The sequence below is a fragment of the Nipponia nippon genome, unplaced genomic scaffold (genome assembly GCF_047370975.1).
Source record: "Nipponia nippon isolate SJK-2023a ecotype South Korea unplaced genomic scaffold, ASM4737097v1 scaffold_7, whole genome shotgun sequence".
NCBI lineage: Eukaryota > Metazoa > Chordata > Aves > Pelecaniformes > Threskiornithidae > Nipponia > Nipponia nippon.
Window position 1 is genome coordinate 33469405 of NW_028262391.1, and position 120350 is coordinate 33589754.

The following is a 120350-nucleotide window of genomic DNA, read 5'->3' on the forward strand; positions in this document are numbered from 1 at the left end:
TGCTGGCACAGGTGGATGTTGAACAACAACTTTGATCCAGGACAAAATGCACTCATTAATGCTGTACTATGGGTAGAGTGCAGATCTGAAGACGTTATAGAGGGAGGAGCCATCTGTGCATCTCCAAGCTTAAAAGGAAGATCTTAATAAGGACTGCTGAACCTGACTAGCTGCCTTGTAGGAAATCATAAGGTAAGCCATGCTTATTTCTCTGTTATTACTATTAAATTAAGTCCAGCACAAGTAAAGATTTACCAAGTTATCCAAAATAATGAATCATGTGGTTTTCACGTTGCTGTCTTCATGAAAAATACCTGTGGTGTTAGTCTTACAACGTGTGCAGATGTTAACCACGACAACTTGACAGACTCACTCTGACAACTAGAGGCACGTCTGCATGCTGTCTTTTAATTATGCTATAAATAATTTCCCAAACAGTAATCTAATCACAGGTAATACTTTTCTGTACAAGCGCATAAATACGTAAGTATCAGACATGTTAGCAGACAGGGGCGTGACTGGCTTTCTCCCACCAGCTCTGGCTTATTTCCACACCCTATAGAGCTCCTTGTAAAGAGTGCATGAGCATTTCATATTTCAGGATTGCATCCTGAAAATATCCCAAATCAACATATGGTCTTTTGATTTCTATATAGCCGACCTTTCCTTGGAAATACATTATTGTAAGGCTTAAACTTTTATGATGAAGATAACACGTAAGACAGTTGTTAATAGTCTACCAATAGATACTACCAGCTTGCTTTCCTCCATGCTGTGCATAGTTACCAGGAGTACTGAGCCCAGACTACTGCTGGATGGGAGGAAGGTTGTACCCAGACAGGCTCTGTTCAAGGGAAAGCAACTTCTTGGGCATTTATGACGGATCGTAGTTTCCTTTGAAGCTGTGAGCGTGTGCCCCCCTGAAGTGGGATGACATCGGGGCTTCTCTGATGGAAAGGGGAAAAAAATTGCAAAAGAATTAACAAACGATATCAGAGGTGAATTCAGGCTCTTTGTCCCATGAATTTCATAGCTTTTTCACCCTGATGTAGAAGAATTTACTTCCTTTTGGATGTCCAAGAAAAGGATGTTCTTTTAAGGTAATCTGCTGCTGGAAAAAACAAAATGCTTCAAAGTATTGACTATTTTTTGAAAAACTAGGCAATCCAGTGTTCTTGTCCGATGCTTAAAATACTTATGAAGTTACAGACTGACTGAAACTTGGAAAGCCGAACAGAAAGATTGCTCTGTGTGTTTGCTTTCTTGCAATAAACTTCGAAAGGCTTTTATTCTGAAGCCCTTTTGTCTGAAGACCACTTTCTCTCTTCACATGACACCCGCAGCAATATGAAAAGTCTTGGCTGCTCTTTGCAGTTGACGGTATACCTGGCAAGAGCACCGAGGTCTACAGAAACCAGCCCAGTCCACTGACAAGTTTTCCTTTGGTTTGAAGAAGCTCCCAAATGTGACGCAAACAGCAGCTCTATGTGGTTTTACCCTCGCAAGCGAAGACCAAAGGATCTGTCCAGATGCAAACCTTCTGAAGATCCCTGAGGTCCCCTGAGTGTGTCAATGAAGCAGATATTTGAACTGAAGAGTTGCTATGAATAATGAAAAATCAAGGCTCAGAGGGATCAACTCAAAGTTCTCCTTGTCGTTTCTTTAAAGGCCCTTTGGAAGTCTGCCACTTCCCAGTTATCTACTTACCTGTCCTTTGCTCGACCAGCCATGCCAGCCTCAGCCTCCAGTTTGTTTTCTTGTAGTCCACCCTATCTGCAATGTACAGGACCCCACTTCAATAGCTGTTATTTGTTCTTTTCTTCTCTTCTTATGAGGCCTACAGGAAGCCAACCAGGCAGCAGTGATTTGATTTGAGCCTACGCTACGGTGACTTGATTTCCTTTACTCTAGTTACTGTGTAGTTTGGTCATTTCTCAATGAGTCCGAGTCAAGGTAACAAGTTGACAACGATCCCTGTGCTCCTTGGTGTCATCTCTTATGCTCTACCTTCTTTCATTTCTCACATTTCTAACAATGCTGAAAAATCTCCAAGGACTGCATTTTGCAATGTGCTTTTTTACACATTGGCCCACTAAGCACTACTATAATTCTAATAAATAATAATAAATTAAAGATACTGTTATGATTCTTTGGACTCATTAATGGAGAAGGACCTACGTGGTATGTGTGTGCAAATGTGGAATTTTGGCAAATTCCTGCAATAATTCATCATCTTCTCTTAACATTGTAAATAAGATGTGCTAAAATACTCTACTTCTAAAGTCGATTCATTTGGTTGCAACAGTTCCAGGTTCCCTTTCTCAGCTGGTTTGCTATGTGCTTCTGCTGCAGGCTGCCTGCATTATCTGAGGGGTGATGCCTGTGTTGTTATTTCAGCTTTCTTTTTCCATTGGAAAGGCTTCTTCACTTGCTTCTTCTGAGTACAGGAAAGACGTGGGCTGTGGAGCAGGTTCCACATTAGCCAGATCTCAGCAACTTTCAGACTGTGAACTACCATGAGATCTTTGTAAAAACAAGGGTCAAATGTCTGTAGGTGTGGGGCAGCGGAAGGCTTGATGATGCCAAAGGTCTTGAATCCTTCATGCAAAATGGGTTTGAGGTTGATTCTCTGTAAGCACATGCCCAAAAAGACATCGTCGATGGGGAAGAGTTCCACCTCTCTGCAAGCCCTAGAGAGCTTCCTCATGGTGCAGCTGGACAGCAAAAACCCTCCTCCTCCTGCGTAGGCTGGATAGATGCTTAGCCCATACATGGTCTCTGGGATATAGTATTTGCTCTTTTGGACACGGATGGGACGGGCATTGTAGATGATGTCCCCAACAAAGAGGTCCTCAGTGGGGTCATGTCTCTCAAGGAAGTCAACAATGTTCTCAACGTTGACAAAAACATCGGCATCACCTTTAAAAATAAATTTCACGTTGTGACAGAATTCAGCAGCCCAGTTCAGGAAGTGGATCTCCTTCAGGGTCAGATTGAAGAAAGTGTCCATGAAGTCCCAGAGTAAAATGTCCCGGTATGTCTGACTCTCCTGGTGGATCAGGGTCTCCCATGTTGCCAGCACTGTCCTATTCTTTGGTGTTCCCAGGAGGAACACTCGCTGGATCTGCTGCCCATTCACCAAACCCTCCCTGCCCCAAGTTTTCCGGACAATCTCACGTCTGTCAAACTCTTCAACTACAGATTTGATAGCAATGAGCAGAAAGGGACCTCCAGGTGTTTTCCTGCATTTCTTGGGCTGGTTAATGAGGATGTTGAAGTTCCTCTTATCCTTGTTTAGGAGATAGCGCTTGAAGTTGAAGGCAGAATCGGTCAACAGGGCTGGAGTTGTAGTTTGGACCCTGTTGTTGGCCACTTCTGTTCGTCTAATGATAGGAGTTACATGGGGTCTGGGTACTGTTGCTTCTGCTGGTATCTGTCTCCAAGGTGCTCTGGGGTCAGAAAATATTTTTGGTGTTACTGAAGGCTTCTTCTGTGTCAGCTCCTTGTTTCCTACTGGGACTAAATGTTCCAGTTGGGAGTAGAGTAAAGAGCAAAGTGCTACCAGCAGGAAGAGGGTACAGACGGCATCCCCTTTGAGACGAACTCTCATTGTCTCCGCAGTGTTTCTGGGACTGTTAAAAGCTGTGTTTGAGCTGCCTGGCACCAATGTCCATCTGTAAATAAACGTACGGTGTGTCAGCAATGAGGGTTCAGCAGCCTTGAAGCACGCAGGCAACGCTAACTGAAACACCATTTTAAAAAAATAGCAGCAAAGTGCATTTTACTCATACAAACGCTGAGACACATGAAGGAACTTGCCAAAAGGCACGTGGGTTGCAAACCCAGCACTGATCCTAGTGCTCTGGCTCTGTGACTTGGTTAGTTAAGTCACCAAGCCATCATCCATCATCCTGAAAAGCACTCCCTAAGCACAACATGAAATCAGCCCTTCCTCCCCCATCCCTCTCTGCTGAACAGGTTTTGCCATTTCAGAGATTTCACTGCTTTGGGAAAAACAAAGTGGAAACTTAGAACAATGCCATTCTTCTGTGAATTGTTAGATTCCCCCACCCCCACCCCGCCCTGCAACTTGGTAACTGTTTCTTGCTGCTGTTACCCTTTTTGAGTCGAAACGGGGAGGCAGAGACCTGGCTGTTGAAGGGCAGACTTCTCGGCGGCAGCACGTCACTGGTGTTTCCCTGCGCACAGAGCCAGCTCTCGTGAACCAACTATGATTTGTGCCTTCAAAACGAATACATTGGGTATGGTCTGGAATGCACATAGGGCCTTTTTGCTGCCAGTAATCTTTATAAAATATTAAACCATTATAAATAACTTCCATTAATAAGGTTAGAAGAGGCACAGATGTTTTGCCTCTGCCAGATCACCCTAACTGGTAAGCAAGAGGTGGGCAAATAAATCCCAATACACAGAAGCAAGACAGAGCCTGGTGTTAAGAATGTTTTATTCACATGTGACAGATGAAGCTGCCTTTTGAAATACAAGATTTGATTCCTCACTTACGCTTTTCCTGGAGATCTTCTGAATTATTCGATCAGTTCTTTAACTGCAAACAAACAAAAAAAAAAGAGTAGTAAGAAGGCAGAAAGCAGCATGTAACCATAGTTCAGGTAAAGAGCTGGCCCAGCATCTGTAGCTGCAGCAAAGGCAGGTCCTCTCATCACCACCGTACGTGCAGCCCCGCTGTTCCCCGCAACAGCTAACAACCGAGTTGAAGAGTCACTCCGGGCTCCCGGAGGAGGCAGGCGACAATCGTGATCCCTATAGTCGTTAGCAGGGAGCACGTCCTAAAAGTTTAGCTCTACCCAAAAATTTTCCCACAAGTGCGCATAGGTATTCTTATATAACCCACCGATAATCTTTTATGCTTATGCGATTTACAGCTCTATCTTGCCTCTGCTGTATTAGTAGAAGCTATCTTTGAAGGTATTACGGTTGTCTGTCTTGAATTAGCCGAGATCATCTTACCCAAAAACTTCTTGATCGAAAGCTGCCTGGCTGAACGTCAGTCTGCCTTCGCTTAAGGAACGCTCCTTACTGAGGACTGAAAAGGGTGGAGGAGCCAAGGCTTGCGGCTTCCTGCACAATTTATTCCTGCAGTTCACTGTTCTCAGCACTGTCAGCCTACGGAGCACGCAGATGGATGCTCTGCCTCCAGTCAAGCCCTGCAGCCACTTCACTGGCTCAACATCTAATGGGCAGCTACGTGCTTGGTAAGAATATTGTTATTCAACGTGATTATGACTTAAAACAGGATCCTCTCTAGTTCAGTGGCATCCGTTTTCAGCAAATCCTTTTTCACTGTCATGGATTGTATCACCTGCTAATTGTTCATTAACCGTCAGTTTTGTATCAGCCATAACGTTATCTTTTTGAAGCTCAAAATTGGACTGGTGAGTCGGTAGTTACGAAGTATTAAAATGGTGGCATAGCATTACTTCCAGACCCTGTGGGATCTAGGCAATATTTCAAGACCAATGAAAAGCAAAATTAATAAAACAGTTGATTTTTTTGGCCAGCCCCTTTAAAATTCTTAGATGCACATTACTTGGACTTCATAATTTTAAAATATTTTGCTTTTTCATTACTGGTTAACTGCATCTCCAAATTACTGTTGAAATGGAGAGTATTTAATCATCCTGTGGTATCAGCTATCTTTTTTCCAAGTGCAGCTCCAAAATATTTACTGACCTCGTCTGCTTTGTCTCCAATATTACTGAAAACTTTGTTTTAGCAAATGGCTTATCTGTGCCTTGGTGAGGCTCTTTGCGCTCCCAGTGGCTTCAAAATCACTTCCTCCCTCTCCTGAGGACCATGCTTTTTTCCACAAGCGGCCTTTCTCGCCGTTTTCTGGCCTCTAACGGAGATTGCTGGGGTTTTCTCCGTTTGTTGGCTTTTTTACTGTACCTTTCACTTCTCTCCTAGGCTAGACAGATGTTTTAACCGGCATAGCTTTGATATTGATAGCAGGATTGTAGAATTTTCTCTGATCTCTCATAAATTGTTGTTAAAATGCTTATAATAATCAGAAGCTGTTTTCTATTTATGCTTTTTCTGCCACGTGACTTGGCTCGTAACTATTTTCAGCCTTGTGAACCAGTCTCTCTAATGCATATAGGACGTTAGTTTGCGTTTTATGTCTGTCATGTGCAAATTACCCTTGGCAAGTCCTGATTGCGGTGCTCTGCAGCAACCTGCTGTGTTTCAGTTTTGTGCTAAATCATCCTTTATCTGTCAAGACGTGGTTCCCAGCAGGCTTTCCCTCACGTTGCCTTCAATAATTTTGAAAGCAGGCTCCTGGGGTATGAAAGGATGGTCCCACTACACCCAGGACATGCTACTGAACTGGATCCGCTAAGGAGAGAGAGTCTGTCTCTCTTCCACCCATCACAAGCAAGAATTTTTGCTCGGTGCTATTGAGATACCTAAAATAGGGACCCTGCCTCAAAAAGCTCATAAGAACTAAAATTGAGGCATTTTTGCTCCTTCTGTTGCGTCGGGATAAGGTTTAATTGAGGTGCCACGCAGATCTGTGCACGTGGTCTCCAGAGCAAGCAGGAGATGCGGAGTCCCTGGTGGGACGGATCCTGATAGCATTGAGATGTTTGTGTATCTCCACTCAAGCTCTTCATAAAGTCTCATCTCTTTCCCCACTGTAATAGCAATTTATTTTTTCCTTTTCTATGCAAAAGTTTGATCTTACTTCAGCTGCCAGGCTCCAGATGGTAATTGAGGAGCTGGATGAAAGTCCTGGCTCTTTCCTGTGTTTAATTTTATCGGCGAGGGTTTGGAATAAAATGTGTGTGTCATGAAACTCGTAATTTCCATGACTTACAGATTTATCCTGCCAGCAAGTCGGAATCTGGCAATAAGCGCCCTTGGAAAAGCCAAGAAAAACCCTGAATTGTTACAAGCCTGGGCTGATAGCCTGGATTTTCTTCTATGTTTTCATTTATTGAAAGAAAAGATTCTGAGATAGCTATTTCCATGCTGAAATAAAACAGTTCAGTGCTGAATATAGACGTTTCATTTTCAAAAGAAGTTGCCAGCCCTTGAAGTGATTCCTTGATTGAATTATATGGATTTTCCAGTCTTTGTTAGATATTTCCTTCTTTTCTTCTTTTGAAGGAAATATATCCTCGATTACTAGACAGGTGTGAGCTCTATCCATGGATGTTAGTGTGGGAAAAGCTGTCCTGTTCTTGAATTCAGAGGGACTGGTGATTCTGGCAGACACTCTGGTATGTCCTAAAGCCAAAAAGATTATTCATCCACCTCGACACTGTGGGCGGGGGGGGGGGGGGGGGGGTGGAATTACAGGGCTATCAAAGCAAGCAGAAAATATTTGATGCCAAACAAAAGAGATGCGGGCACAGCATCTTGCTGCGTGTCCGCATCCAAAGCGGACGTGCCTCTGCTTTGTACACCGCTGTGGGGGAACCTGGGAAACGGAGCTGGGGCTATAAAACTGCTGCATCACTCGGTGCCTTGGGGAATGTGGGCTTAGCTGCCAGGGCTGCTTCCCATGTCCTCCAAGCTTGGAAAAATGGGCAGTTGTCCCTCTTTGTGTTGGCTGCTCGGGGATGGCTTCAGTAGGGATCTTGAGTCCAGCTCGAGCAGGTCTGAATAGGGTGGTGCAATTTGCCCCAGCAGTGGGACAAGGGGGGTCCCAGGGAAGAGCGGGAGCATCACGTGCTGGGCCGCGAGCACCAGCAATGTGAGACGGCTGAGCTGGGCTGTAGGAAGAGGCTGAGAGGTCCCATATCCATGAGGTGGAAACACGGGAAGCCCATACGTAGGGAATGTGCTGGAAGGACCAAGAGGGCCACAGCCTACGCGGCCTGAGAGGCAACAAAATGCTCGAAAGATGGAAGTGGCTGGCACGGCACCCTGCTGAGCATCCAGGCAGGGAATCTGACCTGCGCTGTTGCACGCTCGGGCAGAGGGCCCAGTCCTCTGCCTGGTTTTCATTTGTTTGAGAGGAGGATGCTGAAATATGGCCAAGGAGTGCTGCAATAAAAGCAGTTAAATGATGATTTAAGAAAAAAATATAGTTGCTAGTCCTTCATTCCCAGTTGAATGATGTGAAGCCTTGAGCTCATCCTGGAAATTTCTTTCTTTTGCAGCAGCCGTCACGTCTCCGTCATTTGGCACGTCTGCTCGCATGGGCCCAGGTGGGAAAAAGCCTCTGGATCCTGTCCCCGAATTCAGTCAAGAAGCCTTGGTGATTCTGGCATGTTGCTTTGTGCCTTGAAGAGTGGTTATTCAACCCACCCAGCCTTGGGAAAAGCAGCTGCGACAGTGAGGCAAGCTGAAAATATGGCACACTGAGCAAGAGGCTACAAAACACAGCGACGAGCTCTGCTGCACACTCATCCCAGCCTGGCTCATGGCAGCATCCGTCCCCACCAACCACAGCTGTGGGTTGTCCCCGGATCAGCTTGCTGCCCCACTGCATGCAAAGCGTTTCGGCTCCCTCTCAGGTCCCCTCCTTGCTCCTGAAGCCGGAGCTGCCACTGGTAGGTTTGGCTTGTGCAATAGAGGGGCTGCATACGTTGTGGGGCTGTGGTTGCTGATGCAGATGTCTTATCCGTTTCTCTGTAAAACGAGCTAAAGAAAGTGTTGGGGATCCAGCACCGATGGGTTCAATGAGTTTTTTGCAATTCTCAGGGGAACTTGGAAAATTCTGGGTGGTGGGGGTGCTTTGAGGCAATGCTTGAGGTTTTGGATATTTGTTTTCACTTCATGCTGGTTGAACGCATTTCACGAGAACAAAGTCGGGTTGTAACACACAGTGCTGGAAGCTGAGGCCCAGGCTCTGGCCTGCAGCGGGGAGGTCTGCATACGTGTCCCTCTCCTGCCTGATTTCCAGCAGTTTTTCCATCCTGATTCACTCAGCAAGAGCAAATCAAGCTCCCAGGCCCCTCCTCAGCTTCTGCTGCTGTTCCTCTGCCTCCTCCTCCTGACGCTGTTCAAGAACCAACCAGCAACAATAACAACATCCCCTACGCTCATCCTGCAGCTGGGACTGTGTAAAATAGACGTGCAGATTAGCTTTATCCCACCAGACCAGGATGCTGACAGCAAGAAGTCCGCACCTCCTGAAGCTCTGGTGACTGCATCTTCCTACCCACTTTCTCTTGGTCCCATCCTTCGAGCCCCCAAGGGTCAGGAGAGTGTTTGACTTCTGAGTCCGCACCGGTTTAGTTTAAATGCATTGCTGAACACGCAGACACGAGTAGCACTCTGTTTTATGTGGGGATTACTTGTTTTGCTCTCTTCGAGCTGCATTGGGCTGCCGTTCTTCTCTTACGCCTCAAGAGAAACCTGAAGTGAAGCGCTAAGGCAAAGGTTTTCAAATCTCAGCTGAGTTACCTCAGGACGGGTCTCATGAAGGCAAAACCTCATCTTCATTTTGCATCGCGTGGGTGCCTGGGCTCTTCGGGGTACCCACAGGGAAATGTGTCAGCTTCCAGCGCTGGGTTTGTTTTGCCCCATGTGAAAAAACACGCGTGAAACATCTCAGGTTTAATGGTTTGAGCTGGTTTTGGAGTGTTTAAAGGGGAAAAATAGCTCTGTGTGTTGGAGCAGTGGAAGAAGCCCTCTTTTGTTTCTATGTTTGGGTGTCATGTAACAAGTTTTATTCCTGCATGGTTTCTTTTTTGGTTTTGTTTGTTTGTTTTTTGGTCCTTCCATTCCCCCCCACCCCAGGCAAAGTCAATAACTTCATTGAAGTCGATGCTTGAAGTGGCTTTGGTGCTGGACAACTCCTCTCTGCATTACAGGGTGTTTATGAAGAGGTCTCATGTGGAGCTATGGGATTACAAAGTGACGCTGAACAATTTGATCTTCTGGATTAGAAGACAGGGTAGGCTGAAATACAAGAGACGCCCTTCGGCACGTTGGTTAGTGCAAAGCCCTAGAAAAATGAAGTGACCAAAACAACGGCTAAGTTGCCTTACCAGAAAAAAGAGCCCATCTCATTCAGCCACTTAGAAGTTTTGAAGTCTATAAACAAATTGAGAATAGGCTGTAGGATTTAATTAGCTGAATGTCTTGATAGCTTTCCCAGGAGTCGGGATCATGAGCCAGAGCCAAATGAACACAGTGCAGGGAGCAGAGGCTCGCGGTGCTCAGCCGCACATCACGGCGCTGCTCGGACGCTGCTGGCCGGTGCTGCTGCCGCAGCAGTGCTCCGGCCCCATGCACAGTGTCACCAGCGCAGTGTCTCCACTGACGTTACTTGCGTTCCAGCACCTGGAGGCAAAAGCTCTGTTGGTTGAAACACTGCGCAAGCAGGGAACAAAAATACAGGCCCCACTCCAAAGACCATTTCCAACTTTCCTGTCGGAGCTGCTTTTCAGGCCAGCTCAAACGAATGGATGAGATCCATGCTGTTACAGGACAGGGTGCCTTATTTATCTCTCTGTTTGCCCCAGTCCTGAAATATGTGGTTTCATCAGCTTCCCAGCTGGCTGGTCCCATTTTATTACAGTCTCTCCTGTTGGCGCTGCCAGCCTTGCCTTCACAATGCCAGTCACGGGTTAGACAACTGTTTGCAAATGGCTGCTGTGGTTGCCTCCTTTTAGCTTTCACCCAGTTGGTGAAGCTTTTATGAAGAATACAAACTTAAATGCAGAGAAACTGCAGAGCTGCTGTGCGAAGGCTGGAGATGGATGCTAAGATGTCCGCTCTCACATACAGGGGTCCCAGAAAGGAACTTGCACCACTGGTGGCGGGGAATCGTGCGGTACTGTGGCAGAAAGCAGCGGCAGTCGTGCAGGGATGACCCTGGGCAGTGCTGGCTGCCTGCACGACCATCCCCATCGCCTCCGGGAAACGCTGGCTGCCTGCACCGCTCCTCCCGTCGCCCTGCTGACCCGGTGGTAAGTCACTCACGTACACGTGGCAGTTTGGGGACTGCAGCTCTGCTGCATTTAAGCAGTGCAGGATGTTTTCCTGGCCCTTTTGGGGCAGGACATGCCATCGGGGCAGTGCCCATGCAGGACTGCATGCTGCCACGCACACCATGGCAGGCCGCGGCAAGCAGGGAAAGCCCCAGCTCCTCCTAAGCGCAGCACCACGTCTCTGACGAGAGCATTCAGCTGCCTGCGAGGCAGAAGGTAATGCACAATTATCTTCCGCAGGCTTAGCAGCCTCCAGAGGTACTTTCTGAAATCCAGATGCAGTCTTGCGTGTAGGTGGTCTGATTTTCAGAATTATGGAGAGCTCAGCAGCTCAACTCACACCCTGAGTGCTTTGGGGAGACAGGCCCCTCCCGGAGCCGCCAAGCGCAGGGCGAGGAACTTGCCCTTTTTCTTGCAAACATTCATTTCCCCTGGCCCCAGGAGGAGAATAAAGCCTTGCAGGCTCGTGAAGGGGTAAGAAACAGCCCCACTGAAACAACCGCCCTCCTTTCCTAGCCCTCCCCAGGCTGCAGTGCTTGCTGCCTCTTCAGCTCCCAGACCCTCTTCTGATCCGATAAATCATTTGCCTGATGTGCCCCAAACCCCAGCAATTACAGTGCATTAGCACGGATGTATTGTTACACCCAGACATGAGCGGGAGAGGGAGTGCGTGCTGACTTGCCCCACTAATTTCAAGATGATATCCAACGCACAAGTTTATCAGAATCTGCCCAAAAGCTGTTAAAAAATGTGATCAGTAACTGCCCATTTCACCGGGATTGAATTTTTTTCTTTCTCTCTCTGCGATGCTAGAGAGCTTGAAAATTCCCATGTTTTCCTCAAAGCATACAATAGTGTAAGACAGGGGGAAGATTCATGTCCTTTTACTGACGAGGAATGGCTTGCAAATGTAACGTGCCACCACTGGAACGTGTTTGCGATTGGGAGGAAACCCTGCCTCGGAGCACTGGAGGCATTGTCTAAAGAAGCCCCAAACTTTCTTCTGTAAAAACAACCTCAAACACCCAAAGAAAGTTCTTTGGAAAGTAAAGTGTAAAGCAGGCATAGCAGGGCTGGAGACTGCGTGTTCAGAGCCTGTAGCCGACGCTGCTGCATGTTAACCATCACAGTTCGGGTTGCTGCATGTAACAACATTGCAAGAGCAACAAGGCAAAAAGAAAAGCTGCAGGCTGGAGGAAAAGGACAGCAGTAAGGACAGGCTCCAGTTCACGCTGCTTGCTGCATAACTCTCCCCAACCCACCCTGATAAAACATACATAAGAGATACTTACATCCCATTTGATAGCGCTGATCCTGTGTCCCTTCGGTAATGTCTCAGCAGTGGGCTGCCAAGTAGGCACATCTGGATATAGTTAACGTTAGACATTCCTCAGCCTTTAAGAGAAACCGAGGAAATCCTCGCTGAGCAAAGCAGGGCTCGGTCTCCTGCACTCTGGGCCGTTTTCATGCTGAACACCAGCAAAGCTTCCCCGCGCTCGTGTGCCTACCAAGGAGGGGTGCGTGTGCCAGCGGGGTCCGAGATGAGACGCCGGGCTCCCTCCTTGCACACACTTGCTTACTGTAGCGTGGTGGAAGGAGCAACCACACCAGGGGAAGGAGCTGGGTCCGCTTCCAAGTGCCTGACACGTGATCGGCGGGCTGGGAGTGCAGATGGCCTCCAGTGCCGCAGAGCCCCGCGTCCGGCAGCTCCCCGGGTCTTTCTGTGCACGGCCATCCGCGCCCCGTGGGACTGGGCAGGGGCGGAGGTGTCGAGGGATGGAATGCAGAGCCAGGTTGGGGGCTTCCATCAATTCTGCTGTTAAAAATAACAACCACAAAAAAGGCTATTTTTTTTTTTTACTGTAACTTTTTTCAATAGGAAACGTGTTAATTTTTCTTTCTTTTTTTTTTTTCCACCACAATTTGGCTTTTTTTTTTTTTTTTAATCCCCTTGTGATTATTTACTTTACCTCTGCAAAGGCTCAAAATTAGAAATTGAGGTTGGGTTCAGCTCAGAAGGAAAATCCACTTGGGGGCTGGTTTCTTTTTTTCTAGTAGGGAAATGATGGGAGGAGGCGGGGAGCTGAGCGGTGGAGAGGCTAAAGACAGATGCGAGGATCCCTCCCAAAACACTGAACAAAAAACTCCCACCCATTTTTTTTTTCCATTTAATTTGAATTACTTCAAAACAAAACATTTTTATTTGGAGCCAAATTTAAATTGCCATCACGACCCATCTGCCAGCTGACTGCAACCATTGCGTTTCCGATCTCTGTGGCTCTGTTTGTCTCTGCAATGGAAACGACGACCCTTATTGCTCTAACAGAGGCCAAGGGTCTGGAGAGTGCCCAGACCACAGCCCCTTTAGCATGCAAAGTTTATAATTTACAGTGAGCTTGTCATACAACCAGGTTTTGATCTACTCTGTTACAGTTTCACAGACACCCAACTGTTTTTTAAACATAATGTAAAAATGCTTTTTTATAAGTGTCTGTGCCTTTTTGATGTATTTTGAATTTCAGCTCAAATGTTTTGCTTTATTGAACACAACGTTACTGTAAAAAGCTGTCAAATGGACGGGTTCGTGGTGAGCAGCCCTCAGGCCCTGCATTCGGGTGCGTCAGGCTGGGAAAGCTGTTTTCTCATGATTTGCAGCTGTCTGAAACGCAGAAGTTCCACACTGAATAGCCCAGCTGATCAAAAACCTCAGCCATAAATGTTACTCAATTTCACACTTTCCCTATGCCAAGCCAAGGTACCTTTATCCTCCTCCTCCGCAGCAGCCCCAGGCTATTTTTCATCCCTCCTCTGTAAGGAGGCAGATGGCGGTTGCAGAGGTAAACAGCAGACCGGTGTGTCTGCCTTTGCTCAGAGGGGCCGGCTGTGGAATGAGGGGGACTGCTCCCCGAAACCATCGGGGACTCATAGCCGGTATTTCCACCACGTTCCCCCACCCAGATTTTGGGACCTACTACCCTTTTCGCTTGCTCCCATGGGGTGAGAGTGAAAACAGAGGCTTCCACTGCTGCACGGTGCCTTTGTGGTTGCTGTGGCTTGGAGACTCATGCAGGGAGCTTGGGAGGTGAAGGAGTTTTCTCCATGGGTGCTTCTACCTGGTAGTTGTCTCACCTGTACCTTGTTCCCTGGGCACTGATGCATGGCTGATTCATTCTTCTCACTGCCAGCAAAGGTGCCCTTGGTCTGTCCCATGGCATGTCACTCTGGCTTACAAGATTGGGTCAGTGATCTCGTTGACCCTCATCAGTAGGTCAACCCTGTTGGACCCCAGGTTGGTGTGTTGGCACATGGCTTTAAGTGAACCATGTGCCAAATGTTCTTCTACCTCCTGGAGGGCAGAGCCCTGCTCCCTGTCACTGTATTCCTGCAGGGATCAAACCACGCGGTTAGGAATATAGCTTAGTCGTTAATAAAGAAGGGCTGCTCTTGTGATTTTTCAACTACTGTCTGAGATTTAAGTGATTGAGGGTAAAATACTTCTCTGCTCGAGTTCATGGCAAAAGGAATTTCCCTGGGTTCAGCTGTCAGGTCAGCCAGTGGCTTCCTGTGCAAAGCTGCCGGAGAAGATTTAATGTCCAAGCTCCTTGGCTCCCCACCTACGGGGCAGGCAGTCTTGTGAGAAAGCTCACAAATAGCAAGGCACTTTGGATTACAGCAATGCTGTGGCCTCGGAGGAGTCCCAGATATATAACAGCACTGAAAGAAACACAGGGAGCTATTCCAGGTGCCAGGTTTGGGACAAACCTCCTCTTCTGGCCGTTTTTGCTAAAAAAGGCTCATCAAACCAGTAACTGGAAACTGAACAAATGTGGTGGCTGAGCTTGGTTTCGACTTGAAATCAGAGCCATTACCTTGCAGGTGGGGCACCAGCCTTGGTGTGTCAGTAGAAACGTATGACTTTGGGCAGGACCCTGTTCTGCACCCAGACACTTTGGCTGGATGCTCCTCAGAGCTGGTGATAGCCAACGTGGCCAGAACTTCAATGAACCCCTTTCTTACTACTGCATTAAGTGTTTAATGAAAGTATTTGAGGCACTTTTCATCAAAAGTATATATTTATTTATAAAAAAGAATGGAGAAAAAAATAGACCAAAGTGCTTTTTTCTATAAAAGACAATTCCTTGGAGGTTGAATGTCCTAGACCTGAGTGTACACGGCATTGCAGTCCACAGCTGTAGATGGCTGATCCAGATCTCATGCTGAGTATCACGGAAATTTGGAATTAGAAGATCAGCAAGGGATTTTTCCACTGATGACTAAGGGACTTAACCACACATCTTCTATGGCTTTCAGTTAGAGATGTATGGCCAAATCCCTTTAGTGGCTTTAAAATTCAATCCAGAGGAGAAAAAAAAAATAATTTTTGACTCGAGGCCTTAAATTGCATCACCGTTTGAGCCCATCTCTGTACAAAAGACAAATGGCCAAACCCTTGTCCAGTGTAAAGCAGTGTATCTCACCAATTTCATGTACACACTCCAATATGTGGGTTCAACTGAAGAAACCCTCTTGACTCCCATTCTAGTATCTCCTCGGTTTAAGGTGTACAATACCAGAGGTTCACGGCTATACCAGAATTTTCAGTTAAACTAAATCAGCACTTTAAGTGAATTTGAGGCTCCTCATTGCTGTACGTGCTCATTTTTGGTTTCAGAGTCCGGCTGCCGGGGTTTGACTCGGCGGTGGCTCTAAGGCACCTTTTGAAACCACAGAGGGGAGGCGACACGGTGACCCAGGCAGCACGACGGCTTCTCAATGCTGAATGAAATGAATGGCAAAATTAACGGGTAAGGAAAAACCCCACCTCACGCTGGGAAAAGACCTTTGTCTGGAGCAGTGTCCGCAGCAAGCATCTATGCCTTCTCTGAACAAGTAGTTTCCCTCAGCTCTAAGCCTACACACATTTTTTGCCTTCTGTTTTCCATATCTTGATAGTGGTGCAAAGTATATTCTATTTTCTGCCTCAGCTTCCCCCAGATTTTGAAACGGATACAGTTCTGAGACTTCCCAGCTATGAAACTCCAGCAAACTGTTTTACTTGGAGGCTCTCATTTTTTTATAAAGCTCTGTAACCTGCAGTGCTGTGACATTAGCACCCCATTTTGCATTAAAAATAATCCAGACACCCATCTCTTCAATGGTAGGGCTGAAGCTGAAAACGGAAAGCTGGAAAGCGTTCCTGTGAGCTGTCGACATTCGTTTTTAATTTGACTTGCTATGAAAATCTGGAAGAAATTTTATGATTTCTTTAAGATCTGGCCCGTGATTTTTAAGTGCTTCCGATCAATAATGCTGAACCCTTTCCGTATTTTTGAGTCACGTACTGTTTTCACCTGACAAACTGGTCCACAGTAAGCAGTTGTGGCATGTGAGAACTGAAGCTGCTGGAAGAGAGCACTTTCCCTATCTGCTGTGATGGTGCATTGTCGTCTTCAGCAGATTAATTAATCTATTGTGTATTTTTAACAAGCATCTAAGAGGGTTAATGTCTGCCTTTCACTGGCTCTGCCCTCCAGGACAGTTTGATATTTTTCCTTCGTGACAATTTTATATCAGGGTATACTCTTGGGTTTACTTCTACCAGATGCCTCATGTCAAAGTGGATCTGGTGAGCATTTTAACTTTCACTCTCCTCTTTGTTATTATCCATTTGAACGCTGTAGCTCAGCTGTGCCAAAACAAATCATTCAAATTCTCATTTGGATGGATCTTTTATTCTTTCTGGCAGACTGAAAGGAGCCTCCTTCAAATCTGAAACACTGCTAAAACTACAAAAACAATCTGTACCACAAAAAAGCCCTCTTGGATTCCTTCCTGTAAGCACATTTTGGCCTGGTTTCTGCTGTTTCTTTTATACTTTGTCTATTTCATTTTTTTTATATGCAACTGATTAGCATCTTTATTTGCTTTTAATATCGTTTGCTGCATGTTTGATTCTGAAACATCACCACGCCCCCGAAAATATTTTTTTTTTTTCTCCCCCCGGACATCTCTCAATCCATAGAGAAAAGAGCTGTTACGGGATAAGGCCAAATTCACAAGCAGCAGCGCTGCCCATGGCTTATCTCATGCACTAGACATTAGGTAATCAGTGTAAATAGTAGTAAGGGAGTGCCGCTTGCATGTCTGGCAGGCACAGACATGTGCAGCATGTGTGCAACTAGTAGGTTGCACAAGTAGGTGCAGCATGTGTGCAACTAACTTTGCACAGGCAAAGAAGAAAGCACGAGTGCGCTCCTCTTTCAACAGCGTGACAGCCAGGGAGTCACCGGGGGTGCTTATTATAGCCCTTGGTCTAGCATACAGCACTGAGTTTCTATTGTATCAGCAAGTATCTCCAACATCTAGCTCTTTCTTCAGTTCCACTCATTGCATTACTATCCGAGGTAAAGACACGCTGCTAATCTCTTCAACAAATCTCTGCTAATGTTTTTTCCTTTGCGAGTGCTTCTTCCTTCCCCGCACGACGCGAGTTTCCTTGTCTTTGCACACTGGTGTAAAACCGCTGTAAAATCTTCTGGGTAAAACAGAAGTAAATTTAGAGTCGAGCCCCAGCCAAATGCCAAAGCAATGCAAATGACATCGTGTACTCACAACCCAATTGATCTATTTCATTCTAAGGCTTCTGTGAAAATTGTCTCTATCTATGTTTGTGCCAGATAATACTAAAAAAACCCTACTCTTTTAGCAGGAAGGAGTCCGCTTGAGACCAGAATCGAGTTTTCATTGCATCTCATGATGACGACGGTGATGACGACCGACCGTGGAAAAGAAGGTATGAAACAGCCACTGCTACGGTTCCAAACCATGCCATGTGCTCAAGACAATTCCACCATGGAATATCACTGGAAAACCCTTTTCCTTCGAGTCTCTGCAATGAAGGCACCTGTGAATGCTGTTAAAGATGATGATATTCCAGAAAGGTTGCCAGGAGCTCCAGCACTTAATGGCACTTTTGAGAGGGAATCTGTGAGTAAGAGGAAGCACATATGCCAACTGCTGGCAGAGGAATAAAATGCACAAGGTTTGCATTAAGAAAAAAAGCATTCATGCGTAGTCCTCTGTAATACAGTAATAGCAGCAAAGAAGTTTTTTGGACTTGAAGTAGATGCTAAATAATAAGCCTTTCTTATTTTGAGCATTAACAGATGCTGTAAAAGCTAGCAGTTCTCACCACTCAGTGGCTGCCTTATAACAGTATATGAAAGTTGTGCACAGGAATAGCTAGTCTGAGAGCTTAGAAATATTCATTACAAACGAGACAGCAGGCTTTGCAGATGACCTTGTTTTCTAAAAAAAATAATTTTTGCAAAATCAAGAGCAAACCCTCTTGCTGTTAAAGTAATTTTCAAGTCTCTGATTTTTTTTTTTTTTTTTTAATACCTTTTGCCAGGTGGGTTGCTGCCAAACAGAGTTCCCCAGTTGGGATCTGGCAGAAAAGCTAAATGCTTTGAGGTATGGTTCCACAGCAGCCTAAACTAAGATCAGCATCGCTGTGCTGGTCCCAAAAGCAAAACTGTCAGAGAGAGAATTGCTTCATTTTGGGAAAAGCGCTGGTAGTACTGTAAGGGAGAGGGTAGGACATGGAGCAGGAATGGGGAGATGAGACTGCAACAGCACTGATGTAGAATGGCTTAATAAAAGCTCATGGAGCCACAGTCTTTGTAGAGAGGGTGCCTGCATGAAGTCCTGCTTCCTTTGAAGCTAAGTGCAAGCCAGAAACAGATTCACTCACACCCTGAAAACATTCTCCCCATCTTCGACCCCTCTGTTTCCTTTCCACACTGTGTACGTAACCTTGGGGATTTAAAATCTGCAGAAAAAAGCCAGGTTCCTCAGGCTTACACTGAGGAACACGATGCTCAGCACATCTGAGGCATATGAACCCCAACTGGGTAGAAGCTGGCCATCTAAATCCTCCTGATCTGGGTCTTCAGTTAGCCGACGCTCACAGCATGCATTTTAGCAGAAGCTAAGGGAGCAGCACTGACCCCAGGAGTGCAGATCTGAGCCCACACCTAAATCCCAGGTTGCGTCCCTCCTTACCGAATTACAGCTTTGACTCCAGGAAGGATTAAGACGTGACTTGTGGTTTAAAAGGCCATCAGGGCTTGCCTGTCTGAAAGCTGGTCCTACCATGACTGCCAGTGGCCCGATACTTGTGTGCACACACAGGCTTTACGTGTGCTGGCAGAGCCACCCTCTGCATCTGAAGTAATTTGCCACTCTCTGCATCTGAAGTAATTTCCAAGGCCCACTGGCTATTCCCATGGATGGGAAGGGCAAAGAGGGATAGAATTAATGAAAAAGGATAAGTAAAAACATATCAGGAAAGCGACATATAGGGAATATGTCAAAGGTAATCAAGCTGCTGTTGTGCTTCACGGGACCCATGTCATGCAAGATACTTGTTGCTTTGTTATGGGCAAAGGTGTAAACTCTGCTCTGTTGCAATCTGCATCAACCATACCAGGAGAGAGTCGGCTTCTCCTACCGGAACAGAAAGCATGAGTCAGCCCTGGGGTTTGGGTGCTTTGTCCTTTAAGCCATTTTTAACCCTCAAAATCAGGGTAGGTAAATCCAGGCATAGCAGCTGATGCCCAATTGTCACACAGTGACAACACCGCCAGGGGAACGCTCTGTGCAAATCCCGACTCTTGTGGGACACAATGGCGTGAGCTATCCTCTCCAGTGAACTCAGCAGGCCGAGGGCAGGTGCTTGAGAGCGAAGGCACTAGCAGCCAGCCGGTCAGAGGCGATTGCTCAGCTCTGTGGGCTGGGGTCAGGATGCTATTTGATGCTGTGACACACCTCAGAGCTGCAGTTCCAATCTGCGCTCCACAGGTAACTTGCTGACTAGGAGACTATTTTCCTTCCAGCATTGTGTTTTGCTTTTCACAGACGCAGGCTCCCTCAGGTTGGTGGGAAAGAGCTAAGCACAATGTAGTCAATATATTATTGTCCACCACGGTCCAGAAAAAGTTGGGAATCGTTCTCTGAATTTGTTTGTTCATATTGCTTGTTCAGTGCCTGAAATTTGTTCTACAGCAGCAATCTTGTGCCCTGCAGAAGACTGTCCCAGGTAAAAAGGAAACCTTCAGGTGGTGAGAGGTGGGAAGAAGCTATACTAGGGTAGAGCAGGACAGATGCACTTGCCACAGATGTTCCTCGTTTGAAGAACAAAGAAGGAAAATAATATAAAATTGACTTTTCCTTAATTTCCCCTCTGTCTTTGCTTGATGTCATGCCTGAGGGCATAAATGTCTTCAATATAAAAAATATATTGCAGCTCTCCAGGTGATGGCCCTGGGCCACAGCCTGAGAAACAGTGGTGGTGTCCGATTCCCAGAGAAATCCTCTGAGATGCCTTCCTTGCTTTTTTCCTCTCCCCCACCCTCCCCTAGGGCTGTCTAACTGTCTGGCTGCTTCCCTGTGACATTGCAGTCCTGAAGGAAGTCAGGCTGAAAGTCTCTCTCACCAGTTCACAGGAAGGTAACATTGACTTCTGGAAACAGAATGAAATAAAGAACATCAGAGGTCCGTGCTGGCTTCTGCGAGCGCAGAACTTCTCCCCCGGGCTGTCCCATCTACATGGAAACCTGTGGTGATTTTCAGGACTTTACATTCCCAGACACTGGCAGCAGTCTCATACACTAGCTAAAGCAAGAAAGCCCTTAGCAATGTCACTACCCTCCGGGCTCTAGGAGCAGTCCTCGTTGGAATGGAGGCCCAAGAGCTCCTCAGCCAAGCTGATGAGACCATTTTCTTCCAGGGCTGCGATCAGCCGTGCTATTGTGGCCTTCTTCCCCTCCGACTGGATAAATCTGAGAAGCAGCTGATAAGCTTGTTCGTATAGTCCCTCTCGGTCATACTCAAGGGCCAGGTTATCAATGACAGGATCCCGCAGGGCCCGGCAGTTCTTCTGCAAAGAGCGACCCACTTGCTTCCATTTCTTGGACACGAGCTTGGCAAATTTCTGGTGGTCGTCTGGTGTGAGCGTTCTGTTGGCTGAAAGGGACAGAGGGCAGGTAAAACATAGGGGCTTCATGGCTGACGTGATGCAGCTTGGGCCAGTCCAAGGTTTGCTCAATATTCTCGGGAGCAGGGAATCTGTTCAGTGTCCACAGCACGTTATTAAACTGCTGTGGACCTGCTCTGCTTGTCCCCCAGTGTTTTAACACTGGGGCAGCACTGTGAGTTTGGAGCAGAAGTGCAAGAGCAGTGAAGCCAAAGGGACTGCCCTGCCATGGGCAGGGGGTCATGCACACGGGTCTGTGGGTTCTGATGGCATTCCTCCACCACTGGGAAGGGAAAATCAGCTGGAGCAAGCCTCACCGCCTAGGGTCTGCCTGGTCTCTGTGTATGAGCTGGACAAGTCTGCTCTCCATGTAGTCTGCCATCCCCCAGGGCAGCGCTGGTGTCTTGGGTGGCAAACTATAGCTCATAGTGACACATTTCTGCCATCTGCCCTAGCACGTCTGAGCTCCCTGCCTGGCTCAGACTGCTCCCTTACTGAAATCCTCCCACAACATCAGAGTATCTGGGCTTGCCCCCACACTGCAAGCTTGGCAATGCCTATTTTCCTTTTTTTTTTTTTTTTCCCCTCCCCTAGGATGGGACTGTCCTGTGATTTGCCAGAGCTCATTTTTTTTTTTTTTCTGATGGACATCCTCTTTATTTGTTTCAGCCTTTCAAAAGCAACTCAGCAAGGCCTTTCTGACCAAGTCCCCTGTTCCCTACCTAAGCATCCTCAAAATACTGAAATGCAGACAGGAGCTCTCCCTTGGCTGTTTAGCGCTGGAGACTGTATACGCAGCTTAAGCATGTTCAGAAATTATATAGCTGATCTCAAGCTAAAATTGCTATGTGTCACCATCTGAAAGCTCTCTGTAGGGGACAGACCCCAAAGAAAGCTGGTGTACTGCAGGGAGCCTGGACACATCAGTCCTGGCTGAAAGCAGGGCTGATGGTGTCCGTAGTAACCTGCCCAGTCTGATCCAACCTATGCTATTAACTCACCTCAACCAAATGACATGGAGGAAGAGAACTACTCTGTATTCTTCCTTTCAGTATTAAGGACTTTTAAAATGTGAGGAACCTGGAAGGGACACAGACTCTGAAGCATCTGGTTCTGTGCCACCCCAGAAAGAAAACAGGCTGAGCCCTGATCTGAAGGAGTATGGCAATATCTTAGGACTACTGTAATTCCTTCCTTCCGGGATGCTAGGAAATCCTTGATTTATCTGAGGTAGACCCCAGTATATTGTCACATCGGTCCCCCCTTTTGGGCTTTGTAGTGAGGAAGACCAAGGGCTCTCTTGTTCACTCGTAGCTACTCACCGAACTGTTGTCCCTGAAAGACGAAGGTGACTTGTGGGGAGAGGGAGCTGCCTTGAGAAGGGTAAGGTAGAGATGGGGAGTTCAGAGACGCATAGTCTGTTACAGCCATATTGTTGTTGATGCTCTGGTGAACAATCAGGCTCTTGAGGCATTCCTCCAGCTCTGTGATTTCCTCATCCCGCAGGCGGTCAGGCTGTAATGCAAACAGCATCAGTGATTCGTGCCAGGTTCACCATCTCGCAAAGCTGTAGATGCTTAGCTGCAAGGTGCAGCTTAAGATGATGGTGTCAAGAGAAGAGCAATGAGATAGCTACAGCCTGAGTTGTAAACTGACCAAATGAGATAGCCTAGTAGAGTTCTGGCTGTAAATCTGTGAATTTGAATCTGGAATGTGATACGAAATAGGCAATCTCCCCCTCCTGGGTTTCTCACATGCAGCAGTGTGCGCTTACCAGTTGCACAAAACTGCTACTAGTCCATGTTTATTGTCAGCAGCCCTCTGCAAGAATTAGAATGCACCATAGGCAGTGTGGCTTCTCTGACTTACTCCACGTGAGGGTTAGACCCACAAAATAGGGTGACCTGATTCAACAGCTCATGCCCACCAAAGCAGGCAGCTCCTGCTATCCCCCTTCTCTCTCTCTGCCCCTCCATTACCTAAGTTTTGCTGTTCCTGGATCCTCTCCAAGCCAGCTGTTCTCACTAACCAAGAGAAAACTAGTCTGACCTCCAAAAAGGAGGTAATGAGAAAAGGAGTAACGAAGGCAAAGCATGTGGGAAGAGTCAAACCTGGCGAGCACTCAGACTCAGTCTAGCGTTCAGCTCATGTACAGCAGGTTGGTACCCAGCACTGCCCTCAGCCAGTGATGGCTGTGCCTTAGTGTTATCTTTCTGACTGTTGCACTGTTAGGCAGAGGTCAGACTGAGTCAGTTTTGGGGAACTGAGAATAAGCCCATCTCTTTTGTCCAGTCAGCTAGTTCAGCAGAGGGAGGGAGCAGCAAGCAGAAGTTGGCAGGGTATGGGATATCACATGTTGTTTGGTCTGGGGCTGAAAGGTTTGCATTTCCTTCTCTGTGCTTGCAGAAAAGCAACCTGGCAAAACATGCTCTTGTGCCTAATCTTCCTGAGTAGATGGTAACTACCTATTTCTCAGGACCATCTAGAGGAAACCAGAGCTGTAAGGTATTGCTAGTTCCAGGTGGGGAAAAAAGAGGAGAGGAGAAAGGCAATTATGTCAAGTGCCTTGGTTTTGTGGTGAGATGACAAGATCTCACTGTTCTTGCTAGCAGGATTAAAGTGCCAGTGCCAAAGTGCGTGATGAGCTAGACGCTAGATATCGCCCCTGAGAGAGAGACTCTGCCTTCAGATGGGCAGCCTGTTCCTGCTGGCAGCAGATGCTATGTGTCCCCACCCTCTCACAAGTTGTTGGTATAATGTGCAGAGTGTCTGCACTCACGCTCACTTCTAGGTGCAGTTACCATCGCTACTCTCAGAGGCGGTGGTGTGCAAGGCGGGGGAGGAAGGTGCTGAGGGGTGATCATTCCACACAGGTCTGCTGTCCTCTCTGCCTGCCTCACAGGTGTATCGAGGCACACTTGCCTGTGCTCTCAACTGCACCTTCTATAATTCCTCGTCTTAGTGGTGATAACAGCCATGCTAACGGTTATACATAGAAACCAGTGATTTAGCAGAATCTCTGTAGGCTGTTTTAGGTAACTCTATTTCCCTCCAGAAAAGCGCACGGCTTTTTTTCTGGGGAAGGGCAGAGCTATTTCTCCATATTACAGTTGAGAACTGAAGGATGGAGAAGTCAACGACCCAGCAAGCTGCAGCAAAGCAAGATTTGCGCCCACCTTCCTGAGTCCTGTGCTACCGCTCCTCATTGTTGCCTGGCCTCCCTCCCTCTCCCATTCACCTTTTCTCTGTAGATGCACTCCAGGCAGCGATCCTCATCCTTCAGCATATTGTCGAGGTGCTCATTGCCAGCCTTCAGCTCCATTTCAAGAGGCACCGTGGCCACAGCCAAGGAGAGCTGGAGGTGATTCTGGAGGGACTCCTGGAGCACTCCTTCCCGGTAACTCTGCAGAAACCGGCGGCAGTTCTCCTGCTTGCAGAACTTGAGCTGGACTATCAGGTGCGGGTGGCTGCAGTGCACTTTGAGCATGTCCACACCATTCACACTGCCGGTGCAGTCTGGCAGGGAGAAGTGAGCAGAGTCACTATCCAGACATGAGACAGACAACCCAGACCCACTCCCATCCACCACCAAGCCTGCAATGCAGTAGCTTTTGAATTCTCTTCTCTCTGTGATAAAGTCCTCTGGGCTGGAAAACCTGTATGTAAAACCAAGAGGAAAGGATTAAGTTTTTGCTGCCCTGCCACCATCAATCCCCATGAAGTATGGTGTCCAACTGAAGCCATATGGTACTACACCCCAAGGAATTACCCCACGACTGTTTATTAGGGCAGGTTTTAAGTTTGAGGTTCTGTTTCCAGGACAGAAATGTTTATGCTAAACTGGTAGCACAGGAAAGTTTTAGAGATGAAAGCGCATAGTTCAGCTCAGTGCTCAGTCAGTCTTCAGTCCTTGTGATTGGAGTTTTATGCAGTGATGAAGGTCCTGGAAAGAGACCCAGTGTTTCCTCTCCACCCTGTGCCTAGAGGTAACTTTTGGCTGGCTCTGAGCCTTTAACACATCTCACAAATGGCAAATGATAGATCCAGCCACAGGAATTAGGCTGCTTGAGATCAGGCCTTCACTTGTTAAGCTCTTTTGCACAGAGAATTAATTCACGGTAAAACCTAAACAAGGAGAAGCCAGGGATGTACCCTGTGACATTAGTGCGGGGGGAACACAAGCGACATGCACAACAGAAATTGTCCAGGCCTTCATTCTTCCTTCTCCCAGCAAAATTTAATTTTGATTAGCTGTACACAGTGACCTTGACTCCACAAGGGTTTTATATGCTGATGATGACGGTTCAGAGCATGTGTTTTTCTCTGTTTTGCAGCAGAGGCCTGCGGGAGGCTGGCTATACTGCTGCCAGACCCGAATTAACCTCTTGGCCTGTTGTTGCACAGGGCTGTACGGACGTATCAGCTCAGACTGGCACTACATCAGGTATTTCTAAACCATGGGTCATGGCATTATTTAGACATGCTTGGAGGACAATCCCAAGGCAAAGCAGACTTGTGTGCTCCACATTAGGCAGGACAAGTGACGTGGCATTTAAAAGTATGTGATCTAACAGTGGCTTTACAGGGTTTACTGAGTCCTGGTTGCATCAGAAAGTCTAGTTTGGACCAGATGTGTAACTGGGACATGGGGCTAGGCAGCTAGGAAAGGCACTTTAATTCAGTGTGGCTGACCAGAAATGTCTTTTTATCGCTTCCGTCATGCTTTGTTTTTTGTGAGTGCTGGTTAAACAAAAGCTTCCATAACAGGGTAAGAGGGCTGGGGAGGGAAAAGCTGCACAGACATGGAAACCTTTATGAATGGTATACAAGACAGCTGTAAAGCTACCTCAAAAGAGAGGACTTTGCACGCGTTTCTTCATGAAACTTCAGACAGCTTCAGATTTCATCTCCTTTTTAGGTCTGAATAAGCATGGTAGGATTTAGTGGTTTTGTGGGCTTTCCTTTAAATGTGTGAGCAGATTCCCATTCCAGTGACACAAAGCAGCCATAAATCAAGCCTAACTGGACAACTGTGTCGGGCTTCCTGCTGCTTCACATCTTTGGATCAAGCTGCAAGATGAGCAGGCCTGTATTGGATGAACTAGCCGACTTTGCTAGACTGATGATTGCCAGAATAAATTACAGTATAGTTACACAAGCCCAGTTAAACAATATAGGCTCAGCTGTATGACAGGTAAAGAACACCATGAGAGTCATTCTAGGTAAATATGATAAGCGCTTCAAATTACTGTTGTTCTGCCATCAGCTTGGTACAAGGATTAACAGAGAAACATAGTTTTATGGCCATTTGCATCTCAAATCCTTTTCTGGTGTAAACAGGATCACGTACAGCTGAAGCCAATGTAATTGTGCCTGTTTATATCAGAAAACAACTTATACTGTCTGTCACTCATTTTAAAAATCAGCTTCTCAAAGCAGAAAACATGTTTCTGTGGTGGTATAAAGACAGAAATTAAATCTTCTTTCACAGCAATTGCAATCTTTCCCCCTCTTACATAAATAGGCTTAAACAAACATTCATAAAGTAGGATAACTCACAGGATAGTTCAAGTTGGAAGGAAGCCCAGGCAGTCTCTAGCCCAACCTCCCATGCAAAGCAGGGTCAGCTCTGAGGTCAGACCAAGTTGCTCAGAGCTTTATCCAGTCCTGAAAACCCCCAAGGATGGAGAATACACAGTAGCTCTGGGCAACTGCTTGACTGTCCTCATGGGAAAAATGTTTGTCCTTATATCTGGTGTCTACCTTTCAAGTTTCAATTTATGCCTGTTGTCTCTCATTCCCCACGCACCACTGTGAAGAGTGTGGCTCCATCTCCACCTCCCCGTAGGTATTGGCAGCCTGTTGGTAGGTCCCCCTCAAAGCCTCCTCTTCTCCAGGCTGAACAGGTCCAACTCCCTCAGCCTCTCCTCACAGGACAAGTGCTCCAGCCCCCAACCATCTGCTGAACTTGCTCCACTTTACTGTCTTTCCTAAATACAGTGAGCCCCAGCATTCCCCTTACCCATGTGTGTGAGATTAAAGAAAGGCATGGCGTTGCACGAAGAGATGAGACAGCATGCCAAGACATCAGAGAGGATGGGTACCTGCGAATGCCAGCTTCAGCGCCCTGAACACACTAGGTTTCTTCTGGGAGCTTTCGTAGAGAGAGGGCAGAACAATAGTCTTGCATGTGGACTGGAGGAAGAGATAAGCGCTGCCGATCCAAGGAGCGGAGCTGCCTGCCATCTTCAGCACCCTACAAAATCACACAGGTGAGCTGAGAGACCATAGGGAAAACGGCCTGAGGCCGTGAGAGTGCTTACAGCAACCACTAAGCACAAGCATGATGCGATTATGGGGATTTACCTTTATTTCCTAGAGAAGGTTGTGATGTTGTTAAAGCAAGTATAATCTTTAAGGAGTTTACAGTTATTCTGTAAAGCACAGCACAGCGGGACATAGTATCCCAAAGACTTGGCAGTTCACAAAGCTCTGCATTCATTTTCCACTGGAGCCCATTCATTTTATAGTCCAGAGACTGAAGCAAAGAGTTTCAGTCCTTGTGCCTCTGACTGCCCAGCCAAGATGTGTAACTGGGGTGCTCCAGGGAGCACCCAGCATTCCTGGTTCTGGCACGTTCGCACAGACTGAAGCCCTACAGCAGGCAGAGGTGTTTTGCCCAAGGTCCTGGTCCCCTGGTTGTCCTCACTAAAGGATATGTTACAGAGCCCAGGGCTCATGTAGCAGGACACTCAGGGCTATCCCTTTGCTTTACATACTAGTTCATTTATTGTTCCTCTCCCACCGTTCACCTCTTGCAGCAATGCACCTAGAAGACAGCACATCCATCTCCCCATTCTCATCAGACCTGTTCCTCACTGGCCAGCTAATGCAATACTTGCACCTAACACAGCAGCACCCAACTCTGCTCCCAAGGCAAGGACGAACCAAAACACCTCCCAGGCTATGGATACTCGGAGTGGAAAAGCTGTGCCAGATTGGGCAATGCCAGATTGAGCTGTGACAGCTGGAGAGCATGTATCTGACAGCGCAGGAGACAGGCATGGCCACCTCTCCTTTCTGGTGTGTACGCAAACCCCTGAACATGTCCGCGAGCTGGTCACCGCAAGCCCCCCGAAGCTGCTCCCACAGAGAGCGGCGCTCGGAGCCAGCCCTTCCATCACATCATAGTGACAAGTAATTTGGGGCTTTTGGCTCAGCTCCAGCCCCACGTCCTACCCCCTCTCTCTGACCACTTGCTTGCACCTCTGTCACACCATCAGCTGCTTCCCCACCGGCATCCCTTCCTTCCTGCTTTCTGCCCTGTTGCTCAACCCCAACAGCCTTCCCTTGGCTGCCAAACACTGGCCTGGGAGTAAAACTGCTGACCACAAGAGTGTCCCTCTCTTCAGATGTCCTTTAGATTGTGGGTGGGAAGGTCTTTTGTTGCCAGGGGCTGCCAGACTGAGAAGGATGACCTCCCATGGACAGGCTGTCCTCCGGGCGGTAGCTGGGGCTGGGAACCATCTCCATCCCTTGCAGCACGTCAAACCAGGGCACTGGGATGTATGGCCCACCCTGTTTCCTTACTATAACCTTAAACTGTGCCTAGCACAGGAGTCTTCTGCTTCTTCAGAAAATACAGGAAATAACCAGTGAATCATAAAATTCACACTGAACTTCAGGAGTTCAAGGAATGCCTGCAGGATGCAGGAGTAAGTCTTTCCAGGCCATGGGCTCCCACATCACACAGGCCTTTAGAAAAGCATCTCGTAAAGAAGAAAGAGGAGGATGCAAGGCTGCTGCAGTCCAGGTCTGGTCTGAGCCTTCAAACACCGGGAAGTTTGGGATCTGGGCACCCATCTCCTAGTGTCTTGCAGGAGGGTAACAGAAATCTGAGTAACGCCTTATAAAGCTACAGTACAAGGATCCGTTTCATCCTGTTCCCGTCGCTGCGGCATGGACTCCGCTGCCCCTGCACTCCTTCCCCACGCAGGCCAGGCTCTTGCCTCGTTCAACTCAGCAACGCTGAGGGAGCCTGGAAATTACACCAGGCCTCCAAAAACTCAGGTAAGGAGCCCTTTGCTGTTGCGTCTCTGCAGCGTTATCCCAGCAGGCAAGTTTTCCACTGCAATGAGTGCAGCCCCATCCCTGCCCCCGCTCGGGAGTGGGGACCCCTCACTGTGGGTTTGGGCAGCAGCAGCACTCAAACCGTTGTGGGGTGCTTTAGAAAAACCAACCCCAGGCAATAAGTAACGTCTGCGATCACCGTTACTGCCTTTTTCGCCAGCCTTTGGCACGCGTCAGGCTGCTGCCGCTTAATTCCTGTAAAAGACTAACTGGGAGGGGGCTGTCTGTATTTCAAGGAAAAAGAGCGAGGGCAGCGCCTCCGGGGCAGCCGCCAGCCCCGGGCCCCCCCGGCTCTGCCGCCCGCGGTGACACCGCCTCTCCCCCGGTGCCTGCGTGTCCCTACCACGGTCAAACGCCGGCGCCTGCCGACCCGCACCGTGAACGCCCCGGCCCCGCCGTCCTGCGAGCGGGACGGCACCGGGGCGGGGGGGGAGCGGAGAGCGCCCCGACAGCCCGCCCCTGCGCTGCCCCGGCGGCACCCCGCCGCCCGGAGGGCCCCGGCCCCGCGTCCCCGGCCCCCTCCCCGGCCGCCCGCCCGCCCGCCCGCCGCAGCCCCGCGCCCCCCCGGCGGCTCCGGGCGGCGTTTACCTCCTGCCGCCGCCGCCGCTGACCGGCCTCGGCGCCGCCACTTCCGCCTCTGCGCCGCGCCGCCGGCGGGCGAGGGCAGCGGCACCGCCCGGTGCTCCGCCGACACGGGCCGGGGGGGCCCCGCTCGGCAGCCGGGCTGCCTGCGGGCGGGGGGGCTAAAGGGAAAAGCGAAAAAGAGCCCCAGCCCCATTGAAATGCAAGGGGGAGTCCGCTGTCCGTGAATATCTTCCGTTTTTCTTGTCCTGCCCCAAAAATCAGCCCCGAGAGCTGGGTTTCAGCCCGTGTTGCTTCCAACCGAAGCCGGCGGCAAGGCCAGCCGGCAGGGACGGACGCCGCTTGCTGAGGAGGTCTGAGCGGCTCTTGCCGGGCCTCGACGCCTCCAGGTCTCCATGCCACAACACGGCTGGTGGCTCCGGCGGCAGCTGAACGCCCGCCCGGCTTCGGTCACTTGGTCGCTCGTGTTGGTGAGGATGTATAAGGCGGTCAGAAATTACTCTGTTTGGATAGCTGAAGAGCTGCCCACGGGCTGGGATGGGGTGCGTGCCCCTGGTCCGTCAGGCGTGGAGGAAAGCAGGGTTGCTTGTGGCTGACGGCACCGCAAGGCTGCTGGGTCCTGGCCGGCACTCTTCAGCTTTCCCCCGTGACACTGCTAATGAGAGTGAACGGTGGAAATGAAGATTGGTTGGGTTAGTAATTACTGAGCAGCGGAGGAAGTTCAGCTCTCACGCTCTCCCTTCCCTGGAGGTCATTTTGAAAAGGTGTCCTAGGATAATTGAATTGTGGAACACGGTAACTCTGCAGCATCTGGAACAGCATCCAGGAAGGGAGATGGATTAATGATGTGGAGCTTCTTTCTCCAGGCGACTGCAGCAGGCTCGGCAGGCAGGCAGGGACACCTCCGCTGGTCCTCGCGTCTCCCACAGGAGGGGTAAGACGATGGTGTCAATATAGCTGCTGAATTCTGCTGGGCATTCTGGTTTAGTCCTTCCTGCAGTGATACCTGAATGGTTTCCCGCCTCTTTCTGAGCCAGGCGAGGCTGTTAACTCCACTGTGCTCCCCTGACGAACTGAACGGACAGGTAGAGAGAGCAAAGCAGCTTTTCCCAAGCCCATGAGAGGTTCTGTGGCAAGCAAAGCAAAGAGCTGGATTTGGGTCTCCATTGCTCAACCTCAGGTAGGAGCCTCCTGCCCAGGCTGCGTTTGTCTTGCATAGATGTCCTCCCGCGAGCAGAGGGGTAACAGCGGCTCCCTGGTTTGTCCCCAGCTGGCAAGAAGCTGGTGTGGGCCTAGGGCCAGATTTTGCGCTCAGGTGCTAGCTACCGTCACTCTGGCTTGGCAGTCAGTTTGTGCAAACCTGGGGAACTGAACTTCAAACAAAAGCAGAAAGCATTATAAAAGGTTTTTTATAAGTATACATATATATATATTAAAAATACATATATACTTAATGCTATTTTACAACAACGGTATTGTAACAGTGTAAATGAACTTGTTTGCTAAAGGAAAATTGAAATAAATCCCTGAAGGGGTTAATCCAGGCTGGGTCTCCTGGGTGCTGTCCTTTACAGGGTCAGGCCCTGGTGTGGTGTGGATGGCCTGCTGGTGCCAGCGCTTTTGGAAACCAGGCGTTTACTTGCTGACAGTTTGAGAAGCAACTCGTGAGTTCATGCATTTAAAGGTTAATGAGGTTAAATGAGACCAGACATCCCAGCCTTCCCTTACAAAGGACAAACCTGAAGCGGTGCAGGCTCCCAGAGCCAGGTGGGAACCACAGTTGCTGTGGGGACCCTCACCCACCCGTGTCCCATTAACATTTCTCCGTGAAGCTAATCTGTTTGCTGTATATTGAGGGGGTAAAACGGGGAAGGGTTGCTGAGACCCGAGTTTCTCTTCCATTAACCCTGGCAGAGCGCGTGTGTTCAGGGAGCAGCCCGTGTGGGGAAACCAAAGTGCTAGGTAAGCGCCCGGAGTTTCACCCTGTTGCTTCCCGCTGGGGAAGCAAAGATGCCGGTGCGGGGAGAGGCAGGAGCTCGGGGCGCCGGGACGCAGTGGGGCGCCGGCCCGGGGAACGCAGGCCCGGCGGGAGCCTGGCGGCTGCAGCGCGGCCAGGCCGGGCGCTGGGGCCCGGCAGGGGAGCGGGGTGTGAGGTAACCGGGGGGGCCCGGGCGCCGAAGGAGGAGGAGGAGGAGGAGGAGGACGAGGCTGCCGCTCTGCGCGTCGCCATGCGGGACAGCGCAGCACCCCCGCTCCGCCCCGCGGGCTGGGAAGGCGCCTGTCTCTCCGCTGTTAGTTTCGGCATCTCCTCCTCCGCTCCTCCCTCCGGGCCGCAGCCGGCGCTGGGAGCCGCCGGCGGGGAGCGCGGCGGAGGCGGCCGGGCCCCGCTCCCGAGGTAGGCTGCGCCCCTGCCCGGCGGGGCCTGCGCGGGGCCGGAGGGGCTGCCGCGGCGGGGCTGCCCCGCGCTGCCGGGCGCCTCGGGCCTCTCGCCCGGGTGAGCTCCGCCCGTTCCTGTGGGCGCTGCCGGCCGCTCGCTCCCCGCCGGCGCCCGCCTGGCTTCCTCGGGGCCTGCTGCGCCGGGAGCTGGCGCTCCCCGCCGTGCGGCGGGCAGAGCGCGGAGAGCCGCCGTGGCTCAGGAGGTGCGGTCGGAGCCCAGCTGTCCGCCCCGGGGCAGGCACCCGAGGTGGGCCCAAGCCAACCCGCAGCCTTCACACACCGTGAACCGTACTCCTCGCTGACTCAAAGCCATGCGGTTACTTAAAGTAGCACTAAGAAGTTTGCCTTTCTGCCCGCCCTCCTGCTCTCGGGCCGTATTTTTAAGCTTTTCCAAGCAATCACCATGGCTAGAAATGCACTTTTACTTTCTAAGTGATTCAGGGTGCTTTTTGCATGACCCCAAGGGCTCAGGCTTTAAGGAAAAATATCATCATGTAAATAAAAGAGGCTGAACACGTAAGATTTTATGTAGGGCAAAGAGCAGTTTAATATTTTGGCAAATGTGTATTAGAGACAGTATTAAAAGCAGCTAAAAGTAGAAAAGCAGGGTCCGAGGTGTGAAAGTAATTGTCAGAGAAAATGACAAAAGACAGCGAGTTCCCAGGAAGGAAGCAGGACTGTATCGCTTGGCTGTTCCAGCTCAGGGTGGGTGGAAAGGGGGTTGTCGCCGATATGATGGTAGATAAGATAGCATAGCTGCTATGCTGCTGCCACCTCGCCCTCAAAATAATGAGTCACGCTTCAAAGCAGCGTATTCTAGAAAAATGTGCAGTCCTGTTCCTCTCTGCATGATGCTTTTTGCATCGCTACTCTGTGCTTGCTTCATGTTTTTCAACTCTTTCCCTACTTCAAGGATATCTAGAAGCATAGCTTTTCATTTAAATGAAACCTGCAATACTGAGATAATGCCATGACTCCGGGACCTGGGGCTTCACAAGCAGGAGGGCATGCCATGAAATCCAGAGGGAGATTGCGAGACTTGGCCTACGCTCCAGTGCTCCAGTGTGAGAGGGCTGAAAAAATACGTCATGTTGGTAGTTTTATTTGTGCAGAAATCTAGAAGATGGGTGCAACACGTTTTGGAAGAAGATGAATGAAAAAGATAGGTAATGGTCTGATGCGATGAACCTCAGCCTTCTTCCCAGGCGCTTTATTCTTTTGCATTATACTTCACATGAAAGGTTAATCAAAATATGCTTTTCCATTTCTAAGTCAGACGTGTAAATACAGTTTCTGAGAACTAGAGTCACAGTAATTTTTTTTTTCAAACTGTTACATCTTATCACAGGCAAGGACCACTGTAATTAAGCTACCAGTTTCTACTATAGGCCTTCTGTTTCACTATCAGTAAAAAATAGATATGTGAGGCTGTTTTCTCTGCAGAGCTTCTGCTTGCAAAGAGGTTTTTTTTTTGCCCCCACAGTTTGAGAAATCTGTCTCAGCTTTTTGACTACCAGTGCAGCAGTACTAGAAAATTCCCTTGCATTTTTATTACTGCAGGAAAAAAAGCTGCTTTTTTTTTTTTTCCCCAAAAGCTTTGATGTGACATCTTTAACTCTTGAAAAGTATCACCCATCTTCTTAGGATTGATTGAAAAAACTGTGCAAAACAATTGGCCAACAGATTTTCCTCATTTTTCTGTTCAATTTAAAAATCTGGTGAAATTTCAAATGTGAAAAAATTTTGACCTCCTCTGTGATCCAGTTGCATTGGTTTGATTTGTTAAATAAATCCTAATATCTCTCTCTCTCTCTCTCTCTCTCTTTTGTTTTTCTGAACAGGGACTTTTGAGAATTAATTGCAGTTTTGGACGTTTTTCCCATTTTTAAACCTGACTGAATCGGGAAAATGCCTGCTCCATTTCCAGGACTGTGGAACTACATCCCAGAAGAAATCCTTATCCAAATTTTCTATTATCTTTCTCTTCGAGATAGATACACAGTCTTCCAGGTGTGCAGGCAGTGGGCTACAGCTGTTTCTTCTAGCTCTGTTTGGCATTTCACAGAGATCAGGTAAGAGGAGTGGGTGTCTGATGTCCAGGCACCTCTGCAGGCATAACATTATGTTTTCAGTGCCTGTCAAACACACCACTCTACTGTGACATTATTGACATTAATCGTGACTTCTATGTGTGATGATATTATCTTACATGTCTAGCACCTTTTTATGTAATAGAGAAAATTGTGTTACGTGCTGGGGTTTTTTAATTGCTGCTGGTGATTTGGGTTTTACAGGAAGTATTACCGTCTTAGGTAAGTTGCCCTAAGTTGCCATTTGAAAATGGCAAGAGAGAGTTACTAACTAGTCAACTTCATGGCGACACTTAATTCTCTGAAAGGTCTTTCTGGGGACTGACTCCTCTCACCTCCTGACTCCTTCAGTGTTTGACCTTACAGTGACTCTTCAGGCATCAAGTGAGAAGAAGTGTCTGGGGAGTCTGTTGATGCTTGCAGAAACACTAGTAAAGGAGAATGTCTGCTCTGTGGTTGCTCAGCTTAGCGTTCAGAGTGACTAAGAGTTTGTTTTACCCTTCCAGCTGTGATTCAGAGGATGAGGAAGGCATGCTGCAGAGCCTGCTCCAGTTCCTCAGCCAAATCAAGCACCTGAAGATTGTATTTGACCAGTCCAAGGAGGTCAACCGGAAGAACGTGACACGCATCTTAGATGTGTTGGCAAAACGGAACCACAAACTGCAGCAGCTGTGCATTGTGTGCCATGGGGAGAACCCCTATTTCTACTCTGGCCAGGACATCCTACAGAGCATACGGAATATATGTGACACTAAAAACCAGATAGATCTTCAGCATATCGATTTTCGAAAAATGCCCTTCACTCTCGACGATGAGCTTGTTGAACTCTTAGCTACCACCAACCCAAACTTGCACAGCTTGTTCATCAACAACCGCACCCTGGTATGCAATGTGGCACCAGACACCATTAGGAAAGTTCTCAGAGCATGTCCCAAACTCTCAGCCTTGGGGGTTTACTATGCCAGTTTGTCTGATGATGTATTTCAGGAGCTGCTCGAGCCCCAAAGAGCAGCTTTCACCCATTTAGACATTTTCTGTGAGCGCCTGGACAAATATATACCAGTCATCTCAGAAGAGCTCTGGGCTGCTGTAAGTCAAAAGCATCCTCAACTCTGTGTAGACCTAGAGTTTGATCATACGGTTCCTGCCTGCAAAATACCACGGATCCTAAAACTGAATATACCTGTGAGCACACTGCAACTTAATACTTACAATTACATGGTAGATCAGATTAGGTTTGTCACGCAGAGCTACAGCAGTACTTTAAAGAAGCTGACGCTGCAAACCACGTCCTCGGAGGACTTAAATTCCTCGCTAGTAGATCTGGCCAGGCAGTGCAGAAATCTGTTGGAGATCCACTGCTACTGTGTGGTCAGCCAGGCGGTGGTAGAAGCGTTCCTTACACACTGCCCCAGTCTGAAACAATACACTCTGAAGGTCACCAAGGAACGGCACCCCTGGAAACCAGTAACAGTTCAGTGACCGGCTCCTGCTGACTTCCAGGACAGGGACAGAATATTTAGGGCTATAAGGAAAAACGCTGCAAAATGCCCTCTGCGCTCACTGAGAAAATGCTGTTTCACCAGCACTGGCCGTTACATATGATGCACACCTGTTCTGCAGACCAAGCATTTACACTCAAATGTAATAGAGAAAGGGTTATGCAGAGAAATAGAATAATAGAATTGCCCTTTTTTCTTTTTCTTTTTTTTTTTCTTTCTTTCTTTCTTGAGTTATGGAGAGCAGGTCTTTTCTTCTCTGCTTCTTTATTTAGCAGTAGCAAGAATGCCAAGTTTACCCTTTGTGGGTTTTTACTGAGGACCTGAGCAAAATTTAATTTTGATTTTACATTTTAAAAGCACCTCAAAGTCAAGCACACTGTGTCAGGTGCCCAGCAACTACTTAAATAGTAAAGGAAGTGGGCGCTTCAATGCAGCCATTTTCTGCCCAGTGGGGTACTTGGCCATGCAGATTCAGTGAGCTATAGCAACGAAATGTGGTCATCTGATGGAATATTCACTCTAACCTTGATTAATTCCTCTCTTGGCATTTCACTGATGGTGAGCTCACCTGTTACCCAGTTGTCAGGTAGCTTCCAGCATGGAGGGATATAACAGGAGCTGAATTATGTTAGGAAATACAAGCAGGAGAAAAAGCACTTAAGGAAAAACCTTGACAAGGTAGTAATAAAAGGCACATAGCCTGCAAATTCCCTTGACCATCTTGTCTTTCCGTCGCTCAGGAATGCAGATTTCCAGGTTATAATTCAAATGCCTTTTGCAAAGTCCTTTGCTTTTATTCCATTGTTAGTATTTCTTAGGAGAATCAAGAGAGTTAACAGTTTTTGCATCTGATCTCTGCATTCACATGCAAGTTGTCTTGCATCTGAATTAGGATATGTGTGTGTTGGTCTGTTGTACCAAAGATTTTGGTGCATGTTATTTGAAGAGCAGTTTCCAAGTTGAAATGATCCTGGCATAAAGCTACACTGCAAACACCTATTTAGAGCTATCTATCTAAAGCATTTCTAATAATAATAATAAAAGCATATTGTCATCTAGATTCTATGTGTAGCTGTTTTCATCACCCTCTCTTCTTACCTAAGAGCCCAATCATTTCTCTTGACAAATAACATGGGATCGGTAGCCAAACCAACTTACCATTTTGACTTTTCAAAACCTTGCGAAAGATGTGCAGCCCTGAGGTCTGGCCAGCCCTTCTTCATCTGTGCTGGCCAAAGTTTAGGACAAGAAAATACCAAAATAACAATTCAGGTGCCTTCACAAACCTGGCATTGCTGTGCCCGGGCATCCCACAGGCTCTGGGCAGGTGGGTTCACTCCAGTGACTTGCTAACCTCCCAGCATAAGGTGCGCAGCACGTGTTCCCTTTGCATGACGCTGCGTATTTATTCACAGCTCTGTGAGATCGGCTGCAGTGCATTTTCATTCTGTGTATTGTTCTCTGGGGCCGGTGATGCCATCGCATTGTGCTGAGTTTTTAAGAGTGCGAGCAGCACTGCTGATGTGAGTCCCTGGGATCCTACTTTCCACTGGCCTGGGATAAAATTCGGTGGTTCATTCTCTGTCGGATGCACGCGCGTGCAGGGAGGCAGGCACGCCGAGAGCAATGGGGTTAGTGTAGCTGGGACGCTGAAAAACTATGCAGGATTCACCCAGCTCTCTGGTGATGGATGGATACTCCAGCAATGTGCCAGCCTTCCTAACCAAACTCTGGACGCTGGTGGAAGATCCTGAAACGAACCATCTCATCTGCTGGAGTACTGTAAGTACAGCGAATATCGGGTGTCACCAAGTGCCTGCAACACCAGGAAAAACCCAGGTGCAAGGCCTAAGACCTGCATCGCACGGCAACTTCCCTTTGCTTTACAAGTGCTGGCCAGCTAACTGGGAGAGTGAAAGGACTGATAGTTTGTTAGGGGGCCTTTTGGATATACTTGGTATTATTTATCTGCAGTAGTGTGGCTTTTCTGTTTCAAAGGGACAACTGGTTTGGTAGTGTTTTAATAACAATATTTACACATTTCACTTGAAGCATCTTAAGGTGTGTCTAATATTGAATCTTTTAAAAATCAAGAGTCTCTAAGAGAAATAGGTTTTTCCCCTTGCTTCAATCTGCGGTTCCCTAAAATTTTCTGGAAAAGGTGCAAAGCCCTTAAAAATTCCACTGCTGTTTGTATTATTTCACATGTGTTTCTTAGCAGCCTTTCAAAAATGCCTTGGGAGAAGGCAGCAGATAAACAGCATTCAGACCTCAGGCTAAAACCTATAGTTTAAACATATCCCAGACTAGCACCCTAAATCACTCACGTTTTGGAAGAGCTTTACTTGATTTTTCAACGAGTCTGTGTGATGATCATGGTGATGTGTGTATGTATTGTCTGTACAGCTTCATAGGGATAGATTGCTTTGCTTTGGCTTCTTATTTGTCGCTGAAGCATTAACATACTAAGTGCAATCAGAGAATTAGAATGATTTATTTGTCCCCCTCCTACAGCATTTTGATACCACATTGTGCTTTTGACCTGACTAAGACTTATGGCAAATAATGTGATTTGTCTTCAGCAGGGAGTTATCAGGTAAGTTGTGTGCATAAACTTGTTCTCCAAAATCAAGAACCTCTAACAAAAGCAGATTTAAAGGGAAAAAAAAGTCTAAAGCAGCCTTTCTGTCATGTGTTTGTGTCCAGTAGGGTTTTCATTCAAAACTTGAGATAGGATTTGAGCTGCATTGTTATCCAAGGCAGTGGTTGCTTTCTGATGTTGGTATTAGGTGGACATACCTCTGAGAACCACCAAGTTTTGGTATTGTGTGTTTTAAATAAGGACTTTCAAACTAGGAAGGATTTTCTAACATGTATAAACAGTCCCCTCTCTGTTACACTTACAACATCGTTATTTTTGTCTGCCCATCACCACCACCATGCTCTGCTTTCCTGCAACCTAAGATAGCCTACAGGTACGTTCTTGGGAGGTTTTGGTAAGGCTTTTAGATGTCTAAGTTTCCCATGTTGCATGTTCCTATGTTTCCCATGTTCTTCCTCTTCTATCCATCAGTGTTGTTGGAGCTGAGAAACAGTGTGCATGCCTGAGATTTCTGGATGTAATCAGAACTCTTAGAAAATAGGACCTATAAGGACCTATGAACTGTTTCTTAACATGAAGGAGAAGAGATGGAGAGGAAACGTGGTAATGGTTTATATATACACTAAAGGCTGTCGTAAGATGGAAAGGAAAAGTCTGCTATCTGTGTCCATGGTAGATTGGACAAGAAGTAATTAAATGAATAGCTTAAATGGAAGATGCAGTTGGGAAGAACTCCTGGGAAATTCCTGGAATAGCTTGCCTGGGCAGGGCACAGGGTGTCTGTCATCATGGGTCAGTCAAAAACAGTTAAGATAAGCATCTGCCAAGACTGACATGCTGCAGAGTGAATTTTGCCTCAGGCAGAGAAGTGTCTCCCAGCTTGTGCTCCCATGATGTAAGATAAGCAAGGCACAGCTGCTGTGTGGGAACAAGCTAGCACATGCATGGTTCACTGGTGAACACACAGTAACTCCAAAGTCTTTTTTGTGTCTGTAGGAACCCTTTTGGGTGTGCCAGCTTCTGAGAACATTGCAGCCCTGAATTCAGAGGAATGACCTCTCAAGAGAGGCCATAACGAGATGTTCAGGTACACGAAACCCTTGCGTTTCTCATTTTACATCAGCCTGCCCAGCCTGGGACACACAGCTGTATCCCAGGGAGAGTGAGTGGGCAGAAGCACAAGGGAAGCAGGACAAACCAGCTCTGTCCCCAGAACAGCCTTTGCAGTGTTGGGAAACCCTGGTCCCTGCTGTCATGTCTGCAAGCTCAGTCTGTGAGGATAACTTCAGTGTTCGGATTATCAGTGAATCTCTTAAGCACTTGACCAGCCTTTGCTTCTGCTGCGTGGGGTAAGGAACGATTAGGAAAGACCCTGGAGATAGTCAAAGGACACTGTCGAGGCAAACAGTCATGTGCAGTGTTTGCAGCAGTCAACAAGGAGCAAAAAGTACAGTTGACCCAGAGTCATACGTTTGTGGGCATGCGGGGTTAATTGTAGAGCTGACAAACGAGCCAGAGCACAGAGGGAATTGGCACTGTTTGGTGATGGAAACGTAGTGGCAATGAGTAGGGCAGCAGGGTTTGCCAGCTGGCTGTTTTCTGGTGGCTGTGGGCAGGGTACAGACATGCACCGGCACCTCTTTAGTTGCTGAATTTTCTCATGGTCCTGATTACACTCCCTGTTTTAGAAACTTCCAGGCAGCCCTGAGAGCACCCATGCAGCTACGAACCCTGTGATGGGTGCGTGGTGGGACCCACACGCTGCGGGTACGCTCCTACTGCATGCAGAGCCTGAGTGCTCACTCCTACGAAACGCTGTCCTCCTCTGTCAGAAACCAGTCCGCTGTGAAATAATGCCCCAAGCTGACACACCACTTGACTGCCAGTAATAACGCTGAACACAGCAGGAGGATGACTGTGACTGTGCTGGTCTCAGACCCCTCCCTGCCAACACTGTGCAGACCCTGGTGTCTTTAGCTAGCTGTCCCTTGAAACTCAGCAGCAGCTGAGTTGGTAAGTCCTAAATATCTGCTGATGTCTTTGCCCTGGCATAGGTCTCTGCATCTTGCCTATCCCTCCATAAAGCACTTAGGCTGCACAGTTGGATGATTCCCCGGGTAGCTCTTTGCAGCTCTTTCTCTGTCCACAAGCAAAGCCCCTGGAAGATACCGTTCTCTGCAAGTTTACAAAAATGCCACGTGTGCTCCAAACTCCATCTCTGAAATCATGATTCTTCATTCCTCCAAATTCCTGGTGCTGCCGCCACATCCAGAGCAGAGATAGGATTTAAGGTGGTCCCCCTATCACCATGTCCTGGAGAGACTGATCTGTTGAGGTCAGAGATTTAGAAAATGTTGTTTCTAAGCGTTGGTTACAGATGAAAATTAATTGCTAATTTTTCTGTCCCTTAAAAAGGTCACATGGATTGCTTTTTGCAAAAAGTTTCAAGGCAGCTTCAGCGCGTTGTGTCTCACAGGCCCTCTCTGTACCAGTTTAACTGTCGGCAGGTAGAAGGCCAGGCAGGGGAAGCACATGGCCTGCAGTGGGTCCGTCTCTGCCATTGATCCCAGGGAGTTTGCCTTGTTTTGCAATCACGAACCCTGGCAATGCAACCTCAGAAACAGATACTTTATCTGGTTAACATGCGTCTTGCTAGCTTGGGCAGTAAAGCATGACACTTAACATTTTGCGGTTGCCCTTGTAGATGTGTACTTTCAAAAATAGTCAAGAAAAGGTGTGTAGAGCTTCTGGATCAGTGTGGTGTCTCCAGGGATGATTTCCTTTCTTGCCTTGCTGTGTTTCTTGTACCATGTCTCCAGGCAGCGCTCCCTCCAGGGCTGCTGTGCTCTGGAGCACAGGGGTCAGTGTTAGACCTATACAAGCAGATCGAGGGGTTATAATGGCAATCCCCCCTTTCCAGGACCTTCTTCAGACACCAGAGTCTTTCTGTGAGGTCCACGCAAGGGTGGACAAGCTACCAGCTATTTGTGTGTAAAAGTCTGTAGTTTCTTTCTCACATCCAAGGCTCTGAACTAAGCAGTGGCAAAGCTTAGTAGAAAAAGATCAAAACTGCAGTCATAGAGGACTGACTACCAGAACTGAAAAGAGCACATCCATCATTGAAGGCTGTTGTCACTCTTCTCAGCTTCAAGGTGATGATTCAGAGAGCACGACTTCCCCCGCTCTAGGACTCAAGGGAATCACCTCCTTCTGGGCACCTCTCGTGGTCAGGGATGCTCCTCTGACTTCACCTTTGTCCATGTCTCCTTTGCAGAATGGCACCAGCTTCCATGTGTTCGACCAAGGACGCTTTGCCAAAGAGGTGCTGCCCAAGTATTTCAAACACAACAACATGGCCAGTTTTGTCCGACAGCTGAACATGTGTAAGTTCAACCTCCAGAGCCTAGGCCATGTGGGTCCTACAGACACGGGGGGAGCGACAGAAAGTGCGGGTGGGACAGGAGGCATGAAAGAGAACTGTGGGTAGAAAAGTTGAGATCTCGCGTGTATGCGTTATTGTAGCATTATTGATTTTGCCAAAGAGGACTTGCCTCTGAGATCCCAGGGGAGTGATTTCCTTAGATTCCAGCCTTAAATTTCTGTTAGATTACGTTGTAAGATGCAAGCTAAGAAATTCCAGCTACCAGGTTTTCGGCTTCTCTTGCATCAATTTGATGACCTATTATTATTTCTTTCCCATTTTATTCTATATGGGGCTTTTTCCAGCAGCCTGCTACTGTGACACCTCCCTCAGAAACTGCTGCTTTTGAGGGTAGCATGCCCAGAGCTCATCCATTTTGCCAGCCGTATCGCTGAACTAATTATGGACAATACCTTACCTTGCTTTTCAGACATTTTCACCTTTTCATGGAGGTTTACGTGTAGTTTTTAGCCACATCGAGACCACGACTGTATTAAATATGGTTCTTTTCTGATAGTTTTTGGAAGTTTTTCAATGACTAATTCACAAAGTTCCTCAGTTTTAACTGCTATTTAACTATACAGTAGCACTATTGTAAATTTTAGGCCAGTCTTCAGATATGGTTTAGAAACCTTTCTAGGACTTCAGAGAAGTACTCGAAGTAGATTTGCAAATGTGCATGTGACCCTTTTTTCCAAAAGTGGCACCTGATGCTGGTCTGTGCCTTTGAAAAACCTTCCCCTGAATCCCTTTGGCTTGCTAATCAAACCAGAGATTTCTTAAGAGCAGGTGTTTCAGCTCCTCGCAGATGGACCCACATGCCCACATGTCCCAGAGCCATGGGGCTCTCCCTTGCACTGGATTTCTTGTAGATATGGCCCAAAAGTGTGCCTAGCCACAGGGAGGGGCACGGCTGTGCCTCGAGCACCAGAGCAGCTCAAAAAGTGGGGGGAGTGAACAGAAATGTCCTCAAAAGTGATGGGGTGGGAGGTGAGGAGGAGGGCCTGGGTCTGTCAGCCCTTCACCCGCGCCCTCTCCACACAGACGGCTTCAGGAAGGTGGTGAACATCGAGCAGGGGGGTCTCGTTAAGCCCGAGCGGGACGACACCGAGTTCCAGCACCTTTGCTTCCTGCAGGGCCACGAGCACCTCCTGGAGCACATCAAGAGGAAGGTGAGGGGGGCCGGGTGGCGGGGACGCACCGGCTGGGCCTCGGCAGGCTCCCCGGCCAGCCCCCCGCGCGGGAGGGAGGGCTGAGGTGCGGCAGCCTCTGGTCCAGAAGGTTCCACACCACCAGTGTGGAGAGGCTGCGTGGTGCTTTTTCAAAACATCCCGCAAAAATATGCCCCAAAACTTAAGTAATGGTCTGTGTGGAGGCATAGCTCCTTTGGTTCGCTTTAAGCCTGCTGCCTCTTTATTTAATTTGTTTTCCCCAGGCCTTCTGCCAGGAGAGAAGTAGTGAATACTTGTTTCCTGTCCCTCAGATGTCTCAAGCAGGGCCTCGTTTCTCCCCGAGCAGGAGCCCTTCTGTGCCTGCTGCCATGGCTCTCTGCCCTGGGGCTTTCTAACCCTCCCACATCCCTTTTTTGGGGGCAGATTGACCAGAACAGCACTCCATGGTCATTGCGAGGGTTTCTACCACAGCTGCAAGTCCTCTCTTGATAACTCCCAAAATGCTTGTTTGCTTTCAGAGCACAGGCCGCCATGCTATAGACCGCTCAGCATAACTCCAAGATCACCCTGTGGTCTGGTTTCTGTCCTCTCCGTATACATATATGGTTGGGGTGGGGGGTCCTCTGTGTGCAGGGCTTGGCTTTCATCAGAGTTTCGTCTGTGGTTTTTTGCTCTGTCACTCAGTATCACGAGACCTTCGTGTAGCACTGCATGGCCAGGTTTGCTTTGCACCACTCTGCTTTTGAATCATTACCCACTTTGCTAGATAAGTACAATATAACTCCTGCTGGGTCTCCCAACAGTCATCTCCTGTTATTATAGAAGTGATAACCTACTCCTGCCTTCTGTTCGCTACCTTTTAACCTGTTATTGATGCCCAGAAAGGGCTGTTCTCTTACTGCATTAGCGTATTGACTTCAGAAAAGGGACTTCAGCAAAAGCCTTCTGGAACTCCAAGTGTAATATATCAATTTAAAGCAGTTCCTCAGGCCCATTGCTGTAAAACATGAGGCTGGATTTGGTCTCTCTGTAGTTAAAGTAGAAAGAATTAATCAAATAGCCTAGTTCAATTCCGCCCTGTTCCTCAAAATACCTTCCACACCCACCCCCAAGCTGATTTGAAATAAGTCCCCCCCTCTAGTGGAGAATGTCCTGCTGCCAACAGATTTTCTGTATGAAAGCATTTTTCCTGCTCTTTGCTCTATTTTATCCCTTTTTGACCCTTGCAGTAATACCCTAAGGATAGTTCAGACTCTTGTGCACGCATTGCCTGTCCCAGTATTTGTGCACATCAGAGCCCAGCTGGTGTAAGTCCTGCACCTGAGCCACAGCAATGACTCTGTCTGTCCATGCCCTTCTTGTGCTGCTAAAATGCACCTTTGATTTTTTCCTCCTCAGGTGTCAGTAGTGAAAAGTGAGGAGACAAAGATGCGCCAGGAGGACCTCAGCAGGTTGCTATACGAGGTACAGATACTGAGAAGTCAGCAGGAGAACATGGAGTGTCAAGTGCAGGACATGAAGCAGTGAGTTGAATCCTACTCAGGCTCCTTCTTACAGGCATTTGTTTCTAGAGAGTTGTTGATCTTGGGGAATGTTTGAAAGGAGGAACCTTACACACCTCCTTCCCAGGGAGCATGTGCTGAGCCAGGGACTAGTGGTTGGGACTAGGTCTTTTGAGACAATAACATGTAGGATTTCTATGCAGACCCCACGATCTACAAAATGAATTAATCCTCAGCCTGTCTGTCTTCTGTGAAATATGGACATATTCTCTTCCTCTATATTTTCCCTTTAAAGATGAGGAAAGCACAGAGGGGGCCATGCAGGAAGTATGTGTATAACCTGGGGACTTAGCTCAGATAATTGTATTTCCTCCAGATACAAATGGTGGTAAAAAGAGATGTAACTCTTTCTCACACCTAGAAGAGTCCTTGGCAGAAATGTGGTGGTGCCCCTTCCAGCTATCAAAAAAGCCAAACCAACTCTATCATCTTCCACCTCCAAAATATATGACTGGCCTAAAGTATATAAGAACACAAGAACTGCTGTAGTGTTTAGTCCATCTCTCTGAAGACTGTGTCTTCTGACATGGCCAAAATTGTTGTATAAGAGCAAAACAAGCATGTGCAATGTTTCTTACATGTGGCTGCCTGACCTCCAGCTGTCTGAGGCACTGGGATTTTCTGAGTCAGACATGGTCACTAGGAATTTAGTAAATGGATACGGTTTTATAAATTATGTACTTGGAAAGGTTTTTATTTTCCTACAGAATTTTAATCCTTACAGAGAACTTAGATTTTTCAAGTGCTTTTTAAACAATAAGACCTAAGAAGTTTTTCTTTTGTAATGAAAGCTGATATTCATACATCACCAGAGGACACTGGCATCCTAGACCTTGAGAGAACATGAGATACTGTGAAACTTCATTGCAGCCCAGCCCCTTAGGTGCAACAGAAAAATGTTTTTATCTTCTCTCAAATTTTAATGACTCCCACACTTAGCACACGCATGAAATAATGAAATCCAGCTACAGAAATTGTTTCTAGGCTTGTCTCTTATTTAATTTTTAAGGAATTCCAGTATCGATGATTTGGCCTTGCTTTTAGTTTATTCTCCCTTTTGATTTGCTTGCTCCCTTCCTCCATCTGGCAAAAGGCAAAATTCCATTCGACTGATTAAAATAATACAATTTTTATAAACTAAGACAGACCAGAAATCCCAGGCTGAAACCTTGTTAAGACATTTACACTGGTGAAGAACCATTAAGACATAACTCCAGTACAAGCTGTCAGAAAGAAAGCTGCTTTGCCGAAAATCCTGTCAGTACCAGTGCAGAAAGTTCACCGCAGAGATTCTTGCTGTACAAGCTGCTGTACTAGGGCAGCTACTGTGCTTTTTTCGAGCCCTGGACCTTATCTTCCCAATTCTAGCATCAATCCACACTAGAAAGGCTAAAACCATCTAAAGGATATGTAGCAAAAGGATTTATAAATTTCACCTGTATGATAGGTTTTGCTGGCCTGTTGGTTTTGGTACATCCATATGCTCTTGAGGTAAATTCACTGGAAAAACCTTTTTCAGCATGGACTTGGCTGGCATCCAGATTTGGAGGCACCACAGCAAATGAACTCTGCATCTCCCCATCCCACTTTCTGGGGCTGAGTGTTCAAGGAAGCCTGTAAATCCCCTGTGTGCTACATTTGCAGACAGAAAATAAATATATCCTATGCAATTGCAAGCTGGACACAGGTCTGTGCTGGATGAAATCAGCGACTCCCATTAATGAAATCATTGCAGTCCTCCTAGCTCAAGGTTCTCAGATGCAGAAGCAGCCCTTTAGCTGCTTCAGTCACTCCCAAACATGCCTTTGTACCACCCACATGTATGAGGTTTCAGCAGGCAGAATACATAGGATCTCTGTCCGTAGGGTCTCTTGGTCTTTGAGGCAGTTGTGGAGGGGTTGGGCTTTCTTGGCTCCTGCAGGAAGAACAGTCTTGGTGATCCAAATCATCCAAAGTCACAAATCTGGCCCTACTGAAATTCTGAGTTTGGCCCAAATATTCCACAAAAACTAAATACATGTCCTCCTGTTACCCTCCCCTATAGATGTTGACTTCTCTTTATTTGATTTTTCCTCCATGCTTTGGTCTGTAGCTCTTTTGAGGTCAAGGGAAAACAAGGAAAGCAATTGTGTGACCGCATTTGGGACACCTGAAAAGAGCCAAGCACTGCAAGAGCCCCAAAGTGAGACAGACTTTGCACAATTGGATCTACTGAGCGTCATGGCAGCACCATGGGCTGTTGGGATGTTTCTGTGCTCACGGAAAGTTTCTGTTTCACTTTCAGGCAAAATGAAGTTCTTTGGCGGGAAGTTGTTTCTCTCCGGCAGAACCACTCACAGCAACAGAAAGTGATCAACAAGGTAGTGGTCATATAAACTCCAAACTCACTTGTACTGCATGGTATATGTCCTCCTCTGATTTTTTTTTCTTGTCCAATAATCTTCTCCACACTCTGATATCGCAGTATATTTATTTTCCCTCTCTTTCAAATAGTGTGATGTTCTTATGTGTCCTATGGAAAGTGGTCATTACAAAGCATAGATTATGCCCTTGAGCAAAAGATTGTAATTTCCCTGTCAGTCCTTGCTGTGATGTTAGAAACCACTTTTCTCTCTAAGTCCTGACTAAGAGAGCACAACTCTCACTAATTGCCCTGTATTGGCTGTGTTCTGGTTGTACCGATGCCTTTGGGCTTCCCAAATCTTTCCTCCTTCCTTCATACAAAAGAGGAGCCTCCCCCTCCTGCCAGCACTGAAGCTGCAGGCAGCAGAATTGGCTAGCCATTCCCCCAGTGGGGGGCAACTGTTACATTCTCTGGTGCTACTGATATAGTTGAGGAATTACTGTACAACCTTTTAGACTGAAGGAACACTGCGGAGCCATCTCCCTTAAAATCTAGCATGACCAGTACTAGAAAAGGCCTCTCCAGTGATTCCCAGATGGTGCTGACGTGACTGAGCATGTCACGTTTCCCAGTCCCCCTGAGCGCCACGTTCTGATCCTCACGTGGCATCACAGAGTCATAGGACTGGACAGAAATGCACGAGGCCATCAAACCTTCCTCCAGCTCTGAGGCTGGACCAGCCACACCACTCATGGTAGAGGTATTTATGCAACTCTATTTTGTTATATTGAGCAATGAGTAAGAGACAGCTGTGATCTATAATAGTAATGCTCTCTGTGTTTGGAGGTCAAAGCAGAGCATTAGGCTCAAGCTGACCTGGGTATATGTTGCTAAGTGATTCCTCTCCGAAGCCATTCTGCATCCTTTTTAGTGTCCTTTTATATCAACACTGAATTTCACAGGGCTGAAAAACTCAACTGAAAGAGCTAAGACCTCCATCCAGGGTCTCCCCTAGGGGGTTACCTCTTTCACTTGCAAAGTCTTTGTCAGACTTTATAGAGCCTCTTATAAAGGTCTCTAAAGACTATTTATGGAGGCCAAGTCTAACTCCAGGCCTAGGAATGTTTGCACGTGTACTTCACAGGCAGATTCCCACGTCTAATAGGCCTAGCTGGAGTTCTGCATGCACAGAAGTGGAGAGAGAAAGCGCTGAGCATGTGCATCTAGCACCTTTCACACAAAGCAGCCACCTGGCTGTTTCTTGAAAGCTAGACAGGTTGTTTGAGTTCTTGGAAAACTTAGTTTGGTTTTAGGCTCTGATGTCTCACGCAATTTGGCTCCCGTATTTCATGGCTGCTCCCAGCTTTAGGATGGTGTTGGGAGGGAGGAATGTGTGAGATAAGAATGGCTGCGAGAACAGGGACTGCTGAATCACTCTGCTGATTAACACTGGATTTTGATCTCTCCTGACAGCTGATTCAGTTTCTGTTTGGCCAGCTCCAATCAAGCCCTAGCAGCACTGGGATAAAGAGGAAGCTGTAAGTACCCTTGTGTGGTGCACACACGCTCACGGGTGCATAATGCTGCCCCCTCACTAAAAGCACAAGCTCAGCTCGCCCAGGCAGGCGGTCACCGGACCAGGGCACCATGGTGATGGGAAATGAATGGACTGAACTGCCGAGTCAGACCTGCTGACATGCCCCATTCAGTGGTCTTTAGAGAAGCACCGTGTCAGCTCGTGACCTTTATTTGGGGAATACAGAGCGAGATGGGAGATGGGAACGCTAACTAGTGGGAGGGTAAAGGGCAGGACCCCACTACTGGTCCTATAGGTTCCAGTTTTGCCACTTGTCGTCCGTGGGAGCAGGGCTGGGCCCAGCCAGCCCACAGACACCTTTAGTCTGACCCGTGGCCACTGAATGGGGTGTGTATCCAACACAGGTTTGGTGGCACGCAACCTGTAGGCCTTACAGAGGGAAGGATGGAGAAAGATTTTAGCAAGGGGTATCTTTAGAGTCATAAATAAGCTTTTCAAGGCAAGTGAATAGAGGAGCTTGAATTAGGGAGCTTAGTGCCCTCCAGGAGAGCAGCCATGCATTTCTTGCTCTGTAGTGCTTGTGGTCTAAAGAGGGGAGAGGGGCTACTAAGGAATTTGCCTTTGTGGCTCAGGCTGAGGGCAGGGACCTGCCTCCAGTTCCCACCTTTATTACCTTGTGGTCTTTGGCAACTCAGAAACTTCTCCATGCTTCAGAGAAAAGAGCAAGATTTCCCAAGAATGGCTCTGCAAGGGAGTTGATTTTCTTTAAGTCAGTGTCCTTGTTCTTGGCTGACTCTTCTTGTGAGGATTGTACAGGAAACACAGGATTGAATGAAGGAGCCCATAATCTGTACAAGCAAGCTGGGTACTCTTACCTTTGCTTTCCCCCTCTACTGAGCCTCTTGGAAGGGATAAACATTGCATGGAGAATGGTAGCAAAGAGGAGGCCTCAAGGGGAGAGTATCAGCTGCTCTGAGTCACTGAGGTTCATGAGTGGGGAAATTTTCCTCCAGTGGAGTGGGGAAGCAGGGAAATGAGATGCCAGATCTGACCTCTAATTTCCATGGTCAGGGCCGTGCCCTCCCTGTAAAAGCTTTGCACCCAAGAAATGTTGTCTTAGACTACTGCTTTTTAAAAAAAGCAAATAATTAGTGAGAAACTGTGCTGAAAGGGGCAAGAGAGCACAGAACTGTCTGCACAGCAACTGTGTTGGCCTCCTTATGAAGAGGGATCACACTGATAAAACCTAGCTGCAGTTTGCACAGTATTGTGCATGTTAATTTGAGGTTCTGCTTCCTTGGAAACACAAAGGTCTGTGTTCAAGGAACCTCGGCTCTTGTGTCTGCATCTGGATTTCTAATGTTTTATCTTTCACGGTTTTGTTTTCCTGCCTGTCTTTTAACTGACTGCAGGAAAGCATAGTGTACAGCCTTGTTTTGACAGGATGGGCACATTTGTAGGTCCCACAGGCATGTCTGACCTGGGAGGCTGTTAGATGGGTTAGATGCCAAAGTTACTTTGATAAGAAATGTTGGATGGGGAGGTTCGTTTGTGGCTCCTGGAGCAGAGCGTTGGACACTTACAAATTTGTAATTGTCACAGGGCTGGCTACGATATCTCAGAGTGTACTTCAGTAGCTTATGCCATAACAGGTAGCTTATGCCATAACAAGGTCCATGTCAGGGTGATTCAAATGTTCCTTTTTTTCTTTTAGTTAACATCATAGACTAGAAAAAGGCTGTTAAACGAGCTGTTAGACAACACTGAGATCTCAAGCACTGCGGTTGCTGTGTCCTGCTGTATAATGCCTTTCACTGTGGGATCTCATCGGAGTCTGAGCAAACCCATGATTTCTCCCAACACATCCAGCTCCAGTGTCTGTAGGATGAAGGGAGCTAGGAATTATCTTCTGTCAAGCCTGTTAGACATTACTGTGGAAAAAACTGTTGTCTTTCCCTGGTGCCCTCAGTCAAATCAGTGTCTTCTAAATGAACAGTGAAGATGCTTTCCGTGACTGCAAGACAGTGGGAGGAGAAGAGGGATTTGCTAGACAGTTTTATAGGATCATCACAGCATTAACAATAGTGGGTGTGTAGCAAAATATACCAGTTCCCAGCTTCTCTGCGACTGTATCACAAAACCAAGGACTACCCCCTAGGAAGTCTTGTGATGGAAAGGCAGTGCCATTTTGAGGCTTCTTCTCATTTTCTCTTGGTTTCAATCATTTACTAAACACAAAGCATTCCTGCTACAGGACCCAGCATGCAGACCCACTTCTTGTTGTCAGTGGCCACCTGTAAAAGCCTGTCAGTCATTTTTTAAAAGCCTGTATGCAATGAGTTTAGGCTCTGCTTTGCTTTATGTCTCCTCCTGTTTTATTACTGAGTGGCACGGGTTCCTTTTATGCAGTGCTATGTATGGAGATGTAGTTTTGCCAAAGAGGCCCTGGGCACGAGGGAGCTGGTAACAAGGCCAGATTCCCAGTATTGCACTAATAATTTCAGCGTAGCTACACCCAGTTAAACACGCTGAAGATCCAGCCCAGAGCTTGAAACCACTAGTAATTAGAAGAAAATATGAATTGAATTTGTTATTTTACTTGCATCTTTCCAATAAGATCTAGAAAGGCCAGATCATCCCTTCTCTGTATGGCTAATGCTCTTTTCTAATGGTGACCTCCTCCAAAACTGTTGTTTCCTTTCCTTGTCCATAACACTGGACAAGAAAGTACCTTACAGCTGAGGAAAAACAGAGTACCCAGGGGAAAACAACACTTGGCTGAGAGACAGTTCTTGTATGAGCAACCAGGAACCAGTCAGTATGTGCTGGGAAAAGAAACCTGTTTCTCTTCACAGACCTCTGATGCTTGACAATGGGATCTCAGCTCCACAAGTGTCCAAGTTCAGCCGGCATTTGTCTACGGACCCCCTCCATGACCCCTATTTCATACAGTCGGTAGGTTTACACCAGCCTCTGAGCTTTGTGGGATTTCTTTGGCCAGGGTGGAAAAATGTTTGAAGCAATAATGCAATTTACAGAGTAAGTAGTTTGGCAAGAGTTTGGCAGTGAAAAAGAGAAGAGGTTTGCAAAGCTGAGTGACATTTATTATTTCTTCGGCTCCCCTGTTCCAAGGAGGGGTGCATGCTTGCATGTGCTTGTGCTGTTGTGTTCATGTGGGAGGCCGTGGGTTGTGGGAGGGAAAGGCAGACCCCGCACACCAAACTCTCCATGGTGTTACTCCAGCCTGGCTTACTTCAAGGGCAGAGAGGAAGAAGTATGTTCTAGAAGTGGGTACTATGATCTTTCTGACCAGAGCCAGATTTTTGCAGTTGCTGAGGGATCCCCACCACCCTAACCCACCAAAGCAGACACCAGACACATGACATTGATGTAATGCAGTTAAAATACTTGAGCTGGCATGAGAGACCCATGCTCCCCTGTTGGGCTGTGTTGGATCTTTCCCTCCAGGTAAGCAGTCTAGGCAAAATGTCAGACATGGTAAAACCTCTCAGTAGCTGACACTACAGTCACAGTGCTTATTGTACATCTGCACCTCTGTGTGGTTGGAGGAAAGGCCAGAGGAAATGATAATGTTGCATAGTAGGTAAAAGCTTTCTTGGTTTCCATACAAGGAGGACTCAAGGGCACAGTGAGTAAACTCTAAGTATCTCAGATAGGGCTTTGGACTTGTTCTGGTCCTCAGAAGAATAAATCTATATGATTTTTGCTTTCCTCTTAGCCATCAACAGAACCTGCCTCTTGCTTAAATAGCCCTGCAATTGCTGGAGGACCCATCATATCTGATGTTACTGAAGCATCACCATCCAACATAATAAATATGCAATCCCCTCCTGAAAATGACAGGTAAAAATGTTTGTGATGAAAAACAGAGAGAGTCAGGTATGGACATGCATAACTTCAAAAGAGTTTTTCCTGGCTATAATGCTACCAAAGTTTCTGTCTGATTTGCAAATCTCTATAGAGATGGTAGGCTGGAATATTTTTTTCTAGTTTGCAATGTGGGTCAGATTTTCAGAATTAGGGAGGGATAATAATAGCATAACTTTCAAAACAAAGTAATGAGTTTCATGCTGAGAACTTCCACTCACCTCTTTGAGAAGTAATCCATCCTTCTTTATATTTTTTTCTCAAGACAGGGGCTGTCTCAGACTTTATCAAATAATGAGATACTAACCCTTGTTGGGCTTGTTGAGAGAGAGAGAGAAAAAGGAAGTTTTCTTTTGGCTTTGACAAAGAAGAAAGAGAATCAAACTGTACGTCTTTCTGCTAATGAGAACAGAAAGGTTGCATCACAACAACTTCCGATGTTTGACAACTTTTCTGTGAAAAGGTCCCAGTAACTTAAGAACTGAATGCAGAGGTACTTTAATGCTTATCTCTTCCTGCCACAGACATGCAGTGTATTTAGGGCTAGCAACAGAATAGCTACAACTATGTCAGTGGAAAGTAAGTAGACAGATGAATCATGGAAACAGTTTCTCAGGCATAGAGGCAAGGCAGTTATACTCTAGAAGTTGCCTGTAAATCTGCCTAATAATTGAAACAATAGCCATAAAATTAGCTAGAAGCATGTAAAGAGATAAAGCTTAAAAAAAAACCCAAACAACTGGAGACCATTTCTAAAGCAGAAAAAAATTAATATAACCTTCAAGTTAGGTTGCTTATTTCTACTAATTACTGAGTGCCATCTGGTGGCCTCTGATCTATGCTGTGTCTGCATGACTTGAGAATCTGAGCCAGCCATGGCCCTAATGAGTTCAGGAGTGTGGTACTTCCTAAATCAACATGAGCTTCTGGTGGGAGTTTGGGATTCACAAGATGAGAAGGTGATCTGAAAGGAATGCCGGGGAAGGCTTTGTAGTGTCACATACCATCCCCTATGTGTGACACGCTCATGTGTTGTCTTGCAGCAAAGCTAGTTTGTAAGTGTTGCAAGATGATATTTTTTCAGTATGGCTTCCCTGTGCCTGTTGATCTACATGCCTTTGTCACATTGGCTCCAGTTGTGCATTTTCCCGGAGAGCTGTAAGGTCTCCTATAAGTAGTACGAGTAGATTTTTACATACAAAATGCTACTGTTCAAAACTTCAGTGTCAAATGTCCGTCTAGGAATAATGCGGAGCGCCTCTCCCACTGGAAAAAGGCAAACCCCTGCTTCCAAACAAGTAAAGTATCTGACTGGGACTGTCAGATCTTGATAGGTTTTGTTCCAAATCCTGCAGGGCCACAAGATCCTGACCTGTGTCATTGGGATCTCTAGAGTGCTTGCTGGTCCAGTCCTAACTCCAGCATGGGAAGGTCTTGCTGATCCCATTCCTGTCTTTAGGGCGGAGACTTTTCTTTTTCAGGGGAACCTCTCTAGTCTAGTGACCCTTTAACCTGTCTCAAGCCTAACACACTCATGTGAGGAATGATAAACACATGGAAGTGTATTTTCCATATTTGCAAAACAGTCAAATGGGGCAAATTCATTATAGACGTGCCTGATGAAGTGAGTGAAGATATTCCAGCTGAGCATGTTTCTGAAGCTTGCTAAAAAGAAAACAAGGTTGCTGGTTTCTTTTGCCCATCTAGGGGAATGGAAAGACTCTGTGGGACAGTTTGATGGGAAATGGAGGCAAGCCCTTGTACTATTGCCCTTCCCAGTAGCACAAGGCCTTTGTGGAACAGATGCGTGTGTGGTGCTAACTCTTGTCTCTGATACAGAGAGAAGTGCCTCATGCTGATCAAGGAAGAGCCAGTCAGCCCTGGAGTGAAAGCCACCGCTGAGCCTGATGTCCCGCTGCCAGGCTGCAGGGCTTGCTCTGAGCCCCCTGTGCTCCCAGTTGCTATGGTTCAGTCTGTTTTGGAAGGCAAAGGGAGCTGTGGTGCAGCCCCACCAGGGACCTCTCAACCAGCCGAGAGAAGAGGCAGAAGGGCATTGCTGGACAGGTGAGGGGAGCAAGGGAGACCTATGGCCCTCTCTTCCCATTAGCGTGGGGGAAAGGGAGGCTGACTTTAAGTCGCCTAATGCAGTCTGGTGAGCTCCATCCTGTACCTGTGGCACCTGCTTAGAGGACCCTTGAAGCCCAGGGAACAGTTCACAGGGGTAGAGGGTCTGTGGATGACATGCTTTAAGGACCTAACAGAGGAAAAGCTGTCAGAGCATGTACATCAGAGTCATAGGAACGGGAAGAGGCTTTCTGCAGTGAGAGGGATTTGCCCAAGGTCTGAGTGAAAGCTGGAGCCCAGACCAGCATCCATGTCTGCAGAATTGCAGGCCACCGGACCTCACTCCACCTCCAGTAGCTTGTGTGCCTTCTGTCATTTGTTTTGTTGAGTCTTCAGTTACATAAAATCATTAGGAAATATTTGTCACTAGTGTTTCTGTGCAGCGAATAAGGCGTCACTTGTGTGCCAATAGGCAGACAGTGCTGGAAGATGACAGTCAATCATCACCATAACCTCTGCACTAAGTAGGGCATATATCTGATAAGGCATCAAGCATTTATCAGGCCCACGCTTGGGCTTGAGAAGGAAATAATTTGCCCCCTTTCTTTTCCTCTCCTGCGCTGTGAAGTCAAATACACTTTTCTCTTTAGTCTGTTCTCCCTTTACATCTCCTCCTGTCATCTTTCCAAGGTGACTTTCCTGAGTCAGTGCTCGATCTGTCTTCAGGGAGCAGCCAGTAACTTTGGCACCGTCACATGGGCTGCGTGCTTTTTGGGAGGTACCGGGGAGCTGACGCTGCAAGAGATCTCAGCTTCCCCATCTCTGACTAAGAGTGAAAACCCACGAAACTTAGCTGCATTGCTGTGCTTGTCTCCTTGAACTGGAGGGGCTCACTAAAATGCTAGGCAGTCCAAAGGAAGGCTTGATAAAAGGGTATAAAATCAGGCCTTAAAATCATGAAATAGCACGTGAGGTCACTCACAGGGATGGAGAGTTGGGAGTTTGTGTTCACTGAGTGCAGCAGTATGATACAAAGGGATGGAGGTTTCATTATTTTGAAGCCAGGGCACGCAATTATCCCACGTGTGACAGTCACCCAGAGAATGATGTCCTCTTGCAAGGGAGATTAGGACAGTGTCCTTAGGCTCAGCCGCGGGGCGATATAAGTGAGCAACCTTTGGAGCTGTGGGACTGAAATCCCACCAGCACCAATGTCATGGGTGAGTGTACAGCAGACTTCACCAGCAGGAGGAAAGTGTGCTTGCAGCTTGGTGGATGAAGTAGAAGTTAACTGCAGAATTCACTCTTCATGGCAACTGCAGCAATGTGGGGACGCCTGGGGGAAAAAAAACCACACTCAATGGAGTTACCAGAAAGGCTTCTATTTTCCTTTGAGCCATCAGAGAGAACCAAATTCCTCCCTCTGAACCCCACTGGCTACTTAAAAACATGTTATTAGAATAAAAAACATCCTCTTTTAAAGACTCTGGATTTGAAGAGAAATTTTTATAGCTTTTTTGGGGGGTTTAAACCCAGCAGGGCCTCACATTTGCTCCTTTAACTGAATTTCTTCGGTAAATGCAATCTGCAGGCTGAGTACCTGCAGGTAAAAGACACTCCTTTAAAAGCCATTAGTTAATAGTAATTCAGCCATCTTGGACCCCAGAGGATGGGAATGCAGCCTGTTCTGGATCCCAAGTGCCTCTCTACAAGGATTTCCTCTAAGGAAAGCTTTAATTTTCCCAGTCTTGAGGAGATGTGCACAGACCGTCCATCCCCAAACCACATGCATCACCAAGGAGAGGAGTAGTCTCACTTGTTTTACCATCAGCCCAGTCCCCTCTGTGCTCTGCTGCGTTGTACTTCTGGGATTAATCCAAGTGAAATGACATAAACCCAGGCTGGCAGAGGGCTCTTGGTTTTCAAAATGAGATTTAAGCGTAAACCTCATGTCGGAAGGCTGCTCAGTCCTGCTTTCTATATGTATCTATGCAAGTCTCATTTGTGGTAATCTTTCCCCTTGTCTTTTCTCAGAACAGATATTTCAGACCCGTTGGAGGGCACTGACTGGAGCTTGGAAGGGCTGCAGCTGCTGCTGAGGAGCCAGCAGTACGGCCTGGAGCCCGCCAGCCTCTTGGATGTGAGTGTCAGGCCCTCCACTGGGGCGGCTGCGGGGAACAGTTGCAAAGTTCGCAGCAGTGCCTTTGGGCTGTAAATCACATAGACCATGCTGCTTATTCTTCTGTGGCACTTTATCTGTCACATGCTGCCAACAGAGTCACAGCTGTGTTTTGACCTGCTTATAGGAACTGGCAGGATTTCAGACTTTAAATGATGCTTTTTTACATTTCTTCTGAAAATATACATCTTTGAACTTCTAGGAGCACAAAACACCATGCATTTGGTAAAGACACCATCATGTGACCTAAGGCATGTACATAAAATAGGTTTAATATGACTCTCTAGGTAGTTTTGTAATTGCTTTGGGTGGGTTAGTTTATTTTTTGCATATTCTGCATCTTAGATACTCCTAGACTGTGTTTAGCTCTGCTACCTTCCCCTTTTCCTCACGTTCTGGGAAGTGTAGCCGATGTCAAATTCTCTCTCTGCTGAGACCTTTGTCTGCCTGCAGTTCCCAGGTCACTTTTCTCTAGAAATGGAGAATAGCTTTTTTCATAAGTATATATACAGAAATATGAAGGTTTGTTTCTTTCTTTCACTGTCTTTCTTCCTGTACATATAGTTAGTGTATGAAAGGTTTTTGCCAATAATCAAATAACTCTGTACGTAGCAAAAGAATCTATATGTCAAAGATGTACTCCCTTGAGGAGATGCTTCAGGTACAGGCATGTGGTAAACTTGCATGGATAAACAGGAATGAAAAATCATTAAAAAGAAAAATCATTAAAAAAAAAATCAGTCTTCTTAAAGACAGTTCCCCAGTGTCTGTGATTGATTCCGACTTTACAGAAAGCTTTTCTAATGGCCTGCTCTGTCACTGGCTCTGTTGGTTTCTGTTTCTTCTTTCTCATTAGGAGGTGTTTTCCTGTTACTGACACACTTTTCTCTCTCTGTGCAACTGAACGTCACAAGAGCGAGAATGAATCATAAAACTGTACCCCAGACCAACAGCTCCTTTTCCCAGATTGCTCAGGCTTCTCAAGAAACCATTGCCATTGAGGCATTGATGCAGCAGTAATCTGCCCTCTGCTGCCGTGTTTTGGAACGCTTTTAAAAAACCATATGAATCTGGAAGTGTCCTGGGATCCAAGAGTAGCACAAAAAAGGCTTGGACTTGCACGTGCGGTGACACAAGCAGCTGCCCTGGTTTATGACATGGCTGTGGCACTGGGTGTCTGCGCTGCCCCTCCCCTGGCAGGCAGCAAGGCTTGAGGATCAGCACAAGCGCCCACAGCTCAGCCCTTGCTGTTCTGGCTCTGCTACAAACGATCACACATCAGCCTTTGCCTGCAGCTTTGGTTAGTGTGTCAGAGCAGCTGAGGCACAGGCAGGCGTTGCTTTCTGGCACCTCTGCCAGCAGGGCTACAGCCTCCAGCAGACAGCGGAGGATACGAGTATCTCGAACCGTTACATCTCTCAGAGCCCTAATTGTATTTTTCTCCCAACAGGTCTTTAATCCTAATTTATCTCTGAGTGAGTGGAATTTGACTGAAATGGAAGCCAGTCTGTCCCCGGTAAGAGACATGTATTTCTGAGATATGATAATGATAATGATAATAATGTAATTATGAAACAGAGCTTGTGCATAACTGAGGAATGCCTAGTTATTTTATAGCCAGAGGGGAGACTGTAGTAAAGCACAGCCAGTAAGCATCTCCTGGGGGTAGGCTGAGTGTTATCTTATACTCTTGATCTGTCTTTCCTGCTCAGCCAGAGCTTGTTTAGAGATGTGTTGGGGTCCTGGAGTCTTTAATTGAAACTGGCTGCTCTGAACTTTCTCTTAGTGTGAATGTCACGTCCTAAAAATACCATAGATTCATAAAGAGTCTTTGTGCCAAAGCCCTTTATAAAATATGCCTTTATAAAGTGCAGCCATCCCTCTACATTTCAGGAGCAGTAAAACCACATGCAATTAGAATAAAGGTTCATGCATACCCATACAGAAGAAACAAGGGGAAATTCAGTTTGGCAGTATTTGTTTGGAATTGACATTGACACAGACATTTCTAAAGTGCATATGGTGATTTAATAAACAGCGAAGGAAATGTGTGTTTCATGACTGCGTTTTTTTCCTGCTTGATAGAGGGTGAATTTTAAGAGCCCTCACTACCAGCCAAGTACAATAAAGACTTGGATGGTTTTGCCGTCTCTATAGTGTAACCTATTCTAATGAAGTGCGAAAGGTCTCTAAGCCTTCTTCATGATATCACTATCTTTTTAAGGTTTTGATTTAATAATTTTGAATTTACTAGGTAATTCCATTTCCTGAGTGTTAGGAAGGAGAGTCTCGAAGAGATATATAATATTAGCAAGCCTTGGAAGCAAGAGTCTCTCTTAAAAAGGATTGCATGAGTAAAAAGAGTCCAAGAGGGAGGCTGCAATGTCCAGTATTTCAGTCCTAGAGTCCACTGAATTTCCCAGCATCTGGTGCAGCCTACCCTTAGGCTTGCTTGTCCTACAGAAAGTCACAGGCACAGAGAAGCCTGGAAGTAATACCTGCAGCAACCCCGCACCTACAAGCGCTGTGCAAGCAAAAGCTAGTTTCACTCAAAGACAGTCATAGGCAAATGGAAAGATAATTCCTTTCGTATTTTCCTCTGTATGGCGGCTGGGCAGGGACAGCCACAGTGACGCCAGCCCGGCCTCCTCATGTGACATGAGCTTGACACCATATTAGCCAGTGCTAATAGGGGATTGCATCTCCCTTAGCCCTCTCCTTCAGGCATATCTGCCCTTGAGCACACGCTTTTGGCTATTTTAACATAGTGCGGGTGAGGCTGGGAGGAGAGGCAGGGCAGGGAGGATAGCTTGCATTACTGGTGGATGTTGTGCAGCATTGATGAAGCACTGATTTTCAGAAACGGCCTAGTTCTAACAAGCTCCCCTGTCTTTGTATAATTGTACATTGTAGTTTATATTTTTGCATCAAGATGCAGCGACTCACAGTGGATCTGGAGAAGAATGCAACTGAGCTGTCCTCAAAAGTGTTCAACCCACCGTTTAACAACGCCTGCCCAGGTAGGAGCGCTAGCAGCTCTTGCAGACTTGGGAACAGGGATGTAATTAAAGTGTTAAACATGCCAGCAGCTAGATGCAACATCCAGCACTGACCATTTGCCACTTTGAGGGAACGAAACACGTTTGTTATTTTACTTTCATGATTGTTAGCCAGCAATGTTTCCACAACAACTGCTAAGCTAGTTCCTGAGCAGTGGGAAAAGTATTGGGGATAAACTTAGGTTTAAATGCAATTGAACTACCCTGCTTGGGTCCACATCATATCTATCAATGCCTCCACTGTTTTCTCTGCCTGTTCATCACCACCTAAGAGCACTGTGGTGATCTAAGTGGGTAGGGGTGGTAAGAGCCGTACAAGTCCTGCATTTCCTCTGGCTTCTGCTGCAGAGGAGGTGACCTGGTAGCTGCTAGCAGCCAGAGGCAAAGGTTATGTCTCAGTTTTTCCAGACCTCGAGGGAACTGCCCAGCTGATCTTCTCCCCCGCACTGACTCTGCTGAAATGTGTCATTGACCTTAGATATGAATCTAGAAGTGTTTTCCTGGTCTTGGAATAGTGATATATTATTATTTTCATGTGTATTCACCTGGGATAGACCTGAAAGAGAAGCTTTTGTGAGCCTTAGTTTGGTGCTGTAGCCACCTGATCCCACTGTAGAGTTTTAATGTATTTTGTGTAGTTCAAGGACTTCCAGTCTTCACCTTAGGCTCAGCATCTTGCATGAGCATCAAAGGCGTTAAAGCCCAGCTACGCTAGAGAGAATTCTTCAGCAGGTTGGGGCTGAACAGCACAAGAGGAGCAGCACCTGGTCGCAAAGTCTTACTGGTCCATGCAGCGGCGTGATGTTGGAATAATGGGGCAATTGACGGATGTCTCCTGCAAAGATGAGGAAAAGCAGAGAGTTCTTGAGTGAAGAAGAGAAGCTGCTCTTATCATTTCTCAGTGTCTCCAACCATTTGGTCATCCCTCATTCGCTTCTTGTTACCAGACTTGCCTCATGAGAAGTGAAAGAGGGATGACCAAATGGTTGGTAACTCTCAGCCTTCAGGCAGAACCCAGCTTGGCAACCTGGAGAGACTCCCATCGATTTTAATGGGCTTTTGAGTAAGTCCAGGTTTGACTCAAGTGTTTCCAAGCATTTTTTTGCCTGGAGTGAGGCCCCTCACCTCCTGTTGCAGTGGGGATTTGCCACTTTTCAGTTCTACATACATGAAGTCTGGTCACTTGCCTTCCAGAAACTGAGTTTTCTGTTGTCTGTTTGCATTCCTAGGGAAAGATGTCATTCTTGAAAGTGCCCAGCAGTTCCTCATTGATCGTCAGTCAATCTTTGGAAACGACCTCATCAGCTTGCCTGAAAGTTCATCGCTTTATGTTCCACCCGAAAATATGGCTTCCTACCTGTCCTCTGTGGGTGTCCCAGGGGATACCCCATTAAACCTGAGCTCTTCAACTGACAACAACCAGTGATTTAGCTTCCAAGAAACATCTCCCTCCCACCCATCCAAGCATCCACAGGTTTGAATGTAAAGAAACAAAAGTGACTCAGAAACCCACAAGAGATTTTCTTTTTGTGCCCTTTCTTTCTGAGTAGACGGAAATGGTCAGTAGCTGTTGCATTACCCTCCCTGCACCTGGATTTCAGTGTTTGCCCAGGATAACAATTTTAAAACAAAATGCTGCTTCTGGTGCTTGCTCCCATGGGGAGTGAGAATTTGGCAGGAACTCTTTTTCTTGAAAATGCTCTTAGAAATTTCAAATCTTCTAAAAAAATTTAAGTGAAGAGTAGCTTGAGAAAAGTACATCAGGGTCTTCACAAAATAAAGTGATCCTGACTAGTGTCTGCGATGGCAAACTGTTGGATTTTATTGGGGCAGCACAGATTAGCTAAGATGCATGACCCTTCTGGATGCTGTTTTTCAAATAGGAAAATGGTTCTATATGCCAGCCCAATGCTCTAAACATATTCTATTATCCATTTTCTGGTTTTGATGGGATGTACTCGTGCCTCTCCCTTGTCCTCCTAGAGTGAGTAGGAAAATGAAGATCCCTCGGAGTGTGCAGATCATTGTCTGAGTGACCACTCCCAGAATATGTCTCTGGCTCCTAGGGGAGCTACAGACCATCACAGACCCCAAAACATCCCATGCTGAATTGAGGGGGCTTGTTGTTTGTTTTGGGTTTTTTTCCCAATTTATTTTCTCTAACATAAAGGCAGGGCACCTCATACTTGAAAAAAAAAAAAAAAAGGGATAGACTCTTCTGCACACACAATTTTTCATATGCAAAGAGGACTGAGAGAGCGCACTGCAGATTTTGGTGCTGGCTAAGTATTCTATGTCCAGTCCAATGACTTTCTTCTTTGGCCCTGACCTGTTCTATTTCCCCTGAAGATGTGCCTGTTGGTTTATTGATGTATACAATCTGATGAACCGGTTTAATTGATTGGATCCCCTTTTTAGAAGGACTCTGAGCTGCTCAGTGTAGGAGAGGGGCGGAAGGATTAGTCCACCATGTCCCACTAACTTTTCTTCTGTCCTTTGTGCATCTGAGACCAGCCTCCAAAGGTTGAATTAATCTTCCTCTTCCATGTGGTTTCTGACAACTGAGTTTCTCAACAAAGCAGAGCTTTGTTTTTTATGCTGTAGTTCCAATGAGAATGTATGATTTATCTCAGTATCCCCTGAGTTGCTTTTCCTTAGGAAAGCTACCCAAATGCAGTAAGACAGACCCAGGAAATTCAACTAACTCAGGCCTCCTAAGGGCTTAGACAGGGAGCCGTGCCAGTATCATTTGAAGAAACGCTCTGCCCGCTTTCCTTGCCGTGATGATTCTTGGTTTTAAACCGTATTTCTGAGCACCTTGAATGGTCACGCAGCATCCACCCCAAAATGCAGTCAATCAATCAGACGAATGCAGGCTCAAATTCTCCTTCATAAGATGAGCATGTTTTGAATGGACCTTCCTGTCACAGCCTTTTCCTCCATCCATTTATCAGTATGTGAACAGATGTGTTCGTTCAGAGACATTCACTTTTGAGCACATTTTTCCCCCGCTAACTACTGTGTGCTGGGAGCTCTGTCACCACCTTGGTGGTGCAGTCTTCGCAGGAGCGAGGTTGTAAGAGCTTCTGAATTGATTCCAGCCACTGTTTTCGTGTTCAGGACTAAGGGAAAATTCTGGCAGCCCCCATTGGCCTGGTATTTAGATGATGTGCTTGAGTGTATCATGGACAAGGTTTTCCTTTTTCACAGATTTGTGCTTAGAAAATTCACCTAGATCAGCCCGTTTGCCACTCTGTTTTGTCATTTCCAGCGACGGAAAGTCGTTGAGTTGCACTCTGTTTACTTCTTTTCTCATGGGTAATTGAAAACTGTCTGGTGTCTCCTGTCACCCGACAGCGTATGTTATCCCTGCTCAAGATTTACATCCTTCTCTGAACCTTCACACACTAGGTTGCCTTAATGTTACCACTGAACGTATTGATCCAATAAGTTATTTAAGCATGTGCTTAACTTCAAGCTCCTGAGTAGTTTTCCCGTATTTTCACATGGTTGAGGTTAGACATGCGCTTCAGTGTCTTACTGGATTGTCTAGTTGGGGTTGAAGAATGAACCATCATAGGAGAGCTGTTTGCAAGTAGACAAAGGTGCAGCTCAGCCAACAAGGGTGCCTGGCGCCATCCCAGGCTGCAGCATTTTCTGTAGAGCGGAGCGGTAGGCTGCACTCGCTGCGAGCAGCTGCTTGGGATGGCTCTTGGGTATTTCTTTAGGCTTTTTGCTCTACTATAAACATGAGATTGGAGCTTGATGGCGAGAGAGGAACCTCCGGGAACAGTATTTGAGAGCCACTCCTGTGAAGAAGCAAGCAAGCTGGTGTTCCTTGGCTTTTTACATTGTTAATTTTACTTGAAGGTGATGTGCTGAGACTGCGTTTTTGCACTATGCTGTACATTTGTAAAGTTTTACAGAAAACTAATTAAATATATTTCCTTTTTCTCATTTAGTCCTGCTCTGGCATTTCTCTCACTACTTTCGCCTACCCTTTGCTCCTTTCCTCCTTCCCAAGTCCTCACCGATGAGTGAAAACAGCTTCCAGGGATCGGGGCAATTCACCTGTGAGATGATGTAGGGCCCGCTGATGGGTTGTGATCATCTGTGTGAACAAACAGGAGCTGGAGAGATCTAGCATGTAAAATACAGCAAAGTAAACACAAATCAGAAAGCAGATGAATTCTTCAAACTAAAATGCCAGTCAGGTTGGGTATATCTGGTAAAAAATCGGGATCAGAGTAAAAGAGTCTATAGTTCTTGAAATTACTTGAGTTTTTTATCCTTTTTTCCTTGCTTTCAGTGATAATAGAGCTCAAACTTCACTCTTGGAATTAGTTTTTTATATCTCTTATTTATAAGCATTTTTTCTTTTTTAAGTGTGATGTGATAATATGGTCCTTCCTGCTTATTTGTTCTTAGTGTATTAAGGGGATACCAGGACAGGCGCTAAAACACAGCACAAGAAATGCACAACACAAAGCCCTCAACATAGACCTTTTCCAGCTTTCTGTTAGAAAAGGGAAGCAGATATTTTCTAGGACCGAGCTCACAAATGTTGTTGGCAGCGTTTGCAGCTTTCTAAAGAGAAGATTCCTGTGAAGATGCTTTCAGACAAGCCTGTTCTCCACAGGCCCTCGCTCATCCTCCTGCCCTGTCCCGGAGGCCGAGGATTTTGCCAGCACGTTTTTACTGATGGGAGGTGGAAAACGGCTAAAGTTTAAAGCAATTGTGTCGTCTTCCCTGAGGGCTTTTATGACTTATTTTGTTATGGTTAGGACCAGTTCTCTTACCACCAGATGGCACCTAAGCCCAGCTGGCTGGAAATGAATCTTTTCAACAAGTCCGTAGTAATATTTTTTTTTTCTTTAAATGTGCACATCCACAAGACCTGTTCAATTCTATTTATTACAAATTATTAGAGATTTATAGAAATATGAAAAAAGACATCCACCTAAACTTGGGTATGGCTTAATGAAGTGAGGTCACTTAAAGCCTAGCTTATTCCTGATGTTGCGATTGTTCGTTATATCATAAAAACAACGTCAGCCCTTGAAGATGAGGCCAACTCTTCTATGTTGTGCTTAAACAGTGTAGAATTCTTTTTTTAACTGACCAGCACTGCCACTTCTTTGTTAGGAAAATGAGAGCCGTTAATGCCTCAGCAGAATTGGCCAAGAGTTGTCCGTTTCCCCCAACTCTTCTTTTGCGGTGTCACAGAGGAAGCGCTGCTCTCAAGCAATCTCCACTTCCTTGAATATTATTCTCTAGCTCAGAAGGGGGAGAAGGAGAACAAAATAGGGGAAGGGAAGAAGAGGGAGCCTGGCTGAGGCATCGCTGCTGTTACCTTCCATTTCACTTTGGCGCAAGACAACCACTGTGACGTAAGAGAGAAGCTAATGAAAGAATTCCTTTGATCGGCTTTTTACACCAAAGCTGTCTTTCTGCCATTACTCGCTGGCTGGTTATTTTTCTGTTGTATTTGAAATCCAGATCCTGAGAAGTAGATCACAAGGAAAAATTATGAAAATGGCAGATCTAAGTATATGCTTCATCACAGATTGCCCTAAAAGGTAAAACCATATTTTCCATGCATGGACACTACTTCTGCATCTGTTTTTGCATAAACAATCATAATGCCTATGAATATCAGATCCGTAAAATACCATGTTAAGAGGCAATCTCCATTTGTCATTGAAGTCCACCTGGTATGACATAGACTGTTAAAGAGATGAAACAAGTTAAAAATATATTTGGTTACAAGTAGAATCTTTATTTAGTTCAAATGACAGAAATGTTACATTATGGATTGAAACTACATATGTAATGAAACCCTAAGATAGATACAAACATTTAACTAAGTAATTTCTAGAAGGATGCAAGGGAAAAAAGTGACCTAAGAGAGTGGAATTTAACCTTAAACCAGTAGTGCCATCACTTTCAAAGTCGTGAATGCTGCCAGCTGCCCTGAAGAGCTTGGAGCCGAGGGACCCCCAGCAGCTTTGGCAGTGGGAACGTAAGGCACGTGCTGCCTGCGGGTTGCAGAGGATTGTGGGCTTTGTGCACACTGACGCCACCAGTTCTGCCCTGAAGGTCAGGTGCTGGAGGCCGCAGCAGCCTCTGGCTGGCTGAAACACGCAGTCCTCCTGCTGAAGGCGGTGGGTTTTATATCACAGTAACTGATCTCAGTTTTAACTAACGGTCCCAGTGCCGAACTCTGCATTTTGAGAATTACCGCATGCTGTCAGCCAGATGCTGTGCTCCAGATTTGGTCTGTTGTTTTCCAAAGTGATTAATCCAATCCACTCTCACTGTCCTCGTCATCTTGTGCTTCCTGAGGACATGCTTCACCCTCAGCCAGGCACTGTACCTCTCCATCACTGCCATTCCCTGTTAAAAGCATGAAGGCAAAAGGCAAATGAAACTCGCTGGTGGTCTTCAATACTGGAAAAAGAAATGTGGAGGCCAATTTTTTAAAGCCATTTAAACAAAACTCAGCAAGAACTTCTGGGTAGGAAAAGAGAAAATAACATTTTAATTCCTAATTTATTAGGATTCCCACATAAATAAAAGAAAGAGGTGATTGTTAACTAACAGTGGATCGAAAATTTTTCAGCAAGAGCTGGACAAATCCTTACTTTTAGTGTGTATGTGCCACCCATCTTTTTCTCTGTGATTAATCATGTCACTGTAATCTTACCAGGGCAAGTAACTGTAATCTCACTGTCCTCTTCCCGTGGGCTTGGGTCATCCGGTCGATTGCGGACTGGTGACAATGGCAGGTTATCCTCAGCGATAACCTCTTGTATCAAGGGTTTCGAGGGGGTTGCTTGTTTATCTTTGATCTCCAGGTATCCTTCTGAATTAGCAGGCTCTGTAAAGAAGCTTTCAACAAGGGGTCTTAAGTGCTCCTTTTCATGCTCTTTATGCATCTTACACACACTTGAAAAAATTGCTGTTGGAATTTCTTCTACTGAATTCTCAAACATGCTTTTATTCTTTTCTTCTGATGCAGAATCACTGTCATTTGTCATTTCAGAAATTATTTCGATCTTTGGGTGATATTCCTGCTGTAAAGGTAGAAAATGTAATTGAAAATATATTACTCTAGATGTAAACGCTAAAAGATGGATACATATCTCTTGGATCCATGTTAACAGCTGTCAGCTTTGATGTGCTGTTCTCCCAAAATGTATGGAACGTGCTTCATACCATAGCTCTGCGTCTTTGTGGACGAATCTTGGCTTAACTATTTCTCAGGCATTAGCAATGAACTGACCATCAACTATTAACAGTTCATAAAAAGAAGACCTATTTCAGCAACTCAGCAATATGTGGGCTCAGTTCTATTACTTTTCCTCCAAACAGAGGGACATGACGAACATCATCATCTCACTTCAGTTAAGAACTGAACACCCTTCGGAGCATGAGAACTGCTAACACTTAATCCTTCGATAATTATCTTTGTTCCCTTCCCTTGTCTTCTTTTAATTGGAAGCTTTGTTGGCCAAGACATTTTGCAACACTGTTCTGAGTCTGTGACCAAAACAGCAAATAAATTCCATGCCTTACACTGACTGTACGAAAAGTTTGCATTATCTCGGAGGTGCTTGTAAAGACATGTACTGTATCAGCCTCTGTCTCCAGCAAGGCAAGTATGAGTCAACATTGGCATTAGAATCAAAGCTGTGCTTTTAATCTTTCTTGTCTTTTTCTTTTTTTCTCTTCTGTTTCTGTTTACAGGCTCTTGCCTAGAAACCCAGTTTGAGAACGCTAATGTGGGCATGAACTGCCTTGTGTGTGACTAGCCCCAAGTGGAGCAGAGGAGTTTCAATCTCTCTGTGTTTTCAGTTGAAAAGTCTGATTTTATTCAGTAGCAGGCAATTTGTTCTATCTACTCAGTCCCTTGCAGCATATTAGCACTGGTAAAGTGTATTTTAAGAGTAATCTTCATTAAAACACTACATGCTACTAAGAAATTAATCTTATTGAACTGTTGCATTACTTGATCTTAGTTTTTCATTCTCCTATTTTTGCAACACAATAATATAAAAAATCAAATTAAAAGTATTTACAAGTAGACGGAGAAGATCTGCTGAAACATCCGTTTGAGTTTATAAATGCATAACTGATTGCATCTCCCAAAACAGCATTTCACAACTTAGATTATCCTCATTTTGCAAAACATTTGTAAAGGTATTTAGGGAAGCTTCATCACTGGAATTAATAAGAATCTTACCTTTTGAACAAAGATTTCGTCTTCTGGGGGAAATTCATTTACATCTATATCTTCTAAATCAGGCAGTTCCTGAGGACAATCACAAGGTCATTAATCAGTGGGAAAAGGTACTCTAACCAATAAAATATGACATCTCTAGCTCATTGTGAATCTTCTTCAAAGCAATGCTTCTCAGGGTAAAAGGCCACAGCCAGGAACACTGCACTGTCATCCTCTCGGAGATGACAGTTTCCTCTATGCAGCACATGTGGGAAAAGGAAAATTCATCTGTCTCCAGAAATAGCAGATGGGAAAGCAATAACCTTAATGTCAGACTGAATGCTATTTTCTACTCTACTGTATGATTATGGAAAAAAAAAAAAAGAAGGAAGATAAAAGGATAAACAGCAAGGCATTAACAGGATTTTAAAAGCAAATGTGGTTTATGTCTATTAGCTATGTCTTATCTATTCAGTAGATTTAATCTCAACTGCAACCCATCTTTACGGGTAAGAGTCAAATCAAGATCTGCAGTCTACCAGAAACTCTGTATCAGTAAACTCTGTTAACGTAAATACATCTAATAAAACAATGTTTTACTGTGAATGCCTCATAATTAAAGGATATAGAACTGGAAACTTGCTGAGAACTGTTTTTCCTCAGAGAGGTCCAATCATTTCAGCTTTCCATTAGAAAATATTATCTAAGACAGACAACTGCCACTTGCTGACATAAAAGCAAAAATAGAGGGTAGGCATACAAAATCACAGGTAGAAAGTAATACCTTTTTGCCAATTCTTTAATGTAGCTCAATATTGGTAAAGCATCTCCTTTTGGTTTTAGAGATTAATGATTTTGTAGCAAGCTGCTTGGCATGGTAGCATCAGGAACACCTAATCTGTACTGTCTTGCGTGGCAAAGATTATTACAGAATTAAAATCAACAAAGGAAATTTCTGTTTCTTGATATGGTTGTAGCTAGTGCAGCATGTCCTGAAGTCACATGGTTTTATAACAATATTATTAAAAATGTACAAATTAAGATTTGAGACTAACGTTAGTGGGTGGCATCTGATGTCAATAAGGAAGTGAAATAGCTGTTAGTCTTGTTCCAATCGGCAGGGTGCATTTGCAGATCAAACGAAAATCACTTACTAAAGTTATTCTGCTTTAGGTACACTGAATGTACTTCAAACACTGCCAAGGCACGTGCAGCAACATGGGCTTGTTTCTGCTTGACAGAGGAGTGTCATAACAACCGCATTACAAATCCTCCTCCGCTCCTCTCCCTTTTATTACTACTGAGACCATCGACTGACTCCAAGATATGAATAAAGACCACGGTGCTGCTCCGGAGCTTCTCACCATTGGCATCTTCACAGCCATTCCCTGCTATGCCAGCACTAAGTCTCTCTGGAAAATCTGCAATAGCGTGAGTATTGGAGGTTGTTGCGAGAAGCTCTTTCCATCGCTAAACATCAGTTGGAGAACCAAGTCGCATAGACCACTGAAATGTGTATTAGTATGTGATATGGGTTAGTTTTTTTTTTTTCTTCTGTAGAATTAGAATAGTCATACTTTTTATGTCTCAAAAGAAACCCCATGCACATATGCTGAAGAGTTCCTTTTATGCTACATTGAAGTTTGTGCAAAGGAGCGTGCTATGGTGCCATGTAGCACCAAGGGGAAAACAAACACTCAATCTACAAGATCTTCACATTGTGGGTACCTACAGTATCACTATTTATTGAAAGCTTTTATTTCAGACCCTGGAAGATCTGGTTATAATACTAATATTGTATATACTTGGAACTGCTGCCAGTTCTCTCCACTACCCTTGTTAAACCTGTTATTAAAAACAGCCAAACGGGAGGATGCAGCAGTAAGCCCTCTACTGAAGCAGTGAGTTGAGCCCTTCGATAACGGGATGGAATTTTTTCCTGGGAAATTAAGGGCACAGAAAAGATCTAAGAGACTTTTCTAAAACATTCTAGTAAGAATTTAGTTAACAGTGGCAGTATAAGGGATCAAAGAGTATATTAAGTGCTCTGGGAAATCATAAGCTCAGAAGTTTGTTATTGCTAGTTATGTCATAATCTGACACTGTCAGTTTAGCAGCACTGTCATAATTATGACATATTGAATAGTTCTCCTTTGAAGTGAGATCGTATTTTTCAGTGGTATCCATGTCCTCCTCATGGTTAAATGTGGTTAAACGTGTTTAAATGTTTGCATCATCGGATAGAAATCTTAGATAATAGAAGACCATATTACAAATATCAATCATGTATTATATACCTGAATGATGCACATTCTGCTTTTCTTGGAAATATACCTAAAAGTTATATTTTGAGAATACATTTATAATTATCTAATACTGCTAGCTAACATTCACAATGAGTGGGTGGTTATTTCTTCCTTATGCTTTTTCTGCAATAGTTCACATTTTCAACTGTGTATTTCATGTGAGTTTTGCCTAAGAGGACGTGTGTATCCACTAGATTCTTTTTATTGTGACTTCTGTTTTTTAAATGAGAGCCCTCATTAACTTCTCCAGAGAAATCACAGAGACAGAAGGTCAACTTCAGGTGATTTATGGCCAATGCACAAAATAAACTTTGGAAGCAGTGGTAAATTCTTTACACATGCTACACTGGAGATAATGAATACCCCTACAATTTTACTTTTGGGTTTTTTTTCTTTCTTTCCTTTTACTTTTCCTAATAGCAGACCTTTCTTAGAAACCTGGCCATATAGTTTTATTAGCCAGGATGTTACAAGAATTAATTTGAGAGCAGACAATACTCAAATCTGAACTTCCCCAAATCTGAATCCAATACATACGTCAAGATAAAGTTTCTCTGGTGTCTCCAGTTTGATCTGTCCAATTTCAGCACATTCATCCAGTTCAGGAAGCCAGGCCTTTTCAGTAGCTGCCTTCTCTCTTGGTAGATCTAAAGAATGAACAATAGTCAGTTGCAGAGAACTAATTAAATAAAAGACTTTCTGTATTGTAACAGCAAGCACTGCAAAACCAAACTGCTAGGGACCTGACTACCATTGCAGAATTCACAGCTGAATCCAGCTCTTTGTCTTTCCATCATATTCTTGGTCGCCCTTATATTGTATAAATTAATATTTGCATTTTGCAATAATGTATTCCACAAAGCTACAAAATCATAGAATCACAGAATGCTTTGGGATGGAAGGGACCTTTTAAGGTCATCTAGTCCAACCCCCCCTGCAATTGGCAGGGACAACTACAACTAGATCAGGTTGCTCAGAGCCCCATCCAGCCTGGCCTTGAATGTTTCCAAGGATGGGGCATCTACTACCTCACTGGGCAACCCGTTCCAGTGTTTCACCAAAAAGCATTCTTCCATGTGTGAAGGCACAAAACCACCTCTAGAGTGATGTCCAGCTTCTGCTGGCAGACAGACCGCGCAGTTTATGTGGGAGCAAGGGAAGCCTGTAAGCTCTCCTCTCCTGTTGCTAAACCTGGCACACATGAGAAGTGGAATTCCACCTTTATGTGACAGAAGTTGCAGGTTGAGCCCTCACAATTTTTTTTGTTTGTTGTATTTAAAGAATATTTTATCCAGTATTACTTGATTTTCAACTAGTCACTGTAGAAATCTAATGGGATGTTCTTATCTATGAATCGGTTTGAATCACGGCAGAGGCAGTGCTACACTAAGAGTTTGGCTCATCGTCTCTGCATCCTCAGTTTGGTCTGATCCTTCACTGTGTACATTACTGTCTGTCTTCTTGTTGAAGTTTGAGCGTTTGTAAGAGTTTGATTCTTGTGTATCCTCTTGAATTCTAGCAGGAATGTTTCCAGATGTGAAATCTGTGTTACCTTCCCTATTTGGTAGAAGTGTTATCACTTCATCACGAGCATCAAAACTTTCATGTCTAAATTTCTCAGTCTTCTCTTGAGTTTCTTCCTCTTCTGATATATTTGAAGTCTCTGATGTATTAGAATTTCCATCACTGTCATCTGAATTTGCAGGTGCTCCTACAGAAGAAACAATTTCATTAAAACTGCTGAGTTAATTTATCATTACTCATTCTAAATATCCAGACTTTACTACATGGTCTTAATAGTTTGGCATAAAATATGCATCAAGAGCTCCATCTTTGTTTGAGCACCTATTCGTGGATCAGTAGTCCTCCCAGGATTGCAGAAATGTTGTGGGTTTTCCCATCTCAACTCCCTAGCAAATACAGTTCCCCAGCAAACAGCTCATTTAGAGAAAACTCTATAGTAAATAATTGTCTGGTATCTATAGTTAACTTTGAAAAGATTCACAAGTGACTACATATTTAAATATATGCTTGAGCATTTTGATGGATCAGTGACAAATGTTGATGTTATCTTCTCCTTTATGCAATCTACCTGCTTGCAGAAGAAGTTTTACTTGTTAGTCAGCCATGTTTGATTTCAGAGCCTGTGAAACCCCAAAACGTTATCAGATATAGATAGATAAACACTCCTCTGCACTGTAGTATGGCCTTCTTATTTGGCTTCAGTCCTGTTTATCCTGAAACACGCACACTTCTCTAGAAAGGTTAGGTTGGGACCTATTACTGGTCGTAAACATATGCCTCCTTGAATAATGTGACAGGAGAATTTGTGGCATTAAAAAGGGCATTAAAAAGGGCAGCAAGTGAAGCAAATGACCCTCCTCTTACTGCCTGTATTACCACTGCTGTAGGCTCTAGGCTGAAGCTCTTCCTGTGAGTGAACACAGCAGTGGAGAGGTGCCTGGATGGGGACTGGTGAGGTGGTTATCACTAGGTCTTACTGGAGCACACGTGCCTCTTGAAGCCAGCCCTGTTCTGCATCTTGGGGAAATATGGCTCTTGGGGTGTCCCTGCCTGCCTCCACCCAGGAACGCCTGCTGGAACCATTATTGCCTGACCAGCACCTGGGTGCTCTGGTGAAGAGCACAAGAGCTTGGAACGCTGGGACAGAAAGTGGTTTATTGGTTTTTTGTTTCATCAGCAGTGAGAAAGGTGATGATGATTGCTTAAAATTGCTGTGGTTAATCTAAGATGCACCAAGATTAATAAAGTATTTAGTATGGGAAAAGAAGATTCATAAATATATTCAAAAAATTGCACCAGCCTGCTTCTGAACATTTAGGAACTATTCATTTATTTTAAACATTCAAATTGAAGCAGACACAGACATCTTCCAAAACAGTAACCACAAACCTTCTAGGATGTCTGTTGCATCTCCATTTCCACATTTTGCACTTGCATCTCTTTCTTCCATATACTTTTGTCTTTTCTTTTCCTCTGCTTTTTGCCTGATTGCTGCTAAAGCATCGATGCTATCTTGGATTTTTTTTCTCTCTCTGGTTTCCCATTTTTCCCTTTCTGCTTTTTCAGCCTCAAGCCCTCCAACAGCCCAGGCTTCTGCACAGGCTCTAATGAAAACACAAAAGCTCACTGTAATATAGCTATAAAAGCCCATCTTTATAATGAAAGAGAAATTTAAAATAGCTTGCAACAGCATAAAATAGCTGCAAGAGAAAAAAAGCATACAGCAGTGACAATCCCTTATGCAACAGGGATGCACGTATATCTTATCTTGTATGTGGAACTGCAGCAAAAGAACCGAAGATATCCAAATGCTGGTGATTACACCACCAGAGATCTGCCAGGAGTGCTGATCTTGGCTCTGCTTTTCCAGACACCTCTGCAGTTTCTGTTGAAATAGGGATTTGCCTCTGGTCTACAGACTTGGCTAAAACAATTCTGTTTAAGAATTAATTCCCTTGGGAAAAAATGCATGTTTTTTTCTAGGTATGTTAGATGTAGAACTCCATAGCATAACACTCTCGTACTCAAAGTCACCTACCCTCAAAAAATTATATCGGTCAGTCTTCCTTTCCTTCCATGACAATATTGACAAAAAATGGATGAGTGATCATCAGCATTTGAGCTCCGTTGCTGTGTAAAGAAGATGGCTCTGTTTCTTACCTGTCCTTTGGGAAAACTGGTCTGTCATCCAGATATGTTAGTAGTTTTAGTCGAACAGTAAGTGTTTTTCTATAATTAGCAATTTTCTTTATCACTTCGTTTCCCATCAAATTCAGCACACGCTAGAGAGACAAGGGAAACCATTTTTAAAGCTGAGTAGCAAAAAAAATCCCAATCTGGATACGCGCTTTCTCTATCATTTCAAAAACAAGAAACCAATAAAAATATCCTGGGTGTTATAGGTAATCTAAAAAAAAAATAAATGTTTAATAACATTTCTTTTAGACCGCAATCTATTGTGCACGGGACTACCCGACAAAACCATTTAATGGGGATTCACCCATATACATGATATAAACCCTCAACTATATTCGGCTTACCAAGTTAGGCATGGTCACCAGAATAGTTACAATACGTGGATCACTTAGATTGTTGTGGGAAAGATCGAGCACAGAAATACTTGGGCATTCTTGCAAGTGCTGTATGTCTTCCACTGTTTGTAACTTATTGTGAGCAATCTGGAGAGTCTGCAGGACTTTCAGACAAGCTGCCAGACAAGAACAGTACAATGTAAGGAACGGTAAGAGTCACTGCTTCAGAGAGGGTTTTCTGGAGCAAGTAGAAAACTGCCTTGTCAACATAATTGTTTTTACTGAATCGTCGGGAGCTTTCTTCTAAATTTGTTGTTATGCTATATGCCCTTTTTGGCTAGGCCTCCAAAGCCGCTTTCTTCACCCCAGGAAAAACAGTTGTTTGTTTTTAGGATGGTGGTTGTTTTTAATTTGTTTCGAACTAGTCAGTTACACAAAAGCAAGAGCTTGTGTTTCAAATTACTCCCAATGTATACAAATGATAATGTACAGGAATTTTTTTTTCCTGCTGAAGATGGAATAAATCCTTTAACAGACATAAAAGATTTGGTAATCAAGTCTGCAACTGCCACAGCACATCATAACTGTAAAGCAAATGGTGAAAAATGGATTGCCAGCCCGTCTGCAACACAGGTAATTACTTAGATGGTATTAAGAAGTGAGGAAAGACTACTTAATTGTCCTATGTATCCATGTGAAATAAATTACTATGTCTTTCCTGTTTTCTCATCTATTTAAATTGCAAAATACATAGGTTTGACTCTTCAATAGAAGCCTTGTGGACTTTGGTATGGGATATTGTGCAAAATTCTAACACGAATAAAAAAACCCTTGAAACTAGTGCCACTAATAATAGCTTAGCTTCATCAAAGCTTAGGAATATGGGCCCGTTATAAGTTAAAACATGTTGCACCAACAGTTCTTACAGAGATTCTCAATGGTCTTAACGTAGTTGTTACTGATATTGAGGGAATCCAGCTTTTGTAAGTGTTCAAGGTTTTCAATTTTGTTAATTAAATTGAGTTGCAAATAGAGGCAACGCAACTCTGTCAGAGCCTCCAAATTCTCGATTTTTGTTAAGCCATTGCATTCCAGCCATAAACACTTCAATCCAGTATACTCTTCGAGATTCTCCAGGCGGTCAAATCCTGCAGAAAAACATGTTTTAAAATGAAATTGCATTGGCTGAAAACAAGTTTTTGGAAGAGTAAATTCCATTAAACCAGGGCTGCTGAAACAGCCTGTGAGAACACTTGTACTCAAGTTGCTGCCAGTATCTCCACTGAATTAATGGTACAGTACCTGGCCACTAAAGGGCAAAACCATACTGGTACCTATTCTGGTCTATCTCTCCTGCAGCCTTTTAGATGCTCAAATAATATATATTGAGAAAACAGCAAAAACAAGGCCAAATGTAGAAGGTAGATTCAGCATGCCCTATTTATTTAAAACAATTCTTATGCTAACCTGAACCAGCTAACCGTATCGTGCAAAAACCTGCTCAAAGATGACAAGAGGATGATCCGTGTTCATTCTAGCAACTTCTTTTTCTTTCAGTAGTATTTGAGAACATGCAGCAAGCATTTACTGTTCGTTTTCTTCCTGACCATTTTTATTTGGCAGTACAAAAGTCCCCAAAGCTGGAAAACAGCTTCTTTATACAAACACATTTAAGAAGAAATACGTATATTTTCCTCTGAATGCAACCCAGACCAGTATTTTAAGACATTTCTCAGAGGCTACTGTTTTGGGGGAAAAAAAAAACCAAAAGTGTCCCTTGATTCCTATTGATCCTTTGAAGGGCTCCACAAAGTGAATTAGGTCTATAATCTTTTCACTTTTCTACCTTCATATTGACTAATTTTGTTTCACAATTTCATTACTATATAAAATTAAATTATGTTTCTAATTTAAAAGAATTATTAGATACCTTACTTCAACGAGCCATAAAATAGATTCTCTGCTAAAATGCTACTTAGAATGATAAATTTAAGCAGTTTTGTCCACATCTTACCTTTATAATGCAAGTAAAGCGTATCATTTAAGTATGGTGTCATGTATAATTTCTGCTGCTTACAGATGTCTTGCAGAATTTTTTTTGTCATTCTAAAATAATAATGGGAAGCAGAAGCAAAACAAAAAATGTATTTCAGTGCACATTCTGAACTCTTTGGGTTTTTAACAGATTTCAATGCAACACAATTAATAGTTCTTTTATGCAAGAGAAATGGCTATAGCTTTCAAGACTATACTAAAAATAAAAAGCAGTAGGTTTTTTAGAGTGGCTTTCCATTTCTACCTCTTTGAAGTGAGTTATCAGGCTCTTCTGCTAAAAAACAGAGAGTATGTAGGAAAGTGGGTAGGGAATTAGAGAGTCCATCTTCTTGGAAAAGAGCAGCATGATTCTATGTTAGAATCTGATTCCTTCGTCTCCAATTCTTTCCTCCATTCCTTGCTGCTTTGGTGCAGGACCTTTGGTAGCATAGCCAATACGCAACATTTTTCTCAGACTAGAAAAATCAGTAGTTATCAACCTAACATTTTAATGAAATGCCAACTCTGAAATAGCACTCAAGACAGTTTTAATATACAGCCGTGATTGGCTAGGAATGCCACAGTAAGAAAAATAAATAATACCTGTTCAATTGTAATTGCTTAATTCTCCGCAACAATCCAGCTCCACTCTTTTTGGGGTTCATGCAAGCAAGAAGCAAGAAAAGGCTACTCAGGGCAGCTGTGGGCTACAGCTGAACAGTGCAGGGGCAGAGGACTCTGCAAGAGGCGTTGGGCAGAAAGCTACAGTGTGAAACAGCAGAGGCTGCAAGGGCAAAGCACTTGGGCTGGCAGCCAACAGCGGCCAAACAAGGCCAAAGCTGCACACGGCAGTGAGCAGAACAGCAAACCCCCAAAGTGGTAAGTACACGGGTGGCCTGAAAACTGTTAAACCAGTAATGGATCACAGCAAAAAGCAGCTGATGGGATGAGTTATGCCGTTATCTGGGACCCCGTGCTAGACAACACTGGATCGACAGTTTCATAGAGTTGGTAGTCCCCGAGTAGGGACTTTGCAAAGAACGACAGGACACTGGTTTTGGAGGCAAGGTGTCCAGGGCTACATAGAATTTAGTAACATTATAGACAAGAAACTTGGGAACCTATTAGGAAAACACCTAGCAAAAAACATTCCAAAGCAGAAAATACATCTTCCTGTTTAGAAAGATTAGATTCTGTAAAACAAAATTCCAAAATAGAACTTCTAGTATGTATTCCTCACTTAAAGAAATATTGCAGAAGTACAATGTTAAATGGTCCAAAATTATTTTCTATTTCTAAATTCCATATTATCAAACTGAACTTTGCATTTTTGGTCATAAGTATTTATAGGACTAAAGCTTGTAACAGTAAGATTTTCTTGTCAGGAAGATATTTTCAAAGTAACGAAAAACCTCGAGTCAAGGCAGTGAAGTTAAACCTTTCATAATTAATTTGCTTTTAGATTTATTTATTTACTTACTACACTAAAATTCTCAATATTGCTGAAGACCAAAACTGTAATACAGTCAACTAGTCAATTGAGTTCCTGGGGCAATATGATTGTTGGCCTGTAACTGCCCTGTAAGCCAAACGTGCCTGACATAAATCTCTGAAGCAATGAAAGATTTAAAAACCTTTAAATATTGTATTGTCAGCCCAGATATGCTAGCTACTTGCAGTATATCCCACTGTTTTTCATTGTGCTATTTGTAGTAGCATTTAATCAAATTATTAGCATCCTCAGCCGATTTATAGGATCTTAAAACATGTTTCTTCAAAACACTAATTACCTTATGTGCAGTTGTTGCTCTCTGCCACCATTCTTCATAAGAACTTAATTCTGAAGCGTGCCAGGCTGATTAGCCCAGGATAATGAAGTTTTCTATGTAAATACAGTCCAATCTGCCTCCTGATAACTCAATGAGAGTCTTCCCCTTGACTTTAAAGGACTGTAACTGTCTCTACCAGAACAGCTATGTTAAAGCTAGCAGCAACATAAACTTTGGCAAGTTTCACCAACACGTAAGCAGGTACAGGAGCAGAGGGTAAATCTTCATTGTTCCTTATATATCACTCCGTAACTAGCCCATGTGACCAGACTTTCAACATTGTTATTAAACAGTACCAAATATGGGGTTTAATTTTATTATTTACTTGCAATGTGCTTAATCAGAGATAACACAAGAATAATCCCATTTCACAACTATTAATGAAGAGCCATCGCAGTGTATGCTGGTTTAGGCAGGACCAAAATGAGAGCCAGAGCTTACAAAGGAGTTGTATCTTATTGTCAATCATCTGAGGTACCTCTGGATTTCCTCTGCTAAAAATTATCTTGACAACTGTAATACTTATATTGTGATGAATTAATACAATGCATTGTCTGAATTGATGCTTAGAACTGGTCAAATCTACTGACAAATGATTCCCACAAGAGTTTGCACAATTATCTGCAGGTCCATTAAATAGACTACATCATGTAGTTAGAATGTAGTTTGCTACTGCGGCCATAAAAAAGCCGTACAGATGCTGGAACTATCAACAATTCCTGAGTCATCGATTACTCTCAAATTCATCTTCAAAATTGCTCTCCTGAATTAATTTGTAGAACAGCGAAACTCCCATTGACTTCAATGATGCCAAGATTTAAATAAAAAACATCCACAAACAACGTATTACCTTACACAGCCCCTCTTTTCTTCTGCCCTTTGACTGAATGAGCTGGTTACCGATTTGTGATCACCATCTGATTTTTGTTCATACTGTTGATCTGCTTTGGACATACAGCTGAAGGCTTTCTCTTGAGTTTTAACATCTTTGTAAGAAAACAAGTTGCAGTTTAACAGCATGAGTGGGGAAAAAGTGTCATGTTGCCAACTTTAGAGAAATATTGAAGAGCACTGGAATATGAATGTCAAGAAAACAAGTGTGCTAACCAAGATTTTTGCTGACATTTTTAATGAAAGGAAACTTAACTTCTTTAGAAGGCAAAGTAGTAAAATAAGTAGTAGTAAAATTAATTGTTGAAATTTGCTTTTTTTTTTTTTTTAGATCTGGAAGTCAGGTAGTACCCACCAGTCTTAAGAAGATTATTATAATGTACAGTGACAATATAAAGTACTGGCACCAATACTCTTATGGTCTTAGACATCTACTATATATTGCATTTAGCTAACAATAATTTGAGTTTAACAAGACTGCTAATGTTGCGCATAAAGAGACTACAGTAATGGTGTATCTGAGTCATCTCAAGCACCGTTTGTTAGTCTAGCTCTTCTACAAATTTACCCTTTTGCACTCTTCGGAAGGTGTCTCCAGTGCTATATTCATTCAAGCTGTCTTTAGATTGCCTTAGATTAATTGCATTTTCAATGTTTTTCTCTTCAGATTCCTGCTCTGCACCTTCTAGTTGCACTTGTATTCCACACACTTAAAAAGAGACAGTGCAAACAAGATGATTATACCAGCTCATTTAAACATGATTGTAATTAAAACATTTAAAGGTCATGCTAGCTGTATGATTGCAACACAGGAGAAGGTATCTCTCCAGGTAGAAAACAATTAAAGAAAAGGAGGGGGGGTAAAAGGCACAATAAGATAGCAGCTGAGTAAGCCTCAGGTACAGCAAGAGTTTCAGTGACTTCAGTGGGAGAAAGAATAAACTCATATTGCATCCAGATGAGTGACAACAGACTTGATTTCTAGGCTTTATGTTCACTAAAGTTCCCTAAATTCATCCCAGAGAACCAGCTTGAAGGGCTCACCTGTGTTGACAGAATTGCCTTCATGTTCTGTTTGGGTAGCTTCATTTCCCGTGTCGGTCACAGACTCTCCTGACACCTCTTGCACAGTAACCTCCCCTCCAAGGCCTTTGCCCGAGTCTCCATTTTGTGATTGCATTTTAAGATATGTGATTTAGACAAACATCAGCCAAGTCAGTATTTGACTTACAATCCAACTTCCAGACAAAATGTGCAAAGGCACATTTGTAGGAGAACCTGTTACAGATAAAAAGACCATATGAGTAAATTATGATGCCTGCACAGAGCTAGCAACTTGGGGCTATTCACTGTGGAGATACCAAAAGGCAGGGAGAATTTATCTTAAACCCTGCCCACAGTGGATCTCGCTCAGAGCAGAGAGGACCATGGCCGAGAAGCCTCCCAAAACCAAGTCACTTTTTTCCTTTCGAAGCCAGTGCGCTGAGGGTGCAGCGATGGTGCTCCTTCGAGGCACAGCCTGCTCTTGTGTAACGCCTGCGAGCTGGGTGGACTTCTGAGGGGAGTTTTACTCTCCTCACAAGGGTTGCAGCTGCTGTTACGTTTCCCCCTGCACTTTTTGGTGTTACAGCCCAGGAGCTCTCTAGACAAGACTCGTGTCCTAGAGCCTGCTGCTACATCTCCCGTTAAACCTGCAACTCTCTTTACCTGACCCGAGAGCTGGGCTGGGCCGGGTGTACGGACCCAGGCCCCGGCGCACGGGGTCGGCGGCCGCTCCTGGCCTCGCCGCGGTGCCTCCCTGGCAGCAGGAGACGTTAACCGCGACGGACGGGACGGGACAGAACGGGACGGGATGGAGCGGAGCGGAGCGGAGCGTCCCCGTGCCCGCTCTCGCCTCAGCCGCCCCAACCGCCGCCGTCGCCATGGCGACGCCGCTCGCAGGCCCACAAGGCCCCGCGGCCGCTCCCGCCCTCCCCGCGCAGCGGCGCCGGCAAGCGCGGCGGCGGCCTCGGCCCCGCGGCCGGCGGTGAGACGCGCCGGGCGGGTAACAGCCCCTCGGGGCGCCGGGGGGCGGCGGCTCTGCCCGGGGTTCCTCCCCGTGGGGTTCCTCCCCGCGGCTGCGGAGTTGGTTTCCCTCCGTTACAGCCCGGCTGGGGCGAGGGAGGGCCCCGGGCAGGGCCGGGGCCGAGCGAGGGGCCGAGGCGCCGGGTCAGGCCCCTTGTCGCTGGGGCTCGTCGGCGAGGGCGCGGCCGGAGCCCGCTGTCCCTCCCGGGGGGGTGAGGCCTGCGGCCCGGGTTGCGCTTGGCCTCGCTGGGCGAGGGGAGGGCGGTGTGTAACGGCCCCAGAGCCGGTGGCGGTAAGCCGCCGGCTCCGTCGTCGGTCGGGCGCCGCTGAGGAGGCGGCGGTTGGGCTTTGTGCTTGTTTTAAAAAATTATTCGCTAGTAAAAACCTTGTGAGGCACAGCAAGCTCTCTGCGGAAAGCCGGTGTGCGGTGTGACGTTAGTGCACGGGACCGTCCCGGGGTTCAGGGATTTTCAAGCCGTAAGGAGGCGGTGGATGCGGTGCACTCGCGGGGAAGGGGCTAGCGCTTCGTGACCGCGCCAGGCGCCAGGCGCCAGAGCTGCGCTTCTGTCTCTGAGCTTGCTTTGCCTCTCGTGTAGCTTTCTGTGCTTGGAAGAGCGTGTTGTTTCTTGTGTGCTCAGCTCTCTCTTGCTGGTTATCCTTGCCTCTTTTGTAGGTGGATCTTAATCTTCGAAAATTAGTTTTTCCATGTGGTGCTTCCCTTATCTGCTTGGACGTGAATTGTTTTAATTACAGTATCATTGATCGGTGTCATTGCAGTATAACTGATGAGTAGCTAAACCCTTGAACAAGGGCTAAACAGTAGCTAAACCAGTGAGGATGATGGTAGGTGATACCTAAATTTTAGCAGGCTGACATGTGGCTTTTCCACATCAAAATGGTGCTCAGACTGTAACATGCTGAATCTCCAAGGTTATCCGTTCAGTCTGAAAAGTTTACGTGGCCCAAGAGGCAATTGTAATGGCTTGTGTCCCTTTTGTTTTTTTCCAGGCTTGTGATCATCATGGCTGCAGTGGATCGTTTCTACCTCTTGTACAGAGAGATCAGTCGTTCCTGCAGTTTTTACATAGAGGCCCTGGCTATAGTTGGAGCTTGGTACACAGTCAGAAAGTGTGTCTCTCTTGCATTTGACACTTACAGCATGCTTAGGTTGCATTTAATTCCAAAGCTGGGAGGCCAGATTGATCTTGTCAAGCAGTATGGAAGATGGGCCGTGGTCACTGGTAAGAGACTGAAGCAGTATATTTGCTTATGTTTGTATAACATACTGTGCCAGTACTGTAAAACTTGCTAGCTTATATTCCTGGCTGAGCTTTATGTCACAAGCTGGGGCCTGCATTAGCTTGGGTTGCAAGTTAATCTGCTTAAGCTGTGACAGTTGTTCAGTGCCTTACTAAGTTCTATTCCTCAGGAGATGGGCGAGGTCAGTCTGTTGACTGACTGCTGGGAAAGAATCACAGAGCAATTTTTCCCAAAAATGGCAAAGTACACCCCAAACGTATACAAGCGTAGACAGAGATGCGGACAAGATCCCTTTTTTTTTGCTATGGGCTTTTCAGATGTGCTCAAGTTCTTCAACAAGGTTTAAGTCATGTACCTCTGACATCCTTGCCTTTCACTAAGGTTCTACTCTCTGTTGTTGTCACAGAAAATATAAAACTTGTATGAGGTGGGATTGCAGCAGGTTCCTACTGACAGTCGTGGAAACATGGTGGGATGACTCGCAGAACTGGAGTGCTGCAATGGATGGCTACAAACTCTTCAGAAGGCCTAGGCAAGGAAGGAGAGGCGATGGGGTAGCCCTGTATGTTAGGGGCTGTTTTGATTGTCTAGAGCTTAATGATGGTGACGATAGGGTTGAGTGTTTATGAGTAAGAATCGGGGGAAGGCCAACAAGGCAGATATCATGGTGGGAGTCTGTTACAGACCACCCAAGCAGGATGAAGAGGCAGACGAAATATTCTATAAGCAGCTGGGAGAAGTCTCACAGTCGCTAGCCCTTGTTCTCATGGGGGACTTCAACTTACCAGATGCCTGCTGGGAACACAGTACAGCAGAGAGGAAACAGTGCAGGAGGTTCCTGGAGTGTGTGGAAGAGAACTGCCTGACACAGCTGGTGAGGGAGCCAACTAGGGAAGGCACCCGCTGGACCTCTTGTTTGTGAGCAGAGAAGGCCTGGTGGGTGATGTGACGGTTGGAGGCCGTCTTGGGCACAGCGATCACAAAATGGTAGAGTTTTTGATTCTTGGAGAAGTAGGGAGGGGGGTCAGCAGAACTGCTACCTTGGGCTTCTGGGGTGCAGACTTTGGCCTGTTTAGGGGCCTGGTTGGCAGAGTCCCTTGGGAGGCAGTCCTGAGGGGCAAAGGAGTCCAGGAAGGCTGGACATTCTTCAAGAAGGAAATCTTAAAGGCACAGGAGCAGGCTGTTCCCAAGTGCCAAAAGACGAGCCGGTGGGGGAGAAGACCGGCCTGGCTGAACAGAGAGCTTTGGCTGGAACTCGGGAATAAAAGCAGAGTTTACAACCTTTGGAAGCAGGGGCAGGCAACTCAGGAGGACTACAAGGATGTCGTGAGGTTATGCAGCGAGAAAGTTATAAGGGCCAAAGCCCAACTAGAACTTAATCTGGCTACTGCCATAAGAGACAATAAAAAATGTTTCTATAAATACATTAGCAACAGAAGGAGAGCTAAGGAATCTCCATCCTTTATTGGATGCGGGGGGAAACATAGTGACAGACAACAAGGAAAAGGCTGAGGTACTTAGCGCCTTCTTTGCCTCACTCTTTAATAGCAATACCAGTTGTTCTCGGGGTACCCAGCCTCCTGAGCTGGAAGACAGGGACAGGGAGCAGAATGAAGCCCCCGTAATCCAAGGGGAAATGGTTGGCGACCTACTACACCACTTAGACACACACAGGTCTATGGAGCTGGATGGGATCCACCCAAGGGTACTGAGCAAGCTGGCAGAAGTGCTTACCAAGCCACTTTCCATCATCCATCAGCAGTCCTGGCTAACCGTCCCAGTCAGCTGGAGGTTAGCAAATGTGACACCCATCTGCAAGAAGGGCTGGAAGGAGGATCCAGGGAACTACAGGCCTGTCAGCCTGACCTTGGTGCCGGGGAAGGTTATGGAGCAGATCATCCTGAGTGCCATCACGCGGCACATATAGGATAAGCAGGGGTTCAGGCCCAGGCAGCATGGGTTTATGAAAGGGAGGTCCTGCTTCACTAACCTGATCTCCTATGACAAGGTGACCCGCTTAGTGGATGAGGGAAAGGCTGTGGATGTTGTCTAGCTGGACTTTAGTAAAGCCTTTGACACTGTGTCCCACAGCATTCTCCTGGAGAAGCTGGCTGCTCATGGCTTGGACGAGTATACTCTGGGTAAAAAACTGTCTGGATGGCTGGGCCCAAAGAGTTGTGGTGAATGGAGTTAAATCCAGTTGGCAGCCAGTCACAAGTGGTGTTCCCCAGGGCTCAGTATTGGGGCCAATTCTGTTTAATACCTTTATCAACGATCTGGATGAGGGGATCGAGTGCACCCTCAGTAAGTTTGCAGATGACACCAAGTTGGATGGGAGTGTTGATCTGCTGGAGGTAGGAAGGCTCTGGACAGGCTGGATCGATGGGCTGAGGCCAACTGTACGAGGTTCAACAAGGCTCAGTTCTGGGTCCTGTACTTGGGTCACAACAACCCCATGCAACGCTACAGGCTTGGGGAAGAGTGGCTGGGGAGCTGCTCCGCAGAAAAGGACCTGGGGGTGTTGCTAAACATCTGACTGAATATGAGCCAGCAGTGTGCCCAAGTGGTCTGAAGGCCAACAGCATCCTGGCTTGCATCAGGAATAGTGTGGCCAGCAGGACTAGGGAAGTGATTGTCCCCCTGTACTCAGCACTGGTGAGGCCACACCTCGAATACTGTTTTCAGTTTTGGGCCCCTCACTACAAGGTGCTGGAGCGTGTCCAAAGAAGGGCAACGAAGCTGGTGAAGGGTCAAGAGCCCAAGTCTTATGAGGAGTGGCTGAGGGAGCTGGGGAAAGGAGGTTGTAGTGAGGTGGGGGTCGGTTTCTTTTCCCAAGTAATGAGTGATAGGATGAGAGGAAATGGCCCCAAGTAGTGCCAGGGGAGGTTTAGGTTGGATATTAGGAAAAATTTCTTCCCCGGAAGACTTGTCAAGCATTGGAACAGGCTGCCCAGGGAAGTGGTTGAGTCTCCATCCCTGGAGGTATTTAAAAGACAGGTAGATGTGGTGCGTAGGGAGATGGTTTAGTGGTGGACTTGGCAGTGCTAGGTTAATGGTTGGACTCAATGACCTGAAAGGTCTTTTCCAACATAAACGATTCTATGATTATATGACAACGTTGTCGTTATCGTTGTGGTTTTGAGATCACCGTATTCAGTGCCATGTGATCTTCAGAGAAGGCAATAAAGCTATAATTGAAAGAACTGGCAAAAGAGAAGGCTGGGGCTGCTCTGATTTTCACCTTGGTTTTTTATTTTCTATTCCAGGTAGCACAGATGGTATTGGGAAGGCATACGCTGAAGAACTGGCGAAGCGTGGTGTCAACATCATCTTAATCAGCCGAAACAAAGAGAAGCTGGAGGCTGTATCTAGAAGCATATCTGAAACCTATAAAGTGGAAACAGATTTCATAGTAGCTGACTTTAGCAAGGGGCGTGAGGTTTACCCAGCTATTAAGGAGGCTCTGAAAGACAGAGAAATTGGCATTTTGGTGAATAATGTAGGAATGTTTTATCCCTACCCGGACTATTTTACCAACCTCTCTGAGGATATGCTGTGGGACATGATCAACATAAATATTGCTTCTGCTAACATGATGATGCATATTGTGCTGCCGGGCATGGTAGAGAAGAAGAAAGGGGCAATTGTGAATGTTTCTTCTGCAACCTGTTGTCAGCCGACACCAATGATGACAATCTATGGAGCCTCTAAAGTAAGTTGGGGTGTAATGTTTAATGGTATGCACTGAAAAGTAGATGCATTATAGGTTGGTTGTAAACACATTCAGCAAGGATATCAAAATATACTTGAAAGTTTTCTAGGGATTTGTTCAAATATCGGAGGTAGATGTTACGTGCAATATGCAGTAAACCCTTTATCCTCACCAATACTGGGCTTTGAACCAAAGTCAGTGCTATTTGGATTATGTGTGAACTTTGGCATAACAGTGGTTCTAGGAAAAATGTTACCTTCATCAGAGGAATGATGCACAAAGCAAAGTGGCAGTTCTGTGACCCATTGAAAGGGTCAAGAATTTCATCTCTTTCTTCAGCTGAACTGTGCAGACATACCGCAAGCTACTTACACACTAGTATTTGGTAGCAAGAGGGGCTATACTCATGCTTAAGCCACCACTGTGACAAGGGCTGTGGCCAAATTGAGCCACTGCTTCACCTAACACCAAGGGGCAGAAGGCTTCTTACACTGTTGTCTGTACCATATTTGGGGAGAAGTGAAAAGAACTTTCCCCTCCATAATTATTCTTCCTGAGGAGATCCAGTCAAGAATGAATAGGATGGGGCAGCTGTGTGGAGCTGAAAGTATGAATGCGTGTGGGGAATGCGGATTTACGCTGGACAACTTGCTGCTGAATCCACAAAAGCAACTGAGATTGTAGAAGGCTCTCGCCTAGATCTTGTGTCTAAATACAAGTGGTTATTGCTCCCAGCTGTCAGTGGCTGCTGTCTGCTGTAGCCTAACCCCTGTACAGCCTTGCTTCTGGGATAGCTCTTGGAAGTACTTCCTTTTGCCTTGGAGCAAAACCAGCTCCTGTTGCCTCAAGGTATAAAACTCCTTGCAGATTTACTTCAGTGTGGAAACTGGCTTAAAATTCCTGTTTCTGTTGCAGAGTATCTCCCTCCTCGGTTATTCTAAGTGTCTGCAGAACTGCATGCTGAACTAAAACAATTAAAAGGCCTAAATGAAAAAGAACAGAACAAAACCAAGTGTACCCAAGTTTCTTCCTTTAGCTGCCGTCATGAATCCAAATCCTAGATCAGCAATCCAGTTTAAAGCCTGGCCTCTGTACGGTTACATTGGCACAGAAATGGGAACAAGCTGCTCTAGTGTCCTGAGCCTCTTTGTGCGTTAACGGTGTATGGTGTTTGAAGTGGTTGGTTTGTTTGTTTTTTCCTAAAGCGAGTGTAAGAGTATTTGTAGAAGATGCTTTCCCAACAGTTTGCGGGGAACAGCGCTTTTGTGAGGCCATTTGGGGGCAGAAACCGGTTCACTCACAAGCTGAATTTAAAACGCTCTTTCTTGGGGGTTACTGGCTGTGTGGCCCAGCAGTAGCTTCAGCATGGCATCAGTGTTGCTGCCTTGATAAGACCGAGCCATGCTCTTTTTCCCATCTGTTTGATTCCAGCAATCCCAGTTACCAGGCTTGTGCTTTTTTATGTTCTTCTGTTAAAAGCAGAATGAACTAAAGGAGATAACACAGATACACATAAACAAATGCATGTTTAATTTTGCACAAGGGAGCTGCAGGAAGTAATTAACCTAGCTTCTGGGGAAGATCAGTTGAGTATGAAATTCGCCTGTAAATGTATTAAAAAATGGGATTTCTTTTTGTCCTTTTGACAGGAGTATGTATAGTTAGCTTTGGAGTGCCCCCTGCAATGCCCCCAAACTAAACTAGGTGTTTGTTTTTAGATGAAATAAATGTTTCTGTATTGTTTTTAAGCAGAAATTGTCCGATTGTTTGTTAAATTCACATCAGAGAGTTAAGCAGTCGTTTTGTCCTGCAAGTTACTGTACTGTTGCAGGTTTTTAGCAAACAAATAGAAATGTTGGTAATGCTTTAGAAATGTATATTTTTATACTACTTACTCAAGGTTTTATTTTTTTAGCTGATGTATAAAATATGCTACAACTCTTCTGTAATTTTAATAAAACTCTGCCCTAAGACTTGATTGTTTTTTAAAAAAAAAAAAAATGTCTCTTTCTGCTTTTGTCTTTCTAGACCTACCTGGACTATTTCAGTAGAGCACTACATTATGAGTATGCCTCTAAAGGAATTTTTGTTCAGAGTTTAACCCCATTTGTAATTGCTACAAAAATGGCAGCATGCAGCATCACCACATCAGGAAGGTCTTTCTTTATTCCTTCTGCTGAAGAATATGCAAGTCATGCTATTTCTACTCTTGGGTTATCCACAAGGACTACTGGTTACTGGAAGCATGCAATAAAGGTAATGGTTTTCATTAAACTATTTCATGTTTGTCAATAGAAGTAAATAAGCTGTTTACTTTCTTAGGAGTCTGAATGAAAACTATGCTTATATTCTGAAACAGTGCAATATATATTGTAGGACTTAAAGGTATTGTGCCATATTTTCTCACTAATTCTGCTTTTGAAAATTATGCTCGGGCATGCTTATTTTTAGAATGAGAGAGTGAACAAATCCAATTCCCACTTGAAAAGCGCAGCAAAACTGGTAAAGAGACTTTTTATTCAAAAGCACAAAGTATCTCATTTTACTTGGGGCATTGCTAACTGGGCAAGCATTTCATTGTCTTCTATGAACAGAAGTAGCTTTTTTCAGTCTTAATTTATTGAGCGTAGTTCTGCTTTGGGGAAGAGTGGGCACAGAGGATGGAATAATAGCAGAAAAAAAAGCCCACATTTTTATCCTAAGCTACCTGGAAGCAGGTCCTCCGTATGTTAGGTTTTCATTTTTGGGGGCAGACTGTGGGCTCCAAAGTAATTTTATGAACATTGGTTACATCTCATGTGTCCTGCCTATTGGCTTTCTATAGCATTACGTCGAGTAGAAGGAATTGAGGAAATGGAGATTAGTCCAAAAGGAATAAAAGAGATGGGAAGGATTCTGGCAAGATGTGGCAACTAAAGGAAGTGGACAGTATTGCTGTTGTGAACTTGCACAAACCACTTCAGGATTTATCTGCAGAGCCTAACTGTTCAGCTGTAGGCACTACTTCCAAAATGGCTAAATATATTTACTTCCGGGGGCTGAATTTAAGGCTTAGTTGCTGATGTTCGAGCACGTTTTGGCTTGCTATTAGTGGTAATTTGAGAAACTGTTTCCTTACTTTAATGGAATGTATCTTAATCTCTCCCTTTCTTCTTTTTCTGTTCTCCTGTCTCCCTGTGCCTCTCCACAGTTCACGCTGGGTGAGCGCCTACCTGAATGGACCTGGGCATGGTTTGCAATGTGTTTTTGCAGAATTGTACGCAAGGAAGCTTTAACATGCAAAGTGAAATAGGAGTATCCAGATGTCCTGCGTAACGAGTACTATATTCTGATCAGAGTGCTGCAAAAATGTTTAGTGAACCTTGGTGGACTTACTGTAACTTATCGATACCTTGCTAAACAAGCTATGTGTTACCTAGACATCAGAAGTCTGGATCCTGTCTGTATCCTTGTCTTAAATAGCTCCTCCACTGCTTTCCTCCATGACAAAGAGCTGATCTTGTTGAGGTTAATCTCTGTTCACTTTCGCTTCAAGGTAATTGAGCAGGAGCAGGTATAGTTTTAATTCTGACAGTAAATGACTGTCTCTTGCATAGTGCTGCGTGATGTCAACTTGCAAAGTTGACAGAATTTGAGAATTCTCCAAATCTGTCAGAAATGGGCCCCCAAAAACTCATGCTGTTCAAAAAGACCATCCTAGTCAACTATATTGTTTCATTAATATGTAGTTTTGCTTAACTTTTCTGTCTTGTAAGGACAGATGTTTGTATGTTTTAAGTGCAAATGTTGCTTTCGAATGATTTAAGGAACTTCTCAAAATTAAGGTTTATGGCAAGGTACTATAGACTTGGAGGTTCTTTAAATGACTGAAAAGGTCTTACGGAGCTGTAAAGTAATTTGGAGATAAGCTTGTATGCTTTCTTATTCCAAGTGTGAATGATCTTGATAATACTTTAAATATTGCTTCAGCAATCTGAAATACGGCTGGAGAACTGAATAAAGAATGTAAAACAACATTAGCTAAAGAAAAATAATGAAGAAACAATGTTTTGATTTAAAAATACTGATTGTTTTCCTATGATAATTAAAAAAAATATTGAAGTTTTGATGCTGTATGATTTTGATGCTTTTCTTTATATAAATAGGTATGTTTATGCATACGTACTTACTAGAAATCATCTGGTATCATACACTGTGCTCGTATGTGTTGCAGGCTCTACATCTCAGTCAGGAAAGCTGTCCTTTCTGCGTACACATAATTGCTACCTGAAAGAGGGACATAATTTAGGAAGAATGTTCTCAATTTTTTTGTATTTTTATATTATCATGGGCTCGTTAGTACTGCTTCAGTAATGTTATACTGAAATATTAAACTCATGAAATACCTATGTAGTACCTTATACAGAGCAGCATGACTCAAGGACCATCCTCCCCTCACTTGTGCTAGTATTTGTTGCTTGAATGTTACGGTGCTGTATTTTCTGATGGTGACAACAGGAGGTCAGTATACTGCGCTAGCTTGCTCCCTGAAATCCCCACTGGAGGATGTACAACAGTTGCATTGTGTTGCTGAATAATGCAGTCGTGATTACGAAGTGGATATGTGTTGCTCCTCCACAGTACCTCCAGACTGGTGATGTTAGAACATCATTGTAGAGAATGATTTAGTACTCATCCCTATCCAGTAAGAGACTGGATACAAATCTGTTTGTAAATAATTGTAAATTCTAAGTTGTATCATGTGAAATGCTGATTAGATTTAAAAAAAAAAAAAATCCAGCTGTTTAATATATTAAACATATTAATGACTCAATGCTGTGTTGAGATACTGATGCTTGAATTTATTGTCCAGAGTGAAAATCAGGTTGCGATTTTTTATAATGAAGGAGCTCCCTCCCTTGACACTTTGTTACTGTTCTGTTGTTGCAGCTCCATATTCTCAGTTCTTTTGGGGGGCAAGGAGGGGGGAGAAGATGGGGAGCAGTCGGCGGAGTGGTATCAAGGGCGGGGACCCATTCAGTGGTTTTGGCTGCCGCTGGTCTGTTAGCTGACCCCAACCTCAGCTGGCCCTGAAAGCCGCTCGCTTCAATTGTGCAGTATAGAAATATGTATTAGGTGTTGCTAATAATGACTTATGCTTGTTTGCAAATACACAAGCAAATACACAAACAAATACACCTCTTCTTAGCAAGGGTTTAAAGGAAGCTTGAGAAACGCGGAGCTGTAGAACGTTTCTACTCCCCTCTCTCCCTCACGCTCGTCGGACGCTGCCTGCCGGTCCCTGTCGGTAACATCCACATCTCGGCTTTTCCCGGCAGGAGTTAGGCCCCACTCAGCCCCCACCTGAACGACCAGCTTCTCAAACAACCTTCTTCAGAAGGCGGCGGCTGCTGCGCGGCCTCCTCACCGCTTCCAGCGGGAAGCGTCCCCCACGGCGACGGCCGTTACCGCCGGGCCTAGCCGCCGCCGCCGGAACCGGCGCATGCGCGCTGCAGCGCAGCCCCGCCGTGCCGTGCGCACGCGCCCCCCGCCGGCCGCGATGGGGCTCTCGCGAGAGCGCTGTGGTAAACAGTGCACAAAATGGCGGCGGCAGGCCCGGCGGCGGACCGGTGAGCGCGGGGGGAGCGGGGAAGGCGAGTGGGACGGCGGTGCTGCTGCTTCTGCCGCGCCGCGTCTGTGCGCGGGCTGGGGGGAGCGCTGTCTCGTCAAGCTTTGGGGGGGCGCGGAGCGGGGCGGGTGGCACCCGGGCCTGCAGCACCCGGTGCTCGCTCGCCTTCGTCTCTGGGGCTGCCTCGTCCGCCGCCGCGCTCCGGGCAGCTGCGGCGCGGAGTCATCCCCGCTCTCCGGCCGGCTGCCGCTCCCGGCCGGGGGGCGGGTTGGGAGCGCCAGCGCGGCCTCGCACGGCGCCCGGCTGCTCTGGCCGGCGCGGCGCTGAGGACCCGCGGCAGCGGGCACAGCACCGATGAGTTACCCCGTCGCTGGCTGTGGCGCGGTGGGCGGGAGCAGCGGCCCCTTCCTGGCACGGGCAGAGCCCCGGAGGGGGATGGCTGCTCCGCTGCCCGGTGGCGCGGAGGGGGGCCGCCCGCAGCCTCCGCGCCGATGCTTTCTCAGCCGGCGATCTCTGCGGAGTTCCCGTCGCTGGGTCTGGGGTACCTTCACTTCAGAAAAAACAGGGAGTAACTCCAAGCGTAGCTGTTCTAGGGGATGGATAAGTTGGCAAGTTTAGGTTCCTGTCCGGCTCCACACGGTAAGGGTACTAAACAGAATAAAGTTGTGAGCCTGCTGTTCCTTTGCTCTCAGTTTCCGTCATATTTCAGCATTGTGCTTACGTACAATCTGTTATCAGCCTTAAGGGTATTTATTTTGCTAATTTGTGTAGTTGTTTTTTTTATTTTATTGCTATAGGGGTTATAAGCCAACAAAGTGATAAGGTGGGCAGAGCTCAGCCAAGATCAGCAGTCGATGTACTGTAGCTGTGTCTAGTTTAGGGATGAAGAGAAAACTTTGTAATCACAAGCAGTTCTCAGTCTGCCATGGTGGTGTCAGTTAGCTAGAAATAGAGGGGAATTTTATCCCTGTTATAAGGAAATACTTGAGAATGCTAAATAAAGTTAAATAAAAATGAAGTGACAGCTGTCCTGTGCATGTTGTTGTGCTGTGAGGTCAGCCCATCGTTCTCCTAAATAGAGTGAATCCCCCAATAAGGCTCCTACTTTTCAATACTGGTCACTGGTTCTGCTCTGCTTCTTCACATGGTGTGACAGACCAGGTGAAAATGTTTCTCTTTGCTCGTTTCTTACTGGCTTTTTATCTATCAGTTGCTGGTTAAATGTTTGGATTTTAAAGAAATGCTAGCATTGCAATTTTTCTCAAATGCTTCTTGCACCTTGGGACGTAAAGGGAAGAAGCTTCCCCCTCCACGTGAAACACACTTCTAACGCTTTCCTTTAACTTCACGTTATTACATCTGTAATCCCAGCCCTTATTTTCTCAGGTGCCCACGTTGTAGTAACCTGCATTCCACCTCAAGAAAATTTGGAAAACTTTTTTCATGCTGATTTTCTCTTAGAAGCACAGGGACTGAAAGTTTGCTTTCTGTGGTATTTCTTGTCCTTACCAGCCCTTGGCACAGAGTTTGAATTTGATTCTCCTTGTGTAAAATGATGTACCATAGCAGAATTTATATTTGCCACATTTCTGACTAGAAAAAAGCCACCATGCCTTTTTAAGTGTCTGTGGACACCTTTTATCATATTAATATTTTATTTTGCACCGTACTTTTTCCTTGCTGTGGGCCTGGCATGTCGTTTTGTTCTCTTCGCTCCCCTTACACAAAGGGTGGTAGAGTTTGGTTGTCACTGTTGCCTGTTCTATTGTCAGGTTAATGCCTGAGTGTTCCACACCTGCACTGGGCACGCAAGGGAGAGATTGAGCGTTTGTGAAAGATTACTAAATGAAACATATGAACTTTTTCCATATTATTTCTAACTGCCAAAGGTGTCTGTCTTTTCTGATTTTTCAGGCTAAACATTTGCATGAGTGTGAATCTAATTATTTTCTATATTGCCCTGCCTTACAGGTTGGCTTGCAGTCAGCTTTGCTAATTCTAGGGAGTTAACTTTGCCATCAGAAATGGAGTACAGGACTCAGCTACCACATCCTGAGTGACCGAATCCTTTAATACAAAATGGAGAAGAAGCGTAGAAAGAAATGAGCCTGTTTACAAGGCTTTACCTCAAAAGACAATGAAATCTCTACTTATTTTGGACACAGCTTTAAGAATATCCAGTTGATCAGCACAGTGAAAGCAACGTTTACTGAAACAAAAATGAACTAGTTTATGAAGAAAAAAATTGTGATTTGAATATATGGAATTTTTGGAATGAAACCAATTTCTTCTATGACCATGAAGTTTGCAAACATCTGGTTTGTTCTGGTTGTTATATTACTCTGTGGCAAAAAACACTTCGGTACCAGACTAGGGAATTCCTCTCATGAGGCTCACATATGTCCTGGATGTTCTCGCCTTACTTTGAAAGTGGAATTCACTTCGACAGTCGTGGAGCATGGTAATAAAGAGTTAAGCAGTAAAAAAAAAAATACCCCTGTGAAGTTCAAATGTATGTTACTGATCTGTGGTGTTTGTGCAATTGTAACATTCAGAGCGTTTCTGTAGAAGCATATTGTCTGCCAAATTCTCTATGTTCAAAAAGAGAAACAGATTTTTTCAAAGGTTCTTGGTTTAACTGGAGACAAGATTCAAAGAACAAGAGAAAGAAGAGAGGGGGAAATAAAGAGGATGTTAAAAGTGAAAAAGGAGCATGAAGGCTCAGGTGGGCAAGTCTGGTCACTTTGGTGTGTTTAGTAGCTGGCTGTTTCAACCTGGCCAACGGTATGGTTGAGGCTCTTTTATGAAACGTAACCATAACTGGGCCTTGAAGAAGTGAGAAAGGCAAGAAATCTCTGTGGGTTTGTTCAAGAAAAAGTTTAGAAGCAATAATACATGCGTGGAAAAATGGCAAAGATAATTGTGAAGAGAGCAGATGAAAGGCAAAAGTGAGGCAGATATCACTGCTGAGATGGCAAAGGATAGTAGTAGGATGCCTTGACCCTGTGTCCACTTATTGCCTCAGGCACCTGTAATGTTTCTGCAGTGAAGCTGCGTGTGTGCCTGAGTGCTTACAGGCAGGATGTCTGTAGTGGCATTTCTGCGTGTAGTTAGCCAAAGGCTTATTGTGGTGAATGTCGTGGTGTGCGCTGGTGCTGAGGTCCACTCACAGATCACTAATCCAGGTCAAGGACTGGACCGTTGGGACCAGCTTCATTCTCTATGCATGTCGTACTTGGTGTCAGTAATTTGCACTAAAACCCGATACCATATAGAGCCTAGGTGTCTTTAAATCATACATGTCAAGAAGCATATTGAATTGGCATATCAAGCAGTTGTCTGCTGGATGTAACAGTAAGTCTGTTACCTCTCCCCTTCTCCCCCTCATAGTTTCACTTTTCCATGATATTTACAATTCTACAAAAGGTTTTTATCATATTTTGCAGGTTTTCTGATGCAAAAAAAAAAAAAAAAGCATTATGTAGTGCAGAAATAAATTGCAGATTTCTAAAAGCAACAAAAAAGTGCCTCAAGTTGTGATTATTTGTTCTGGATAAAGAACAAAAAAATATTTGGGCCTTTGCATTGCGAATGCATGAGTAAGCTGCTTAAACATCAGTTCTGATAAGTTCTGCTCTTGTTCCAGAGTATATTGTGGCTTTTAATGGATACTTCACAGCTAAAGCTAGAAGTAAATTTATTTCAAGTGCACTAAAAAGTAGTGATATTGAGAACTGGAGGATTGTACCTCGCAACAACCCAGCCAGTGACTATCCTAGTGATTTTGAAGTTATTCAGATCAATGAGAAACAGAAAGATGGAGTACTGACACTGGAAGATCATCCAAACATCAAGCGTGTAACACCTCAGCGGAAGGTCTTCCGATCGCTCAAATATTCAGAGTGTAAGTAATTTTCTCTGTGGTTGCATGAGATCTGCTTTGGAAAAGTCTTCTCAGCCTTATTTCAGACCATCAGCTTAGCATTACACAAATGAGAAGTGCCCTACAGTTTTTATTTAATTTACAGAAATCTGTTCTTTTGCCTATAAAATTATCAAGGTCCTGTCATACCTTTGCTAACGCGTGGCAACAATTCCAGCTACAACATAGAAACGTTTCTTTTGCAGCAGTTACCAGACACTATAGAGCGCTATATCCCTAGTAGATAAACCAGAAGCTTTTTCTGATTTTGATCAGAGAACGTGGATACTCACTTGTTTAAAATTTTTGTTGTAACAATATGATGTGTATATTTGCATAAAAAACTAATCTCATACTGTGTTTTCTTCATCCTCATTCTGTGTAGCTGATCCAATGTTGCACTGCAATGAAACCAGATGGACTCAAAAATGGCAGTCGTCTCGTCCCTTGAGAAGAGCAAGTCTTTCTTTAGGTTCTGGCTTCTGGCATGCAACAGGTCGACACTCAAGCAGGCGTTTGCTGAGAGCTATCCCACGCCAAGTTGCTCAGACCTTGCAGGCAGACGTCCTCTGGCAGATGGGTTACACAGGTATGCTTTTGCCTGTTGGCTGAGAACAATTACCTTCTTTGAAAAAACAAGTGAAGTATAAGGAAAGACTAATTGGCTCCTATGTGTTAATCTCTCATTGGGCGTCAGTTCTGGAAAGATTGAGAAATACTTTGGTTTGAGGTGCATTGTATACTTACGGAGTGCTCTTCTGTGTATGTGTGTACTGTACTTAAGAGAAATTGGTCATATATATGATCTGTGGTTGTATTTCTGGATTGGAATATGTTTTCTTTAAGATCTGTAACTTACTGAGCTTGTAAATTGCATGCTACATTAAACATAAAAGTTTTCTTTGACATGATGGAATAGATTTGCTATGAAGCTGAATCAGAAAAAGCAATGCTTTTCTATTATAGGTGCTGGTGTAAGAGTAGCAGTGTTTGACACTGGTCTGAGTGAGAAACATCCACATTTCAAAAATGTGAAGGAGAGAACAAACTGGACTAACGAGAGAACCTTGGATGATGGTGAGTAACTGTGCACAATTGTCCAACTATTCCTGACACTGGCGTGTTCTGTTTTCCATCGTAAAACTGCTGTTGCTGCTGTGGTGCTAACATCTGTTGAAAATGTCTATCTTGTGATTTTAAGCTTAATTTTGCAGTGTCCCAGGCACTTTGTACTCATACCAATTCAGCAAAGAGTATTAAGGTTCTAGGAGGGTGTTGCATAAGTCGTCTTTGAATCATATGTGGCGTTTCATCATAGTTCTTGAAAAATGTCAGAGCAAGAAGATGTTATGCAGGCATAAGTACGTTGTCAAAGTAGGTGGAGGTGAGAGCAAACCCCACAAAAAGAAAAAAGTTTCTTCCCTATTCCTTTTTATGTATTCTGCTGCTTCACGGTGCATGCATATTTCCATACTTATGAGAGAGCATTTTCTTTCTTTACTGTGCAGTCCTAAACTAGTCAGAGTTTTGGCAGCTTCCTGTAAGCTTTTTCTACTCTATATAGTTTTCATCAACAAACACTGTGCTGGCTCGTGCCCATCAACATTCGAAAGAACTTTTTATTTTCTGTGGTATGTTTGTGTTCCTTTTTCATATGTCAACCCTAACTTGCCCTGACTGTATGCTTTCACAGATTATTAACTTCACATGGTCTGGGTCAGTGAGTCAGTCGGCAATTTAATCCCTTTAGAGTTCAAGGTATATGTATATTGTGCTCAGTCTTGTGTGCACCTGTATCATATGTAGTATTTCTTTGCATTGCAGCACCTGCTTTTTTTTTTATTAGTTCTGTGCCCAGATGGTTGCTGGACAGGCAGATTTGGAGTACAGAAGTATAATGCAGGTGGTCCCATAAAGCAAAAGATAAATTATTTTTTGAGGAGAGGAAAAAATGTGTTTTCTTGCCTCATTTTTCATCCTTAGCAAAATACGGTTATTGCAGAGTCAGGATAAAAATCTTTTAAGGCGTTTACGTAAAAATATCTTGGCCTTGTGACTTGCATTATTCCAAAATAAACTTTTTCTCTCATGATTGCTTTGTGTGGCTCTTGATTTCATTGGTAGCACTCAGGAGTGGGTAGATTGGAGAGTTTCATCAGCTGGTTGTCTCGCTACACAATGCTGGAAATTCTGGCCCCACTGAACCCAGTAGCAAAATATGATTCAAGAAGAGTAGGACTGAACCCAGTGTTTGCGGTTTGTTGTAAAGTTTGTTAGATTGATGTGATTTTTGGTATAGGCAGTGTTTAACAGTACAAATCCTTGACAATGAAATAATTTTTCTTCTAACAGCTTATTTTGTTTCCTTCTCCCTGTGATAGGTTTAGGCCATGGGACTTTTGTAGCAGGAGTGATAGCCAGCATGAGAGAATGCCAGGGATTTGCTCCAAATGCAGAACTGCACATTTTTAGAGTGTTCACCAATAACCAGGTAGCTATTTTACATGTGTTTCAATTTCTGCCTTTCCAGATTAATGCTCTATTAGTCCTTTCCTTTGGGAATATTGCAAGTACTTGCAAATGTTGCTTTCCTTTGGGAATATTGCAAGTACTTGCAAATGTTGACGTATTTTCTTTGATAAGTGAGAAGGATACATCTTTCTATTTAAAAGAGACTTACTGCAAGATGTCTTACAGTTTCCAAATCTGGTATATTTTTCAGAAATAATGTGTGGAAGTCTGATCTGTGTAGCGTTGGAGCAATCACTCATATGTACTGAGCACTAGAAATACTAGGAGACCACTGTCGCTTTTGTGCTTTATTTTGGTGTTGTTTCTTCTCTCTGTCTGAAGTCTGTATTATCATGGAATCACTGGATTTTCCAACGATAGCTTTTTCCCCCCTCTTTCTTACATAGGTCTCATATACATCTTGGTTTCTGGATGCCTTTAATTATGCAATTTTAAAGAAGATAGATGTATTGAATCTAAGTATTGGTGGCCCAGACTTTATGGATCATCCGTTTGTTGACAAGGTTAGTGTGAGGAAATAAAGCGGTCATGGTGTTTATATCCCTCACACAAATGCTGGACTTGCAGAGCTACTTGTTTGCCACAGCTACTGACAGGTTCTGGTGCTGCTGACAGTTTCTGTGGCGTTTCACGTACATGAGAGAAATTTTGTACAGTGTACAGGCTTTTAGGAATATATTTAAGGAATGAATTAAAAAAAAAACAAACACAACCCAAATATTCACAGAGCTGCGGAAGCATGCCCTTTTACAAAATGCTGTATATACTGCTAGGAAGCGTGACTCCCACGCAGGCAACTAAGTGGGCCCTTAATAGCAGAAGCTTAACTGAAATCCACACTTGGGTTTTGGGTTCTTTTTTTTGTTAAATCTCTGCATGGTTAATTTATTTCATGGTAAAAATATGGATAGTTTGAATTTAGCAGTAAATTGTTATAGGTAAAAAGTACAGGTAGTGGATTCAGCTATATGATAAGAGATATCTTTCAGGATAAGACGGAATTAGGTTTTTGTCTTTGTAAATGTCATGGTTCCCTGAATTGTTGATCTGTCCTTCAGAAGCACTAAGTGAATTAATTTGCATTTTAAAAAGGGATAAAATCTTTCTTTGTAAAGGGTAATTAAGGGATTTGAGGCATAGAAATTTTTTCCTTGTTTTAGGATAACCTGCATTGAAATTTAGTTTGACAGTGACTTCACTACTCTCCCCAGAGTATTACTGGAGGGGATTCAGAATAACTTGACTTTGGCATCTGGAGTGCTTTGTTATGGACAGGAGTTTTTCCTTTGGTGTAACCTAAATACATGCTATCAGCAGAGTTGCTGTCAAGGCTGGGTTATTGGTCACATAATCTTAAGGAAGTTTGGAGCTTAATACGGAATATACCAGTGAGATGTATTTTATAAGTCTCAGTAACAAAGAGGGGTTGGACTAATTGTTAGCTTATGTCAGGCCCCACGGAGTGTACATTTGTTAGAAAAGTATCTTTTTTGGTGGCAAAGCCTTATTGTAAACATTATTTTTTGTAGGTATGGGAACTGACGGCTAACAACGTCATCATGGTCTCTGCTATTGGCAATGACGGCCCTTTGTATGGGTAAGTTTCAATGACCACTTCAAAGAAAAGCAAATATGTTGTTGTTATATGTTTTTGGAAGTAGTTGTGCTTGGTCAGGAAGTTTTCCCTCCTCCTTTTTTCTGTGATCTGTTTATAGAAAGTGACTCAAGTTAAACTCTTTCCACTGTCTTTATCACTTGCTGTAGCAGTACAGCAATTTGTGAAGTACTTAGCTAAGTATTTTTCATTGAAACAGTGGAAAGTCAGTAAAAGAAGAATGGCAGTACTTCCAGCTGACATTTCCCTGTTAGTGTGACCATACATCTTTGGGTACCGATCTTGGGCTGAAGGAATATAGAAGGGATCAAGCCAGAACCATTTGTGGTATATTTCTAAAATAAATGCCTAAAAATAGATTTTGTTTTGTCTTCAACATACATTGTTTGGTAGTTACTGAGTTACTAACTGCCTGAAAAGGTCCTCTCACTTTGTAAAGTGCTGAAATTTGTTTCTGTGGTGGTTAAAAAGAGCGTCTGACAAAAATCTGATGGCAGCATGTCCGTTATCAGGATAAACTTATGACAGTGTCTTGTGTTTTGGTTTGGGGCTTTTTGTTTGTTTTTGATTGGTTTTTTGTGTGGTAGTTTTTATTTTTTTGGTCTTCATATCTCCCAACTTGTTCTAGGACTCTCAATAACCCTGCTGACCAAATGGATGTGATTGGAGTAGGTGGCATTGACTTTGAAGATAATATAGCTCGCTTTTCATCTAGGGGAATGACCACTTGGGTAAGATACTTTGACTATGGCCAGCCACATTTGCAGCCAAACTAAGGGCCTTGGAAGGGGAGTCTTTTTTGAAGGGATAATCCCATGCAGATGGTATGTGTGGAGTAATCGGTGATAAAAGATTTCATCAAAGATCAGAATAGTTAAAGATCGTAAGTCTTTAAGCAAGAAGCTTAATGTTCTTTGCAGGGTTTCTCATCATTAGTCTTGACCACTGTTGGCATTCTTGATGTATTTGTAAAATGTCCAGTATATTTTGATTTACAGTGAGGACTTGCCTGTGAGGTTAAATATGCAAAAATGAAGGCCTGTTCTTGTCCTTCCTTCAGTTTAAAAATCCTAGGATTTCCAGATGCTACATGTCACATTGTCCTTATTTGCCTGCTGAGCTGAGGTGATGGGTACTAAACACATGATTTCAGATGAGATTGCATTGTGATCCTGATTAAGGGGACTATTACATGTTTTTGTTTGTGCTGCATCTCATTCATTAGCCAGGTAGCAGTGTGTTTATCATTTTGTCAGTGGCTTCATGCTTAGCGTAAATACTAGAGTAATCAGCAGTAATGTTGACGTTGAAACACCAAGAACTTGACATAAACAGCTTGAGTCCTTCTTTAGGTGTTACTTGCTATTCTGTGATGCTGAACCTCAGCTAATTTAGTTGATGATTTTACTTCTGAACAACCTGCAGTTAGTTTAAATGCCCAAACGAATCAACGAGTGCTCATTATGTATTAGGATGCTAATCCATCCGTTTTCTTTCACAGGAGCTACCTGGAGGTTATGGTAGAGTGAAGCCTGATATTGTTACTTATGGCTCTGGAGTTAGAGGTTCTGGTATGAAAGGTGGATGCCGCTCTCTCTCTGGGACAAGCGTAGCATCTCCTGTCGTGGCAGGTGCTGTTACTTTGTTAGTGAGGTAAGTCTTAAATAAGAATCTCTGAAAAGATACTGATACAGGAGGGTCATAAAAGGCCCTTGAAGGAACCCACCAAATAAAACTAAACTGTGTGTAGATGTAGGAAGACAAACTCAGAGGATAAAATCAGGGTTCTTCTGCCTAAGACATTACTTTGTCTGACTAGGTGTAAATTGCTTGGGAAAAATTTGAGAACTGTCTTGAATAATAGTTACATCTTTGAAAATTAACTAGGGAGAACAGTACTGTGAAGTAATTTTGTCACATTTTTTAATCATTTTGAGTTGCTGAGCTTCTGTCAATTGTGCTGTAGAAGAGCAGCTGCTCAAAGTAGGCACCTGTAGCAGATAATTATCTAAGTACCTGTAAATTTTATAGGATTTAGGGTTTTATGGCTATTATCCGGTTGCGTAAGTCATCTGTTGCACAATGAAAAAGTTGAAAGGAAGGCGAGAGTTGCAAGTCCATACTTCATGTTTGTCATTGCTACTACGTAAGGATGAGACAAACCTTTATTTGAAAAACACTTATGCCAAAAATTCAAAGTCGTCATCGTATTTCCTCCATAAAAGGGTGCATTTTTCTTTGAACAACAAAGCTATTTTTCCCCCCCGAAAGAGTCAGTTTGTGAATGCCAGCAAGTTTCCAGTTACAGAGGCTTTGATTTTCAGAATATTTTATTTAGCATATAAAGATACTGCCCTGATCGTAATGATTACTGGTCATGGAGCCCATTGTAAGGAGAAAAATTCATGCAACGTTAGTTTTTAAGAGAAATGTTTCAGAAAATTGGCACTCTTCAGCTGTTCCAGTGAGAAATCAAGTAATAATAGACAACTATTGACTGTAGATGTTGCTCACAGCAACCTGATTTTTGATTGCATTTTCTTTAAATCAAATGACTGTCAAGGTGAAATGGTAAGCAGGACTAGCTAGAAACTGGAATAAAGGCCACCTAATGTTATCTGTTGTTTCCTATTTCAGCACAGTTCAGAAGCGTGAAATGGTGAATCCAGCAAGTATGAAGCAGGCACTTATTGCGTCAGCGCGTAGACTTCCTGGAGTCAACATGTTTGAACAAGGACATGGCAAGTTGGATCTTCTGAGAGCTTATCAGATCCTCAACAGCTATAAACCACAGGCCAGGTTAATTTTAATCCTCAATTAATCAATGATACACTATAATCTGCTGTATTTCTCTTCAGAGAGCAGGTGATGCACATGTAACTCAGTTGAGCAATTTGTGCTTGTGCAATGAAGAGAACTTGCAGAGATGTAATCCTGAAGCATGAATTTTGACAAGAGAATGGGTGAAAAGTCGATGTATTTTCTGCCTAAGTTACAGCATCATAGGGGGTGAAGTGTCTACGAGAGCTAAATTTACTTTCTCTTCTAGCCTCAGATGTTATGAATAATGTAACCTAGAACACAATGGAAAAGTACTTAAATTTAAACTTACCAGAATAAGAACATTCTCACTATGCTGAAAAGTTTCTCTTTTTTTGTGAAAATCTTTTCACAAAACTTAAAATTAAAAAAAAAAAAAAAATTAAAGGGGGAGGGAAGAAGATTTTGGGGCAGATTTGGGAAACGAGGTGAGAGCTTGATAGAGTAACTCTGACTGGAATGTTTTATCTGTCATTTTTTCATAGTTATGTATAGTGGCATGTTCTTCTTCTGTTTATTGATTTATTTTTTTTTAAATTTTACCTCCTCCATCCTGCTGTAGTTTGAGTCCAAGCTATATTGACTTGACGGAATGTCCCTATATGTGGCCCTATTGCTCTCAGCCCATATATTATGGAGGGATGCCAACCATTGTTAATGTTACTATCCTTAATGGTATGGGAGTCACTGGGAGAATTGTAGACAAGGTAAGACTTAATGTTGTTCCAAGTCCTGAGTATTAATGTTGCTAAAAGCTGCCCAGAAAAGACTATGAACTTCATAAAACAAATCAGATCTCTTACTGCTGAGAGCAGCAAATGCAAAATGTTTGATTTTGAAGGGCACACCCAGATTAATAAGATTTGTCAACATGAGCTGTCTACAAGTTTTCAAGCAATGCATTGGTTTCAGGGGTGCGTAGCATTTTATCTTTGTAAAACCGGTTTGGATTGACAGGTACTTAGAGATTTCTTTGTATTCTCTGATAGCATTCAGAAATCTTCTGGACAGACTTTCCTCATCTCTCTCTTTTTTTTTTTTTTTTTTTTTTTTTTTTTGGTCTGGAGCATAAGCAATCTCAGTAAAGGATCCTGACATTATAAATCATGCCTCTTCCACGGGTCAAAATGACCTGAATGTATTGACTTACCAAAGTCTGCTGCAAAACCTGTTCTTCTACACCAGTGATGTTGAACATGGTTGACTAGGGAGATTTTTAATTTTTTTTTTTTTTCCAGTAAGCTTTAAGTAAGTTTAAATGTAGAACAGATTTGGGAATTGATACAAGTTAAATAAGGCACCCGTCCCAAAACTTTACCCAATGTAAATGAGCTTAATTTCAACATTTTAGTGTGAATCCTGAGGTCTGTTTTAGATTTAAGCTTACATTAAAGGGTACTGAAGCTCTTATCCAACGTCGTTAGCTTATGGTATGGCATGGACACAGCCATGTGAAAGGAAATCGTGTGTTCTTCCCAATAAATTCTTGCCCAGGACCCCAAAATGTTAAAACAGGTGCATTTAGGCAGCATGCTGTTCCAATAGCTTCTTAGAGAGTCCTGCCTCTGAAAAGCCTATAGTCAGATCATTAAGGCTGTCATGATTAGGTTGATTCACTGACAGAACACCAACCTTTTGGGCTTTGTGGACGCTTTTTAATTTGACATAATGTTCAGAAAAACTAAGATTTGTTATTTCTGTGCGCAGCGGAAGAGAGCTATGTCTGCAAAAATTACTGACTGCAAATACTGTTTTACCAATGTTCTGTATTCTTCATTTCACAGCCAGACTGGCAACCCTATCTCCCCCAAAATGGGGATAATATCGAAGTGGCTTTCTCCTATTCACCTGTGTTGTGGCCTTGGTCCGGATACTTAGCAATTTCTATCTCTGTAGCAAAGAAAGCGGCATCTTGGGAAGGCATTGCTCAAGGTCATGTAATGATCACAGTATCATCACCGGCAGAAAATGAAGTAAGTTCTGTGCATTTTGTTTTTTCTGTGTTCATAATTATTAAAACTGATTGCCGATATACAAATACCTTGTTTTTAAGGGGTTGCTCTGGTCCTGTCATTTGAAGCATAAGTTAGGCTGGAGTCAGGAAATTGAAGAGTACAAATAATAATCTTTATAGTTGAGAGCAGGATTAACCTGCGAATTGGATATGCTTTAGAGTCAGAAATCCTCTCTTTGAGACTGACTTTGTAATTTCATTTGTTTATTGTGAATTCTAAGTAATACGTTTTGAAAAAGAGATTACTTAAATATATTTCTTCTAGAACCATGCTTAGTTGTTCCTGAGAAGTTTTTAAGGTTTTGAACGACTGCATCAAATCACAGTTGTAACATATTTTAAGTATTTTACATTCTGAGCATAAATATAAACTGTTGAGTGCAGAAAAAATACTATGGTGATAGAAGGCAAAAGTCATCTCTCTGTGTCCAGAGCTGGTACTGGTGACTAAAAGTAAATTTGATACCTCCATTTTTTTGGTCTTTTATAATCCACAGTTAACTGGTGAATGTTCCTGTGGGGAAAAAGGATTTCACTGTAGTTTGTTCTGTCCTTCAGTCTAAGAATGGTGCAGAGCAGACTTCAACAGTGAAGCTTCCAATAAAAGTGAAGATTATTCCTACTCCACCTCGTAGTAAGCGAGTCCTTTGGGATCAATATCATAATCTCCGTTATCCACCAGGATACTTCCCCAGGGATAATTTGAGGATGAAGAATGATCCGTTAGATTGGTAATTACCTCAAGTTCTATTAAATCAGTATTGCTTGATTGTGTGTTAATGATATGGGATAACTTTACTGAATGCCAGAGAGCTCTAGCCTTTTGCAGTGTGACATGGGATTATCTTTTCTAAAAAATCCATGAAAAGCACTTAGACTCTGCGTGCTTTTGGTGCAGGATTGTTTTTGTGCTCTATGGTTTTATTCACGTGAAATGAAAAGCTTTTAAAATGCACATTTAATACACTGAGATTTTTGTTTGACTTTCAAAGTGTAGCATTTTTCTTTTCTGCCCTAATTTCCCCCAGGAAGTTAAGGGGGGCACTTCATTAGCCACTTCAGCATTCACTTACCAAAAATACATAAGAAATTTGAAAGACTGAATCCTAAAGAAGAAACCCTTTGTCTGTTGAGGGAGACTGTCTTTGAAGCAGGGCGAGGCTCAGCTGACCTGTTGTCTTTCATAGATGGAGAGGGAAACCACCCATAGTAGGAATCGTGCAACAGTGTATAAGTCAGTGACCAAGACATAGGCTTTTGGAAGGCTACTTGGAGCATGCAGATATGGCAAATGGACAGGAACACTCTGCTGAGTTTCAGCAATTATTTACAGGTGGTCCTGTGTGCTTCTTCCAGTTAGTAGTTAAAGTACTCTTACTGGCTCTTTCATGAGGATGAAGTCCTGTGAAGAGCATCTGGTTTTAATGCAGCAGTGTTTCTCTGTGGTGTGATGCAAACATGTAGAATTGTGCTTTGTAAGGAACATGCTCAATCTCTGGCTTTGACTGTATTACTAACTTCTCTGTAGCACTCAGAACCAGTGTCATTTGTGAAGCATTTTGCAAAGAAGAGATAGTGCATGGAAAACTACAGATTATTATTTGAAAAAAATGGACCTTTTAGAAAGGAAACTAGGAAGTAGTTTATAATTAGAGTACTTAAATCAGATTTCTGCATGCCAGATTTAAATGTCTTCAACACTTCTCTTTTTCCTAAGGAATGGTGACCATATCCACACAAACTTCAGGGACATGTACCAGCACCTAAGGAGCATGGGGTACTTCGTTGAGGTTCTTGGTTCCCCGTTTACATGTTTTGATGCAAGTCAGTATGGTAAGCATGAGTTAATTGCCTTGTTCTCCATACTGTTAACTAATTCCTAAAATGGCCTGGTTTTTGGAAGACCAAAAATGTTGTGGGGGCGCAAAGAAAAATTCTCATGGTAGTAGAAAAATATTATAACAGTGGGTGTATTTATTATTTATACGCTGATATTTAGCTGTGTAAAGTGTTGCTGCAGAAGCTTGCTTGGGAGTCTGGTAGAATTAGTGCAGTTTTCTATCCTTACTGTGAAAAAATGAGAGGGAAAGCCCACCTCTGAGTGGGTTAAAAGCCCCTCTGTATTCCATCCCACAAAGGCAGAACTGTGTTTGACAAAAGATTTTGGCATAGTCAAAATGAAACGTGATGTGAACAGCAGACTAAAATCAAAAGTGTCCATTCTGGTTTTTTTCTTTTCCTCAGCAGTGGCATTTTAAAATGCTGATCTTTGTGGATAGATAAAAGAGTGGGGAAAGTATTCCATTCAACCATATGCAATAGCAAAGCAGTGTGTGGCTTGTTTCTTCTGTGTTCATCAGGAAGGAGATCTGATAGATTTGCCAGGCAGGGGCATGCTCCAACAAGACCCTCTTCTCTTTTGGGCTGCGATGTTCTTCAGTGGACTGTAAAGTGAGGGTGCATTCTCCTGACAATTTTCTAGTTCTGGAAATGTCAGTAGTAATCTTTTGTTTATCTTGATTCTTCAGTAAATGTTGCGCCATTGCTTTTTGAGTCCAGTGGATGTGCGCCTGGATACAGATATGGTAGCCCTTAAAAAACTGACAAAATAGTTTCTCATCTGAGACCACTGGTTTTATAGGGAGCAGCATTAGGGGACTTCTCTCTCCTCTGATTCGCCATCATTTTGTTGGAGAAATGGATAGAAAGCCTGAACCAGTTTTCTCCTACGCAGTATCCCAAAGCAGAAGTTTAGGATGTTTACTGTATGTTGCACTTAGTGGAGATTGGGTACACTTGATTTTTCATCTCTTCTAGTAGTCCTCCTGTGGTTATTCCAAGAGCTTTCAGGTGTTTCCTGTGCAGCAGCCATGTTGGTGATGGTATGAGCCCAGTCTTACATTGTACCTCATTTGACTAGTAGTTTGTTGGGCTTCCAGAATTTCCTCAATCGGAAGAAGTGAGGGGTGGAAAACACAGTGATCGGTGGTCCATCTACCCTATTTTCTATAGTCTGCAAACTGAGTGAGGGTACACTCTGTCCCATCGTCCAAGTCATTAACATGGTTTCTACAGGATCTTTATCAGAAGGCTTTCCAAACACAGACTGTCCAGACTTGTAGAATTGGCCTGGTTGCAAGGGACCGTGAGATGCAGGGCCAGTGTCAGTGGTTGATCAGGTTGCTCAGGGTATCATCCTGTCAAAATTTGCATTGTCTCTGAGGATGGAAGTTCCACCACCTCTCTGGGCAATCAGAAATTGAAGAAGCAAAATGATTTGTTATTTAGGCAGAATCTAAAACCATAAACATCTTTTCAGGAAATAGAAGTATGTTTTTCTGGTTGTGTTTTTCAGTGATGCAGAGAAGGTTGTGCTTGCTTGTTCACAGGAGTGGGAGAGGGTTATATGAAAGTGGCAATGGCAAGATGCAGCTGTAGTTTTCAAGGTCTGAATCAAACCAAGTTTCAGAATAATTGTTGGCTACCTGGCTGCAAATCTGCAGCAGTGAGCGGAGTACCTTTTAGAATTGGAACAGTGAAAAACCTTCTGACTAGGGTGCATCTATGTTAACACTTTAGTTTGGATCATGGGTGAATCTCCTGATTGTCCTCTTCTGCCACAGTTTGGCTCAGTTTATGGAGCATTTGGGTGAGACCAAACTGCAAAATATACACCTGACATATGTGGGCATTCAGTTCATGAGACCATACAAGCACAAGTCATATGTAACACCCTAAAAAGCATACTATGCTGCCAAGCTAATTTTTGGATAGTTTTATAAACTGAATTGTCTTACATTTCCCATCCTTAAATGTGACTTCTTTAGGTGAGCTGCCAGAGCAGGGCACACGGACCAGAGATTGTGTGAAGTGTGCACTTGTATTGATTTTTGCATGGGTTGCGTGAATAGCGATGACATCACAGTGAACAGCCTGGTGAACTCTTGTTTTTGCTTTTACACACAGGGACTTTACTGATGGTGGACAGTGAGGAAGAGTATTTTCCTGAAGAGATCACCAAGCTGAGGAGGGATGTTGATAACGGACTTTCACTTATAGTATTTAGTGACTGGTACAACACATCCGTGATGAGAAAAGTCAAGTTTTATGATGAAAACACAAGGTACTGATTTATGTCAGTTCTTTGGGAAATAAAATGCCATAGAATTGACACTTTACGTGCATATTAGCCTAAAAATCCGAAATGTGATAGTCTGTACTTTAGTGCTTGCATCCTACCTGTAAGAAGGGACTACCTGAAGAGCAAAATTGACATTAAGCTTCAGCTTAAGGACAATAGCTACCTGTTTTATCATGATTGCAAAGGCCCCCTTGGTAATGTAATCTTCTTTTAAAGCCCAGAAAAACATTTACAATGAAGAGAAGTAAGAAATGGGAAACTGACAAAGAAAAATGGATACATTTTCACTTTTGGGGAGCAGAATAGAAAGAAAATGTGGGTTGCAAGCAGAATCGCCAGGTTGTGCACCCATTATTGGAATTGTTCCAGTGTATCATGTAAAGGGAAAATACGCTAATATCACCAGTGGTGAGAGAGACCCTCATAATTACTGTAGTTGTCAGCCTGTTTTGTGTTACTGTTAAGCTAAAAAGATCTGTTCTGCAGTTTGTGAACAAGTAACATTTTGCTTCATTAGAAAAAGAAGCAAATGACATGACCATCGCTTTTGCCTCATCTCAACCAAACAAAGAACATAAGACTGAATTTCTTTTTAGCAAATTGAAGTTTTCGATAGAACTGGAATGCACAGAGAACTTTACATTAGTATTACTTAACTTTTGCTCAAAACCACTGATGTCAGAGAGACAGCTGCTCACAGGCCCCTGGAGTTAAATAAGGCTTTGAGATATAGTTCATTATTTAAGTGACTTTGAAAAAGTCTGCATGCAGGAGGACACCTGACTTTTCATAATACAAACTCTAGAAGTATATTCTGTATACTAATGTGTATACTAGTGTGTTACGCTGTAATTTTTATAGACAGTGGTGGATGCCAGATACTGGAGGTGCTAATATACCAGCTCTCAATGATCTGCTTTCTGTCTGGAATATGGCCTTTAGCGACGGGCTGTACGAAGGTGATTTCACCATGGCAAATCATGAAAGTGAGTACTGGAGTCCATTGCCTACATGGGCTACGGTGTGTTGTTTGGAAACTAGTTTTCTGTAAGAATGAAGTTGAGTGAGAAGGAAGGGAACCACTCAAATTCAGTGAAGAGAGTCTCATAAGCATGCTTAAATGATTACTTCCTTCGTAGACTGTATCTGAAAAATTTTCAGCCCAGAAAATGAATGTCCTCAGTTTAGGCTTGCATTCCAGATGCAATACTTTGAAGAGGTGTGTCTGTATTTGTCTGGACTGTAATTATTAGTTGCCAAGATGAAGCCTTTGGTTTTAATTTTGCAGTTACATGGAAATTTGAAATTTTGGAGAAAGAAAATCAATCAGGACTTTTTCCTTGGAATACACCAATTTAGACGTACATCACAACATCTGAGATGTTTTGTAAATTCCTGTTCTTGTAATCTTTTGAGTTGTTCTCCCTGAAATGAATGATTGATTGGTTTCAAGTTCAAACTTTGTGGTTAGACCACAGGTCTGTGACTTTACTGTTTTCAGCCTTTCTAGGTCTAGCCAGTCTTTCTTTTTATCTGACCAAGTCACTTGATGTTTTCAAGCATTGTTTCCAAATCTCTCTCTTCTGACTGGTTAATTTGGGATGTGTATGTGAAAAGAGAAGGCACCAACGCTGAGGTCTCTGTATGCTCACCAGCACTGATTGAAGGAGACAGGTTCTCTGTAGTATAAATAATCATAGAATCATACGGCATTTGATTAAGCTTTTCAGTTTAAAAAAGATAACATCAGTCTCCTAAATAGAAAGGTTTGAAAGCAGTAGGTAAAGGTGAACCTGCAAAAGCTGTGCTTAGAAATGCCTTCTCTGTGAATACACATAACTGGTCAAAATATGCAAATTCAGAGCAATGTTCCTGGGAATGTTTTCTTCTGTGCTTGTTTTAACAACTTACTGAAATACAGTGGGAAGTGAGGGAGTGTCATTTTTAGTCTAAACTGCAATTTTGTGATGTCTTTCAGTGAATTATGCATCAGGATGCAGTATTGCAAAGTTTCCAGAAGATGGCATTGTCATTGCACAGACTTTTAAGGATCAAGGTATGTACTTGTCTTTTTAAATAGAGCTTTGGAGTCAGTGCACAAGCAAAGTTACAAAGTCTAAAGGTGTAAAAACAATGAGTTTGAAAACACGTTGACAGGGTAGGTGTTTTTTCATTTTGCCTAGAATATGTAGTTGGATGCCTAACAGGCAGCTGCAATATGACTGTATACAATTTTCATTTAGTACAGCAATATCCAAGTGTATATATACAGTCTTTTATTGTGCTTGCTGTATGTAGACACATCTGCATGTATGCGTCTCGTGCATCTTTGGAGGGAAGGGGGTTGGGTTGTAATTGTGTTACTTGTCCATGTTTCTCACAAATTTCAAGTACTACTGAAATATATCCCCTAATCAAGCCAAATTTGGTGTGAGTGTTGTGATAGCTGTGGCAAGGATATAGGTAAAGAAAATTTTGGTAGAGAAAATGTCACCTGCTAGACTCCCACAAGGGAAAATTTTAGGCACAGAGGAAGCCTGTGCTCTCAGAATTGAGTGATCTATTCTCTGTCCATATGCATCCTATTTAGTTTTATCATAATATCACAGATTCCTGTGCTTTTTCCAGCTCTTCTGTTCATCGATTATCTTAGTTAGAATTGTAAATATCTTGCAAACATGTCTTTTAGGTTGCCAGTTTATTATTTGGATACTTGCAGGGCTTTTGGAGGCAGGCCTTTAAATGACATACTCCTCCAAAAATTACTCTTTATGGTATTAGTACAGGTGTTTCAGAAAAGGCTGAGAAGCAGATCTCTGAACCATGGCAGGGCTGGATGTACTGAAAACTGGCTCTGCCTGCTGGTTCAAAGAGCAGCTGGGGTGAGGAGAGAGTAAAATTTGCCAAAGGTTAAAGCAGAGGGGGAAGATGGGAAAACTTACACGAGTTTCTTCTTTCTTTTCTTTTTCTTTTTTTTTTTTTTTGGCTTAGGTATCCTTACTAAACAATACTTTTCTTTGTTCCCGAATCAAAACCTGAACGGACAAAGTGCAAGGGTAACTAGTAACTGCAGAGTTGCAGAGAGATGCAAGCCCAGCAGTCTTTAAAATGGGCTTCCCCTAAATGGCTGCTTTAAACGAGTTCAGTCAAAGTCTTTATCTTGCAGCTGCTGCTCACAGAGAGACAGATGATGTATTTCATGGAATGTCTCTATTCTGTTTTGTTACTTCCATAGTAGATTTTCTTGTAGGAATACGTAGGCAGGGCAGCAAAGTAAGTTGGCAAAGAGCAGTGTGCGCTGCGATGGCTGATTCTTAAGTTACTGTGTCCTGTAGAATTCTGCAGAAGGACCAAAACAACATAAAGCGATTTGTAAGGCAGAATTTTTTGATTTTATACCTGTTGCTGAAAATATTAGGATTTTTCATTCAAGCGTGTTGAAGATAATCCAGGTTGTGAGGTCTTTTTCTGCTTCTTCACCAAAGAAACAAACACATTAATATCAGTAGGAAACTTCACAATCAGGATCTTGGAGCAGTTTCATTTTTATCATAACGTCATGGGGTTTTTGAAAACATTTTGCATAAATGTGTGACATGAAGAGTGGCATAGCTGCATTCGTAAGTTTGCAATGTAGGCTGTGTTGACTTAAGGTAAATTGATGCTTTGCAGACTGTGAAATGTATTTGTGCTTTGCTTTAGGTCTTGAAGTTTTAAAACAGGAGACTGCTGTAATTGAAAATGTCCCTATTTTGGGACTTTACCAAGTTCCTTCCGAAGGTGGTGGCAGAATTGTTTTGTACGGCGACTCTAATTGCTTGGATGACAGCCATCGACAGAAAGGTGTGTAAGCTTTGACATGCAGGAAAAGTTGTTGTCTTAAGGTGACAACTGTCCTATGGAGTTTTTACAGCTCCCATCAGAAGTAGCGGTTTTCTAGGGAATCTCTAAATATTCCTAACTGGGGATTAATCTCAGTTCTGCAGAGCTCTACTGAAAACGCTGTAAGATACAGTTACAACAAAAGAGCGCCTCACATTAAGTAGCGCTCTAATAGATGGGAGGATTTCCCTCCTCCCCATAGGCTCCTTGCCTGTTCTGTTCCACAAGCTTTGGGGGCTGTTTATGGGGTGGGTTTTTTTTCGGGGTGGGGTGGAGTTGGGGCGGGGGTGTTTGTTAGTGGGGTTTTTTGCTTCTTTGGGGTGTTTTTGTTTCCAGAAAGCACTAACAGTTACACATGCTTGATTTGAAGTTGTGAAGAGACCATTAGGGGATCCCTTCACTTTTTCCCCAGTTACATTTTCAGAATGTTTCTATAGTGCAATGGATTTTATCTTTTGAGTTTGCTCATCAGCGTGCCTTGTTCCCTTTACAGTGTTTGCCTTTTCCCCTTTGCTATGTTTCTTGTGAGGATTTCTGATAATGTTCAATGCTTCAGTTGTGCATTGGTATTTTCCCTTTATTCTACTTTGACAGAAACCAGCTGGTGTAAATATGTCAGAAAGTAGGAATTTCTGTTTGGGTTTTCAGAGTGTTTGTTTGCCACTTTAGGTAGCAAGTGTGTGAGTTGTGTGTGCGTGCAGTTTCTGTGACTCCCAGAGAAGCCGTTCTCTCTGCCTACGCACTGTGGTTGGTCCTTATAAAACCTTTTCCTAGCACTCTGTCTGATCTGACTGCTGAAATTTTTAAGAGGTTGATTGGGTTTCTTGTGACACGTAAAGTGCAGGCTGGTAGATCTGTGGCTCGAGAGGCCAAAGATAATTCAGTCTGTGAGGTCTTTTTCTGCATTCCCACTGAATGGGATGTTCAACCTGCATTTTCCTTTTGTGATGAAAAGTACATTTATAATTTTTTAAGCTTTTGTCACTGACATTTTAAAATATTTGGTTATTTAATCCATCCCTTGACTAATTTATTTAAGTTGAAGGGAACTTACTGTCTAAGGGAGCTTTCCATCTTTAGCTCATTTCTCTCTTTCCCAAACATTTTCTTTTTCTTTGAAAGTTCTCTGGTTTCTCCTTATCTGTCTTCAGGTGGCTTCCAGTGAGTTGCCATAACACCAACATATCAGTGCCTTATGTGCTTGCTATAGGTTATTGAAAGCACGTAGCATAAGGGAAGATACATAGCTTTAACTTAAGTAATAGAAAGCAATGCTTTCTGACCTCCTTAATGCTGTTAAATTCATTGTGACCTGTGAAGCAGGAAAAAGTGGAAGGCTCTAAAGAAATCCTTTAAAATTAGCTTTTAAGTTGTGAACCAGGAGCTATGTCTCCTGCAGAGACATCGGTGGCTTTAACTGAGGTAAATTCCTAACATTTGTGAATATAAATCCTTAAAATCTGATTGACCTCTTTAAAAATCAAAGGTGAGGGCTTAAGGGACACCAGGATTATGAGGATTAATTCCCATTCCCAGCCAACTGTTCCTGGGGGGAGAAGTTCTGAGAAAAGTCATTTGCTGTATGGTAGAAATAGCTGATAAGGCATTGTTCTACTCCTGCAAATGGAAGTTTTAGAGAATCGTGATGTTAACTAGCTGGACTGCTAGTTCATTAGGGGTAGCTCTGGATTAAGGGAGCAGTAATTCAGGAGAGAATCAAAATGAGGGTTCATATGCTGTTAAGTGCAAAGGAAAAACCATGATCAAGTGTACTGTGGCATTGGTTCCCAGCCTGGTCTGTACCACAGCTGCTGTAGGTACTGCTTTTCCTTTAGCTGGGATATAGCCAGAACCTTTCTCCTTCTGTGTTTGTTTATATTTTTAAGCTTGGGAAAGCAAATGAGTCATAACTTTGCACTGAAAACACTACCTTGTTTCTACTTTTCTTTGTATTATTTTGTCCTTTCAAAAAATAGTTGGTTCTTTGTTTCCCTCTTAGAAATGATACCAGAAGCTCTGAGCTTCCTGTGTTTCCACATTCAAAAACCTCGGTAGTTTTTGCAGGGACTGGGATGGCCTTGCCCAACCTGGAATTCCCATATTTGAGACCTCTTGTTTTATGTCCTACTCACCAAAAGAGCCTGATTTGGTACAATAGAGAAGGAGATATTTTAAGACTGAACAGATTACTTTTGTGTTTGTGTATTGGGGAGGAGGGATTTGAAAGTTGCATCTTTCTGAAATTGGGCCTAGAACTTCAAAAGGAGATTAACAAGAGCCAGAAAAACTGATTGTACTTATAAATGTCATTATATCCTTCTTAACAGAAAAATAAGCCATTTGAAATGTGGGATAATGCATATTTTGGTTTGGGGCTTGGGGCTATGAAATCCACAGATTGCTTTTGGCTCCTGGATTCCCTCCTGCAGTACACTTCTTATGGGGTGACGCCGCCAAGTCTCAGCCATTCCGAAAACAGACAGCGACCACCATCGGGAGCTGGCTACTCTCTTCCTGAGCGGATGGAAGGTGAGAGCCTTAACTACCAAGCAAAGCCCACAGCTGAGGGAGTGTTAGGGTAGAATTCAGGAATACCCAGGCAGACCCCTTGAGTTATATGCCAGTAAGATTAGTTTGCCGTGAGCTCTACAATGTTCTGTTGTTTTACTAGAAGAGAGCACTTACTGTAGAGATTTGTCATGATACAGTTGTGATTCAACTAAAGAAAATGTTCTGTTCCTAGAGTAGGAATTTTCAGATACTTAGTTCTGCTAGGGAGCATTCTAGTTACTAGCTACGGAGCGTGTATAAAGCATTCAGTCTTGTTTCACGTGCTGCCAGCAAAACTTGGATTACCTACCATTGCACAGCCTTACTGTTTTGTAAGGTACCCTTTGGTTAATTCTAACCGAGATTTAGCTGCAAGTCATCGTTACTGTAAAGAGCTCCTGGATTTACAGCAGCTCTGTTTAGCTGGAGGCAAGTGTCAGTAACTCTTATGCTACCAGTCTTCTGGTAACCTAGTCTGCCTCTGCTGTGAGTTGCAGGTAACCATTTGCATCGATACTCAAAGGTGCTCGAGGCTCACTTGGGAGACCCGAAGCCCCGGTCCCTTCCTGCTTGTCCTCACCTGTCTTGGGCCAAACCACAGCCTTTGAATGAAACTGCCCCCAGGTTAGTATACATCTTTCTTACAGTTATACAAGAAGTCTCGCTTTTAAATTCAGCTGAAAAATTATTTGTTCCATCTGCTTTTGAAAGGGACAGGTGGAATGCCTTTCCTAGAGAAATACCAGATTGCAAAGAGGAAATAATGATTAATGCCTTGTCAGTGAATAATTCTGACTCACCTTACAGCTACACTATGAAAATAGGGGATTTTAAAAATAGCTTCACAAGTCAATTCACTGTTGTGATTGAGTGATCGCAACTTATAGTGAGTGGTCTTGCTTAAATCCATTGTCAGTGCATGCCTTTGAAATAGTTTTCTGAAGCAGCTTCTTGGACAGCTCACCTAACTCTGCCTTCTGGTGTATTGTTTGTCAGTCACTCGGAGGCAAATGCATCAGCATATAGGTGCATCATACTTGTCTGCTGAGCTGCTAATGGTAACTTTTGGTAGTCTGCATGCAAGAGAGAGTTGTTAGTAAATAGTTGCCGATCTGAGTGTGTCCCTGTGGCGTCTGAATTTAACTTTGGAGGCCTGCAAACTGCAGAACCTAAAGAGGGGATTGGATTATCATTTGGGTCCAAACTAGTAAGTTGTTCGTAGGTTCCAACTGTCACTTTCTCTATATGTTTCTACAAAATCCCTTGCATTACTGAAGCAAGTGGGCAGACACCTCTGTCTTTAAATTTCTTCTAGCAACCTTTGGAAACATCAAAAGTTACTGTCAATTGACCTTGATAAAGTGGCTCTGCCCAGTTTTCGACAGAACCGACCCCAAGTGAGACCATTGTCCCCTGGAGAAAGTGGAGCATGGGACATTCCTGGAGGTAAATATGGAAAAGTTTGAAAGTTGCTGGTTTGCTTTGCTTTTTGTATAAGCTTTGAAAAAAAAAACAAAACAAAAAAAAAAAACAAAACAAAACAAAAAAAAAACAAAAAAAAAAACAAAACCAAACATGCCACAACCAGAAGAGAGGCCAAGTGTTTATTTTCAGTTGTGGAAAAATATGCAAATAATAGTATGGCTGTGCTGTAAAAGGCTGACTGATGAAGCCTGAGAGAAATATTTTTGCATATGAATAGCTTATTCAGAAGAAAGCATGTGCGACATACTGGGAGGAAGATCTTGATGGGTGCTTTTTGGGTAGTCGAGGTTTGTTTTGGTGCTGCTCAGGCAGACAGGTGTCAGCAGCAGTCCCTGTCCTTGGGAGCTGCGGCTAGATACCTCCTGCTAGTTAAAATTCCTTGCATGAGTGTGCAGATGCAGAAGCAAAGTCCAGAAGTTTGTCGGAGTGGTGCTTTGGGCAAGGTGTTACACTAACAAATGGTGTAGAGCACTTGAAACAGCATTCAGTCTAATGGTGGGGTGCTCTCCTGTACAAGCTTGGCACTGCAGGCCCAGCTGGAAGTAGTTTGAAAGCCTCACGTGTGCTTTTTTCCCAGGCTGAGCTGCTAGACCAAAAGATGCCTGTAAAAAGGAAGGGTCTGGTTCTGTAGCTTGGCCTCACCCGGTGCGTGCACGGCCTCTGGAGCAAGCACAGTTTCCTCGTGGCATCAGGATTTGGTGTGATTTATAGAAATTACTTCGTGGTAAAACTATGGTCAAGCATTTGCATCTCTCTTCTAACGCAGAACAGAAGAGCCTTGTTGCAGGGGAGATCTGAGTTATACTTTCATGTGCCCAAATAGGTCAAGGTGGAAATGCTGCTGCTTTTCTGTAACGTTAGCATCCCATCTTGTTTTCACTAATCGGTCTGCAGTTGTTAATCTTCCTGTCTGAAATGTAATCTGATTAATGGCTGTTTTATCTCTGAACAAGAATTACCGTCGGATCGTTTCGGTAGATAGCGTTAACACTGCAAAGACATTGTAGCTCATGTGGTCATTCGTCACTTCCACACCTCCTTGCCTTTCTAGGTATAATGCCGGGCCGGTACAACCAGGACGTAGGACAGACTATTCCGGTCTTTGCTTTTCTTGGTGCCATGGTGGTTCTGGCGTTCTTTGTGGTGCAGATCAACAAAGCGAAGAGCAGGCCAAAGAGACGGAAACCACGAGTGAAAAGACCACAGCTTATGCAACAGGTTCATCCACCAAAGACACCTTCTGTGTGAAAGCTCCCGCTTGCCAAAGATGACCTCCTTTTACCGGTTGCTTTCCTGGGCGATTGATTGCTCCCAGTGAAGGCGCAGCAAATGCGGCACTGATCTACTAGTAATTCACACCTGATATCATCTCATAGTCTTTGGTTTCTGGAGAGAAAAAAAAAGGACCTCAGTTGATAGTCTGTACATAAAACTGCAGCTTTAAGCAGCCAAAGCCACCAAAGACTTGAATACTGTTTAAATGGCTGCTTAGTCACTACATATCCCAAGAGGGGGAAAATGGACCTTTTTTTTTAAGCTGACCAAACTAAAATTTATTTGTTTAGAGGCTATTTTCTATATTTATTGTTGGGGAGGGCGGGGGGAAAAGTCACTTTAAGGACCTCTGCTAAGGAAAAACAAGTGCATTTTTTTGGACGGAATGCAATTTTCTAGAATGGTATTATGCTGAAGAGTATAATGTACACCATTAAAGGAGGGAGGGGGCGAGAGAGACCAGTACAAATCGGTGAGACATACTCCTGCAGTTTATTTTTATAAAGCCAACTGCCATGATGTTTTGTAATTTTTGGTCATGATTTCACCGTTGTTGGTGAAGCAGATTTTCAATAAATATGTTATCTATATGAAGCTAAAGCAATGTACTAGGTGGCTCTTCTTTCTGCTGCCAGTCAGAGTGAGCGCATTGTTGAGTAGAGAAAATTTTCATGTCTCCCGTTCTTCCCCCCCTATCTTTATCCTTACCAGCAGCATCCCAAGCTGCAGACTTTCCTTTGGCACATATATGGGGCAGTCGTACAAACGGTGCTCGCCCTGAGTAAGCGCAGAGTTTTGAACACTTCCAAAACTGCAGAAGCAGCTAATGAGGAGGGAGCTCCCGAAGGGCAGCTCAGTGATGAGCTGTGTAAGAAACTGTCGTGTGGATGGCACCTAACCACATAGTGCGGTGTGTCACAAAGCCAAAAACCCCGTCTCCCTTGGTTTGTCCTGCTTGAAAGCCTGTGACTTGTTACTGGCTTAAATAAGGACGCAGACACAAGTTGCCCCTGACCATGCGCTGTCGGTTAATGTTGCCATCATTGAAATAGCTTCTCTTTTGTAGTGAAGCTGCGACATTTTCCCTGGCAGCTGCTTTGGTTGCCACTCCAAATATGAGTACCTTTTCCCAGGAGGAGCAGGGAGGTGGTGGCTGCCTCTGTCAGTGAACAGAAGCAGTGCCTGGGCTGGGAAGCAGTTTGTACCCGTGAACAGTCCTGGGTGAGCACGGGCTCCCAGGCAGCCCTGGGCATGGCTGGAGAGGGAGAAGGTGCCAGGGACAGCCCCGCTGGGCAGTCTGGCTGCACCTGCCCCGTTCGGGGCTTACGATCATGGATGGTGGTGGGCCTTGGGAAGGGTGCTGCAGGAGAAAACGTTTCTCCATGTAGCCTGGGGCAAACCTTCCAAGAGGTGGCCGTGGATAGGGTTGCACAGTGCACAAGTATCCTGCAAAAAGGTTTGGGAAAGCCCATTTTCCCTAACCTGGAGAGCAGCTGGCTTTGCCCAGCCTGCCTCTTCCCTTCCAAAAGACGAGGATGAACTAGAAGAGGCCATGTCCTGTTGCAGTGCCAGAGAAGGGACCAAGCTTTCACTTCGGAACCCTTAGCGGAAGCTCATTGGGGCTGAGGAGATAGGCACGAGGCTGGGCTGTTTGTGCTGTCCCAGGGGTCTGGCGACCAGAGGTGGCCATGCTGACCAGGAGGGGGTTTTGTCTGTCTCACCCATGGCATCAGGGTCTCTCGTAGGGCCAAGGAGCAACAGCTCTGCAAGGCATACTGGTTGCGAAAGAGCTGCCAGTAAAGAGGTAAAATCTGAATGGCCAGACCTGAGCAGGGATTGCAGGTAGCAAAGCGTAATTGTAGTCAGTGTTTTCATTTGTCCAAAAGGAGGACTGTCCATTTGCACCTTTGTACCTTTGTCTTCAAAGGCAATAATGTGGAAAACACATTGGCAGCCCTTTTTCCACCAAAAAGAAGGGAGGAGGGCACCGGCCGAGGGGACACAGCAGCAGGTAAAGCTGCGAACCCACGGGGACCCTTGGGTTACGGCTCGCAGCTCAGGGGCTGCAGCACCCAGATAAATGGGAGAAGTGAGGGGAGGGGGGGGGGAATATAAGCGAGGGAGCCCAGAGCCACTGAGCAGAGTGGGGGCTGCTGCGCCGACGTGGGCGGTGGACTGTGTCCCTTTGATTTGAGGCGCTCCCGTCAGAGGGAGCCTGGAAAGCTTTGGTGCCGCTGCTCCGGTTGGTGCTAATGAGGAGGCTCGCTCCTCTCATCGCAGCACTAATGAGAGATTACAGCTCCACCGCAGCCTTGAAACCAGAGTCAAGCTGTATCAAAGCACCAGTCTGAATTAGGAGCCTTTCCCAGTGGATGGTATTTTACAGCCCAGTGGCCAATTTCTAAGTCGTAGAGGCCAATTATTTCCAAAGCCTTTGGTGTGCAGCTAATGAAGGCCTGGAAGGGCCCTTCTAAATGGTTATAAGCGCCGCAGGCGGCAGAGATGTAAAGGAGGTGGCAGGCACAATTAGCCATCCATAATTCCTCCTAGCAGCTGATTAAAGTCTCTTTATCCGTCTTACCGAGATCAGAAGGGCACA

General features: G+C 44.5%; 7 protein-coding genes across 23 annotated transcripts; 4 read left to right on the forward strand and 3 right to left on the reverse strand.

Annotated features, from left to right (window-relative positions):
* Positions 1-457: 457 nt before the first annotated feature.
* B3GNT9 (UDP-GlcNAc:betaGal beta-1,3-N-acetylglucosaminyltransferase 9) lies at positions 458-12543 on the reverse strand. 2 transcript variants are annotated; one of them, XM_087739606.1, is made up of 4 exons: positions 12221-12543; positions 4525-4567; positions 4118-4242; positions 458-3674 (listed from the first exon to the last, which is right to left on the reverse strand). In XM_087739606.1, the coding sequence occupies exon 4, from the start codon at positions 3608-3610 to the stop codon at positions 2363-2365; it is 1248 nt and encodes a 415-aa protein (XP_087595732.1). In that variant the 5' UTR covers positions 3611-3674; positions 4118-4242; positions 4525-4567; positions 12221-12543; the 3' UTR covers positions 458-2362. The 2 variants fall into 2 exon arrangements, with proteins under 2 accessions (XP_087595732.1, XP_087595731.1); XM_087739605.1 differs by lacking the exon at positions 4118-4242.
* Positions 12544-20061: 7518 nt separating this feature from the next.
* On the reverse strand, positions 20062-29750 carry TRADD (TNFRSF1A associated via death domain). The gene is made up of 5 exons (XM_087740073.1): positions 29683-29750; positions 27069-27220; positions 24203-24480; positions 22287-22479; positions 20062-20954 (listed from the first exon to the last, which is right to left on the reverse strand). Exons 2-5 carry the CDS (start codon positions 27208-27210, stop codon positions 20647-20649), a joined length of 921 nt encoding a protein of 306 aa, XP_087596199.1. The 5' UTR covers positions 27211-27220; positions 29683-29750; the 3' UTR covers positions 20062-20646.
* On the forward strand, positions 27109-36764 carry FBXL8 (F-box and leucine rich repeat protein 8). 7 transcript variants are annotated; one of them, XM_087740068.1, is made up of 8 exons: positions 27109-27236; positions 27786-29034; positions 30543-30610; positions 30714-30856; positions 31251-31443; positions 33026-33278; positions 33954-34184; positions 34709-36764. In XM_087740068.1, the coding sequence occupies exons 7-8, from the start codon at positions 34021-34023 to the stop codon at positions 35682-35684; spliced, it is 1140 nt and encodes a 379-aa protein (XP_087596194.1). In that variant the 5' UTR covers positions 27109-27236; positions 27786-29034; positions 30543-30610; positions 30714-30856; positions 31251-31443; positions 33026-33278; positions 33954-34020; the 3' UTR covers positions 35685-36764. The 7 variants fall into 7 exon arrangements, with proteins under 7 accessions (XP_087596194.1, XP_087596195.1, XP_087596191.1 ...); XM_087740069.1 differs by lacking the exons at positions 27109-27236; positions 27786-29034 and adding an exon at positions 30073-30146; XM_087740071.1 differs by lacking the exons at positions 27109-27236; positions 27786-29034; positions 30543-30610; positions 30714-30856; positions 31251-31443 and adding an exon at positions 31474-31638.
* Positions 36765-36893: 129 nt separating this feature from the next.
* On the forward strand, positions 36894-63399 carry HSF4 (heat shock transcription factor 4). The gene is made up of 13 exons (XM_009469233.2): positions 36894-37486; positions 41581-41689; positions 42772-42899; positions 44298-44422; positions 46746-46821; positions 48279-48343; positions 51198-51297; positions 52082-52206; positions 54070-54294; positions 56329-56434; positions 57924-57989; positions 59406-59493; positions 60762-63399. Exons 1-13 carry the CDS (start codon positions 37364-37366, stop codon positions 60956-60958), a joined length of 1533 nt encoding a protein of 510 aa, XP_009467508.2. The 5' UTR covers positions 36894-37363; the 3' UTR covers positions 60959-63399.
* A 1991-nt stretch (positions 63400-65390) lies between these two features.
* DNAAF1 (dynein axonemal assembly factor 1) lies at positions 65391-80166 on the reverse strand. Of its 4 annotated transcripts, none has more exons than XM_087738712.1 (13): positions 79916-80166; positions 79440-79580; positions 78831-78966; positions 76132-76223; positions 75044-75265; positions 74127-74293; positions 73747-73868; positions 72976-73190; positions 71615-71773; positions 70600-70709; positions 67778-67846; positions 66239-66605; positions 65391-65928 (listed from the first exon to the last, which is right to left on the reverse strand). In XM_087738712.1, the coding sequence occupies exons 1-13, from the start codon at positions 80049-80051 to the stop codon at positions 65831-65833; spliced, it is 2034 nt and encodes a 677-aa protein (XP_087594838.1). In that variant the 5' UTR covers positions 80052-80166; the 3' UTR covers positions 65391-65830. The 4 variants fall into 4 exon arrangements, with proteins under 4 accessions (XP_087594838.1, XP_087594837.1, XP_087594839.1 ...); XM_087738711.1 differs by having other exon boundaries at positions 66239-66608; XM_087738713.1 differs by lacking the exon at positions 79440-79580 and having other exon boundaries at positions 66239-66608.
* A 645-nt stretch (positions 80167-80811) lies between these two features.
* On the forward strand, positions 80812-90720 carry HSDL1 (hydroxysteroid dehydrogenase like 1). 4 transcript variants are annotated; one of them, XM_087738715.1, is made up of 5 exons: positions 80812-80897; positions 81944-82176; positions 85462-85907; positions 87936-88163; positions 89098-90720. In XM_087738715.1, the coding sequence occupies exons 2-5, from the start codon at positions 81957-81959 to the stop codon at positions 89197-89199; spliced, it is 996 nt and encodes a 331-aa protein (XP_087594841.1). In that variant the 5' UTR covers positions 80812-80897; positions 81944-81956; the 3' UTR covers positions 89200-90720. The 4 variants fall into 4 exon arrangements, with proteins under 4 accessions (XP_087594841.1, XP_087594843.1, XP_087594842.1 ...); XM_087738717.1 differs by having other exon boundaries at positions 80847-80915; XM_087738716.1 differs by having other exon boundaries at positions 80848-81147.
* Positions 90721-91441: 721 nt separating this feature from the next.
* Positions 91442-118359, forward strand: MBTPS1 (membrane bound transcription factor peptidase, site 1). Of its 4 annotated transcripts, none has more exons than XM_087738706.1 (23): positions 91444-91516; positions 93487-93976; positions 95162-95419; positions 95823-96026; positions 96404-96514; positions 97819-97928; positions 98356-98472; positions 99499-99566; positions 100213-100315; positions 101086-101237; positions 102222-102383; positions 102967-103111; positions 104189-104377; positions 104977-105149; positions 106136-106251; positions 108385-108541; positions 109421-109545; positions 110538-110615; positions 112262-112402; positions 114839-114970; positions 115483-115615; positions 116307-116437; positions 117528-118359. In XM_087738706.1, the coding sequence occupies exons 2-23, from the start codon at positions 93790-93792 to the stop codon at positions 117722-117724; spliced, it is 3189 nt and encodes a 1062-aa protein (XP_087594832.1). In that variant the 5' UTR covers positions 91444-91516; positions 93487-93789; the 3' UTR covers positions 117725-118359. The 4 variants fall into 4 exon arrangements, with proteins under 4 accessions (XP_087594836.1, XP_087594832.1, XP_087594833.1 ...); XM_087738707.1 differs by having other exon boundaries at positions 91446-91516; positions 115489-115615; XM_087738709.1 differs by lacking the exons at positions 91444-91516; positions 93487-93976 and adding an exon at positions 93987-94240.
* The last annotated feature ends 1991 nt before the right edge of the window (positions 118360-120350 follow it).

Coding starts and splice junctions, on each gene's coding strand:
- B3GNT9 (XM_087739605.1), bottom strand. CDS start 3,610: ATGAGAGTTCGTCTCAAAGGGGATGCCGTCTGTACCCTCTTCCTGCTG.
- TRADD (XM_087740073.1), bottom strand. CDS start 27,210: ATGGCAGGCAGCTCCGCTCCTTGGATCGGCAGCGCTTATCTCTTCCTC. Junction 24,481..27,068: donor GCTGAAGCTGGCATTCGCAG/GTACCCATCCTC, acceptor TCTCCCTGCCAG/ACTGCACCGGCAGTGTGAAT. Junction 22,480..24,202: donor AGTGCATCTACAGAGAAAAG/GTGAATGGGAGA, acceptor TTTGCATTACAG/CCTGACCGCCTGCGGGATGA.
- FBXL8 (XM_087740065.1), top strand. CDS start 30,519: ATGATGTGGAGCTTCTTTCTCCAGGCGACTGCAGCAGGCTCGGCAGGC. Junction 30,611..34,106: donor TCGCGTCTCCCACAGGAGGG/GTAAGACGATGG, acceptor TCTTCGAGATAG/ATACACAGTCTTCCAGGTGT. Junction 34,185..34,708: donor TGGCATTTCACAGAGATCAG/GTAAGAGGAGTG, acceptor TTACCCTTCCAG/CTGTGATTCAGAGGATGAGG.
- HSF4 (XM_009469233.2), top strand. CDS start 37,364: ATGCAGGATTCACCCAGCTCTCTGGTGATGGATGGATACTCCAGCAAT. Junction 51,298..52,081: donor ACCCCTATTTCATACAGTCG/GTAGGTTTACAC, acceptor CTTTCCTCTTAG/CCATCAACAGAACCTGCCTC. Junction 56,435..57,923: donor AGCCCGCCAGCCTCTTGGAT/GTGAGTGTCAGG, acceptor TTCTCCCAACAG/GTCTTTAATCCTAATTTATC.
- DNAAF1 (XM_087738711.1), bottom strand. CDS start 80,051: ATGCAATCACAAAATGGAGACTCGGGCAAAGGCCTTGGAGGGGAGGTT. Junction 78,967..79,439: donor CTTCCGAAGAGTGCAAAAGG/GTAAATTTGTAG, acceptor TTTCTTACAAAG/ATGTTAAAACTCAAGAGAAA. Junction 75,266..76,131: donor GCTTTACTTGCATTATAAAG/GTAAGATGTGGA, acceptor GTTTTTCTGCAG/GATTTGACCGCCTGGAGAAT.
- HSDL1 (XM_087738715.1), top strand. CDS start 81,957: ATGGCTGCAGTGGATCGTTTCTACCTCTTGTACAGAGAGATCAGTCGT. Junction 85,908..87,935: donor CAATCTATGGAGCCTCTAAA/GTAAGTTGGGGT, acceptor TTGTCTTTCTAG/ACCTACCTGGACTATTTCAG. Junction 88,164..89,097: donor ACTGGAAGCATGCAATAAAG/GTAATGGTTTTC, acceptor GCCTCTCCACAG/TTCACGCTGGGTGAGCGCCT.
- MBTPS1 (XM_087738706.1), top strand. CDS start 93,790: ATGAAACCAATTTCTTCTATGACCATGAAGTTTGCAAACATCTGGTTT. Junction 95,420..95,822: donor ATCGCTCAAATATTCAGAGT/GTAAGTAATTTT, acceptor CATTCTGTGTAG/CTGATCCAATGTTGCACTGC. Junction 100,316..101,085: donor CTAGGGGAATGACCACTTGG/GTAAGATACTTT, acceptor TTTCTTTCACAG/GAGCTACCTGGAGGTTATGG.